Raw genomic sequence first — 116,291 nt, 5'->3', positions numbered from 1 at the left:
TTGCAGCAGATTTACCCAGTGCAATACATCCTTTGATTTCATGACTGCTGCTTCCATGGGCATTGATTGTGGATCAAAGTAAAATGAAATTCTTGACAACTTCAATCTCCTCTCCGTTTATCATGAAGTTGCTAACTGGACCAGTCGTGAGCTTTAACTACCCCACCCCACCCCCATTTATTTTCTCCCTCCGTACCCCCAGACAAGCCAAACATGCACAATGTAAGTAAAATCATCTCTGCAAATGCAGTTTGCAAACACGTTGCCCAGCTCCTCCTGGAACAGAAGGTTTCTGGGGGCGCAGAGGCACTCCCAGCGAGCAGCGACGACCCTACCAATCCCAGCAAGGCTACACCGCTCCCCCGCCCGGCGCGCGGCCCGCGGGGGCGGAGCCGGGGAGGCACGTGCGCATGCGCGGGGCCTGTTCCCGGCGAGGCGGTGGGGGGCGCGCCGGGCGGGGGCTGTGACGTCAGGTGCGCGCGTGGCTCCGGCTGCGCAGGAACAGCTGGCGACTCTGAGGGAGGCCGGCGCGCTGAGCCGCGTGGGGTGCTCGTGGCCGTGGGCCACGCCGCGGTAGCCGCCACCGCCTCCTTGCACCACGGCACCATGTCCGGGCAGCTGGAGCGCTGCGAGCGCGAGTGGCACGAGCTTGAGGGAGAATTTCAGGAATTGCAGGTAGGACCGGGCCACCTGGTCCCGCAACTCTGCTACCTGCGGGGCAGTGCCTTCCTCTTCCTCCTCCAGCCTGGGAGAGTGGGGGCGGTCAGGGCCAGGGGCATTCTGCCCAGGCCCTGGGCGCTGGGTCGGCGTGGCCAGCCCCCTCCTATCTCCCAGCGCTTCAGTTCTTCACCCACAAGGGGCGCCTGCTCGAAGCCCCTTCCCCCGCCCCTGCTCGGGCTTTTTGCCAGGCGCACCTCCGCTATCGAAAGTTGGCCTGTGGCCTCTGGGAAGTTCCAGGCGTATCCATGTGGGGGAGGCGTGAGCGGATAGGTACGTCTGGGGGCTCCCAGGGAACTGCCTCTCCCTCTGCCGGAGTCCCCCCCAATTCCCATGGACCTGATTTGGGAACTTACTCCAGGCTCTGGCGAAGCAGCCTTCTCCTTCTGCAGTTCCATTTTGGGAGGTGTGCCTGGGAGCCATTCACCTTGAACTGTACGCTGTGCTTGAGAACTAGGGACCCCTAGTCCCTGTCTTTGGGGGCCCTGGTGTCCGAGCCTGCCTCTCCGGCGCTGCTGCAGGCGGAGGTTGGCGCTGTGAATGGCATCTGTCGGTTCTGACAGCTGGGTTGTCTCACCCAGCAGTAGAGGGTGCTCCCAGCCCTCACCCTCCTGGTCCAGAGCCTTGCAGGGGGCGGGGCGGGGCCCCTTGAAGGACTGGCATTGCCGCCTAGGGTCCTGGCAGGAGTGGCTGTTGCTGATAGGAGGTCAAGAGGCCTCAGCTACATACTCTGGTAACTAAAGGTGCCTCAGGAAACCTTGGCATTGACTGAGAGAGATCCCCGGCACCATTTTTGGAGATGGGGCTGTGCCTTCTCCAGCACAGCAGTTGTGTGTGCCTGAAATGACACCGTACACCCCCACCCCACTGTGCTGAAATTTTCAGCTGGGGCAGTGACATTTTCCCTGTTCACGGAGCTCTTGCCTACCATTGTCCTGAGGGAGGGAGAGGAAGTCGCCAAGTGATGGGTCTTTCTAGACATAAAGCAGTCAATGGTGCCGGTGAATAGGGAGTAGGGAGAGGCCCGTGGGGAGGGCTGAGCAGGAAGGGGGTGCTGTTTTAGGTAGGAGCAGAGAGTAAGGTCCCCAGATCTGTCATCCCTCTTTTGGCCTGCCTGGAGGTGTGGGTTGGTGCTTTCTCATTCAAGTCTGGTACCTTCCATGTCCCTGTCCCTTCCACCCAGTCCCCAGGGTCACTTCTAGCTTTAGTCCCTTTGTCCTCCTGGGCTCTGAGGTCCTGTCCTGTCTGGAGAAGGAGGCATTCGGGTTGGCCAGGGAAGAAGAAAAGAGGTTAGCTGTGTGGAGCCTTTGTTGTTCATAATTCCTAGTCCCCTGCCCTTCCTCAGAATAGGAGGAGGAGGGTCCTGACATTTCAGAGCTATGCAATTAATGCAATTAACAGCACTTAGCAAGTCTCGGCAGGCACAGGCTGCATAGCAGTTGTTGTATTTGTTGTGTTCCTCCGTGGTGTCTCTGATGTTCAGATGTGTTAGGGACAGAGAGGAATTGGGAATTGATTCTGGGTTTTACCCCCTGACGCACAGCAAGGGTTGTGGAACGTCTGATGAAGGCAGCTGTGATGTCTCCCCTCAGTTCTTTAGAGCTGGGAGATGGACTGGATCCTATTTTGGGGAAAAGGGACCCCACTGGCCTCAGGCTTTGGGATCAGCTGCTAGATCAGAGGTCATTGATGGACAGAAGGCCAACAGGGTCCCTGAGGACCAAAGGAAAGAACTCACCATCTACGCTCTTCAGTTCACAGATGGGGAAACTGAGGCTTGGACTGGGGCCATGCAGCTATTTGGCGGTAAAGTTGGGGCTAGGACTTAGTTCTCTAAATGTTTAGTTCAGATATCTATAATAGTGTGGGAGGCCCCTCTTTGTCTCTCTGCACCTCTCTCCCCATGTTAAATGTGAGAACTCTGAACTCCTGAGATGGAAATCATTTCAGAAATATGCATATGATAAGTAGGATTCATGTGTATGTATTGGATAGAATTTCAAAAATGAGGCATTTGTTGGGAGGCAAGGAGGTAACCTTACTTGGGCAGCTGGTCACACTGGAACTAGAAAGCTGAACACTGGGAAGGGTTTTTTCACCAGAAAACCCTCGCCTATCTTAATTTTCCTATCCCAGCCCACCCTTCCTACATCTGTCTCTAAATCTGGGATTTAGGGGTTACATAGCCATATCTCTGAATCTATATGCTTGGGGTGCTGTATGATGTCTCTTTAACCTTTCCGTCCCTTATAAATGAAGGAAAGAAAAGAGAAACCTAATTCTCAGACCCTGGAGGCTGTCCAGGGGTAGGGGAAGGTGGATTTGAAAGGTCTACGGAATTTCCCCTACTCCCCGCCGCCAAAAAAAAAAATCTCTGGGACTTTCTAGAGGAAAGGATTGGTTTTATTTTGGCTGTGGTTTGCATCTGCCTGGGACTGACTTGCTTCTGGGGCACAGGTTGCATCTCTGTGGGAGCTTTGTTTTCGGCTGGTCAGGGTTCATGCTGGTAAACTGACGTCAGCCTGAGACCTGAGACCCGCCCGTGTCTGGCCCTATGGCCTGTGGTGTGACCACAGAAGGTCACTTACAGACATGGTGGCAGGTGATTTAATGAGCGTTTCCTGCCTTGGATTGCTGGAAATCAGACCCTGTCCCTCCCCACCCAGCAAGGAGGTGTTCTGACATGGCTTTCCCTACACTCACAGGAGTTCTGCTTTTGATAACTTTGTGGTCATCTCATTGCTCTTCCCAGAGAAAGGACCGGTCCCTTAGAGAGTCTAGGGTGCAGGGCAGTTGGGGAGGCTTTGTTGAGGAGTGACAGTTGAGGAACCACTTGAAGGAGGTGATGGAGTGGGCCCTGTGGATATCTGGGGGATGATGATTTGAGGCAGAGGAACCAGCCAGTGCAAAGGCCCTGAGGCAGGAGGCTACCTGCTGTGCCTGGTGGCTAGAGCTGAGTGAACAAGGGGCAGTGGGATAGGAGTGGAGGTCAGCAGGGGCTAGACCATGAAACAACTAGAACTGAAATAACGAGAATGTTGACACAATGTGAAGAATGTTGTTGTTGTTGTTAGGTGCCGTCGAGTCGGTTCTGACTCACAGCGACCCTATGCACAACAGAACGAAACACTGCCTGGTCCTGCGCCATCCTCACAATCATTGTTATGCTTGAGCTCATTGTTGCAGCCACCGTGTCAATCCACCTCGTTGAGGGTCTTCCTCTTTTCCGCTGACCCTGTACTCTGTCAAGCACGATGTCCTTCTCCAGGGACTGATCCCACCTGACAACATGTCCAAAGTATGTAAGACGCAGTCTCGCCATCCTTGCCTCTAAGGAGCACTCTGGTTGTACTTCTTCCCAGACAGATTTGTTCGTTCTTTTGGCAGTCCATGATATATTCAATATTCTTCGCCAACACCACAATTCAAAGGCGTCAACTCTTCTTCGGTCTTCCTTATTCGTTGTCCAGCTTTCACATGCATATGATGCAACTGAAAATACCATGGCTTGGGTCAGGCGTACCTTAGTCTTCAGGGTGACATCTTTGCTCTTCAGCACTTTAAAGAGGTCCTTTGCAGCAGATTTGCCCAATGCAATGCGTTTTTTGACTTCTTGACTGCTGCTTCCATGGCTGTTGATTATGGATCCAAGTAAAATGAAATCCTTGACAACTTCAGTCTTTTCTCCGTTTATCATGATGTTGCTCATTGGTCCAGTTGTGGGATTTTTGTGAAGAATGTAACCAGTGTCATTGATCATTATGTCTGGGAACGGTAGAATGGGAGTGAGTTTTCCTGTGTATATTTTCACCAAAAATAAAGTTAAATTAAAAAAAAAAAATCTCATTAATGATATGCATGCTAAAGTATTTAGGAGAAAGCATACTATCTACAACTTAATTTAAAAAGGTGGGGGGGCTAGGTCATCTAAGGCCTTGTACCCATGCCCCGTGCTGTCGAGTCTATTCCAACTTCTAGTGACCCTATAGGACAGAGTAGAACTGCCCCATAGAGTTTCCAAGGAGCGCCTGGTGGATTCGAATCGCCGACCCTTTGGTTAGCAGCCATAGCACTTAACCACTACGCCACCAAGGTTTCCAAGGCCTTGTAGATCATTGCAAAGATTTTGGCTTTTACTGCCAATGAAATAGGCAACCTTCTGGCTGCTGTGTTTAGGGCAGACGTCAGGGGGCAGGCTGGAAGCAGGAACATGAGTATTATTTCCTTAAACCCCTATGAGATAGATCTTGTTAGTCTCATTTTACAGAGGTTAAGTCAGTTGCTCAGGGACACATGGTTTGTAAGTGCTGGAGCCAGGATTTGAACCAGGGCTGTCAGGCAACACAATCTGTGCTCTTAACACCACCTAGGGAGAACAGGGACAGGGCAGGTCTGTGTCCTGGTGGTCTTTTGTTGGCTTTTGTTTCTCTCCATCTTGGGTTGCTTTGTGGACGTCTTTCTGTAGAAGCAGCATTGGGTCAGGAGTTAGGATTCCTGGGTTCAGGTCCTACCTCTGCCACTGAGCTTCAGTTTTTTAATCTACAAAGTGAGGGCTGACAATAATAATAATAATAGCAAGAACAGTAATAATAGCTAACCGTGTGACACATGGATCATCCCATTCAATCCAAACAACAACCCTGTTCGCAGATGAAAAGACTGAGACTAAGAGGTGGTCAGCAATTTGAAAGTAGTGGGGCCAGAATTTAAACTCCGGCTTGGTGTCTACATCAAATACTTCTTGGGTTCCTAACACAGTGGGCTCCAGAGGTATCCTGAGACCTTTAGCTCTTAAGGATAAGCCTTTAAACTTGCTGGGTTGCTTTACATTTGTATGATGCTTTCCCACAATGCATTGGTCAGGACTCCTAGTACAAGTGACAGAAACTCAGTTTGACTGGCTTTAAGCCAAAAAGAAGATTTATTGGCTTATAGAATTGGGAAGTCCATGACAAGTGGCTTCAGGCAAGGCATCATCCTTGCCGGAGTTTGATTTCCTAGCCCTTTCACAACTGAAGAAACTGAGGCACAGAAAGATTACATAACTTGATGAAACTTCCTTGGTTAATAAGTGACAGACTCTGGATTTGAACTCGGGCTGTCTGACTACAGAGCCTAATCATTTAGCCATTGTGGTATTCTGCCTCCCAAATGCCTGACACACATACTGATACTCCCACCTCCTGCTCCTGCAACAGACATCTCTAATCAATCCTGGCACGTGATTCAGAGAATTTTCCTACTACAGAACTTGTATACTTTAAATGAGGTCAACTTGCCAACCTTGGTAGTAGTTCCATGGCAACGAGTCCTAGCTCAGTATACAGTAATCAAGATCCCAAAATCTATGTGAAGGTGATTCCCTGGAAAAAGAACTACGTAAAAGTGATGTCTTGAAAAGTTATCATCAGAAAAGTACAGCTGTAAGGTGAGTATGTAAAGAAATTGTCACCCTTTGGTGGTGGTTATGGCTCTGTTGGAATCTACCGGACTGCCCACCCATTTCTGGCACCCCTGGGCCAGAGCCCTGCCTGTAAATGTCATGAGATTCCTCTGTCTTGAAGTTCCTGGGACAAATGTTGACTCAGGACTTTGGACTCCCCAGTTCTGGATCTTATGACTCAGCCACGTGGTGTTAAGAAGGTGTCTCCAGATGTTTCACAGCCGTGCTGAGACCTGAAGTCGTTAACCTCATCTTCCCACTGGAGCAGAGCGTGGGGCCTCAGAGGACGGGAGAGGCAGATCCCCGAATCCTCCAGCAGAAACTCACTTGTTTGTGTCTTGTATGCTTGTGGAGGATGGTAATTGACCTTCTGTAGGAAAGAAGCTATGGGACATCCTATCTCACAGAGCTAACGTTAGTGCTTATCTCTGTCTTTCTTTTTTTTGTGGATCTGTTCTACATTTTTATAAGTAATCCATATCTGCACAGGATCCCTGGGTGGTGCAGGTTAAGCACTTGACTACTAGCTGAAAGGTGAGCCGTTTGAACCCACCCACAGTCACCTCGAAAGGTCACAACCTTGAAAACTCCGTGGAGCAGTTTTACTCTGCCCACGTGGGGTCACTGTGAGTTGGAATCAATTCCGTGGCAACTAAAAACCACATTAACCCACACAATTGAAAATTCAAATAGGAGACACGTACAAGAATTTTTGTAACACTCTCTTATAACAGCTAAATGTCCATCAGAATGGAAAATTACACTGAATATCTGTTCAGTGGGGTAGGAATAACTGAAGGAATAAACTGCTGGAGCTACATGTATTAACATGGATAAATTGTAAAAAAAAAAAAATAGCAACCATTGAGCAAAAAGTTGTAGAGGGAAGTTATAGCAGGGTATATATACAGTGTGACAATAATAATAAACTTAAAAACATTTAGAACAATACTATGTATTGCTTATGGATACATCCAAGTGTGGTACATGTATAAAGACTTGCAAGGGAGTGATGAAAACCGAATTCAGTGTCGTGGAGTTTCAGGTAGGACCCTGACAAGAAGCGGATGGTTCCCTCAAAAGGGTTTCACCAAAAGAGTTTAATGAGGGGCTATTTACGGAGATCCCTGGATGGTGTAAATGGTTAATGCCCTTGGCTGCTAACCGAAAGGATGGAGGTTCAAGTGTACTCAGAGGCGTCTCGGAAGAAAGGCCTCGTGATCTACTTCTGAGAAAAAAAAAAAAGACTTAGCCATTGAAAAGCCTGTGGAGCACAGTTCTCCTTTGACACACGTGGCGTCACCATGAGTCAGCGTCGATGGCAACTCATTTTTATTTATAGAGGTGAGGGCAGATGAAAGGAGTCCCCAAGTGGAGCAGACTGTTAAGTGCTCAGCTACCAACTGAAAGGTTGGTAGTTTGAACCCACCCAGAGGTGCCCTGCAAAAAAGGTCTGGCATTAGCCATTGAAAACCCCATGGAGCACAGTTCTCTCTGACATACTTGGGATTGCCATGCGGCAGAGTGAACTTGAGGGCAATGGGTTTGGTTTGGTTTTTGGGCAGGTTAAAGGGTGAGGGACTCTGGAGCTGGCCACAGCAGGGAGCTTTTACCAGTTTTAAACCTAAAGGGGCAGAGGATGGGAGAAGAGTCGCCAGAGCTCAGTACTGTGGAAGGTGAGCTGCCCAACAGGAGCCGTAGTGGTTGATGGGTGCATCTGGGTCAGTCCAGAAGCAAAGCAGGGAGGAAGCAGGAGGAGTACGTACCCCAGCCTCTCTCTCCTGCCTCCCTCCAGTCTTCTGCTGCTGTCTCTCACTGGCCAAACCCAACCAGGAGACAGAGGTCCAGGGAGGCCAGAAGATGCCTCATCAGGGTCAGCCTCCCGGGGCACAGAGAAAGCCCGAATGGATCTGGGGTGGACGTGGAGTCTTCCGGGGCGGAGGATGGGAAGACATCCTGGTAGATATACGGGGAATTTCAACGCTGTGAGCGATATCGTTTCTTAAACTGAGGGTGAGAATATGGTTGTTAATGGTTTTCTATCTTGGCTTGTTTGAATGCCTGAAATATTTCATAATAAAATAAGCAAGAGACCAAAAAACAGTCCATCGGTACCAAAAGGCTTATAATGAAAAACAGCCCTATAGGCACAGTGGCAGTCATTTACATCATCGTGACCGTGTAAATATCGTTTCAGCCAGAATCGGGCAGTGTGCTGTGATTACGTCTTCTCTTTTGGAAAAATAAATGTGTGAGCATTTGATTCTTTACTGTCTTCTGGCCTTGTTTTCCTTGTAAGTATCCCTTTTTCTTACCCCTGAATCTCTATCTGGTTAGATATTCCATTTAGTGTGCTTCTTGTTTTGATTGGTCTTGAACAGGGCAGTTGGGGGGTTGGAGGAAGAGGCAGGGGCTTGCGTTGCTGCAGAATGGAGCCCTTTCTTCCCCAGCTGCTCGGCTGCTGGGTGTCCCCAGCTCTCTGGGTTATTTTTAGAGGCAGTGACTTGATGTAGGAGTCAATCACATTTAATAAGCTGGTGCTCCCTGTGCTGTGAGCAGAGAGCTGACTCCCAGTTTTGGGTGACTGTCTCCCATGTTCCAGTCTACTGCTGAGAAGTTTGGAAGAGAAAATAGTGGTTTGGTAGCTTGGCATTTTCTTAAAAAGTGAAGCATAAGTTTACTACACGACCCAGCAGTTCCATTCGTAGGTATCTACCCAAGAGAAATGAAAGTTATGGCTACGGAAAGACTTGCATATGACTATTCATAGCAGCATTAATCATCACAGCCAATAAGTAGAAACAACCCGAATGTCCAACAACTGATAAATCGATTAAAAAAATGTGGTAGATCTAGACCACATTTTTATTGCTGAATAGCAATTTAAAAAACAACGCACACTACAACATACATGAACCTCAAAAACGTTGTCGTTAGCTGCTGTTGACTCAGCCCCTGACTCGTGGCAACCCATGAACAACGGAACTAAATGCTGCCCAGTCCTGCACCATCCCTGTGATTGGTTGCGGATTAGACTGTTGTGATCCATAGAGTTTTCACTGTCTGATTTTTGGAAGTAGATCACCAGGCCCTTCTTCCTAGACTGTCTTAGTCTGGAAGCTCTGCTGAAACCTGCTCAGCATCACAGCAACATGCAAGGCTCCACTGACAGACAGGTAGTGGCTGTGCACGAGGGACACTTGGCGGGAATTGAACCCAGGTCTCTGGCACGGAGGATGAGAATTCTACCACTGAACCACTCATGCCCATTCAGAATGATTATGCTATGTGAAAGAAGCCAAACACAAAATCCACGCTGTATGATCCTATTTATATGAAATGTCCAGAAAAGGCAAATCTGTAGAGAAAGAAGGTTGATTAGTGGTTGCCTGGGGCTTGGGAGAGTGAAGAGTGACTGCTGCTGGGCACAAGGATCTTACTAGAGTGATTAGGGGATCCTCTGAAACTGGACTGTGGTGACGGTTTGCTAAGAATCATTGAATTATACGGTTAAAACGGCTGGATTTTATGTACATAAATTGTACTTCAGTAAAGTTGTTTAAAAATAGTGGTTTAGGTCTATAGTTTGGGAGAAAAAGTCCCAAAATAGGTGCTCAGAGATCTGCACTTCCTGGTGCCTATTTAATTACTGGAGCCCTGGTGGCACAGTGAGTTAAGCTCTCAGCTGTTAACCAAAAGCTTGGTTGTTTGAACCCACCAGATATTCTGCAGGAGAAAAGACCTGGTGATCTGCTTCCATAAAGATTAAAAAAAAGAAATTAGGGTCATATGAGTCAGAGTCAACTTGAAGTCAACAGAGTGTTTTAGTTACCGACTTGGAGTCATTCATCTGGGCTCCAAGTCCTTGGCTTTGGTGTCTTTATGATGTAAGCACCTGGGTAAGATCATGATAATGAGGAGCCCAAAGCCTGTGGCTTCTCTTCTTACCTGGTGTGCTTAATTTTGCCCCAAAGAAGAGCTTTCTCTGGCATAGTAATCTGGGTTTTGACACTTGTATCTGAAATAAAGACACTCAGGTCAAACTGGCAAAGCAAAGCAAAGCAAACAAAAACAAAACAGACTTTGTAGACTTGTGTACTTGGGAAGCCTAAGGTGTGGTGCCTTCAGGAATGTGGATCCCGAGTGTCATGGATTGAATTATGTCCCCCCAAAAATGTATGTGTCGACTTGGTTCGGCCACAATTCCCAGTATTGTGTGTGGTTCTCCTCCATTTTGTGATTGTAATTTTATGTCGAGAGGGCTAGAGTGGGATTGTAACACCACCCTTACTCAGGACACCTCCCTGATCCAAGGTAAAGGGAGTTTCCCTGGGATGTGGCCTGCACCACCTTTTATCTCTCAAGAGTTAAAAGGAAAGGAATGGAAGCAGAGAGTTGGAGACCTCCTACCACCAAGAAAGCAGCACCAGGAGCAGAGCATGTCCTTTGGACATGGGGTCCCTGCACCTGAGAAGCTCCTCGACCGGGGGAAGATTGAGGACAAGGACCTTCCTCCAGAGCTGACAGAGAAAGCCCTCTCCTGGAGCCGACCCCCTGAATTTGGACTTGTAACCTACCTACTAGACTGTGAGGAAATAAATTTCCCTTTGTTAAAGCCATCTACTTGTGGTATTTCTGTTATGGCAGCCCTAGTTGACCAGGACACAGGGGCTCAGATAAAGTCATTAGTGCTCAGCCATTGTCACCTGTTTCCCTTTCATTTGGGTTCATCTCAGGCAGCGTTCCCCCAGTGTTGGCAAAACAGCTTCTTGAGCCCTGGACTCGTATCCTGCTAGCTTCAAAGCTAGTGGAGAAAGTGTCTCATTTTTAGCAGCGCTGATGAAAGCCCCACAGGTGAGTTTCATTGGCTCCGAATGCCCATTCCTGAACCAATCAGATGGGTCAGGAGGCTGATGTTCTGCCTGGCCAGGCCTGGGTCAGGTGCCCTCCCTTGGAGCCGGAATGGGGTTAGCCCCTGCCCCTACCCAGATCTAATGGACTGAGTGTGGGAGTGATATGAATTTCCAAAGAAAATAGGGTGACATTTACTAGAAGAGGGATAGCCGTCTGGTTGTCAAAAACAACACAAGGTCTCCATGTGGCCCACTGACTCCCTTTGAGGCCACATGGCCAAGGCTGATTGGATGAAAGAGGAATCGGGTTGACTTAGTATGGGTCATCCCTGCACCTGGAAAAGCATCCCAAAACACAGGTCCATCAGAGGCTCTGTTGGGGGACATCTTTGTGTTCAGACGGTAGCCAGGCACCAGCTTCTGAAGAAAGACAGGAATGGTATTTCATCCACCTGCCAGAACTGCCCCATGGACAATGCATGAAGGGACAGCTGACAAGAAAAAGTGAGGATCCAGAAAGTGAATTGATAACCTTTCCTGTTCCTTGTGGGACTGGCGCGAGGGTGGAATGTTCAGAGGCTGGGCATGGGCGAGGAATGGCCCAGGGATGGAGAGCAGACCACAATAAGGTCCTTGTTTCCAACTCCTCCACCCCATGTCATCCTCCTCATGGCTTGCAAATCCTGAGCCTGGAGCAGAGGCCAGAAGTGAACCAGGTGTGTGGTCTCTAGTATCTGATCTCCCCTAGGAAGTAGCTCTGGCCAATGGCAGAGAGAGAACTGTGGGGGAGCAGGAACGACCCCATATGCAGGGAACAAAGGCAAGAGAAGGCCCTGGACTTCCTGTCCTAACAATCTGATGCCTTAGAAAATATTTACAGTGAGGCATTAGAAAAATGCCTAGAAAAACTTAAATGCTGATAACATTGAGTGTTGGTGTGTCTTAGTTATATAGTGCTGCTGTAACAGAAATACTACAAGTGGATGGCTTCAACAAGAGAAGTTTATCCTTTCATAGTCTGGGTTGCTAGAAGTCCAAATTCAGGGTGCCAGCTCCAGGGGAAGGCTTGCTTTCTCTGTTGGCTCTGGAGGAAAGTCCTTGTTATCAGTCTTCCCCTGGTCTTGGAGCTTCTTAGTGTGGGGACCCTGGGTCCAAAGGACATGCTCTGCTCCTCATGTTGCCTTCTTGGTGGTATGAGATCCCCCTGTCTGCTGGCTTCTCTCTTTTATGTCTCAAAAGAGATTGATTTAAGACACAGCCTAAATCTTGTAGATTGAGTCCTGCCTCATTTTCATAACTGCCACTAATCTCACCTCATTAACATCATAGGGGTGGAATTTATAACACATGGGAAAATCACATCAGATGACGGAATGATGAACAGTCACACAATACTGGGAATCATGGCCCAGCCAAGTTGATACACAAATTTTGGGGGGACACAATTCAGTCCGTAACAGTTAGTGAGGTATGGAAACTGTCTCAGGATGTGGGTGGGAGTTTAAATTGGTACAGCCAAGCGACAGTGCTGTTTGCCAAGGTTTAAGTGCTCAGCTGGTAACCAAAATGTCAGAGATTTGAACCCACCAGCCACCCTGAGGAAGAAAGATGTGGCAGTCTGCTTCCATAGAGATTACAGCCTTGAAAATCCTCCGGGGACAGTTCTGCTCTGTCCTGTAGGTTCACTATGAGTCATAATCAACTCGACAGCAACTGTATTAAAACCAAAAACATGCCCATACCTTCTGACCCAGCAATTCTGCTTCCCTTCCCCAGAGAGATACTTGCATGTGAGCACAGGGACGCAGCGGAAGGGTGTCAGTGTCGCGTTGTTGGTTATAGTGAGAGACTGGAAACAACCTAAATATCTAGGAATAGGGGAATGGCTAAGTAAATTGTAGTATATCCATAGTATGAAATACTGCACAGGAGTAAAAAGTATGTCCTTATATGGGTAGATCTTCAAGACCAATTATTGGGTGGGAAAAGTTGTAGACTCATATGTATATTCTAATTCTGCTATTGTATTAAAAAACAAAAGTACGTGTTTTGGCGTATAAGCTGTGCTGCTGTAACAAAGAGACTCCAAATGGCTTAAGTGCGGTGGCTTCTTTCTTTTGTTTTCTTTTTCATGTAATAGTCCAGAGGAAAGTTGTGGTCCAGGGTAGGTGGTGTTCCATTTATTTAACAGCAATAATTGCATTATGCTCATAGATTCCGAGGGTTAGGAGTTCAGGCAAGGCACAGTGGGGATGGCTTGAATGTGCTCTATTATGTCTGGGGCCCTACCTGGGAAGACTTGGATGGCTGGGGGTAGCACCGATGGCTGGGAGCTGAAATCATCTGGAGGTTTCTTTACGTACATGCCTGGCACCTGGGCTGGGAAGACAAGAAAGTTTGTCTTAGTTGGGACTGTTGATTGAAGTGCTTATATGTGTTAGGGATTCTGTGCAGCATGGTGACCTTAGGTTGGTTGGACTTTTTCCTCCAAGAGCGAGTGTTCCTACAAGTAAGGCAGAAGCTACATAGTTCTCATGACTTTGTCTCCAAAGTCTCGTTGTGTTGCTTCTGCCATGTTCTATTGGTCAAAACAGTCATGAGTCTGCCAAGATTCAAGTGGGAAGGAACAGAGACCCCTACCTCTCTATCTGAGGGGTGCCAGAGAATAAGTGGCCATGTTTAAAACCTTCACAGGTGGGAAGCTTTGTCACGTGAGGTGACCCTGGGACCCAGGTTGGTTTGGTTGGGAACGGCAGGGTGGCTTCCGTCACATGGCTTCCATCTCTGGTTTCAAGGTAACCAGACCCATTGTTACCATATCCTAGCCAGGGAGCAGGGTGAAGGGAGAGTGGAGGGCAAGCAAACAAAAAAACCCATTGTTGTCGAGTCATTTCCAACTCATAGCGGCCCTACAGGAAAGAGTAGAACTGCCCGATATGGTTTCCAAAGCTATAATCTTTATGGAAGCAGACTACCACATCTTTTTCCCACGGAGCAACTGGTAGGTTTGAACTGCTGACTTTTTGGTTAGCAGCCAAGTGCTTAAACGTTGCGTCACCAGGGCTCCTTTGGAGAACAAGCAGTTCCTTAGAAAAATGTGGATCAGAACTTGCACACATCACCTCTCCCTGTATGCCACTAACGCTACACTTTAGCCGCGAGGGAGGCTGGAAAACGTAGTCTTCAGCGGGGTGGCCATGTGCCCCACTACTACTCAGTGATGTCCTGTTACTAAAAGGAAAAAAAAAAGAGCTATTAGAGACAGTCTTTGGAAAAATATGTATATATACATATACATATATACATGTACATATATATACATATAAGTACACATATGTATTAAAAAAACAAAACAAAACCCATTGTTGTCAAGTCAATTCCAACTCATACCGACCCTGTAGGACAGGATAGAACTGCCCCATAGGGTTTCCAAGGAGTGCCTGGTGGATTCAAACTGCCGACCTTTTGGTTAGCAGCTGTAGCACTTAACCATTATGCCACCAGGGTTTGTGTGTGTGTGTGTGTGTATATATATATATATATATATAAAAGACTGTATATAATATTTCTGTGTGTGTAGAAATAGGCCTATATAGAATTACAGAACTACATAGAATACAGGTCCGGAGGAATCCATAGAAAAAGATCTGGAAGAATAGACTGGTAATAGTGGTTACTTCTGGGGAAGGGGGAGAAGACAGGTTAGGGGTGTATTCAAAACAGACTTCAGCTGTAGTGGTAATGTTTTAATTTTTAACAAGGAGACTGTCTTCATGCTTTACTTGTGAATTTAAATATTAATTAAAGCTAAAGGGGGCCTGATGGGCATCTGGTTGCTGATCTTGCAGCCTTGGTCTTATCACTCCTGCGGGGGCCCCAGCATGAAAAGGGGCCGAGGGGGTAGCACAGACCTTTATCTCCTAGAAGCCTCAGCTTGCGTGGGCCAAGGACTCCCAGTCCAACGCATTGCCTTCACAAAGGCGGTGTAGTCAGATCGGGGTGTCTTTGCCACTGTCCTCCTCGGATTCCAGAGGGCTTTCTTTATGACCAGCAGATACTTGTTGAACATAGAGGGCTGTTCGGCACTGAAGGGGAGAATTCAAAAGTGATTAAAACAAAACAAATAAAAAAAACCCATTGCCATCAAGTCGATTCTCACTCACAGCGACCCTATAGGACAGAATAGAACTGCCCTATAGGGTTTCCAGGGAGTGTCTGGTGGATTCGAACTGCCAACCTTTTGGTTAACAGCCATAGCTCTTAACCATTATGCCACTACGGTTTCCACCGCTCTCTCCAGAGATTGCTTATTAATTACAAATTGCAAGATGGTAACTGTATGGTGGAGAAACCAGATGAGCACTACCATTAACAAGCAAAGCTTACATCCCTGGTGCTATGTCCCCCTGATTTCATATACTGAGAAGGACACAGCGTCTCTTCAGTGACATTCCTTCCCCAAGCACATGCCCGAAATCTAGTCACAAGGAAACACCAGACAAATTCAGATTGAGGAACAGTTGATACCGTAGCAGGGCTGGACTCTTAAAAAATGTCGGTGTCACGAAAGACAAAAAAGAGGTTGAGGAGCTTGTACACTAGAGGAGTAAAGAGATAAGGTCGTGGTGGTGCTTCAAGGGTAGAATCCTCACCTTCCAGGCAGGAAACTTGGGTTTGATTCCGGCCAACGCACCTCACGCATAGCTGCTGCTTGCCTGTCATTGGAGGTGTGGGTGTTGTTACGATGCTGAAGAGGTTTCAGCAGAGCTTCCTGACTAAGCAAGACTTGGAAGAGAAGCCTGGTGATCTACTTCTGAAGATCTGATCCATTGTACATGGGGTTGCCTTGAGTCAGTAGCCGACTCAATGACAGTGAACGACAACAGAGAGATAAGAGCAATAATACAAGGCATGAGACTGAATTGGTCCCAGGATCTGGGGAAAAATCACCACAAAAGGACATTACTGGGACAGTTGGCAAAATTTGAACTTGGGTGGTATATGAAATTATAATATTGTAGTGTATCTATGTTAATTTTTTTGTATTTGGTAATTATGCTGTGTATGTATGAGAGAATGTCATTCTTCTCAGGAGCTATCCTTTGAAGTATTTAGGAATAAAGGGGCATGATGTCTACAACTAACTCCCAAATGGCTCAGAACAAGAGTGGGCAAATTTTTTTGGTAAAAGGCCGGATAGTGAATGTTTTACGCTTCGCGGACCATACGGTCTCTGCCACAGCTACTCAACTCAGCTGTCATAGCGTGAAAGCAGCCATAGACAATACGTAAATAATTGGGTGTGGCCATGTGCCAATAAAACTTTATTTATGGACTCTGAAATTTGAATTTCATAAAACTTTCACATGTCATGGAATATTCTCCTTTTGATTTTTTTTTTTAACCATTACAAAATATAAAAACCATTCCTAGCTTACTGCCCATTCAGAAACGGGTGGCGGGCTGGATTTGGTCTACGGGCTATAACTTATTGACCCTTGATTTAAAAAAAGAACATACACACACATGCACACGTGTGTACACGTACACACACATAGGGAATAAAGCAAATACAGTGCAATGTTAACAATCAGTGAATCCAGGTGATAGGTATATGGGAATTCTTTGTACTGGTCTTGCAGTTCATATATAAGTTTGAATTATTTCACAATAAACAGTTAACCAAAAAAAAAAAAAGAGAGACATGATTTTCCCCTTTGGGGACCCAGGAGGGAGAGTACTATATCAATACAAGGAGACTGGTCCCATTCATCTTCTGAATGAGTGGACCAAGAGTGGCTTACTGACAGTGTTCTTGGATTTTGCTCCTAATTGTTGTCTGTGCAGTTCTTTGCCTTCACGTCTTCATGATTTTCTGGCTTAACCTTCATGTCTAGGGACCCCACTTGGCAGGCATGAGAGTTTAGGCTCTATCCTCGCTGTTTGACCATTCTGTTTATCCCTCTGCTAAATACATTTCCTTCCAGTGAAGAAAGCAGCCACTTTAAATATATTCATTGGCTTCCTGGTTTTAATATCGTGGTCTTCATCCCCCATATTGGTTTCTCTAAATTGGTGTGTTTGACTTAGATGATCAGGACTCTAGAGTTAAGTGGTTGTTTCCCAGCATATGGCATTATTTATTGGGAGATGTGTCTTGGTGACAAATGTTGAGAAGTTACTGTGATCCATTTTCGCAGCATTGGGGCAAAGTCTCTTGTGTTTCTCCTGGCCATATGGCCCTGAATGGTTGTTTCTAAGAATGAGATATTGGGTTTATTGGAGTGACAACTTCTGGGGTAGGGAGGGTTGGCTGTAAGGGAAGAAGAGATGTATGCTTTTCTAATTGACTTAGTGAGGACTCTCTCCATTGCCAGGATCAGAGACCCATCTCAAACTGCCTTACATGAAAAGGAATTTGTTTATTTTTTTTTTTATAACCCAAAGGGTTGGGTACCTTTTTACTCAGGCTTGTTAAGTTCCAGGGGCTGAAATGATACCATGAGAATTCTGTCACCATCACTCAATTCTGTTTTCCTTTACTTGGCTTCATCCTCAGGTAGGCTTTTCCCACTCTGAATCCCCGGGTTTGTCTTCTACCAGATTAGCAACTCCAGTAGAAAGAAAGCACCTCTAAACCAGTAATGTAATTCCAGCCAAAATCCCCATGCCGACTCTCATTGGCCTAGCTTGAGCCACATGCCCACCTCTGAACCAGTCAGGTGCCAGGGGATTAGAGGATACTGCTTGGCCAGGATTGACCACTCTAGGCCACGGTGCCTGTCAGCTCTACCCAAACCATCTGGACTAAGGATTCTCAAAGGCATATTTGTTTGCCCTTGCCTTCAGGGAGGATGGAAGCTAGACAGGAAGAATAGGAGTTACTTGTTATGCAAGTGCTGAGCCCTCCCCAATTCCAGCCCTGATTTTCTAAGCCAGCAGTATCTCAACCACATCCTTCGCAGTTGTAGTTGTACTATTTTAGCTATAAAACGCAACCGTTGTAGTCACATCCCCTGACCATAGCAGACTGTGAAAAATGACCTGTTCACCTGTTCCCACACCACGTCCCGTCTCCTCCCTCCTTCAGGAAACGCACAAGATCTACAAGCAGAAGCTGGAGGAGCTGACTGCCCTGCAGACTTTGTGTAGCGGCTCCATCAACAAGCAGAAGAAGCGGCTGAAGGACTTGAAGTACACACTCCAGAGGTATGTGGGGCACAGCTGCTCCCTGGTTTTAATGGACAGAAACCCAACTCAAAACTGGCTTAAGTAGAAAATGGAAATGTCAGTGGAATAAAACCAGGAGTAACGTTTGGAATCACCAGACCTGAGGGTCAAAGGGTGTTTTTAGGAATCTTTTTTTTCTCTAAATTCTGCCTTTCTCTGGATTGGCTTCGCTATCAGGTTATGGTGGCCACCGGCAGTGTCAGGTTTATGTCCTCCAGTCTTACTTTCCACTAACTTGGCCACCTTAGCAGAATGAGAACTTTTCTTTACCTATCCTTTAGCAAAAGTTCTGGGTATGATCCTCATTGGCTGGAATTGGTCATATGACTGCCCGTGACCCAGATATGGAGACTTTGGTTGGGCAAGGCTGGGTCACATGCCCACCCTAGAGCTCGGAGTGGGACAATCCTATTGGAACCATACTGGGGGGAAGAATGAGAGGATGTTTCCTGTGAGAAAGTTGTAGTGCTGTTGTAAGAAGCCATGCTGGGTAGGTAAACAGCAGAGATCCTTCTCATGGGTGGGGGGCTTTCCCAGCCAGAGTTCCTTGTTTAGGGGTAGTTGTTGGCATCCCCTGTGGGGACATACTTGAGCTTGTGATTTAAGTCACTTCTTGCTCCTCCTGTCTCATGCTATAAGACATGCTCTCATTCCTTATAGGTGAAGGGGTATAGTACATGCTGTGACCCTCTAGGCAATCAGGGAGACTGAGGCTTAGCGTGGCTTGTCCCAGGTTACTTAGCTGGGTCTCTGTTCCAGAGTTTGTGACTCCTCTGTCTTCCCTAGTGGACAATTTTTGGGAAGGTTACTGATTATACCCCTAACCTTGGCTGACCATTTTGGAAATGGAGGTCTGTTAGCCAGGTGGTAGAGGGCCAAGGTAAGAGTGTGGATGGTTCCATGTAAAGACATTCACTCATTTTTTTTTTCTAGCAAATTAGGTTCCCATTAACAGTTTCTACACAATTTGTTCAGTGACATTGGTTACATTTTTCACAGTATGTCAACTTTCTCATTGTGTCCATTTAAGACATCCACTCTTGGAAAGACGCATCTTACTGATGGCGGGACTCAGGAGTCTGTTTTCAGTCTAGGGTTTTTCAGTCTTGGCACTGTTGACATTTTGGGCCAGATAATTCTTTGCTGTGAGGGGCTGTCCTGTGCACTGTAGCATGTTGAGCAGCATCCCTGACATCTACCTACTAGATGCCAGTAGCACCCCCCTTCCCAGTTGTGACGACCAAAGATGTCTCCAGACATTGCCAAGGATCCCGTGGGGGTGGGGGGCAATGTCGCCCCAGTTGAGAACCACTGGGTTAGAAGGTTAACTTTTGAGTTAGGTTCTTATACACTGAGAACGCCTACCATTCTGAGGGTGTGTCTGACTTGTTTCTCTAGTCTCGAGAGTGAAATTTCACCAAGGAATAACAGGCAGAGCTTGACTAGTTAACTGCTTATACTTCTGGGATCCCTCCCCGTCTGCCCTCTTAGTACCCTGCATGTCATTCTTTTACAAAGCCGAGAGGGAGAATGGTATTGCCACCCAGTCTCCAGTGAGCTTGTACTATGTGTGAAGTGTCATTTCTAAAGGCTTTACATTGTATTTACTCATTTAATCTTTACAGTGGTAGTGTCTATGAGGTAGGCCTGATATTCCTGTTTGGGGATATGGAAAATAAGGTAGAGGGGTTATTTTCCAAGGTTGCAAAGCTAACAAGGAACCAAAATCAAACCCAGAGAGAACAGATGGAGGCACCAGAATCAAACCCAGAGAGAACAGATGGATGTGCCAGAATCAAACCCAGAGAGAACAGATGGAGAACCGAGGCTGCCAGAAGCATAAGGATGGGGAGGTGGTGGGGGGGTGGTGCCCCAGTGTGCCTAGATCCCCAAGTCTGACTAAAGCCACCGCTTCTCCTACGCCCTACCTCTGACCACAGGTACAAATGCCATGCCAGCCAGGAGGAGGTGGAGCTCGTTCAGCAGATGAGCGCCAACATCAGGGAACGGCAGAACATCTTCTTCGACATGGAGGCCTACCTGCCCAAGAAGAATGGGTAGGAGCTGGGGACGTATTCTGCTCCTGCTCAGGCAGACGCCCAGGCCTAGAACACCTAGTCCACCTAACTTCCATTTCCCTGTGGGCACTTGAGGTTGAGGGGAAAAGGGGGGAAGTGAGGAAGGAAAGAGAAGGGGGCTTCTCTGCATGTTCCTCCCTGAACCCGAGGAGGGACTTCAGCCCCGCCAGGTAGATAGTGGCATTCCTGGGAGGGCTCTTGCAAGGAACAAGATGAAGCATTTGATTTTGGCACGTGCAACATTCCTGGCACCACCCGGAGGTCAAGAGGATAGGTTAGTTCTCTCCCAAGAGAATAAATGTTTATTGAGTGCCTACTGTATGCCAGCGTTGTGCTGGGAGCCTCTTGTTGTCAGTGGTTTTATCTTTATACCAGCCTGGCGAGTCCAATCAAGGGGTCTAGGGGGAGGGTCCTTGCCTCTTTCAGCTTCTGGTGGCTCCAGGTGTCCCTTGGCTTGTGGCTGTATTACTGCAATCTCTGCCTCCGTCTTCACATGGCCTTTCCCCTCCGTGTCTCTGTGTCTCGAAACTCCCTCTCCTTTCTCTTATAAGGATGTCTGCCATTGGATTTAGAGCCCACCCTAAATCCAGCGTGATCTCATCTAGAGATCCTTAACCCAATCACATCTGTAAAGACCCTTTTTCCAAGTAAGGCCACGTGCACAGGTTCTGGGGGTTAGGATGTCGTCATATTTTTGGGGGGACACCATTTGGCCCACTAGAAGGTCCTCACAGTGCTTTTCTTCCAGGCTATACTTAAATCTGGTCCTGGGCAATGTGAACGTGACCCTTCTCAGCAACCAGGCCAAGTACGTATACCTAGATCCCACCCAGCTCTGCGGGGCCTGGGCATTTTGCTCTTTCAACTCAGGCAAGATGGGCCCAGGCTAGGACTATTACATAAATGAAAATACATTAACAATTGGGGCTTTATTTGGGCCCTTCTGGCTCTTTCCTCCTCTGTGGGTAGAACACTTGGGGGAGGTTTTCCTTCCTTTCACAGAGTCAGTATGTTGGATGGACAGGACCCCCCACTTGCCATGAGAATGGCCCCTCTCTGTTCCATGCCTCATCACACACATTTGTCATCAGAAGCGGGTGGTCTTGTCCACCCTAAATCGATCAGTTTCCAGGGGAAATTCATCCTGGCATTCCTGTCTCTGCCTTCCTGGCCACCCTCACCATGGGCCTAGAGCCCTAAACCAGGAGTCCAGGGACTTGGGGAACTTTTCTGTAATTGTCTCTTTTTTCCAAATTGGTCATCACCGTTAATTCAAGGCCAGATCTCTTCTTAATGGGCTCAGAAGGCCCTTGTGGGGTGTGGGAGTTGGGGTAAGTCAAGGATCTCAGGGTGGGATAGTAACAGTAACATGACCTTTTGTGGGGGGTCTGTGGTGGCAGGTTCGCCTACAAGGACGAGTATGAGAAGTTCAAGCTCTACCTGACGATAATCCTGCTCCTTGGTGCTGTGGCATGCCGATTTGTCCTTCACTACAGGTGAGGGGGGGGGCGTGTGGGCGTGCGGGGGGTGAGGAGAGGGCCAGCTGGCCTGAAGGCGGGGAGAGAGGGCTCCAGGGTCTCTCCCGCCTCTGTAGCATTTGGTGTGATAAGGCGTGGGGTTGAGAAGGGGCCATTTCTTATGGGAAGTGGCAGTTCTGTCTACCCTAGAGCCATCCGGTAAGCATCTATTAAATGCTTCTGGAGAGTCCTGATGACATAGTGCTTACAGAAGAGCCCAATGTGATGTATCCATACAGTGGAATATTATTCACCCATGAAAAGGAATGAAGTATCGATACATGCTAGGACATAAATGAACATATAAAACATCACACTAAGTGAAAAGACCAATCACAAAAGGGCACATATTATATGAATTGATTTATGTGAAATGTCCAGAATAGACAAATCCGTAGACTCAGAAGGTAGATTTAGTGGTTGCCAGGGAATAGAGGGAGAGGGGAATTGGGAGTGACTTTAATAACAGATATAGCGTTTTATTTTGGGGTGATGAAAATATTTAGAATTAGGTAGTGGTTTTGGTTGTACAGCTCTGTGAGTATACTAAAAACCAATGAATTATATACTTGAAAGCATGCATTTTATGGCATATGAATTATATCCCAATTAAAAAAAAATAAAAAGGGAGCGCCCAGACTGCCTGGGTTTGAATGCAGTCTTCGTGCTTAACTGGCTATTAACCATAGGCAGGTGTACTCTGAGACCCTCAGTCTCTTCATCTGTAAAATGAGGGTGGTAATAGTACCTACATCATAGGATTGTTGAGATGATTAACTGAGCTAGCACTGTATGTGTAAGGGCTTAGAACAGCCCCTGGCACACAGGGGTGTCCACTGAGAGTGTTAGCAGCTATTGTTTAGGTAGAATGAGGCCATGCTGCTGAGAGGGTGAGGTAGTGGGGGGTGTGGCACTGGCCCAGAGTGTTTCATTTCTCCCTCTGGTGCTGTATTTTCTGCCTGGGGGGAGACGTCCAAGTGCAGCTTGGGCATTTGGGCCACGTGTCAAGGGTTCATTTCCTGGCAGGCACTTGGCTGGGAGTCCAGCTGCTGGTGTGGCCACTTGAATGGCCTGGCTCAAACAAAGGCTCTCTTAGGCCTGGGCCTGTGCCTGTCTGCTGCCTCAGGCCTGGCCCGTTCTCCGGGAGGGCAAAGGCTGCCCGAATGGGAATGGCTGCTCATGTGCCCCTCTGGAAGGGGGGTGAACGTTCTCGATGTACAACCAGAGTCTGGTGCTGGGACCTCTAGGGCCCTCTGAGGACAAACTTTTGGGGGTTCCCAAGTTCGGAGGTTTGTCTGAGGGCCTGGATATTTTCATTTCTTCCTGTCTCCCTTCTATATGAGTTCCCTAGGGCTGCCATAACAAAGTCCCACAAACTGGGGGGCTTAAAACAACAGACATGTATTCTCTCACAGCTCTGGAGGCCACACGTCTGAAATCAGGTTGTCATCAGGGCTGTGCTCTCCAAAGGCTCTAGGGAAGGACCCTTCCTTGTCTCTTCTAGTTTCTGGTGGTTGCCGGCAGCCCTTGCTGTTCTTGGCTTGTGGCTGCATCGTTCCAGCCTCTGTTTCCATCGTCACATGGCCATTGCCCCTGTGTATGTCTGTGTCTGTCTCATTGCCATCTATAAGGACACCAGTTACTGGATTTAGGGTCCACACACCCACCCATCTATCCACCCACCCAGAGGTGTCTCAGAAGACAGGACTGGCAGTCTACATCCAAAAGGTCACAGCCTTGAAAACCCGGGGGAGTATTCACAGGGTCGCCATGAGTTGGAATTGACTCGAGGGCAACTAACAACAACAGCAGCTCCTCCGGTGTGACTTCATCTTTAACTCAGCTAATCACATCTGCGGGAAACCCTGGTGGCGTAGTGGTTAGGTGCTGCGGCTGCTAACCAAAGGGCCGGCAGTTTGAATCCGCCAGGCGCTCCTTGGAAACTCTATGGGGCAGTTCTCCTCGGTCCTGTAGGGTCGCTATGAGTCGGAATCGACTCGACGGCACTGGGTCTGGGTAATCACATCTGCAGAGACCCTGTTTCCAAATGAGGTCATATTCTGAGGTTCCGGGTGGACATAAGTTTTTGGGGAAAGCTATTCAACAAGGAGCCCTGGTGGTGCAGTGGTTAAAGCGATTAACTGCTAACTGAAAGGTTAGCGGTTCGAAACCACCAGCGGCTCTGTGGGAGAAAGATGTGGCAGTCTGCTTCTGTAGTGATTTGCAGCCTTGGAAACCCTTTGGAGTCACTATGAGTTGGAATCAACTCAATGGCATTGGGTTTGGGTTGGGTTTTTATTCAACCCAGTTCATCATCTATGGGTTAAGCATGGGTGAAGATAGCGGGCAGCTTGTCTCTGTCCCCATGTCCTCAGAGTTGCTTCCTATGCTGTTCATCCTTGAGCAAGTGATCCCCCTCTCCCTGCCTCAGTTTCTGCACACATGAAAGGAGGATAGCAGTAATTCTTTGGTAGGAGAGCTGTGAGGACTGTTCGTAAAGTGCTCAGAATAGCGCCTGGCCCATAAGTGCTCATTAAGGGCGAGTCGATTGTTGTTGTTGGTACCATCTTTTTCTTTGCTAAGATTAGGCATGCGTGAAAAAGGTCAGCGCTTAATATATGGCGCGTCTAGGGGACAGGATTCCTTTCCCTCACTCATGCCCCCTGGATCTTTTCCTTGCTGGGTATCCCACCCACAGGCCTTTCTGTGGCCCCTCCTCTGAGCCTGGGAAGGGCGTGACTGACATTCTTCAGAGCCGCGGGCTCTAGTTCCAGGCTGTGTGACCTTGGGTAGAGTCCTTGACCTCTCTCTCTCTGCCTATGCCTCATCTCTCCTGAGGACATCCCTGCTGCCGGTCCCTCCTGGTCTTCAGGAAGCTTCAGTGAGGCATCTGGAGAGTTGGAAACCTTCTCTTGCCACCTTCAGGCCAAGAGGCCTTGTGCTCTTTTGGTGTTTGAACCAGATAGAGGTAGTTAAAGTTTAGCCCTGGGGTTGGGTGGGCTTGGGTTTGGATTTCATTCCAGTTGCTTACCAGCTGTGTGGTCTTGGGCGGCTCAGGTCCCCTCTCTGAGTCTCAGTTTCCTTACCTTTAAAATGAGAAGTGGTACTGTTTTGGTTTGGGTCCCTCCAGGAGAGACCCCAAGACAAACATTTGAGTACGAGTAGTTTATTTGGAAGGTTCCTGGGTGGCACAAATGTTTTGTGCTCAACCCTGAAAGTTGGCAGTTTGAACGCACCCAGTGGCACTGCCGAACAAAGGCTTGGTAATTTGCCTCCATAAAGATTATAGCCAAGAAAACCCTATAGAACACCTCTGCTGTGATGCATGGGGTCACCCTAAGTCTGAATTGACTCGATGGCAATGGGTAGTTTATTTGGAGGTGATTCTAGGAAATACTAGTAGAAGGATGGGAAGTAAGACAAGGAAGGTGATTCTATGGGCAACTGGAGCTTAATCCTGCTGGGGAACAAAGGCATGGTATAGAGCACACTTCACAGAGTATCCCGTGTGAGGGACGGGGGAGCTGGGATATTTATCCACCAACTGCTCTCTGTCAGGGGAACTGAGGGCTGCTCCCAGGGGGGTTAATTCTCCTGCCCCTCTGATACTTGCCACACAGAGTGGGCCCTGGTGGCCTGAGAAAGCCGCCAGGCACACCAAGAGTTTAAGGTTCTGGCAATTCCCCATAACTAGTGCTGGCCTAGCGTGGTGGACTAACAGCCCCCCAAAGATGTCCACATCCTAATCCCCAGATTCTGAGTATGCTCTTTACACGGCAAAAAAGACTTTGCAGTGTGAGTAAACTAAGGATCGTGAGATGTGAAGATTATCCTGGATTACTGGGGGCCCTAAATACAATCCCAAGGGCCCTTTGAGGAGGGAGGCAGGAGTGTCAGGGTCAGACAAGGAAATGTGATGATGGAAGCACAGATCAGAATGATGGAGAGCCAAGGAATGTGGCAGCCTCTAGAAGCTGGAAGAGGCAAGGAGATGGTTCTCCTCTAGAAGCTCCAGAAGGAGCACAGCGCTGCTAACCTGCCTCTGACCTCCAAAACCGTTAAGTGGATAAATGTGTGTTGCTTTCAGCTGTTAAATTTGTGGTAATTTGCTACAACTGCCGCAGGAAACTCATACACTTCAACAGAACAGATTGAAGCTAGCATCTCAAGTATGTGTCCCTAAAGCATCAGAGCCATGAAACCTTATTTTTATTCTTCTGTTCGCTGAAAAGATACGGAAAGAGATAAGTGAAAAATATCCTAGTAACCATGGTTCAAGGAGCCCTGGTGGCACAATGTTAAGCAATTGACTCCTAACTGAAAAGTTGGTGGTTTAAACCCACCCAGTGGCTCTGTGGGAGAAACGACCTGGCCATCTGCTCTGTAAACTATAGATGTTAAGTGTCCTGTTCTTAAGTCCTTCTGTCACCATGTCACCAGAAATTTCACATCAGACATTAAGAATTTAAAAAAATATATGTATTTTGTTGTGTTTACAGTAAAGGTTTCCACAACAGCTTAGGTTCCCATTCAGCAATTTCTGTACAAGTTGTTCATTGGTTACATTCTTCACAATGTGGGAACATTCTCAGTGTTTCCATTCCGGTTATTCTGTTGCCATTGATCTGGTTTCCCTGCCCCTTTACCTTCTCATCTTTGTTTTAAAGTAATTGTTGACCATTTGGTCTTATATAGATGATTTTTTAAATGTAGTACTCTTGGGTGATATTCTTTATATTGTGAGCCAATCTGTTCTTTAGCTAAAAGGTGACCTCAGGGGCTAATTTGGTTCAAGGTTTAAAGAGTATCTCAGAGTAATAGTCTTGGGGAGCCCTCCAGTCTCAACTGGTCCAGTAAGTGTGAATTTTTTTTTTAAGAATTTGAGTTTCTGTTCCACATTTTTTGTGTCCTGTCAGGACCCATCTATTGTGGCCCTGATCAGAATGGTTGGTAGTGGGAGCTGGGCACCATTTAGCTCTTCTGGCCTCAGGGTAGATGAGGCCGTGATTCATGTAGACTGTTTGTCCTGTAGACTAGTTTCTTCTTTGAGTCTTTGGTTTCCTCTCTTATTTGCTCCAGATGAGTAGAGGCCAACAGTTGTATCTTAGACGGCCACTTGCAGGCTTTAAGACCCCAGACACTACTCACCAAACTAGGATGTAGAATACAACTTTATGAACTCTGTTATGCCAGTTGACCAATATGTTCCATGAGACTATTGTCCAGAGACTTCAAATCCAGAAAACCAATCCCACGAGCCGTTTGGTCAGATGTTAAAAATTTACCAGGTTGCCAAGGGTGGTGTGGTCAGGGAAGGAGGGGGAGCCTCAGCTAGGGCTTGATGGGCAGGTAGGATTTAAGTAGGAAGATGAGGAGGAGGACAGGCATTCTAGGGGGAGAGGAGACACCCAAGAGGCCAAATTCTCCTGCCTTCCTGGGGTGCAGCTGGGGAATTCCAGCAACAGCACCTGCCTTGGGAGATCCTAGTCCTCATTTACTTGCCCTGTGGGTGTAGGAGTGGGGGTGGGTCAGCTGTCCCTTGTTCTCGTGATCACACCCCCCACCCCACGGGGCTGTTTGTTTACGACAGGGTGACAGACGAAATCTTCAACTTCCTGCTCGTATGGTATTACTGCACCCTGACGATACGGGAGAGCATTCTCATCAGCAATGGCTCAAGGTAATTGGGGGCCCATCTTTGTGGGGAGCATGCAAGGGGCAGTCTGTCCTGGAGGGCAGTCACGTTGAGGGCTGTCACACTCCTTGGGGAGCAAGGGAGTCCATGACTGTTAAGATCTGGGGAGAAGGAAAACCACGTTTGGTGCTGTTGCAGCGTCACTTGCTTGCAAGTGACAGAAAAGCTGACTAAAGCTCATCTAACAAAGAAGAAAATTTATTTTCTTATCTCAAGGAACAAATAGATCCGTTGGGGGCTAGCTTCAGGTAAGGCTTGATCCAGGTGCTAAGGGTCATCAGGGCCCAGTTTCTTACGATTTCTCACATGTGCTTTCGACTATATTGTCTTTCTTCCCAGGCTCCATGCAGGGGCACCCAGCAGCCCCAGGATTGTTTCATTATTTCTAGCATTTCCAGCAAAATAGGGTATGTTATGTTCCTTTCTTCCAAGAGTCTGGGTCCATTTGGTGCTAGCTGAATCATGTGCTCATTCCTGAACCAATCACTGTGGCCTGAGCCTCGTGCTCTGCTGTGATTAGTTGGACCAGAGCCTCATGCCCACACTGATAGCTGTCATTAAAGACAGCTCCCTATAAAAGTGTAGAAGAAGCTGATTGTCAGGAAAAGGAATGGTTCCCCAGGAGAAATTGAGATTCTGTTACTAGGAGAAGGATGAATGGATTCAAGGTGGCAAGCATGGATGGTCTCCTGCAGGGAGATGGGGAGGAGGGTGGGCAGGTGACAGGGATCTTGGGCCCAACCTGCCTTGTCAAAGCATTGGTGCTGGGAAGGGAGGAGGCCAGGCTGAGGGTGAGGTTTCCTGGGTTCTAGTCCCAGTGCTGTCACTGACCAGCTGTGTGGCCCTGGGCAAGTTCTGTCCCCTCCTTGGGCTGTTTCTGAGTCCCCTGTGGGAGTGATTGTACCAGAGTCTTGCTGAGTGAAGCTAGCATCTCCGAAGGGCCCTGAGTGTGAGAAGCCCCTGTTTTCTCTTAGTGTCCTTTCAGCCCTGCTTGTTCTAAGCTGAGTGTCTCGGGACCCAGCTGAAATCCACAACTTGGCACCTGGAAAACCCATTTTCCCAAGGTCTGATTCCTTTCCAGTGGGCATTAGAACTTCAGCTTGTCATTCTTGTCCCTGTACCTTCCTGAAACAAAAATTTACCATCTCCCAGCCCCTCCCACTTCCTGCCTCTTGGGGATTAGTGACGAATGGCCAGGAGCCTCTGCCACCTTCTCACTTTTCTGCCCAGTGGTCCCTTGTGGCAGGTCCCTGCCCTGCGAGCCTTCCTCTGAACATAGAGCCAACATGTAAGGATGAGTGCTCTTCTCCTGCCAATGGGAGCGGCATTTGGAGAATACACAGCCCCATAGCCTGTAGCCTTCTAGAAAAGATCAGTGTTCCTCAAACTGCACACATTCTTGTCCTACCCACACAGTTTTAGCCATATCCACGTGCCACCAGGATAATAATTTCCTCACATTTTAAATTTTAAATCCCCCCCTCCTTTTTTTTTACTTAAATGAATATGAATTTATTTAAAAAGGAAACTTTGTTTTACCACCATAAATGAAATGCAGTATCACTTGCAGGAAAAAAGAAGAGTAAAAATATCCTGTCGTTTTCATTGTACATATCATTGAATTCAATCATTCTTGCTTCTCTAGGGCTCCAAGCCTGCCTTGTGTGTGTGTGTGTGTGTGTGTGTGTGTGTGTGTATAGAAGGGGAGATGAGCAAACCTTGAAAGCTGTTGAAGATGTCCTAACACCTAACCAAGACTCTCCTTAATCAGGAGAATGTAGAATCAGGAGAATGTAGAGAGAATTGGAAAGATGACTTCTCACCTCATGGTTCAGTATCCTCTAGTGTTACAGTCTGGTACCATCTAAAATGTGGCGGTCTGTGCCCCATACTTTGGGAAACACAAGTAGAAATCTTACCAAGTAAATAGCATTCATAGTTTTCCATCATTTTAGAGTGAATAATATCTTTCTGTAAACCCTGGTGTGTAGTGGTTAAGAGCTACGGCTGCTAACCAAAAGGTCGGCGGTTCAAATCCACTAGGTGCTCCTTGGAAACTCTATGGGGTGGTTCTACTCTGTCCTGTGGGGTTGCTATGAGTTGGAATTAACTCGATGGCAATGAGTTTGGTTTTTGGTTGAATATCTTCCTGCTTGTGGGTGCGGTTAGAGAGGAGCCAGTAGAAATGGGACCAGGGCAATTGGCAAGGGTTCCTTGATGCTAATTCTCTTCCTGTACCCATGGGCTTGCTACCATTCTGGGGCTTTAACCCTTCTGCTGGACTCATGTTAAGAGTGCTCAGGGGTATAACATGCTAAGTTACTAACAGTCATTAACACTTTAGTAAGAGTTACCCTAGTCAGCTCTTTTCTTAGTATGACAAGCTGTGGATGAGGTGAGGTGGGGGGTTACTGTGGAGAATGAAGCAGGACTGAGTGGGGGTCTCTGGAAGAGTAGGGTACACCAGGAAGGCAGAGAGGGGTACTCAAGGGGGAGAGACTGGGGTTCTAAAGCCCAGCCTTACCTGCCTAATGGCTTATCAGGGGCCTTTCCAAGGCCTCCTTGGAGTTCAGGCTCTGCAGGTGGAGCAGGAAAGGTTGTCCCTGAGCTTGTAATTCAGAGCTTTGTGTGTGCTGCCCCCTCATCCCATTCATCACCCATTTATTGAGCATCTCCTAAGTGCAGACACTGAGTAGGGACTCTGAGAGAATTCACAATGGTGCCTTCTGTGAGTACCCAGGGTTTCTTTAGATCCAAAGGTCTTTTTACGAAGACCCTTTCACAACAAGTTGGCTCAGGAATCACAAGCTGACACTGAGGCATGTTTCTCCAGGCCTGGCTCAGCACACCAGCGCAGGACTTTGGGTAGCCTGAGGGTGGGAGTTTGGGTGGGGCAGGGTGGGCTTCTGGAATGCTTACAGAAACTGCATGTGGGGGTAGGGTGTGGGAGAGGACATGGTAGGTGGTCCCCATCTGGGTGGCTAAAATTAGTGACTCATCCTCACCATCCACTGGAGACTTAGTCCGACTCTTCCCCCAGCTCCTTCTCAGTGCTGAGTTCTTCTAGGGGCAGGCAAGATGCCTTGGAGGTCTCTCCCCCTTGCTTGGCCACTTACCAGGGACTAGCTAAGGAACTAGTCCAAGAGAGTACAGGAGGAAGAGGAGGAGGAGGGAGAGGCCAGGATTGGGATGAACACCACCTTTCTCATCTCTGAAGCATCCCAAGGCCAGGTCGGGGTTGGTACCCGGTAATTAATTACCCCATAGTCTTTGTTGGGATGAATGGAACCCAAGCTCTAGAATGAGGGAAGGTCCTTGAGGCCGTAATGGAGTTCTAGAAACAGTGGAGCTGAAAAACAGGGGCTTTCTGGATGTTCGCTGCCCCATTTTGGTCTGACTGGGCCTCTTTTCTGTTTCTGGTTTCACCTGAGGCCTGAAGTGGGATGAGGTGTGGTCAGGGAAGCAGGACCAGGCAGTGGGAGGCACTTGCCCAGCGTGGGATGGAGCCAGGCTTGGTTCCTGTCTGATGCCTCCCAAGTGAGAGCTCGTTAGCTCAGTGTAATAAGCGCAACATCGTCTCTTGCAAATTTTGCAAATGATGGAAACCCACTCCGTTGAAGCTAAACAAAAATGGGGGTTTACGAGTACATGTAACTGGGAAGTTCACTTGAACAGCCTCAGCGCCCCTCTCCCGCTAGTTTCCCTACTGTTTTTCCCTGCTTTGACCCCCAGCACCCCCAGGCCAGCATCTTAACCCTATCTGTCCCTGTGGATTAGCAACCCCAGAGCCAAGAGAACTGTGTCCCTCACAAGCCAGCTGGAATCTTGAGCCAGATTTCTCACTGGCTAGGTTAGGCTCAGGTCACATGCTCATCGCTGAGCCAGTCACTGTGGGCAGAGGGATGCAGAGCCCTGACTGGCCAACTCCGGGTCATGTGCTAATGGTAGTACTCAGCTCCACCCACTCATCTGGGTTAGGTTGAGCATGGGGCATTAGTGGTTCCCCAAAAGAAAACAGGCCTTGAAACCAGAAGTGGTGGAGGTGATTGACAGATAGGCAAAACAGTAAATGTCCATGACAGGTAGTAGGCTAGAGTGAATCAGTCAGCCTTTATGTTGACGTTTCTCGTGAGCCTGGCCCTAGCTTTTATAGGGGCTTTCCAATTCCTGCCTTCCACAGGAGACACCCTGCTTTGATTCCAGGCCAGTGCACCGCCTGTTCAGCCACCACCTGTCTGTCAGTGGAGGCTTGTATGTTGCAATGATGCTGAACAGGTTTCAGTGGAGCTTCCAGACTAAGACAGACTAGGAAGAAAGGCCTGGCAATCTACCACCAAAAATCAGCCAGTGAAAACCCTGTAGATTCCATTGGTCTGATCTGCAGCCAATCATGTGGATGGTGTAGGACCTGGCAGCATTTCATCCTGTTATGCATAGGGTCGCCATGAGTCAGGGCCAACTCGATGGCAGCTAACAACAGTTCTTGGGCACAAGGGCGTAGGGGTGGCAGGCACCAAGGACACTCAGTGCATAAGCCATTCTTTCAACTGGGCAGATAACTCGAAGCACAAAGCCAGCAATGGCCTGTGGTTGGTAAACACATGGCTAAAGTGTCACGCAGGGCGGGTGGGATATTTCCCCAGGCACAACCTCCAGATACCTGTCCCTAAATTCTGGTCACTCGTGCAGCTTCTCTTCAACGGCCATCTGCTTTCTGCTCGTAAACAAAGCCCAGAGCCCCCAAAAGCTTTGTTTCTGTGGGAGGACAGACCCAGAGACTGGCTGTTGATGGGCACAGGGTTTCTTTTTGGGATGATGAAAACGTTCTAAATTCGATTGTGGTGATGGTTGCACAACTCTGTAAATAGACTAAGAGCCACTGAATCGCCCACTCTAAATGGGTGATTTGTTTGGTTTCCTGATTATATCACAATAAAGTTATTACATAAACACATAGACACACTGCACCAAACCGGCCCAGCGCCCTGGGGTGTGCAGATGGACGCCAGTGGCTCGGGAAAGCCGAGCTGGGAAGACTGATTTCTAGCCTCACCTGAGGCTACCGAGCTGTTTCCCGGTGGCATCTGTGGGGGCCGGGCTCTGGACATGAGGAGCTGTGAAATGAGAAGCTGCTGCTCAGCCAGGCTCGCTGCCCAGAGTCTGTGTCTGACAGGGGCCGCTTCCACCAAGGGAGAGGGTGCAGCTCAGGGAGCTTTGGGGAGCAGGACAAAGAGACGGGGCTAGCGGGGCTGGGCGGGGGTGTGCCATAGACGTGAGGCTCACGTGGGGCCTTGCAGAGACTTGGTGAGGTTCCAGAGAGCCCTCTTGATTGCTCTTTGAGCTGAGTCTGAGTTGAAGGATCAGGGCCAACTGCCTTTGCTGGCAGGAAACTGGAGCCTTCAGGCATCTTAGATTCTGACAGACAAGAGAGGGTTGGGGGTGGGGCGGAGGCCCAGGGACAAAGAAGTGACGAAGGTTTTATTCTGGCCCTGTGAACTCTCATGGCATCTGTGAGAACTTACTGTCGCCTCTGGGCTGGTGCCATTGGACCAGCTGCTGTTGTCACCGGCTGTATACCTCTTGGATGTCACTTCATTCATTCTAAACATTTATTGAGTGCCTGCTGTTTACTTGGCCTGTTAGTGCCAGCAATACAGAGCATATCAAACCATGTCTCCCACCGTAACTCTTGAGGCGCCCACAGGCTGTCTTTGAACACTTACCTTCTGGAACTCTTGTCTGGGCTGTAAAGAGAAGATGGGATGGTAAGATCTGTCTCTTATTTATTTAGTTATTTTGGCTTTTTTTTTTTTTTTTAAGTGTTGTTGAAAATATACATAGCAAAACGTACACCAATCCAACGATTTCTGCATGTACAGTTCAGTGACATGGATTACATTTTTTCTTGTGCAACCATTCTCACCCTTCTTTTCTCAATTGCCCCTTCCCCATTAACATGAGCTCACTGTCCCCCAGGCTTCCTATCTAACCTTTCCTGTTGCTGATGTCAATTTAATCCCACATCGATAGCTTTTTAAAAGAGTGTAATGCTCAAGGCAGCCCGTCCCTACTCTTAGACGACGTTTCTGGTTCAGGTTAGGTTTTGGACTATTCAAGCCCACTGATCATGAGGGAAATGCAAAGTCAAACCTCGATGACACACCAATTTTCACTTAATAAGACTGGCAGAAAGTTTAAAAGTTGGCATTTGGTGTTGGTTGAGGGTTTGGGGGAACCAGACACTCTCCTACTCTGGGGACCATCAGCTGGCATGGCTGTTTGAGACGGTAATGGATGAGTAAGAATGCACCTAGCCTCTGCCCTGGCCACCCCCTTCTTGGCAGCCATCTGGAGGCACATGTGATGGCATCAGGGAGCCTCCACAAGGATGTCACTGCCGAATGCACGGTGATGGTGACAGCTGAGGAACAGCCAGCTAGAAGTGGCAGAGATGCACCTTGGAATGCCAGTTGTCATTTGAGAGGCCACGGACAGACCCACAGTATGGACGTGGGTGTCAAGACAGAAAAGCAAGTTGGAGAACAATTTTAGTTAAAAACAAAGTCCAAACCAGCATCTTTTGGTGGTTCCTCCTTTTTGTGAGTGGCAGCCACCCTGGACCCTTGCTCCACGATCTGCTCCAAGAGAGGGTTCTGGAGGATTGAGGTGCATCCTGCTGGCCCCCCAGCCACCACTGCCTAGTCATTTGAGAAAGGAGCACGTCAGAGTCTGGGGGTGAGAGGGTGAAGCACATGATGGCCACACCACATTGTTAAGATCTCTGAGCCCCGAGGAAGCCAGGGTGGTCAGGACACGCTGGAGACCGACTTGGGCTTTGAAGGTTAAAGGTTTGAGGCTCCAACTCCTGTCTTCCTGGGCTGCTTCGGTACCGAGAAGAGATGAGAACCAGGCTTGCTGCGAGCTGGGAGTGCACGGAGTTCTGAGAACAGGGTCCTCCTAGCCTCTGGACTGGACTCTTGAGTCCGGAGCGGGGCAAGGGCTCATGGGCGTGTGGCTCCTGGGGAGAAGCTGCACCTGAGGTGGCATGAAATGCTGCGTGGGGAGTGTGTCTGTCATATTTCTGTATCGGGGGGAGTAACATATATGTAGCTGCAGCTGTGTGTATGTGTATGTGTTTATTCAACATGTTTACTGAGCACCTGTTGTGTGCCAGGTGTGACAGGACAAGGCCCTTGTTTGTCTGCAGTGTACACGTGCACGAGGGAGGGGGCGCAGTTAACGAACGAGTAAGATGTATAATAACTTCAGAGGGCGGTGAGCACCCTGAAGAAAAGGAAACGGCACTGTGACCCAGGGGAGGGCGTGTCGGGGCTGTGGCTGTTTCAGATAAGGTGGTTGGGGAAGGCCCCTTTGAAGAGGTGACATTGAACCTGAAACTTGGATTTCGACCAGGAGCCAGGCAGCCAGGCAGAGGCCTTGGTGCAGTGAGAACAGCAAGTATCAAGACCCTGAGGTGGCGGTAGCAGGCTTGGTGGGTTCCAGGATCAGAAGGACCAGGTGCCTGGACCATCTTAGTGAAGGGGAAGGGAAGGGAGGTGAGGACAGGGAGGACGGGGGAGGAGTTGGGGACGTGTTAGGAGGGTAGCAGGAAGCCAGTGGAGGCCTGAGTGTGTCTGTAGGTCTCTGACTGGGCTCATCTGGGCGTGGTGGTTTGTGTGTGGTTGTCTGGTGGGACAGCAAGATCTGTTAACCATCTGTCATTGAGTCAGTTCCAATGTATGGTGGCCCCATGTATGTCAGAGTAGAACTTTGCTCCCTAGGGTTTTTAATGGCTGATTTTTCAGAAGTATATTGCCAGGCCTTTCTTCTGAGGCACCTCTGGGTGGACTCCAACCTTTCGGTTAGCAGCCGAGCGAGTGCCTTAACTGTTTGCACCCCAGAATAGCGAGAAGGGCAAGGTAATTGCTTGGGCCCCTTTCTTGCTCCATGAAGCTGCTTCCTGGTTGGTCAGCTGCAGAGCAGCCCCCACATGCCTTGGCCAGGACCAGGGAGCCTCCTGCTTTTCTCTCCCCACCTGAGCTCCTTTCCTTCTCTCCTTTCTGAGGATCAAAGGCTGGTGGGTGTCTCACCATTATGTTTCCACGTTCCTGTCAGGAGTGATGCTGACTTGGTGAGTGCCTCCTCCCCAGGCCCAGAAGCCTCTCCTCCTTGGGGTGGGGGGGGGAGCAGGAGCTGGGGCCGGGGAGTGGTGGGGGATCCACAGGTGGGGCCTTCTGGGGCTCTGGCCTGAGCTGACTCTTTGGCCTGGAGGGAAGGAAACTGTGAGTTTCCAGCTGGCCAGGGTCTGGCTACAGGGGCCTAGCCAGCTGTGGGGGTCTAGGGGGCTACAACAGAAGGGCAGAAGGGACCAGAAGCTCAGCAGCAGGAACGAGAAGCAGGGCTGGAGGGAGCAAGCATGCGGACTGGGTGGGCTCTGGCCCCGAAGGGGCCTTGCAAGGAGGGGGGTGGGAAGTTAGCTGGGAGCTTGGCTTCAAAACAACAGTGTGGGCTGCCCTGGTTCTAGAAAGAACATAAAGCAATTATTGAAATGATGTGATCCAGCACCGGCACACTTTGGTGATAAAGGAAGCAGAGCTCGTTGAATTGGTATATATTCTGCTGTGTGTATTCTCAACAACAACAAAAGATAAACTACAGTAAATTAAAGGAGAAAAAAAAAGGAAGGCAGAGCTCAGGGACCTCGATTTAACTTTAAAACGTTGTCTTTTCTCTCGGTTGGAGTGGAGATGGAAGGGGGCAGATTTCTACCTTCTGACCCACAGCCAGCCTCACCTGGACTTTTTCTGCCTTCTCTCCAGGCCCAACGGACTTATTTACCAGAAGTTTCGCAATCAGTTCTTAGCGTTTTCCATTTTTCAGAGTGAGTGTCTTTTGCCCATATTTGGGGGAGGGGACACAGTTCCCTGGGACTTTCACTGATGGAGGCCCTTAGGGGTGTCCCCAGGTGACATCAGTGTACTGCTGGGGGAGGGCCCTGGCCAGCCTGGGGCTAGGGAGGGTCCCAGGAAATCCAGAAGAGAGTTATCTTTCCCCCATATCAACTCCGTCTACCCCACCCCCAGAGTCCCAGGTACCACCCATCCCCTCCTAGGTCTGAAGTGGCCCACTTGGCTCTGTAGGAAGTGAGTGGTGTCAGGCCACCAACTTTGTCTTCTAAAAAAAAAAAAAAAAACTTTTTTTTTTTTTTTTCTAGCTGTAAATAAGTCCTTAAAATGGAAATACGTGTTGTTATTCTCATTTAAGAAGAGCTCTCATTGATATACAATAAACTGATTCCAGTGGTTGCCTCCGGGAGGGGGGCGGGGACAGAGAGATTGACTCTACTCTTTTGTTCCTTTTGAATTTGATACCACGGGGGTATTAGCTATTCAAAAATACATTTTCATTTTAAAATAAAGACGTGCTTGCCAGCAGACACAGATGGGTAACACCAAGAAAGGAAATTAAGTGTGATCCGCCTTTAGGGATGATTGCTGCTAATGACCTATGTCCTGTCAGACATTTCTATCATAAATACAAACACACACACACACATATATATATATACACTCTATTACTTATACTTTGAGGTCCCTGGGTGGCGCATATGGTTAAGTGCATGACTACTAGCCGAAAGGCTGGCAGTTTGAATCCACCCAGAGGTGCCGTGGAAGAAGGCCCTGGTAACCTGCTTCTGAAAGTTCTCAGCTTTGAAAACCCCGTGGAGCAGTTCTGCTGTGCACACATGGGGTCATCATGAGTCAGAATTAACTCAAGGGCAACTAACAACAATAAGGTGTATTTTACAAATGTGGGATCCTTCTGTACCCAGAGTTTTGTTTATAACCTGATTTTTTTCTCTTGACCATTTATCGTGGGTAGCTTTCCATGTCAACACATACACTTCTACCTCCTCCTCAAGTATCCCCTCCCATGAAACTCTCTTTCGCGTGTCTTGGCATGGCACACGGCTTCCAGAGTGGTGCCGGGCACTGTGTGGGCACACCATCAATCCCAGCAGGCACCTATTGAGTACCTACTGTATGCTGAAGAAAGTTCCAGAAATTTCTGGTCTAGTTGGGGTCCTTAGATACCTGAGCTGTCTTTGTATTTCAGTTAAGGGATAAATCAGGTTCAGAGTTAAATCATTAGACAGGGAGAGAGAGAGAGTGTGTGTACCTGGGGAGAGACTTGATAAAAGGGTCTGGAGAGAGGAGGTGTTGCCCAGGCCTGTGGATCTCCAGGCCTGAGCGCAGGGACTACGCTCCCCCTGCAGGCTGTGTGCAGTTCCTACAGTATTATTACCAGAGGGGCTGCCTGTACCGGCTGCGTGCCCTGGGAGAGCGGAATCACCTGGACCTCACGGTGGGTGAGTAGCAGGGCCGGGCGACCAGACCCTCCCAGCTCCCTAGGTTTCCCCCCTACTCCCACCCCCACCCCGGGATCTCGGCCTAGCAGGAACATGGTCAGACCTCCCTCTTGGCCAAGTTGGCCGCCATCCTTCATAATAATTCATCATGGATTTCATTTCAGCTGCGGGCCAGGCCCTCAGCGCTGGGTCTGGATCTTGTCCTACTGAAATCTCTACACGTAGTGTTATCCTAGTGCTGTGAATATCTGATTTATGCATAATCCGTGTACATATAATTATGTGCAGACCTGTAGGTGCCTATAACTGGAGTTGCATGCTGCACTTTTGTGACCGATCAAGGTGCCCAAGAGTTTGTACATCTCCTCATCTAAACTTCAGGGGGAAGTTGTTTCTAACAAAAGTGTTAGCTGCTGAGACGGTCATTTCCACCGATTACTCTGCAGATGAAATGATGAGTGCAAAAGTCCATGACAAAGTGCGAAACCCTATGCCACTCACTGCCTGCCCCCAAGTGCTCTGTGAGTGTGAGCAACCCTGCTTAGTTCACGGTGGCCTGATGCCTAAGAGCCGTCGGGCCTAGCGACAGGCACTTTGCACACTCTCTCAGTCACTTCCATTGGGAGCACTCACCCACTTGTGACAGGTGGGGCTTGTCGCCCCCTGGGGTATGTGCGCCTCATCTGGATAACCTTACGGTGGCTGGCCTGGCTGGGCAGCAGGTGCCTGGTGTGGTCCTGGGGCGGCCTAGCCCCTCATGTGGCCCCTTCGCGGCCCCCTCCTCTCCACAGAAGGATTCCAGTCCTGGATGTGGCGGGGTCTCACCTTCCTCCTGCCTTTCCTCTTCTGTGGCCACGTGAGTCCCCCTGGAATTTGTGGGTGTGTCCTGGCCAGGGCCCCTGGTGGGTGACAGAAGGCTTTCAGGCCTCAGCTGTCCCCTGAGCTGGACCCATGGGTCCTGGGGGTTGGACGGCTCTCTGGTCCCAGGGATGCCAAGGACAGGGGCAGCATGGCCAAGTCCCGGCTCTCCTACTTGCCCAGGCCCAGGTACCCCAGGTTCATCATGGGTGCATGTCAGTGTCTGGGGGCAGTTGACTCAGAAGTGGGGAGTGGGGAGTGGGGGTGGGGGCCTGGCCCATCCCCCTGGGCTCTTCCCTTGGGTCTCCAGGAGAGCAGGGTGGGGTGAGCAGCCTGTCTCCCCTTTCTCCAGTTCTGGCAGCTCTACAATGCCGTCACGTTGTTTGAACTCTCAAGCCACAAGGACTGCCAAGAATGGCAGGTATGGGGTCTGTAGAGAGGGAGAATTCTCCACCATCCCTTTCCTGCGCCCCTCCCCCCGCCCATGGGGCCTGACTGCCCAGAGCTCCCTGCTGCTGGGGTCTCGGCAAGGGTGGGGGGGCCAGGGAGCTCTGCAGTGGCCAATGGTTTGCAATCCCACAGAGGTTTGCCCCACTGAGCGCCATGGGGGGCTGACCCTGAGGACCCACCCCTTTCCCCAGTTTGCGCAGATGTCTCCCTGCCGCTGGCGTAGCCTTGCAGATCACAGGAGACCCTGTGATAGGGGGGTTCCAAGGTTTCAGCGTGGGGGCATTCCGGAGGGGGCATGCTGTCAGAGCCTGAGCCACCTGTCTGGTTCACACCCTTCTCCTCTTTCCGTCTTCTCTGGGTGCCCCCGCAGGTGTTTGTCTTGGCACTTACGTTTCTCGTCCTCTTCCTTGGCAACTTCCTGACCACACTCAAAGTCGTGCATGCCAAACTCCAGAAAAACAGAAACAAGACAAAGCAGCCATGAGCCACGGCACTCTTGTGCCCCTTGGACCCCTGGACTTTGGGACTGCTGGGGGACTCTGGTCGGCACTCCTGCTGCCGATGTCCTCCCCAGCAGCGGCGGTGACCACTGGCTGCAGTGATCAGGGGCCAGTGCGTTGTGGGGAGCAGGGCCGAGGCCCCGGTCTCTGGCAGAACACAAGGAATGTGAGCCCAGCCCATCCGTGCAGTATTAGCCCACCCAGCCTCCCTATTTATAAGCATATTTAATACCAGGTCCCCCCAATTCCCCTGGAACCCGAGGCTTTCCCCACGGCCCTGGGCAGTGGCCAAGACTGGGCCAGTCTTCCTGGGAAGGGGCCTACAGCCTCAGGGAGTCCCTCTATCCTCTCCTCCCTCCCGTCATTTGAGCTCCTCAGGTTGGGGTTTGGATGTGCCTCGCTGGGGTCGGATTTATGCTGAACTGCTGCTTACTGAGTCCCAGGCATGGGGTTGAATGAAGCTCTGAGTGTCCTGTGGAGTACCCCGCCCTGGGCTACACCGCTTCTGCTGTAAGCTCCTGCCGTGGCGGGGCGGGGGGTGGGGGTTAAAGTTCTCAGAGAACCACTGTCTTTGCCTCCTGTTGTTTTGCTTTCTGAGTCTTCTCCCTGTTTGGTGGGGAACAGGGGCCTGCCCCCTAAGGCCTGGAGGGCTTGGACCCTTAGAATGACACCAATGGGTTTTCTTATTGAGGGTCACCACCAGAGGGCGCTCCAGCCCCTGGATTGTTTTAACTGAGGGCAGTTCTGACACTGAAAGTTTGGGTCTGCTCTTGGGAGTTTCCTGACCCTCACACCTCAGCCCACTTCCCCAAGTTCTTGCACTGAGTACTCAGGAAGTGGGACCAAGACTCTCAGCCTGCCAGGGGTTTAAGCCATCATGGAGGTCACCTATTTTCCACCTTCCTCCCTTCTTCTCAGGGGTTCTGGAATGTTCCAGGGGTTGTTAGCAGGGCCCACCCCTCAAGAGGCCAGATTCTGAGGCCTAGGAAGGTCTGGTAACCCAGCGTTAGATCCTCTATTAGTGGTAAGGGTGGAGAAGCCAGTGGGTTCAGTTGAATGTTCTACTCAGTCTCACTCATGGGCCTCAGCTGCCCTTAGAGACGTCCCTACAAATCCACTTAGACTAGAATTCACAGCTGATGCCCACAGACATGTTTTGTTTGGCCCTCAATGGGATTTAAAAAAATTGTTTCAGTTACATTTTTAAAATGCGAGATTCTCCCTCATCCCCCTCACCTCAGTCAAGATTCCACATAAGGACCCAATTTCTACTTTCCCTAGAAAAATGGTAAAGATCTGGCAGCATTCCTGTGGGGCGGCACTTGGCCAGGTTTAAGTCAGCCTTCGTAGTTTGCCACAGGCCCTGCCACTCCCTTTTATACCGGTGCTCCTTCCCTGTTCAGGTCTGCCATCTGGCTCTTTAGGTGCTTTGGTTTGCCTTAGACTAGAAGTCAACATTTTTTTGGAAAAGGGCCAGATGGTGAGTATTTTAGGCTTTGCAGGCCATACTGACTCTGTTGCACCCTACAGTTGTAGGGTGAGGGCAATACAGAAATGAATGGGCGCGGCTATGTTCCAATAAAACTTTATTCACAAAAACAGGCAGCGACCAGATTTGACTCACAGGCTGTAGTTTCCTGACCCCTGCCCTAGAGCGTCATGTGTGCACAACTCCTCGGGTTCTGCAAGAATACGAGGTCCTTGGTCTCATTCCTCTGTTGATCCCCAGAGCATTACAAGGGCTTTGGGAACCTAGGTAGGGTGGAGTGCATTTCAGAAGTCTCCTTTCCTGGCAGCCTGGCTTCTGATAGGCTCAGGCTTAGGGGGGCACCCAGCATTGGGCAAGGGGGGCAAAAGCCACTTGGAGCCATGATCCCATCTTGGTAATGCTGTCCTCTGGGCCTCACTCCAGAACCAAGCAGCGGTCAATCTCTGATGGGCGTTAGAATCATCTGGAACACTTGCTTCAAAAGTCCTGGGCCCCTCCCTCCAGAATTTCTGGAAGGTGGCCCGGGGCTCAGGGGTCTACAGGTTAACAGGTGCCCGCCTGGCTGTTGCTGACACAGGTGGTCTGAAGAGGACTAGCTATGAGAAACCCATCACGTGTAGGGAGGGGATGGGTCCTGTCCATTTCCACAGGAGGCCAGGCCAGGATGGCCTCAGCTCCAAAACCCCACATTGTGGTAAAGTGGAAGCTGTTAGGGCCAGAGGGCAGCTCAATGACAAATGGCCCACTCCTGTCCGCTGCAGATGGGGAAACAGAGTCTGAGAGAGAACTGACCTGATCCAGGCCACCAGGGATGGATGGTGCGTTTCACCTTGATTTTCTGACAGTGGGGTTGGGGGTTAGGACTCCTGGAGCAGGGGTGAGATTGGGGCTCGAGGGGTATACTTTTGGCCTTTTGAAAGATGATTTCCTCTCCTCCTTGGGCCTGTGTGCCCAACTCTGAAATGATGGTGGCCAAGCTGAAGGTCAAGGCTAAGTCTGCTGTGTGGGCCAGGAGGAGGGGCAGGGTGGTGGGTGGTGGTGGCCCCACATCCGGGGCTATGGCTTGTGTTCTCCTGATAGGCCCTGGGCCCTGGCCCTGTCATGGCCCCCCAAGTTCCTGGGGAAAGGAAGGAAGAAGCAGAGTGTAAACAGCCGTGCCTATCTCAGGAGGCCAGGGAGCAGGCAGCCTGGAGCCCATGGGAACCCTGCCAAGTCCACATTTGCCCGTGTACCAGACAGTTTTAATTTCAAGCATAAACTGGGTGTGCAGAGAGGGGCACAGCATGGCTGGTGGAAGCCAAGATGAGGACACTCTTGAGTCCTGGGGACAAATGTGTGGCCCAGACCCTGCAGAAAGTGTGGTTTCCAGGACAGAGGATGTGAACCCAACACCCTCATTCACCATGGGGCCACCGCTCAAGTGTGAGCCTGGAGGCGAGTTCGTGGTCAGAAGCCCCAGCTGGGAAACGAGAAAGTCCCAGAATGATCCAAGAGTCCTGCCACAGGCCCCAGACACAGATGCTGGAGATGCCCAACTCCGAGTGCCCTGTGAGAGTTGCGAGTGGGAAGCAAAGGTCCTGGGCCCTGTCAGTTCTGTCTTGAGGGCTGCCTGTCCTGGCAGGGGCCCTGCAGCCCAGTGTCCAGGGCCCAAAGGGTCACAGCAGCAGGCAGGGCCGGCGTTGTTTCTGCCGCTGGGCTTTCTTCAGAGCGCTCAGGGCAACCTTGGCAGCCTCTCGGAAGACGTCCTCCACGTTCTCCCGGAACTTGGCGGAACACTCCAGGTAGAGTGCAGCCTGGATCTGCTCGCAGGCGCTCTGGCCCTAGGCGAGGAGGTGCCAGCATTAGACAGGGCCAGAGTATGGGGTCCCTGGAGGCCTGCTCACACCCTCTGGTCGAGGGCTAGCTTTGGGGGCTCAGTTAAGGGCCCCCTCTGTTCTCCATCCCTAGGCCGGCCTCCCGAGTGTCAGGATGGAAAGGGAGGGCCTGTATGACGTCCCCCAGGGGTTGGGGCTGCTGGGAGAAGTTCATCCCGGCCTCCGCCTGCCCCTCTCCAGCTTCAGGCTGAATTCTGAGAAGTGCGAAGACCTCAAACAGGGCTTCCTAGGTCCTCCCTCTTTTCTGTAAATATGGTTCAGGCACCTGAACTTCCTCTTAGAGTAAAAGGAGGACTTTATTTTATAAATGAACTTATCTTTATTAATGCTTGCTTTTATTGAGATGTCTTTATTAATTTTCTTTTATATACAGATATATTTAAGGGAAATATCCTTGTTTGTTCTCCACGCCTCGCCCAAAAAGCCGCAGGGTTTGGATTTGCCTTGACTGTGACTCGTGGGTAGAGGAGCCTACTTTTGGAGCAGGGCCTGTCCCTCTAGTCCCCCGGTAGACAGGACGGGGTGGTGGTTAGAGTACAGGCTCAGGGTCTGAGAGCCTGGGGCCACATCCTGGCTCCACTGAAGAGCTGCATGACCCTGGACAAGCTATTGACCCTTTCTGGGCCTCCACTTCTCCCTTGCACAATGGGGGCTGCTAACAGTACCTGCCTTAGAGTTATAAGGATTAAATGAAGGAAGCCATGTAAAGTGCTCAGACCAGAAGGCTATCAACATTATTAATAATTTTAAATTATTAGAATCCTGCTTGCCTCAGCTCCCCCCAAGGCCACTAAGGCATCCCAGTGGCAGAGGCAGAAGACTGGGGAGCCTTTTGACCATGGCTGTGCTGCTGCCTTGGCTCCTGCTGGTGGGGTGGTGGTGGGGGGAGGGGTTGCCAGGTCACGGCCCACCTGCATGTAGGTGATGGGCTCCAGCTGGGCGGCCCGAAGTTTCCGCAGCTGCTCCTTGTCCTTCCTCAGGTCCGTCTTGCAGCCAATGAGCACCGTGGGGGTCCCTCGGCAGAAATGCGTGACCTCGGGGAACCACTGTGGGGGAGAAGGTGGGGCATCAGGGCTGGGGGGCTGCTATTAGCATCCAGCCTAGGAGGCAGGCCTCACCTTGATGAGGACGTTGTCGTAGCTGGTGGGGTTCATGACGTCATAGCAGATGAGCACGAGGTGGGTGTTCTGGTAGGACAAGGGCCGCAGCCGGTCATAGTCGTCCTGTCCTGGAACCAGAGCAAAGATGGGGGTCAGGGGAACACCCCCGTCCATGCTCAGATGGGCAGGCGACTTAGTTTCCTCACTATAAAGCAGGGGTGACAGCCTATGGTACTGGGTGGTGACAAAGATTCCTCAAAAGAAACCCACAGAATTGGTGCTCAGCGAGCTGGGCCTGATTACAGGGGAAGAATGTGCTGGGAAAACTGCTAGCCGTCATGACCGTAAGGATGCTCCCTGCCTGGATGCTCAGCTTGAAGGTGCAGACTTGGGGCCAGACTGCCCGGGCTCAGTCCCCCTCCAGATTCGGAGCCACGGGGCTGGGGCGGCCCAGGTCGCTACAGTTAACAGCCGTGCCCAGCATACCTTGGCTCTGGCTTCCCTGGGATAAAGTGAGCTGTCAGCTGAGCTCCCCCGTCCATTTCTGTGAACACCCAGGGCGGGGCACAGATTGCTGGAAAGAGCAAGGAGCCACCTCCCAGCCCAGGTTCCCCTGCACACTGGCTGTCACCCTTGCTGCAGTCGGAGCCACCTGGGGAGGGTTTAAGAATCCTGAGGCCCCTCCCCAGCACCTGCTGGATCAGAACCTGGAGGCTGGGCTGGAACCAAGAACAAGTTTTTAAAAGGTTTGGTTTAAACTTTTTATACTGACAATTTCAAACGTCCAGAAAAACTGCAAACAGAGCACTAAGAACCCTCTGCCTCAGATTCGCTAAGTGTTCACCTTCTGCCCCACTTACCTTATCACTGTATAAACGCTTTGTTTCTCTGAACCACCGCAGACGCCCCTTAATGGTTCAGCACATGTTTCCTAAGAACAAGGGCATTCTCTTCCCCTACCATGTCCTGGGTGGTGCAAACAGTCAGTGTGCTCAGCTGCTAACACCTACCCAGAGGTGCCTCGGAAGAAAGGGCTGGTGATCTACTTCCAAGAAATCAGCCATTGGAAACCCTGTGGAGCACAGTTCTGCTCTGATGCACACGGCTTCGCCATGAGTCGGAGTTGACTCCACCATGAGGGATTCTTACCCTACCATAGTAAAGTATCGCACTCAGCCATCAATGCTGACACCAGACTCTGATTCAGTATTTTGATTTTGCCATTTCCCCAATTAAAAAAAAAAAAAAAAAACTTTTTGCCAGCGAGCTGATTCTGATTTATAGTGACTCTACAAGGCAGAGTAGAACTGTTTAAGCATAGGGTTTCCAAGGGGCAGCTGGTAGATTCGAACTGTGGACCTTTTGGTTAGCAGCGGAACTCTTAACCACTCCACCACCGGGTGGCGCCAGTCTGCCCTCCACTCCCTCCCTGCCGCAGGTCTCAGGAGAAGTGGCCTCTCCACCCAAAGCTTACATATTGTCTACTGTCTGACTCCCCCGTGGATGGTAAACACCATGAGGGCAGGGGCCATGTCCTTAAAACTAAATCCTGGTACCCAGTAGGTATCCTGTAAAGACATGCTGGCTTTTGATTTGAAATTGCTGAACTCTTGTCAAAGGCAGCACGGATAAAGGCTGATATGTGCCCCTGGGTCTGCCATGACAGCCCACAAGGACATTAGTGCAAGAGACATCAGAGGGTTGGTGAAGGCAGGGGTTAGGCTGCTGGGAGTTGAAGGAGGAAGTCGAAACAGTGTGTTCAGAACACCTAGGGTGAGGCCTTTGCCCCTGTAGTTCCCTCTTCTAGAACACTCTCCCCCATGTAGCAGCATAGCTCACTTGCCCCTTCAGGTCTCTACAGAAATGTCACCTCCTCCGAGAGACCTCCTGTTGGAACAACAGCCTCATTCGTATTCCGCCGCCCACCCCCGGTTGTGGTTTTATTTTTCTTCACAGCACGCACGACTCCCTGACGTCATGCTATTTTCCTATTTGTCTGCCCCCCCAGCACATCAGCCCCCTGCAGATGGGGGCCACGTCTGTACTGTTCACTGTGGCATCCCTGGGGTCTAGCGCTGTGCCCGAAACACAGGCGTCTGGAATGAATGAACAAGCCAAAGAGTAGGTGAACACCATGGAACAATCCCATCCGTTTCCTCTGCTGTGAGGACTCCCATAGCCCTTTAGCATTTACAAGGGCACTGCACTCGCATGACCTGTGTTAAATCCAAGCAGCCACTCTGGCAGGTAAGCAGGGAAAGTTCCAGGTCGGTGAGTTCTTTGCCTTGAGAGCCCAAGACAGCAGACGCCGAGGGGCCAAGGCCACAGCTGCAGTGCCAACTCGATCCCCAGTGCCAAGGTCAGCTGCCTGTGCGGCCACTCCACAAGTGACAGTTCTTCCAGGAAACCCAGCCTTGCCAACTAGGAACTAAGCTCTGGGCCCCCGTTTCCTCACCTATGAAACAGGGATGCATGAAGCCGGTGAGCCTGTGAACGCTTGCTCATCGTATGCCAAGGCCTGTCTGAAGCTCTTTACCTGCCTTAGGAAACCCTGGTGGTGTAGTGGTTAAGCGCTGCGGCTGCTAACCAAAGGTTGGTGGTTTCGAATCCACTAGGCGCTTCTTGGAAACCGTATGGGGCAGTTCTACTCTGTCCTATAGGGTCGCTGTGAGTCGGAACCGACTAGATGGCAACGGGTTTGGTTTTGACCTGCCTTAACTCATCACGCCTCACAATGACCCTACAAAGTTGGCTCCACTTTACAGATGCAGAAACTCAGGCAGAGAGAGGTGAAGTGAGCTGCCCAAGGTCACATAGCTAAAGGGAAGCTTTGTAATGACAGAGGACTACTGGCAGGACTCGGAATGCCCTGGTGACATGATGGTTAAGTGCTTGGCTGCTGTAAGGTTGGTAGTTTGAACCCACCCAGCAGGCTCCCTGGGAGAAAAGACCTGGCAATCTGCTAGATTACAGCCTAGGAAATCCTATGGGGCAGTTCTACTCTGTCACATGCGGTCGCTATGAGTTGAAAATTGCCTTAATGGCATCCAACAGCAACAATTCTCCTAGCCTGCCCCCAGAGGGTAGGCAGCTATTCTCACCCTACAAGCCCCAGCCCTAACCAGATGAGGAAAAATGGCTGCCAACCTAACACCTAGAAAGAGAGGGACTCTGGGAGGGTGTGGGCAGCCAGCCCAGATCCCACCTCCTCTGGGATGGTTCCTGGCTTGACTCCTGTCTGGCTCAGCTTTCCCCAAGGTTCAGTGTGGGCCACCACGCAGGAACCAGGCCACGGACCATATACTTCCACCCTCCCCGTCACTCAGGAGAGCCACTCAGATGCACCTTCCCTCGCAGGGCCTCAGTCTCCTTATCTTCAAAAGGGGGTGATAACCCTGCCCCAGATATTAGAAGGGAAAGGACGTGGTAGGCTGGGAGATGCTGGACAAAAGCAGAGGGATTGCTACTGTGGCTACTATTGAAACAAACTTCCTGAGGCGGGTGGGCTTCGGTGGGGGGGCGCTAACCCCGGGATCTTTGGACCCACAAGCTTTAGGAGTCCACTACCCACAAGCACACCATTACAACCCTCCCCCAGTTTAACCATAACAGTGCCAAGGCTTAAGGGGGCCAAGCCACCGGCCTAGTCACACTGGGGCTTCACCCTGTCCTCTCATGTGAGCTCAGGACATCCAAACAGTCTGAGTTGTACACAAAGGAGGCATTGTGGACTGAATTATGCCCCCCTCCCCCGCAAAATATGTTCTATAAATCCTAACCTCTATGCTTGTGGTTATAATGCCATTTGGGAATGGGCTGTCTTTGTTGTGTTAATGAGGCAGAATTTATCTTAAGTTAATTTCTTCTGAGATAGAAAAAAGATTAAACAAGCAAGTAGAGATGGGCGAAAAGAGATGCCAAGCCACACGAAGATCGCCCAGGAGCAGAAGCTGAAAGAGACAAGGACGCTCCTCCAGAGCCAACAGAGAGGGAAAGCATTCCCCTGGAGGCAGTGCCCTGAATTCTGACTTCTAGCCTCCTAAGCAGTGAGAAAATAAATCTGTTTGTTAAAGCCATGCACTTGTGGTGTTTCTGGTATAGGGGCATGAGATAACTAAGACAGGAGGCATTTATTCCTCACGTGGAGAAGTCTCTGGGCCACGGTTCTCTCAAAGCCGCCCATCTTCCTAAGGTTGGCGATACTGCGGGGCGGGGTAGAAGTGTGGTCTCTCCTCACGCAAGGGTATTTCCTTTGCGGAATGGAGCTTTACTGCAATGGCCATCTTTTTGGGGGCCCAGGGTCTCTGAGGGCCAGAGCTGGCTTGAGGACAGAAGGAGTGTCCTCAGGCCACAGTAGTCCCCAAATCTGGGAGGCACACTGAGGCTAGACTGGGCGTTGGTCAAGGGAGGGTTCGGGTAGAGTGAGAAAGGGAAGCTGCCAGAGAAACTCTTACTAGTTCTGCGAAGTCCCACCCATCTGTGTTTCCTCCCCAGAAGGAGGACTAGCTGGGGCTGCAGCAGCCCCAGCCTTGAGCTAAGCCCATATTCTGACTGACCCGCACATGCGGCTCCCCTAAGCCTCCAGGGCTCCTGGCTGCTATGGCTCATGATACCCCTCTTGTCCCCAACTCCTCAGCAACTCTCTGCCCCCCTTCCTCTTGTTTCCCTCAGGTTGGAAGAAGACCAAGCTCTGCACCTCCCTAGGGCAGCCCATCCTGTGACCCCAAGCCTAGACCCAACCCCAAGGCCCAGGTGAATTCCATCTCTAGCTAGTGTCTTCACACCCCTCCCTTCCTCTGCCTCCCCTCTGCCGGGGAAACTTCAGGCTTCACCACAACTTCCTGCCTCTGAGGGTGTCAGGGCTCCATGGGGGAGGGCAAGGCGTGTTCACAGCCCCCGCCCCCCTTACCTTTGAGCACGGAGAGCTCCGTCTGCCCCTCCGCCCCCTCCCACCACTGTAACTGCTTCCTCAGGACGGAGAGAAGTGGCCAGACTGCCTCCCACTCGCCCAGGGCAATCACTGGGTCCTGTGTGTGGACAAATTCGGTCTCCCAGGGGCCACCCCTGTCCCACAGCTCTCATCACTGCTGGGTAAGTTGTCCTTTCTGGGGCCAGCCCAGCAGGTTCTAGAACCTTCTACAAGAAACTCTTCTAACATCATCTCTAGCTCGGCCACTCCCCTCAGCCCCTTAGCCCCTCAGCCCCTCTCTTTCTCTATCTGGTCATCTGCCATGTTCTCCCCATATCCATCCACTCTAAAGGTAGAGATCATTGCTATCACCTGCATCACACAGGGCCCTCCCCAGTGGTGCCTCCCACATTCAGCTTGATGATCCATTCATTCAACAATCACATCAGGAGGCTCCCTTTGGGGCAGGGCTGGGCTGGGCCCTGAAAGAATGGAAGGAATGACCCAGTCTGTTCTACTTGTTGCTCACTGACCAGGGAATTTCCTCACCCAGTCACAGCAGGGCACCTTGAGGGGGCAGCCATATTTCTTCCCCCTCAGGAGCTGGTCTGGGTCTGTCGTGCTGGCTGTGAGGCCCGCCTACTCTGTCCAGAACTCCGTGAGGGGCTCAAACCCCAGCACTGCTCTTCTGCTGCTGGGAAGAGTCTCATTTTAGTGGGGAAACAGGTGTCCCCCAGTAGCAGGGGCTGCGGGCCAGCACAGAGCTCTGCAGGCCACAGACTCGAGAGAACGGGCTCAAATGCATTGGACTACTACCTGAAAGGTTCGTGCTTCTAACCCACCCAGCAGCGCCCTTGAAGGAAGGCCTGGTGATCTGCTTCCATAAAGATCACAGCCAAGAAAACCCTATGGAACAGTTCTACTCTGTAACAGTTGGGCTCACCAGGAGTCAGAACTGACTCGATGGCAACAGGTTTGGTTTTGGTTTTCCTTTCAGCCAGCCCCTTGCTAAGTGCCCCACATCATCTTAATCTGATTTAATCTTCAAGACTGTTTTCGCCTTGATTACAGGTGAGGAAGCTGAGGCCCAGACGTCCCCAGGTACCCAGTCAGCTGCAGTGGCATTGAAGCTCCAGTCTGTCTGGGTCTGCCTGTCTCAATAGCGCGTGGCTAAACCCCAGCAGGATGTTGTGGAAGGGAGCGTCACTGCCCAGGTGGTCACACTCACATGAAAGATCTGGTGACAGGGAGCTCCTTCCCTCCCTCCTGCAGCAGCTCTGACCACCAAGTCTTCCTTATACCGAGTACAAGCTTTCCGGAAACGTCACACGCCAGTCTACACTGATATGTTTTCTGAGCATCACTCTCTGGGTGAGGCCAGAAAGGCCAGGAGTGGTTCCTGCTCTCATTCTGATGGGAAAAGCAACCTTGACCCTTAAACCACCACGATCCAAGGGCAGAGAAATCTCCCCTCTGACCCACCCAGGGCCCCAACTCTGACCCATCAGCACTAACCCACAAAGCGGGGTTAGTGAACTGCTCAGTCCCAGGCAGGAGCCATATGAGATGAAAAGTGTCCCAAGCACTTTTAGTGCACCCAGCCACGCCCTCGGGACTTTCCCTGTACCTCCTGCTTTCCCTGCCCAACCCTGTCTGGGGGCCTGGTTCTGTGCTGCGGGAGGCCCTGCAGGCCTCTCAGCCAACCACAGGTGGTCCTCAGAGATCAAGGTATAGGGAACCATAAAGTAAAGAAGCCAAAGTCCAGGAAGGAGAAAAGGCCTGGGGGCCGAGGCAGCCCTTTTTCCGATCCTCCCAGGATACAGCGAGGGAGGTAATGATCTGCCTGGGAGGCGGCTGCTCTGGATTTTGGCTCAACCCAAGGTAGCCGGAGACCTCACCTCACACGTACAGGGTTTGGCCGGCAGGGGCGGGGACACACCATGATGTGGTTTCCACGCAGGTCACTCACTAAACACTGAGTCACAAAGACTGAATGAGCCCCACCTGGGAAATCTTGACCTTTGCTTCCCGATGTAGATTCAGCCTAGGGGGGAGCCAGGGCCGGCGGGAGGCACCCCAAGGGCTGGCTGTGTTACCCAAGTCCTCCTATTGAACGTGCTGGTCTCCAACACCAACCGTTGCAATCAGCATAAATCTGCATGCGTTACAGGCAGCAGGCTGAATCTTATTTCTGACCTGCATTCCCCAGAATGCCATCCCTCCTCGGTTGTTCATTTTCTAACATTTCCTGGTTTCTTCCCAGGAAAGCACAGAACTGTAGCCACAAATTCTAGGACTACAGGCTCAAAACTGGAGCAAAGAAACCAGAATCACCCACCATAGCCCACCGAATCTCAGAAGCCGGGGTGTTAATGTCCATGGGATCCTGAAGCCTAAGGACAGGCTCTGGTCTGTACTTACCGCACCCTAGAGCCACAGGACCTAGATATGCAATCCACTGAATCTTAGAATCTAGATCCCAAAGAACCTTAAAACACCACACGATGTTACATATGAAATCCCGAAGCCATGTGGAGCAGAAGCGTCCCCCACGAGTTCTCAGAAGCACCGGAGGGAGCTGTGGGCTCTCTACACATCCAAACATCCCCTTTTACAGATGCGGCGAATAAGGCCCCGAGAGCGGCAGGGAGACCTCAGGGCCCCGCAGAGGCTGGGGGGTGGGCATGCCCCGGCGGGAAAAACCCTTCGGTGGGACCCCCCAGGGACCCTCGGCGCACACACGCACTCACCGGCCGTGTCGTAGAGGTTCAGGGTCACCTCCTTGCTGCCCACGGTCACGCTGGCCGTGTACTTCTCGAACACGGATGGGGCGTAGTGCTGTGGGAGAAGGGGTCGGGCTGGTCTTCCAGGGTCCGGGCGCACCCTTACCACCCTCACCCCACTAGGCTCTGGAATTCCCGAGGGGCCGCGCTGGAGAGGGTGGAGGCCATCTTTCCGCGCTCAGGACGCCGGGGACCCTGGCGTTCCGGCTCCGGGAGCGGGCAGGGGCTGAGGGGTGCCCCTCGCCCCCAGTGGGCCTAAGCGGCCCCGAGCCCACCTTCCTCCAGCCCACCGCGGGCCTCACCTCGGGGAAGGAGCCCTGGCTGTACACCATGAGCAGCGAGGTCTTGCCGCAGCCACCGTCACCCACGATCACGATCTTCAGCTCCTTCCTGCCCGGGGCGGCGGTGGAGGCCCGGGTCCCGGGGGCGTCCATAGCCCGGCGCTGACAGCACTGACGGCGCTGGCTCCCAGCGCTGGGGCTGCCCAGGAGCAGCTGGGGGCGGGGCCTGGCTTGGGGCGGGGCTCTGGAAGCCCCGCCCCCGTAACCGGCACCGCCTCCGCCAGGCAGACACCCGGGTCCACCCCCCAGCCTCAGTTTCCTTCCTGCTAGGTTCCTGGCCCGGAGCGTTCAGCTCTCAGCCCCAGGGAAACTGAGGTAAATGAAAAACGAAGTCCCCTTTCGCCGCAAGCGGAGCTCCCACGCCCTCCCCGAAGCGTCACGGCGCGCCCCCCGCAGGCAAGACCCGACTGTTTCCGCGGCTGCACGCCGGGCGCCTCTGATTGGCAGGCTTCTCCTCCGGCAGGGACTCTGATTGGCCGGCTGGGCCGCCCCCCATTGGACAGGGACTCCTTGATTGGTGGGCTGTGCTTCCAGTTGCGGAGTCCACAGCGCCGGGGTCTGGAGCTCAGGGAAAAGCCTCTGCTCCTTACCCCCGGCTTTGCCCCGCCCTACAATGTGGTCTGGTGCCAGCTTGCCTCTGGCCTTAGTTTCCCCCTGATGGCAGTGGTGGTGTCAGGAAGGATGCTGGCACGGGGGTCTTGTCTGCTCACCTGGTCTGGCCCTCGGGGCTCCTGTGCGTGTGCCGGGTTGGCGGGTGGAGAATACGGAATTGGGGTTTCACTTACCTGCCCCCCGCCCACACTCCCTGGGGCTGCAGAGTGGACGACTGGCGCCCTCTGCCGGGAGCTCGCCTTGGCGCGGGGCCGCTCAGGGAGCAGGTGAGCGGTCGCGAACACGCCGTTTCCCGGGTTGGCCCCAAAGCACCCAGGCTGGCGCCTCTTCCCGCAGGGGTCATAAGCATGGTGAACCGAACCGACACCGTCGGGAGCTGGCCGGATGGATCTAGTTGAGGTCAACTGGGCCCCGCCTCCGTGCACTTCGCAGAGACTGATAACCCCCACCCCCACTAGGAAATGTAAAGTGTTCTCCACCGGCAGCCACGTGGCCTTCACCCCAGGTATTCTCCCGTCTCCTGACCAAAACAGTAGCACTGACCACTTAACTACGTGCAGGTACTACCACCGCTTCCCTCCCTGCCACCTGGGATTACTGTCCAACAATCCATGTCAGCGGTCAGGGCTGGTGAGGGGCCCCTGGAGCCGCCCCGTGGCAAACAGGCACTGGGCATAGCTAAAGGTCTGGTCCTCCCAGCTGGGCTAAACGAAAACAAAACCAAACCCGCTGCCGTCCAGTCGCTTCCAACTCATAGCGACCCTATAGGGCAGAGTAGAACTGCCCCATAGTATTTCCAAGGAGTGCCTGGCGGATTCGAACTGCTGACCTTTTGCGCCACGAGGGTTTCCCCAGCTGGGCTAGTAGAGCCCATTTCTAACAAAACCTGCCAATAGCACGGCTGGGATAAATGACTTGTTTCCTCGGAGGGGAAGGGCTAGCTGGCAGGATTCAGAATCTTCTTGCCCCCGCCCACCCCACCCCACCCAGAAGACTCTCAATTTTGAAATTCTTAGCAAAGATCGGGTTAATTTCACTTCGTGAAAGAAACTGCCACCCTGGCAGTGCCACACATGCAGGGTCAAGGTTTTCAGTGGATGCAAGGCAGGGCCTGACCACCAGAGGGCAGCCGCGACCGCCCGTGGAAGCCCCAGAAGACAACAGCCTTAGCTGGGAAGGGGATGAGAACCAGACCCAGGCTGTGAGATGGAAGCCCTCTTCTGTCCTCTGGGCTCACCTGGCCAGAGGAGAACCTGCTGTGTCAAACACCCCTTTGACAAATTCATAGCAACTCATCTGTTCCTTTTTTGCAACACATTTTTATTGAGAGGCAATGGTGTTCCTGCCCATGAGGAGCTCACAGTCTCGGGGGAAGCAATCCAATGCATTTGGGAGACCTGAACATTTAGAGACCAGAACCCACGTGGGGCTCAGGGGAAGCTGAGAGATGGGTAGCACAGAACTAAGCTGGGCAGTGTTGGGGAGGGCAGGCAGGTGAGAGCAGAATGGATACACAGCCTGGGCCAATGCATGGAGTCTGAAAAACCCCATTGGGTAGGTTGCATAGAGCCTGGGGAGTGAGGAGGGAGGCCAAGGTAAGTGGGGTTAGCTCATGGACGGGCTCTCCTACCATGCTCCCTGAAGGGAGGTTGTTGGCCGCTCAGCTGGAGGAGTAGGAGAAGAGCCTGGTAGGGCCAGGCCCTCTTAAGCTCCTCTCCAGTAGCCAAGGAGGAGCTGTCACTGGCCCAGGCCAGGCCAGCGAGGCAGGGATGGGGCTGGGCCATCTTTCCACAGCGGCAGCCTGAGGTTGGCAGGAGAGGAGGGGTCCAAATCCAGGGACATGTCAGAAGTAAGGTCCCTGGGACTTGGCGACTGACCACAAGGCTTTAGGAGACCTTGGAGGCCAAGCCAGGGTGGAGTGAGTCACTCAGGGACAGAACAGATGGAGAGCTTGGGGTGAGCCGACCACCACTTACCTCCCCTCTGGCTACTTCAGGTTTGACCCTCCAAGAGGATGGGCTTCACTGGGGTCCCTGGAACTCGGGGTGGGGGGGAGTGGAAGAGTAAGGGTCACCCCACTCTAAGCAAACTGTCATCTGAAAGCAGACTAACCACACCAGCCCATGAGAGGGCTTCTGATTTCCTCAAAACCATGAGACCCTGGCCTCTACTTTCCCCACCTGTGAAATGGGGCTATGATCCCTACTGAGGACAAAACAAAGACATGAAGAAAACTGAGGGGAGGAAATGAGAAAACAGTCTTCCCAGTGCTGCATGGGCCCAAGCAATACAGCTGACACCGGCCCCTGCCCAGGCAGGAGGCTGGCAGAATACCACCCTCAGTTCCCTGGAGCAAGTTTGATTTGGACACAGCTCTGATGCCGGGTGGTAGTGGCATTGGATCTACAGCTAAAAATACCCAGAAGCCAAGCCAGCTGCTCCCAGCTTCCTCAGAGGAGGTTGGGCCAGCCAGGCCAGCTGGGAGCTGTGCTTCCCGTCTGGGCCCTGCTCCCTTACCTGCAAGCATCCCAAAGATCTGGGGCATTCTCCACCTGTTCACCAAGAATTCCTGGAGAGGTTTAGGAGGGCAAGGAAGATTTTTTAACCCAGTTTTATCACAAGAGCTGTTGGGACACAGAAGTCTAGAGGGCTGCCCAGGTGGTGATTATGGGATGAACTCACTGTGTTCACTCAGAGGCCTACAGGGCTGGGAGCAGCCTGCGCTGTGGCGAGGCCAGCAGGGAGACATGAAAGGGGCCAGTCTATTCCCACCTAGTTAGAGCAAGGTCCAGCCAGGCTAGGATGGGAACAGTAATGACAACACTTTTGCCTTCCACTTCCTGGGTGCCTCAGAAGACCCTAAGAGTTACCATGTCACCTACCCCACGACAGACAGAAGAAACTGAGCCTGAGCACCTGAAGCAACTCTCAGGCCCCATGGACAGGAAGTGGCTACCAGCTGTCTGGCTACCCCACACCTGTGGGCATGGCAGGCCTCGGCCACCCTTCGGTCCAAAACCACTCCCCTCACAAAGCCAGACTCAAATGGCTGTTGTCTACCCTTCTCCTAACTCCTCATTCACAGGAAATCATGCTCAGACGGAGGCAGGGACTGCCCCATGGCCACCAGCCAGTCAGAGACAGCACTGGACCCAGGTGGCCCCAAGATGGCAGTGGACGCCACTCCAGGGTCGGAACAGAGGCTGCTGTCTCCACCCAGAGGGTCCAAAGGGCCACATTCCATGTTGGGACACTTGGTGGCCCTGGTGGCTGGGCCAGAAGGGGCGGGAAGCCTGGAGGCTTAGTAGGAAGGCAGGTCCAGCTGCCTCCCGCCACCTTCTGCTAGTGTGACCCTTTCTGAGGCAGGCCCCATTGGGCCCAGTGCCAGGAGCAGTCCCACCACTCAGGGCCAGGAGGAACAACAGCCAGCAGGACAGAGAGAAGGCCCACCCGGCGCTCCCTAGGAAGAGATCCAAGGGACAAAGAGAGGAGAAAGAGAAATGAGAGAGAGAGGGAAAGTGGGGAGGAGCTAAGATCCTTCCAGCTGATCCTGGCTTCCCAGAACTCACACCTCGACCACAGTTTAGCACCTAATTGCTCCCTAATTGGTTAGAGGACTGGAGTGAAGGAACGGGCCGGAGCTCTCAGGGAAGCAGCTGGGAGGAGAAGATTGAGATCTACCCTTTAACCAACCAAAACCAGTGGGCACTAAGCCAGGGGCCCCAGGACTCCATTAGGAGGGAGGTCGACCACCTCAGGTAGTGCTATGGCACAACAGCAGGCCCAAACGTGACTCCCTCATGACTTTTTAGAGTCCTTCCCCCTCGCCCCTTACTCCAGGTGGAGGGCAGGAAGTCAGGTGCAGGTGAAGCGGGGTTCACCCTCTAGAAAAGGACGGCCTGGGACCCTCAGCTCAAGAGGCGCACAAGGCACCCTGCGGACTGCTCCACCGGACAGCTTAGTGAGACTGCGAGTGGGGATGCCAGGAGACAGCTGGCACGGGAAGAAGCCCAAAATAGCCCAGACAGCTGGGGTGGGGGTGCCAGGGCTCAGGCGCTGGGCTCCAAGTCAAGACACCTGGAACCCCATCCTGGCTCTGCCAGTGGTGGCCTTGCAACCTTTAGTGAGTCACTTCTACTCTGGTCAGTGGGTGGGCAACCCCAAATCATGACCCCATCATGGAGCAGTCTGTGGAGACGGGTGCTGATGACTACACCCGGCCCAACTCAAAACCCACAGGGAAAGCAGCGCTGGCTCTTGGCACCAGGAAAGCCAGTTGTCCCCTTTGCCCTCAGGCCCGGCCACGTGCTGCCTGAGGTCGGGGAGGAGCTGGCGACCGGGCGCAGCCCTGCTCCCTGCAGCCACTCCCAGCAATAATCACGACAGTAATGGAGACCAACTCGTGTGCTGCCTGGATGACAGGCGGCCTCCTTCATTGCACTCAATTCTTCTCCCCGATACCAAGAAAAGCACGCACTGCTATCATTCCACGTAAGAAGACTTGCCAAGGTCACCGGCACAGCTGAGATTCAAGCCCACAGATGGGGGACTTAGAGCCTCCCTTAGACAAGCACCAAGCCCCAGCAGCTCCCCCAAACCTCAGCCTCGCCCTCGCCTTCAGGGGTAGGGCACAGAGGGGGAAGGGACAACGGCATGATCAGGGGCACCTGGACCCAAATAGCTCATCAAAGTAATCACAAACCAGAGATCACAAGGGATGGAATAGGGGAAGAAACGGAACAACTGAGAAGTCAAGGGCCTCAGCGTCTCCAGCTGTGTAGCTTCCTGGAGACAAAGAAAATGGAAAACTAACTGGCCAGCTTGTGTTAGGAAAATAAGAATGAGAGCTCCCTTAACTATGAAGCCAATCGCTTCTCCCAAGCACTGAGCTCAGGACTCCAAATGCACCAGGTTACTTCTGCCTCTCACCCACCCCAGGTGTTAACCCAGAAAAACCCACCCAGTGCCATCGAGTGGATTCCGACTCAGAGCGACCCTATCCCAGAGGTTCCCCAAATATGTCTCCAGACCAGCAGAATCACAGTCACCAGGGAACTTGTTAGAAAGGCAAGCTCTGAGGCCCCACCTACTGAACCAGAAATTCCAGGATGGGGTGTGTAGCAGTTTTAAAGAGACCCCCACGTGATTCTGGAGCTCACTCAGGTTTCAGAATCTCTGCTCCCATTCTTGCAGGTGGAGAAAGTGGGGCTGGGAGACTATGTGGCTTGTACTGAGGTCTCAGCTGACAAATAGCTAACCGGGTCTCAAACCCAGGTTTGTCTGATTCTAGAAATAGGACTATGAACACCTGCTCCATTTGGCGATGGGGAGGGAACTGCAGGAGTTACCAGCAGAGGGGAAAAGGGATCAGTAAAACCTTTCCCAGGGAAAGCTAGTCAGCTCTCAGAGTCTCCTTATGCTGGCACTGTCAGCCCACACAACCCCATGCTGGCTGGAGGGCCAGGCCAGGTCACTGCCTAGCTTCCAGCAGCAGGAACACCACCACAAAACGCACTACTGAAAAACAGTTGTGAGACGCAGCCTTTAGTGTGCTGCTAAATCCGGCAGAGAACTGCACGCCCCACACTGCTGACAACAGAAGCTGACAGACTGGATGGATGGGCTCAGCGGCCCAACTCACACACGGTCACACATATTTTTGTGTGGAGGAGGGGCTGCAAAACCAGCCTGGCAGGTTTGGGGTTCCCGCCCTCCGGAAGCTCCAGGCTAAAGCCCCCCAATCTCCCTCACAGTCTGGTAAAGGGGTCACACCTACCTCGGTGGGAGGACTGTCAGAGCCAACCTAAGCCTGCTCCTGCTGTCCAAATAAGGAGGGACTGTCCGCTCTGGGACACCGGGCACGCTGTCCCTTCTCCAGTCAAGTGCCTGGGGAGAGGGGGGAAGCGGAGGGCTAGTTAGGGCGCCCCCAGCTAGTGGAGCTGAGACCTCACCGGCCTAACCCGAGTCGGACAGGGTCTCCAGGGCCGAAGAGAACCTTACAAATACCGCCCCCACCCCACCCCCCGCCGCCCAGCTGCCAAGGCGGCCCTCAGTCTGAAATGGATGGGGGGGCTGAGTCACCAAGGTTCAGCCCGGGCGACAAGCAGCAGGCGGCGACTTATCTGCATTTCCAAAGGCCCGCCCCGTCCGCATCCCCTCCCCCAGGAAGGGCCGGAGATCTGAGGGTTTACCCCAGAGGCCTCAGCCCCGGGAATCCCGGGGAGGCCAGCTCAGCTTTCCCACCCCTACCCCCACCCTAGGGGGCCGACTTGGAGAGATGTGCCTGGAGTGGCCAAATCGGGGCGTCTTAGGCCCCAAGTGGGGACAAAGGGGCCGACCCACCCCACTGGCTCGGCTATCACAGGGAGACTGGGAGCCCGAGCAGAGGCACCAAGGACGGTGGGCTGCAGGGGGCGACCTGGGGTCAGGCCGGGCCGCGGGAGAAGCTTCCGCAACGTCCGGTAGCGTTGGAAGACTCAGGGGACCGCCGCGAGGCTCCAACCGGCCCCCTGGCCCTTTGCTGCTGGTTCCCGTGAGGGAGGAGAATACGCCCCCGCGGGCCAGCATGGACCGAGGCCTCGTGCCGCGCGGGCCCTGCGCCGGGGCGGGGGTCCGGGGACGCGGCCTGCCACCCCCCAAGCCGGTCCGGGGCGTCCTGGGGGCGGCGCGCCCCGTTCCCTCCCCGGCCGCCGCCGCCTCCCTCCTCCCGCCTGGCGCAGCGGCAGCCACCGCCCGGGCCGCAGGCGGCGCGCGAAATGGCGCCCGTCTGGCCGCCTAGCCTGACGGAGAGAGCGCGGGAGTCTCCACGCGCGACGCCCCCGAGGCCCTAGCGCCCCGAAAACAGGTCCCACGACTTCCCCCGGCCCGGGGCGCCGTGACCGGCGGGCGTTCAGGCCCCAGCCAGGCCGAGGAACCGCCTCCTACGCCGGATTCGCAACGACCAGCGGGGAAAGAGGGCGGGAGGAAGGAAGAGAAAGCCGACCGCCATTAACCGCCGCAGCCCTGCCGACCGGGCCAGCCCGCAGACCCGGCCCAGGCGGCTCCCAACCCCGGCCCCGGCCCTGGCCCCGGCCCGCGGCTCTGTTGGGAACCTAAAAATAAAACTCGTGTTTGGGAGGGAGGAGCGAGCGTGGCCGGGAGCACAAGCAGCGCTCGGCTGCAGGCGGGAGAGATGCTGCGTCATGGTGCCAACATGGACGCCGGCCTTTTGTCCTTTTTTGCTCAAGAAGCGCAGGCGCGCCCCGGAGCCCCCAAAAGCCGGCTCCGGAGTGCGAGGCCCCTACAATCAAAAGAAAAAGGGGTCCTAGTCTGAACCGGGATGTTTCCTCGTCTTTTGGGTTCCCCGGTCTCCAAAGCACGTCAAATTCTCCCCAACAAGGCTCAGATCTGGGAAGAGCGAGCAGGACAGGGACAGGGGGTTCCATGGGTGCCCGAGGGTCGCTGGGGCGACCCTCTTCTTGCCTCCGGGGCAGTAGGGGCAAAGGGGTCTGAAAAACCTCTCCCACCCGACTACCAGACATAAAGCTCCAGAAATCTCCTTCTCCCCTCAGCTCCCAAACATTTGCAGACCGTGGCCTGCTCTGAAAAAGGATTTCCTCGAAGGGGTAAAAGGCACTTTTTTTAAATTTACTTACCCGCTCAGCCCGGTGCCATGGAGTCTGGAAGATCAAGCTGGGCGGTGGTTTTGCAGGTGTTATTATAAAAAATATATAGATATGGAGGACTTTTTTTGATTGTTTAGTTGGGAAAATTGGGGGAAATGGTGTTGCCTTTTTTGTTGTTGTTACCTTTTTGTAAGTTACACTCTCATGGCATTGTCTGCTCCTTCCACTTCTGCAAACTTTCCAGGGTTGGGTTGGCAAAAGGCGGCTTCGTTGAGGACTGTTTACTGCTCTGCATATAGCAATGGTGTGATCGTCATTAAGAGACAAAAGGCGAAAATACAGAATCAAACAAAAGGCAAAAGACGCACCAGCCATCCCAACCGCCATAGAAAATACCCCGGGAGTTAACGTTGGTGTTTGGCTCGGACCAGCTACGACTTGTTTTCCAGTTTTAATCTAGTTTCCTGTGACGGCTTTAGTTATTTCTACACAAAGAGGTCTTCCTTTCCCTCCCTCCCCCCCTTCACTAAGATGAGAAAAACAGAGGTGTTTTTCTTCAAATAGATCGATTTTCAAAGAAAGTGTACATGTTACTGGGAAGAAAGCTGACTGGCATTTAGTGCTGTAAACATTTTCAAAAGATTAAAGCTAAAACCTTAGCTTTAGAAAAGCAAAATCGTCTAAAAGCATTTTTAACTGGCTTATATTAGACAAAAGACAAAGACAGACATGCAGATGAAGGTTCAGAAATTAGGACATCTCAGCAACATTAACATGAAAACTGCACTCGGAAGGACAGAATGGATTGGGTACTTACAATGTAAAAGGTATTTAAAAACTGAAAGAGTAACAACTGCTCACAGTATTTTTTGTTGTTGCTGCCATTTCGCTAGTCCTAAACCTAGACATTTAAAACATTACCTTTTTAAAAAGAGAGCAGAAGGAGTTAATAAGATGGCCAGGTTTAAGTGTTTAATAGAGGAAACTACATATATTTAAAAATTTATTGTTCAGTCAAGAGAATACAGATTAAGACAGCTCCAAGCTCCCCCCACCCACCCAAGAAAAAGAGGAAAAAAAAAATGAAATATGTCATTTACTCAGGTTTTTTGGAATTCAAAATTGTTAACTGCTGACATTAATGGTGTGCTATGACCTAGTTATACAAGACAAAGATGGATTCCAAGTCATAAGGAAAAATCCAGGTCTTTTTAAAAAGTCTTCTTCATTCTTCCAACTGTGAGTCCTTTAGCCTGTTGACAAATGTTAAACAACACACTGAGGCGTCCTGAACGGGATGGTAGAGTCAAAGGAAAAACATTCCCCATTTGCAACAAAGGAAAAACCCACTTGGCCATTTAATTCCATTGCAGAAAAATGGCTCCCCTCATCTGTTGGCCTCTCCTTGGTGTCTGATGAAGGATGTTTTGAGATCAGCGTCTAATAACTCAAACCCTATAGAAGCCGCTCGCTGATTGGCCGCCGCGGCCTGCCGCCCTGATCCAGCCAATTACCTACCCACGGCCAAATTACGAACCCCGAAAAGAGCCCCAATATGAAATCCACCACCACGAAGCCCCGGCGAGGCGGCTCCTTCACCCCGGCCGCCCGAGAGCAGAGGCAGAGGGGGCTGCAAACGCGTCCTCGCGAAGCCCGGGAGCCTCGGAGTTGAACTCACAAAATGGAAGCCGCGCGCTGATTGGCCGCCGCCACTCCCGGACCTTTAATAAAGAAAGGGGAAGGAAAAGATAAATGCAAAGAAGGGGGACTCTCTCCTTCGCCGGTGGCTGGAGGAGGAAGGGGGGATAGCATGTGTTCAGCACAATTACGGGGCGCTCGCCTCCAGAAATAATAAGAGAGAGAAGCTTCTATCACCCGGGTCCAGACGAGGGCTGTATCCTCCTCCCAGGAATGCCAATGCTAATTTGGTTCAAATCCTGGTTTCCCCTCTCCAGCTCGGATCCAGCGGGGAGGGGGTCGCGGGGCAGAAGAGGAAGCTGGAGCGCAGATCCCTCGATTGCAACTCTGCTGGAGTCGACGTCTACTCCCCCCACGGCTGCCAGCGTCCAAACACACAATCACTCCCTCCCCCCCAAAAGAAACCCAGCCCTGTCCCCCGAGTCCACACGCGCCCACCTCCGGCGCTCGCAGTTTGGAAACAGTTTTGGAGGCCCGAGGCGCTCGCCTGGGCGGCCGCGGCTCCGAGAGTAGCCCCGGCCACAGGAGGTAGAGCCCGGGGAGACCCCCTCCCGCGCCAGCCGAGCCCCCCACCTAAGTCCCAGCAGAATAAATAAATTAAAAGGCCTTCCCCCGGGGAGGGGGGAGGCAGTGTGGGAGCGCGAGTGAGGGGTGGGGGGCCGCTGGGGCCCGGGGCTTTGGCGGCGCAGCTGCCGCCGCCGGGAGACTGCCTGGGAAAGCGGCGAAGAAGGCGAGGGGAGGAGGAAGAGGAGGAGGAGGAGGAGGAAGAGGAGGAGGGTGAGCGCTCGGGTCGGGCTCCTTAGCGGTGTATTGTGGGATGTGCGGCGACTGGGAGCCGAGCCTCCGCCGCCAGCCGCCTCCCGGGCAGCAGCAGCAGCAGCAGAGGCAGCGGCAGCGGCGGCGGCAGCAGCTCCGGGCCCGGCAGCCGCGGCGGCGGCGGCGTCCCCCCCTCCCGGCCCCCCGTCCGGCGGCCCCGGCCTCGGCTCCCGCGGGGGACACCATGTACTGGCTGGCGGCGCAAGGAGGCCGGCGCCCGGCGGGGATGTAAGCGCGACCCGGGGAGGGAGAGGCCGCGGCCGGGCGCCCGGCGGCCCGCGCCCCCGGCCCCGGCCCGAGCAGGCGGGCGGGCGGGCAGGCGGGCGGGCGGCGCCAGGCCTCCGCGATCCCCGCGCCCGCGCCGGGCCGAGCGGGCGAGCGAGCGAGCGCCACGCCGGGAAGGCGGCCGGGCGGGCGGGCACCATGGGCCGGAGCCCGCGTCCTCCCGGCACCCTCGGCCCCGCCAGCTCGCACCGGGAGCCCTCGGGACCCCCTGGCTGCCGCTCCGAGACGGTGGCCGAGCGGGCGGGCGCTTAATTCTTCCGGAAGGCTTATTCGAGCTCTTCATTCTTATTTTGGGGGGAGCCAGCGAGACAGCGCCTTTCGGGGCGCGCTGGTAAGGTGGGAGGGGGTGGGGGCTTGATGATTTGATTATTTCTCGTGTGTAGAGGAGCGGCCGCTGCCGCCGGCGCGGCGGAGACGACAACAACTTGCTCGTTTTCAGGTTGGGTTAACGGCATGGAGAACAGTCACCCCCCCCACCACCACCACCAGCAGCCCCCGCCGCAGCCCGGCCCTTCGGGCGAGAGGAGGAACCACCACTGGAGAAGTTACAAGTTGATGATTGACCCGGCTCTGAAAAAGGGGCATCATAAACTGTACCGCTACGATGGGCAGCATTTCAGCCTGGCGGTGAGTAGCCGGCGCGCCTCCCCGGCACCCCCACCCCAGCCATGGCCCGGGAGAGGGGCCCGAGCTGCCCGGGGATCCCCCTCCGACCACGGGGCCAACTGTCAGCCGGATCCCCCGTCCTGGAGTTTGACAAGTGCCTGGAGAAGGGAGTCGGACCCCCGACCCCGGGGACTGAGACCAGCCCTCCCATTCCGGGTTCCCCCATCCCTCCCCACAGATGTCCAGCAACCGCCCGGTGGAAATTGTCGAGGATCCCCGGGTGGTCGGGATCTGGACCAAAAACAAGGAGCTGGAGCTGTCTGTGCCCAAATTCAAGGTAGGACTCCTCCCCCCTGTTCCGCGGCCCCTCTCCACCCCCCCCGCCCCCGCCCTCCTGGAGTTCGAAAATAACGCCAGTCCCGACCGAGCCCGGCCGGATTCCGAGTTCCCGCCGTCCGGCAGGAAAGTTTGGGCGCGGAGGGGGCAGTGCTGCCCAGAGGGGTGTCCCCTCTCGGCTACTGTAAACAGACTAACACTCGAGGAAAGTGTAATCAAGTCGCGGATACAGTGTCCCGCCCGCCCAGCTGGGGGGGGTCCGGGTCCCCTCCTGGTTGCTGCTTGCCCAGGGGCCCGCCCCCCTTCCCTGTCCCGGGACTTCAGGGGGACAACTTCCTACCATAGGGGTGACCCCTGACGGGCCAGCGGTGAGAAGAGGCCAGCATGGGGGGCGGGGGGAGAGAAACTGTTTCTTTTTCCCCTTTCCTTCCGAACCCAGAGGACTTCCACGTTCCAAACGATTTAATCCTCGGCTTCCCGGGCCCGCCCGCGTGCATTTTTTTTCCCCCCCCGAAAAAAAAAAACAAAAAACAAAAATATTTTTTTACCCCTCATTGTTTTCAACGCGCGGGCGGGGAAGGTCGCGTTTTCCCTTGGTTTTCAACGTCCTCCAAACTCCCTTCCCCCCTCGTCCCTGCCAGATCGATGAGTTCTACGTGGGCCCGGTGCCTCCGAAGCAGGTGACATTTGCCAAGCTGAATGATAACATCCGCGAAAACTTCCTGAGGGACATGTGCAAGAAGTATGGGGAGGTGGAGGAGGTGGAGATTTTGTACAACCCCAAGACCAAGAAGCACTTGGGCATCGCCAAGGTGGTCTTTGCCACGGTCAGGGGCGCCAGGGAGGCAGTTCAGCACTTGCATAGCACTTCTGTCATGGGTAATATCATCCACGTGGAGCTGGACACCAAGGGTGAGTGAAGCCGCCCCGCCTGCCCACGGGGAGGAGCCCAGGAAACCTGTCAGGGTGCCCCCTTTCCCCCCCAGTGCCCCCTCTGGCAGTGTTGCCTCTCCCCCCCACCACAACTTTTATCTTTTGCCCCCTCCTGAGGGTAGAGTCACGTGGAGCTAAATGTGTTGTTTGTTGCTAGGAGACAGGCTGTAATTTACCAAATGGGCCGGTCCTTGGCCACTGCACCCCTGGGGACCATCCAGAGGCTTCCCCACACCTCTGACACCTCTGCGGGCCCCTCTCTGAGCCCTGGTGGCCTCGGTTTAGACAGTCTCGTGCTGCTGCTGCTGTTCAGGGAGGAAGCAAGGTTTATTTGTGGGGGGCTGCGGGAGAGCCACTGAGATGCCTTTAAACATAGAAAGAGAAGGTCCCTCAACTAAAAAGTGACTCTTCTGAGTTCCCAGGGTGTTCCCCTCCTCACCCTGCTGCCCCTTACCCCAGGAAGCAGGAACCAGCCTGGGCCAGGAGTGTTGTTTCATTGATAATGTTTCCTAAGAGGAGTGGGGCGGGCTACTCTGGGTGTTGGAGGGTTGACACCGAGTCTTCCCTCCTCTCTCTTAAAGAGACAGCAGCACCTCTCCCGCGGAATCCCAGCTGGCTGGGTGGCTGCTGGGAAAGGGGTGCTAGGCAGGCCACACATCCCCCTGCAGGGGCCCTGAGACGACTCCTAGATGCTGGCTGGGGGGCTTCAGGACTCTAGGGCTTCCCCCAGAGATTGCCCTTGGCCCCTCTAGGGAAGTTCCCCCCAGAGGTGGAGATTTGAGAGCTGGAATAGAACAGAGGTGCCTGCTGCTCTGAGGGCCAGCCCTGAGGCAGGCACTGTGGGCTGCAGAGCCCCCTGGGGTTCCTGCACAGCCCCTCCTGGGAGGGCCCAGATGGGTAGCTTTCAGGAGTTTGTGAGCACCAGGGTCCAGGGGACACTGGGCACATCAGACCCAAGACAGGAACACTCAAACCTTCCTTGTTTACTTTAATAATTAACATGTGTTGACTGAGTCTCAGACCAGGCTGGGTGTTATAAAGGGACCCGCTGGTCCCCACAGGCTCACTTACCCCACAAGTGTTTGCTGTGCAGGTGCCTGGTTCTGTGTCTCCTCAGAGGACAAGCGCACAGTCAGCTCCTGTCATGCCCACTCCCCCTCCCCTCACCATCCCTGGTCTCCATCTCTGGGAAGAGGGGTACAGACACTTTGAACCCTGTGTACCCCCTTGAGTGGCTGCAGTGATTTCTCCTTGCGAATCAACTGTGGAGACTCCTCCCCCATCACGCTCCCACAGCTTAAGGAGCAGCCAGCTCTTACCAAAATTTCATTTCTGCAAAAAAAGGCCCTCAGAGACTGCCAACAAAGTTTGTATTTCACGAAAGAAAGAAATCAGTACAGTGTAGCTCAAGGAATGCGGCTCCTTTGCATATGTAAGCAGCTGCTGGGGAGGCTCTATAAATATCGGTAACAGGCCCCCTTGGTCTAGAAAGGCCTCTCACCGGCCGCCCTGCGGGGGGTTATAGTAGGGCTCCTTGGGACAGCGCCCCAGGCAGTAGGCAGAGTTGGGGCCCCCCTGGGTCCCCAGCCTGGCCAGAAGCATGTGAGGCTCATAGTGACATGGTTCTAGAGTGTATTTTGTGAACTCTGCTGGGTGTCTGGCCCCAGATAGGTTAGCAAACTGTCACCGGGCTTCCCCTTCCCTTGCTCCCAGCCCCTGACTGTTAAGCAGGAGGGTGAAAGGAAGAGGGAGACCTGCCTGTTTCCTTGGGTGCCATTGCCCTGGTACTGACAAGGGGCTTTGTGTTGGGGGGTGGCATTTCTGGATGTGGGGGCATCCCAGGCCTCACAACACATTAAATTCTTGGAATCAAAAAATTCTTTGACAGCTGAACAGCTTCATTGAACAGAGGAAGACTGAGGCACCAGAGGGGGTGGGAATGGAGTCAAGGCCACACAGCTTCTTCCCCAGGCCTCGGGTCTTAGGCCTAGAGGACCCCCAAGGATGCCAGGCAGGTGGGAATCACTGGGGGGCCCCATCCTGGAACCTCACTGATCCCCACCCTGCATTCCCCCAGGGGAAACCCGCATGCGGTTCTATGAACTGCTGGTCACAGGCCGCTACACACCCCAGACCCTCCCGGTGGGTGAGCTGGGCGCCGTCTCTCCACTGGTGAACGAGACGCTGCAGGTGGGTTTTCCCTGATGCTACCCCACCCCGTCTTCCACCCCACCCCCCTTTCACCACCATTGCTTTGAAGACCTAGGCTTAGAAAGGGAGCCAAGCCTGGCCACGCCTACCACAGGTTCACAGCGGGGTGCAGTGTTGAAAAGCCCTGTTTTCCCAATATCCTTTTCAATGTGGCTCCCCTGGGACGTTCCCTGTGGCTTTCAGCCACACTTCGCACTTCGTCCCTCCCTGCAGCCCTTCCTTGGCACAGGCTGGAATTCCCACAGACCCAGACCCCACCCAGGGCCTGCATTTTCCACAGAGTAAGACTGACACCTTCCCCAACCACTACCTCCCAGGGCACGCAACCAGATGGCCTTCACATGGGGGAGATTCTTCTCCTAGCACCTCGACGCTCCCACTCTCAGGAGTAGTTTTTCCAGAATGAAGAGTCCTTGCTTACTTGCTGCTCAACTGGGTTGTTCGTTAGGCACTTTTAGTATGTCACCCTATTTAAATCCTAAAACCCCAGGGTGGGGGAGTAGGGTCCTTGGCCACCCCCCTCACTCCTAAGACCATAGTTCTTTCTGCTACCCTTCCTTGGGAGGTCCTTGATTCCTGACAGTCCTAGACTACTAGACTAGGAGGAAATCCTAGCTTAAGCCAAGACATCAGGCTCTCAACTCTTTTTTCTGTCTCTAGGATCAAAAAGCCCTCAAGATTCCCTGAAAATAATTGACTACCCCAAGATTAGAGTAAGGTTAGGACCATCCTGGTAGCCCTCCACAGTCTCCCCTTCTTCCTCTCCCCGTGCTGTAGTTTGAAAGCAATTACTTTGGCCCTGAGCTCCCCAGCAACCACAGTGAGAAGGGAAAGCAGCCCTGTTCCATTGAGTCTCCCCTTCCCTGCCATGGTCTCATATCTCTCTCTGTTTCTAGCTGTCTGATGCCCTGAAACGTCTCAAGGATGGCAGCCTGTCTGCGGGCTGTGGCTCCGGATCATCCTCTGTCACCCCTAATAGTGGAGGGACACCCTTCTCCCAGGACACGGCTTATTCTAGCTGCCGCCTGGACACGCCCAACTCCTATGGACAGGGCACACCGCTAACACCCCGCCTGGGCACCCCCTTCTCGCAGGACTCCAGCTACTCCAGCCGCCAACCCACACCCTCCTACCTCTTTAGCCAGGACCCTGCAGCAACATTCAAGGCTCGACGCCATGAGAGCAAGTTCACGGATGCCTACAACCGCCGCCACGAGCATCACTATGTCCACAATTCTTCCGCAGTCACTGCGGTGGCAGGGGCCACGGCCGCCTTCCGGGGCTCCTCGGACCTCCCGTTTGGGGCAGTTGGCAGCAGTGGGAGCAGCAGCGGCCCACCCTACAAGGCCCAGCCACAGGACTCAGCCACGTTTGCCCACACTCCACCGCCTGCCCAAGCAGCCCCTGCTCCCACTCCCGGAGTCACCTTCAAGTCGGCTTTCTCTCCATATCAGACCCCAGCACACCCCTTTCTGCCACCCCCCGAGGAGCCCACTGCCGCGGCCACCTTTGGGGCACGCGACGGTGGGGAGTTCCGGAGGGCACCTGCACCCCCACCCCTGCCACCTGCCGAGCCTGTGGCCAAGGAGAAGCCCGGTACCCCGCCTGGCCCCCCACCACCAGACACCAACAGTATGGAGCTGGGTGGCCGTCCAACCTTTGGCTGGAGCCCCGAACCGTGCATTAGCCCAGGCACACCCACGTTGGAGTCATCACCCGCGGGGCCCGAAAAGCCCCACGACAGTCTGGACTCGCGCATTGAGATGTTGCTAAAGGAGCAGCGCACCAAATTGCCCTTCTTGCGGGAGCAGGACTCGGACACCGAGCTGCAGATGGAGGGCAGCCCCATCTCCTCCTCCTCCTCCCAGCTCTCCCCCCTGGCTTCCTTCGGCACGAACTCCCAGCCTGGCTTTCGAGGCCCCACACCACCCTCCTCACGCCCCTCCAGCACTGGCTTGGAGGACATCAGCCCTACGCCACTGCCCGACTCGGATGAGGATGATGAGCTGGGCATGGGCCTGGGCCTGGGGCTTCGACCCCCACCTGAGCCTGGCCCCCCAGACCCTACCAGTCTTCTGGGCCAGACGGGCGACATGGCCTTGGAGCTGGCTGGAGACAGGACCCCAACCTCAGAGAAGATGGACGAGGTACCTCCATGTCTGTATCTCTCTGGGATTAGCTTGTCTGTCTTGTGTCTCCTCCTTCACCCTTGAAACGTTTGGGATAACTAGCTAGGGCACAGAAGCAACAGGGCTAGCGAAGCCAAAACAGCACACTGGATGTAGAGAATAAAAGAGGATGCAAAAAGCACCAGGGGCTATGATTGAATATCTGACTTGGCTCTGAGCTCCCTGGCAGCAATGGCGAGAAGGGGAACATGGCCTAGTTCTCTTAGTCTCCTTGTTAGGTAAGAGGAGTCAGGACTTCCCAGGGATAAATTCTGACTTGAGCTTCTGTGATAGAATTTTGCCGAGACCTCAGGGGTTTTGGGCTGTGGTGATGGTTCTGGGTCTTCTCTGTTGGTGGCTTGGGGATAGACGGGCCTGGTCCTGAACTGCAGGCAGATTAGGTGAAGGGAGCTAGCCAGAGTTCTCTGCTGGGCTAGACCAGGCAGGAGCTCTGGAGCACTGTCTCCTAAAGCCTGGTGCCCTCTGGGGAGATGGAAAACCATGGCGGGGGGTGGGGGGGACAGAGGGAAGTGCCCTTTCTGTCTCATCTTGGCTCTTGAGCGAAGGAGAAAAGGGCCAGCTCAGATAGAGGGCTGCAGCCAGAGGCAGGCAAGCTTGGCAGCCCCCAGCTAGGCCCTCCTCTGGGGTCTCACTGCCAAACCTCCAGCTTCAGGAAGTTCTGCTGAGGGGTTGGGGGGCCGTGCAGTATGCCACACTCTCTTGGGGAGGGGTTAGATCATCCTGGGCTCCAGCTCCTCTCCTCCTGGCCCAGGCCCCTGTCGTTGTTCTCCTGGGTAGCCCTGGATTGGAGCCTATGTGGGCCTGGCGGGCATGAACAGCCAGAGGGCCTGGACAGAGCTCCATGCCCCTGTGGGCGTCAGGGAGGAGGGTCCCTCCTTCCCGGTCTTTTTGATTAGACCAGCTTGGCTGCCTCAGGGGGGAACAGAGAGGAACATAGCCTGCCTGGGAGGGGACCACAGGTGGCTGGGGCTCCAAGGGGACCTTTCTGTGGTTCTGGGGAAGTGGTTTCTGATGTCTAGGCAAGGGATGACAGGTGTGCAGAACAGGGTTGCTGCGGGCCCTGCCAGCTCCCCAGTCCTTCTGAGCTGCTTAGAGTCCGGGAACATTTTACCATGCCAACCAGCTGGTTCAGGGCTGGGAAGCCCAGAGTAGCCAGGAAGAGTTGGCTCCCCCACCATGTGACTGTAGGGAAGGGGAGAGACTGAGGCCCAGAGAGCTGGGGTCTCGGATACCCCAGGATTTAAGCCCTTGGAGCTGAGATACTGACAGCCTCCAGGCCGGCCCTCGGGAGCCCCCTGCTGGCGGCGAGGAGAGCAGCACCTGGGCTCCCCGGGTGACTGGAGTATCCACAGCCCTAGACTGAGGAGCTGGCAGGGAGCAAGGCAGGGGGGACCTGTGGTGGAGCGGGGTGAGGAGTTTCCTATTCCTCAAAGAGGTGAGGTGGTTAGAAACTCAAGCTCCAGCCAGTGAGCCATGAAGCCCTGCTCTGTCACTTACTAGTTATGACCGTGGGGAAGCCACTTTCCCTCTCTGGGTCTCAGTTTCGTCATCTGTCAAATGGGATGGTGAGAGTACTAGCCTCACACTGTGGTCCCAGCTTAAGCGAAGTGCCTCACAGGCAGGGCTGGCTGAGGTGGGCAGTCAGCACTCGGGTAGTCTGGGTTCCCACCCCCAACCGGGCGGGCGGGAGGAGGGGCCAAGAGAGAGGCAGGACCTGAGGGCCCAGGTCTTGTGATTGGCTGGCTGCAGAGGGCTGGGTTAACCCTCTGTGTTCTGTGTTTCCCTGGTCGGTGCCGTCCAGGACGGATCTCCTTGGTCGTTCTGGGGAGTGTCAGACTGAGCCTTTCATCCCTCCCTCCCAGTCTGTGCATGGGGATCCTGAGCGGGGAGAGAGTGTGTGTGCGTACGTGTGTGCATAGGCGTGTGTGTGTGTGTGTGCGTGCATAAGCATACGGTTATATGTGTATGTACGTGTATGAGAGTGTGTGTGTGCGCGCGAGCACATTCTTGTGTATGTGTGTGGGGGTGTGTGTGTTTGTAAGTAAGCGGCTTGTGTGTGTGTGTGTGTGTGTGTGTGTGTGTGTGTGTGTGTGTGTGTGTGTGTGTGTCGGGGGCTGGCAAGGGCCAGAGCTTTCTGTTCCCAGTTTCCGCGCCCTCACCTGCAGGTCTGACTCCTGCCCTTGGACCCGCCCCTCACCCCGGAAACTCGCTCCCACGCACTCCCTGTTTCTTGCAGCGCGCGAAGCCTCCTGCCCCCTCAGCTGAACACTCTGCCCTGCCGTTTCTGGCTTATGGCGCAGGGCCTGAGGCATCTCTCTAGCCTCTGATCTTGACGCCTGAGCTCTAGGGGTGGGCCCTCCTCTCCCCGCCCCGCCTTCCTGCTCCTCCTCTGGCTTCTAGCCCCACCGCCAGCCTCAGACTGCAGCCAGCTCCACAAAACCACAGCGTCAAGGGACCCTCGCCCACTTTTGCCGGGCGTCCATCGTCCCGACTCCTCCCTTGCCCTCTCTCCAGACACTCCAGGATGCCACCAGCGCCCGCCTCCCCCCACGCTGGGCAGCCTCATTCCTGACTGGCCAGGCCACTCTGGGCCAGGGCCTAAGCTCCTGTGTGTGTCTCTTCATCGGTCCAAAGCGATTACAGTGGAGGCCCACCTTACAGGGGCACAATTAAGATGAATTAAGATTTAAAAATAAGACGGCACTGGTCTTCAGCACCATCCTGGGCACATACTGAGCGCACAGTCACAGTAATAGGTGGCAATAGCAGTGATGTAGAATGAAGACATAGGTCCTTTTTCTGAACTCTCAGCACCACTAAGCCCACCTGCTTGAATGTCATCCTTTCTGAAAGGCCCTCTCTGCTAGGACAGTAGGCTGGCTCAGAGCACAGACAGGAGCCAACTTCCTGCCTCAAATCCTGGTCCCTTCTCTTATTGGCTGTGTGGCTTATAGGGGAAGTTACTTCAGTTCTCTGTGTCCCCATTTCTTCATACGTAAAAATGGAGATAGATAATACATCTACTCCATAGCTTGTTCTGAGATTGTACGGACAACACTAAAGGCCAGGAGTGTTAACTATTAGTATTATGGTCTCTAAAGACAGATGGAAACAGAATCTCTCGGAATGAAACAGAGTGTACTTCCCTCTGCACACCACATTCCCCTTCCACATCCCCCTCCCGGGATTGGTGCCTCTGCTCTGCATACTGTATACTTCACATTGCATTGGTTTCCCCTCTGCCTCTGCCTTCTAGAAGGTCCGCTCCATGAGGGCAAGATTTCTGCCCACCTTGTCCACAGTGGCTGGCATGCAAGAGGTGCTGAGTGGGGGTTGAATGAATGAGTTGAATCTTCATGATAACCCCCACTTTGCAAGCAGGGAAACTGAGGCTTAAAGAGGTTAAGTGACTTGCCCAAGGCCACGTAGCTGGGAAGATGGGCCCAGGACCCGAAATGCAGAGTCCGTGTTGTTGATGCGGTTCTTGCAGACGGCTGCTTTTCCCACCGCCTGATGTTCTGAAAGGAGTTCAGGAACTGGTTTGGCCTCCTGACCTCACCCTCACCCTTCTCTGCTCTCCCCACAGGGCCAGCAATCCTCAGGCGAGGACATGGAGATCTCGGACGATGAGATGCCCTTGGCCCCCATCACCAGTGCTGACTGCCCCAAGCCCATGGTGGTGACTCCGGGGGCGGCGGCTGTGGCGGCCCCCTCCGTGCTGGCCCCAACCCTGCCGCTGCCCCCGCCACCTGGCTTCCCACCGCTGCCCCCACCCCCACCACCACCCCCACCGCAGCCCGGCTTCCCCATGCCACCACCTCTTCCACCACCACCACCCCCACCACCCCCAGCCCACCCGGCTGTGACAGTGCCCCCGCCACCCCTGCCGGCACCGCCACCACCTGGCGTGCCACCCCCGCCCATCCTGCCACCGCTGCCCCCCTTCCCGCCAGGGCTGTTCCCCGTGATGCAGGTGGACATGAGCCATGTGCTGGGTGGCCAGTGGGGCGGCATGCCCATGTCCTTCCAGATGCAGACTCAGATGCTCAGCCGTCTGATGACAGGCCAGGGTGCCTGCCCCTACCCGCCCTTTATGGCCGCTGCGGCTGCCGCCGCCTCGGCTGGACTGCAGTTCGTCAACCTGCCCCCCTACCGGGGCCCCTTCTCCCTGAGCAATGCTGGTCCAGGCCGCGGGCAGCCCTGGCCCCCCCTGCCCAAGTTTGATCCATCAGTGCCTCCACCGGGCTACGTGCCCCGGCAGGAGGACCCGCACAAGGCCACGGTGGACGGCGTCCTGCTGGTGGTGCTCAAAGAGCTCAAGGCCACCATGAAGCGTGACCTCAACCGCAAGATGGTGGAGGTGGTGGCTTTCCGGGCCTTTGACGAGTGGTGGGACAAGAAGGAGCGTATGGCCAAGGTGGGTGGGTGCCGGGCACCCAGGGCTTCAGGTGGGTACGGGTGGGAACACAGCCAGGCCCTTCTTCCTCTTCCAAGGCATGTTCCTGGAAACACTGCTGCCTGCACCCCCAGCGTGGGAGGCACTGTGTGAACCAACACTTTAAAAGCCCTGATAACTGCACTGTCTAATTCAGTATCCACTAGCCGCACGTGGTGACTTTTTATATTAAGAACACTTACCAAGATGAATGAAATTAAAAATCCAGTTCCCCAGTAGTGCTAGCTGCATATCAAGTGCACCATAGCCACGTGTGGCCCGTGTCTACCAAATTGAACAGTGCTGATACAAAACATTTCTGTGGTCGCAGAGAATTCTATTAGTTCCACAGCTAAGAGACCTCTTGAATTTGGTTCAGCTCAGCATTTCTCGTGTCTTCTTTCATGTGGCATTCTGTCTTTGCAGGGCCACTTTTAGGAAAAGTATACTTGTTATCTGGTTGTTATTAATCTCACAAATAACTTGTAATGGTTTTCTCTATGCTGCCGTTGTTGTCATTGGATGCCATCAATTCGATTCCAACTCATAGCGACTCCATTGGACAGAGAAGAACTATCCCCACAGGGATTCCTAGGCTATAATCCTTATGGGAGCAGATTGCCAGGTCTTTTTTCCCATGGAATGGCTGGTTGGTTCCAACCACCAACTTTTCAGTTAGCAGCTCAGTCTTTAACCATTGCCAGCAGGGCTCGCTTTCTCTCTGTATAAGAGAAAATCTTCTCTGTAGTATTTGAAAAGCCCCTCAGTCACCACTCTCAATTCCAATCCCCTCTGCCCTCCTTCTCCCTCAAAGTGACTACAGTCGTCAGTTTGTATACCTTAAGAGCATGCTTGTAGGTCACGAGAGCTGCTCTCTGCATCAGGGTAAGTGGGACCCTGTCACTGCCTCAGTTTCTCATCTGTGCCACGGATAGTAATATCAGAAGGTACTGTATGAAAGTGCTGATATTCAACTGTGATTCCACGAAATTGTACTGACCCATAGTAACAGCCGATCCAACAGCTAGCCTGTTAGTAATGTGCAGGAAAAGAACCTCCTCTCCGTGAGAGCTGAGCCCTGTGCAGAGCGCCTAGTGTGGCTTATTTTGGTTAATTCTCACGGCATCCCTGAAGGCTGTGTGTTTCAGAACTGCCAGGGGCCAGCCCGGAGTATACAGTGAAGTAAACTTAGTAGGTGCTTTTTTTTTTCCCCAATGCATTTAAATGGAAGAAAATGGAATAGAAAATATAACAACCCAGCTGCCATCAAGTCAGTTCCAACTCATTAGAGTAGAAATGTGCCCTATAGGTATCAGAGTAGAGATATGCTGTATAGGGTTCTCAATGGCTGATTTTTCAGAAGTAGGTTGCCAGGCCTGTCCCCGAAGTGCCTCTGGGTAGACTTGAACTGCCAATGTTTCAGTCAGCAGCAAGCATGTTAACTGTTTGCGCCACCCAGGGACCTCAGCAGATGAAATAGTAAAGTGTAAACAGTATTTTGTGAAACTCTTGTCTCAATGATTTAGATGTGTGTTTACAATGTATTTTGACTTCCAGTCTGCAAATTACGACAGGTAGCTATAGTAGCCCCATTTTGCTGGTGGGGAAATGGAGGGCAGGGAGGCAGCATGGCGTCCTGGGAGTGTACTGAGTAACGGGCGGAAAGTAAGTGCGCAGGTAATGCTGGTGGCTGTTTGTGTTGAGAGGCAGGTCGGTGGCTCCAGGAGTAACCATGGTGACCATCTCCTTCCCTCCCGCACCCCAGGCCTCGCTGACCCCTGTGAAGTCGGGCGAGCACAAGGACGAGGACCGGCCAAAGCCCAAGGACCGTATTGCCTCATGCCTGCTGGAGTCGTGGGGCAAGGGTGAGGGCCTGGGCTATGAGGGCCTGGGCCTGGGCATCGGGCTGCGCGGGGCCATTCGCCTGCCCTCCTTCAAGGTCAAGAGGAAGGAGCCGCCGGACACAGCCTCGTCTGGTGACCAGAAGCGGCTGCGGCCCTCGACCTCTGTGGATGAGGAGGACGAAGGTTTGTCCCCTGACTCATCACTGGGTGCTGGTCCTGCCTTCCATCCCTAGCTCAGCTTTGATGCCCCTTCTGCCCCCTAGAGTTGGAGCGGGACCGGGACATGGCAGACGCCCCCTGCGAGCTTGCCAAGCGGGACCCCAAGGGCGTGGGTGTGCGGCGGCGACCAGCGCGGCCCCTGGAGCTGGACAGTGGCGGGGAAGAAGACGAGAAGGAGTCACTGTCTGCGTCCTCGTCATCCTCTGCATCCTCGTCCTCGGGATCCTCCACGACCTCACCCTCTTCCTCGGCCTCAGACAAAGAGGAGGAGGAGCAGGAGAGCACAGAGGAGGAGGAAGAGGAGGAGGAAGGTGCAGAGGAGGAGGAGGAGGAGGACCGCAGAAGCCAGATCTCCTCCTCGACCTCGTCCACGTCAGATAAGGTAGGCGTGGGTCAGGGAGGCCTTGGGCACCAGAGGGGCAGCCGAGGGCTCACCTGTCCCTGCCCATCCCTCTCCCCCAGGATGACGACGATGAAGATGAAGACAGTGATGACCGGGAAGAGTCTGAGAACGATGACGACATGGCCCGGTCGCAGCCGAGTGAGAAGGAAGAGCCAGACTCAGATGGAGGTGAGCGGGGCGGTGGGCAGCCTGGCTTGGCCGTTGAGTTATTCGTGTGCACACACACATGCACATAAGCACGCGCACACCCTGAGACTTCGGGTGAAGTGTCTGGCCTAGGTTCGGGGAACAGTGCATAATGAAGTGACCCCTCTTCTGTCCTCGGCCAGAGGAGACAGCGAGCATCGCTACCTCCAAGGTGGACCAAGAGTCATCCAGTGAAAGTTCTGAGTCGTCTGGATTTGAGTCGAGCTCCGAGTCCTCGTCCGAGTCCTCAGAGGATGAAGAGGAGGTGGCAGTGGGGGAGGAGGAGGAAGAAGAGGAGGAGGAGGAGGTGGCAGAGGACAGCATGGCTCCTCCTGCCCATGAGGACTTGGAGGAGGACATGGAAGAAGCGTCGATGGCCATGGGGACGCCTGCAGTGGAGTCCCTGGGCCCAGAAGAGGAGGTGGACATTGAGGTGGGGGACGAAGCCCCTGAGGAGCAGGCCTCCACCTTGGAGGAGCCCCCACTGCCTGCGAGCGTCGAGGAGCTGGCAGGCTGTAAGGAGCCCCTCGAGGAGCTGGGCCTGAACCACGAAGGGGCCATGTTGCTGACTCCAGAGCCAGTCACCGTGGACATGGAGGTCCAGCCCTTGCCATCCCCTGAGCACACCCCAGGTAACCCCTGCAGCCCCCATTCACCATCAGAATGAGCTCCAGCTCACTTGGGTAAATCACTTAAACGTCCCGAGCCTAGGTTTCCTCATCTGTAAAATGGGGCTGTTTGAGGCCAGGGGATAGAGTGAGATGATGTGTAATGTGCCACGTGCCAGGGACGTCTTAGATAAACACTGAAAGAGAACCGTGGCCTTACGATTCCTCAATGCCACTGTTTAATCCTTGGGCCTTTGGTCCCATGAGATGCTATCAAGAAAAGGAGGTGGGTGTTACGGACATTTTAGTGACAGAGACGCTGCACCACCGTCTTGGTGGAGTGTCACAAAGCATGTTAAAGGCTCCAAGAGCGCCATCGAATAGAACTTCCTGCAGTGATGGAAACGTTCTGTGTCTGCAGCATCCAGTGTGGCACCCACCAGCCACACTTGAAACGTGGCTTGTGCAGTTCAGGATCTGGATTTGTAATGTTATTTCATTTTGATTGATTTAAACTTAAACAGCCATACGTGGCTACTATGTATCTCCAGTAAGCCCTTCAGAAAGAAACCTGCTGTACTTGGTTGAATTCTGTTTTATTTGGCCAGGGAACCGCAGGTCTTTGAATGTTGACTCAGGTATTTATCATGTGCCTCTTGTGTCCCCAGGACTGATTTAAGCATTGACAATACAGCCATGGACCAAACAGGCGAAAATACCTGCACCCCGGGGAGCTAACATTATAGGGCAGGGGAATAAACAATAGTAGATAAATGTTAGAAGAAAAGCCTTAAAGGCTCTGACAAGTCCTGCAAAAAAAAGAGACTTGCTGGATTTTATTTGCCCTCAGAACCCATTTTTCTTAGACTACCTGTTCCCAGTCCACAGGAATGCTGTTCTGAGGAGCACAGTTTTAGAGGCTAGCAAGCATGCCTTCTTTGTCTTTGAGATATTCTAGTCGTATATAAAAAGCCCCTACCGCGTGCCCAACTCTGGGCTGGGCGCTGAATAGGCTTTGAATGGTTTAGCTTGGGGAGGGTGGTTCCTGCACTCACAGAACCTGGGAAACCCAGAGGGATATGAATGGATCGGGTGTCAGTGCACAGTAGGGCAGCAATGGTAGGGCCCCAAGAGATGTTTGAATCAATTCAGTGATGGTTCGGCTTTCTCCTCCCCTGCAGAGGATGACCTGGAGGCGAAGCCTGAGCCCCCGACAATGCTGTCCCTGCCCCCACAGCCACCATTGCCACCCCCTCGGCTGCCCCGACCACCCAGCCCGCCACCAGAGCCCAGGGCCCCAGAACCTCAACACCCACCTGTCCCTCTGGAGCCTCCCCCCGAGGAGCAGCCCCCGCGCACACCAAGCCTATGTGGCAGCCTGGCCAAGTCGCAGAGCACAGAGACGGTGCCGGCCACGCCCGGCAGGGAGCCCCCGCTCTCGGGGGGCAGCAGCAGCCTGTCTCTGAGCTCCCCTCAGGTGCCTGGTAGCCCCTTCTCCTACCCAACCCCATCCCCTGGCCTGAGCAGTGGGAGCCTCCCGCGGACGCCTGGCCGGGACTTCAGCTTCACGCCCACCTTCCCCGAGCCTGGTGGACCCCTGCTTCTGCCCGTCTGTCCCCTCCCAGCTGGCCGGCGTGATGAGCGGCCTGGGCCCCTGGCCTCCCCGGTGCTCCTGGAGGCGGGCCTGCCGCTCCCCCTGCCCCTGCCCTTGCCCCTGCCCTTGGCATTGCCCGTACCTGTCCTGCGGGCCCAGACGCGGGCCCCTGCCCAGCTGCCACCCTTGTTGCCTGCTCCACTGGCCCCCTGCCCGCCCCCTATCAAGAGGAAGCCGGGCCGGCCCCGGCGGTCCCCGCCAGCAGTGCTTTCCTTGGATGGGCCCTTGGTCCGGCCGCCAGGGGCTCCCCTGGGAAGGGACCTTCTGCTCCTGCCAGGCCAGCCACAGGCTCCAGTCTTCCCCAGCACCCATGACCCCCGGGCCGTGACCCTGGACTTCCGGAACGCGGGGATCCCAGCACCCCCACCGCCCCTGCCCCCCCAGCCCCCACCGCCCCCACCTCCACCACCCATTGAGCCCACCAAGCTGCCCTTTAAGGAGCTCGAGAACCAGTGGCCCTCTGAGGCCATCCCACCAGGCTCCCGTGGACGTGACGAGGCCACTGAGGAGGACATGGAGCTGGCCAAGGTGCGGGGGCCATGGCGCAGGCCGCCCAAGAAGCGCCACGAGGACCTAGTGGTGGGTGCGGCCTCGCCCGAGCTCTCGCCACCGCAGCCCCTCTTCCGGCCCCGCTCGGAGTTCGAGGAGATGACCATCCTGTATGACATATGGAACGGCGGCATTGACGAGGAGGACGTCCGTTTCCTGTGTGTCACCTACGAGCGACTGCTGCAGCAGGACAATGGCATGGACTGGCTCAACGACACGCTCTGGGTTTACCATCCCTATATCCTGCCTAACGGATGGAGGGGTGTCCTCGCCCTGCCTTGCTGGGCCCCTTCTCCTTGTCCACAGTGGCTCCATGGCGATGGCCAAGACAACGGCTAGAGTTGCTCTCTATTGATCACTTTCACGGGGGCTGGGCCCATCTCACCCCAAGATCTAGAGGTACCTGTGGCCTCACTGCCTGACCCCACTCGCCCTCAATTTAATCCTCCCAGCAGCCCAGTGTGGTAGCAACTGTTCTCTACCTTCATTTTACATATGAGGCCACAGAGGCTCAGAGAGGTTAAGTGACCTGTCTGAAGTCACAGAGCTATTAGGTGGCGGAGATGGAATTTGAACCCAGGCAAATCTGCCACCAGAGAGTGGGCTCTTAACCACAGTGCTGTGCTGAGGCTTGACTAATTGTTGCCACAACCCTCTGTGGTTAGCGTTGTTGTCATCCTGTTGTGGCAGACTAACTTAGCAAGCGCTGACTGTGGGCCAGGAACTCTGCTGAGCACCCTAAGCACGTTTAATCATTCAGATGAAGTCATTAGTACCCCTAGTCTACCAATGGGGAAGCTGAGACAGAAAGTGGATAAGAAACATGCCTATGGCCATACGGCTAAGAACCCGATGGGGTTCTGACCATCAGTGGACTTGGCCAGGGGGCAGCTGCTAGGGATGCGGGCAGCACAGCCAGGCCTCCTTCACCACAAAGTTGGGCCTGGTAGTGGGGAGCCAGGCCTGGTGGGGTGGGTCTCATGAGGGACCGGGAGGGACTCTCTGAGTGTCTGTGTGGCCCTTGACTCACGCCCACCCACCAGCCTCTCTTCAGCCAAGAGGAAGAAGCGGGACGATGGGCTGCGGGAGCACGTGACGGGCTGTGCCCGCAGCGAAGGCTTCTACACCATCGACAAGAAAGACAAGCTCAGATACCTCAATAGTAGCCGGGCCAGCACTGACGAGCCCCCCGCTGACACCCAGGTACTGCCATTAGGCGTGTCTCCTGGGACCGGCGGTGGGAAGGGTGTGGGACCAAAGGGGCAAGGAAGTGAGGGGGTCGCCTCCCTGGGTGCTCTGGGCCCTAGTGATGGGTAAGTGAGATAGGGGCAGGGTCTTAGGAGCCAAAAGAAGAGCTGACCTTTACCTTGTGGGCAGCAGAGGGCCACAGAGGAGCTATAGGCAGGGACACAAGGTGAGCTGCTTTTCCAAAAGGCTCGTTTGTTACTTTTTTTTAAATAATATTTTATTGTGTTTTCAGTGAAAGTTAACATAGCAAATTAGGTTCCCATTTGACAATTTCTATACAAGTTGTTCAGTGACTAGTTACATTTTTTCACAATGTGTCAACAGTCTCATTAACTGCATCTGGCTGTTGCCTTTTGCTGGCCACCTTCATTCATTACTTTCTTTTTTATAATTTGTTTTATTTATTTATTTTTGTTGAAAACATACACCAATTCATCATTTTCTACGTGTACAATTTAGTGCTGTTGATTACATCCCTGGAGTTGTGCGACCATTCTCACCCTCCTTTTCTGAGTTGTTCCTCCACCATTAACATGAACTCACTGCCCCTTAAGGTTCTTACCAGATCTTTCAAGTTGTTGTTGTCAATTTGAGCTCATGTAGATAGTTCTTAAAAAAGCATAATGCTCAAGGCATGTATTCTTCACTCGTTAGGCTAAACTGTTTTTTGGTTTTCAGAAGACTTCAGGGGAGATTTTTGGTTTAAGGTTTAAAGGTTATCTCAGGGCAGGAGTTTCAGAGGCTTATCCAGCCTCCACGACTCCAGAAAGTCTGGATTCCATGAATTTTTGAAATTCTGTGAGTTCATCACTTTGTAAATTCAGCAAACATCTATTGAACGCCTACTGTGTACCAGGCACAGTTCTAGGCACTGTTTGCAGCAGTGAACAAAACACAATTCTTGTCCTTATGGCGCTTACATTTTACCTGGGGACAGGAAATAATCAAGTGAGCAAATAAACACATAATTCCAGGTGAAGAAAATACTACGGAGAAGAAAAAAAAAAAAAAGCAGAGGAGGGGGTTAGGGCTTGGGGAGTTGGAGGGTTAGGGTGTGATTTGCAATCGGATGGTCAGGAAAGGTCCTGTTGGAGCCAGACCTGGATGAAGTGAGGGAGGATAACCAGGAGAGACCATAGAGAGGTAGAAAGGGACATCGATAAAAACCTAAGCAGAAAAGAGGGGGGCTCAAGCAGTGCAGTAGGTGGTACACAGAAAGAGTAGCAAGTGCCAAGGCTCTGAGGCAGGAGGAGCTCAGCAGTGTGGGAGATAACACCCAAGGAAAGGCCAGTGTGGCCAGAGAGTAGCCAGAGCAAGAGCTGGACAGAGGACAGGCCATCAGTGTCCAGGAGGCCGTTGGTGACAATGTTAGGTCCGTGGTTTTCAAAAGCTCACTCTGGCTGCTGTGTGGAGTCAACAGCAGGGGTCCCGAAGCAAGATGGTGAAACAATTGCTGCAGTTGCCCAGGGCAGGCTGAGGGTGGATTGGACCAGGGGGGCCATGAGGGGGAAAAGTGGCTGCATTTGAAAGAATATGAGGAAGTAGGATGGGCAGGACTCGAGGCTGGATTGGCTATCAGGGGACAAAGGAGTTGAGTGGGACACCAAGGGTCTGCTTGGGGGCTGGTGGCTAGTTGCCAGCCATGAGGGGGAAAGGGAGATGACATATTGTTTGGGACACCTTGAGTTTTGGGGTTTGTGAACAGGCAGAATGGTCTGGCGGACAGTTAGATACACAGGGACAGAGCTTGGAGAAGGGTTTCATCAGGATGGAGACGGTAATTGAAGGCTGGGAGAGCGTGGGGGAGGAGAAGGGCTGACCTGGACGCCCCACGGTTTAAGGGACGGGGCAGAGGACGAGGGAGGCCAGTAGGAAGCACAGGATGTGAGGGGATTGAGGAAGGACTGATAATGTTGACACCGTGGGCAGGTCAGAGGGATGGGGAGAATGGGGGGGTAGACCCCACCATTCTTCTGGCTGAGAAGTGGAGATGCTACCAGAACTTTGAGCTGAGAAGAGGAAAGACAGAAAAAGTCACAAGAAAGCTGTGTTGATTTAAGATGGGAGGAACGTGACCTGTGCAGGTACTGATGGAAGGTGGAGGCAGACGGCACAGGACAGAGCTGGTGTAGACAAGCTCAGAGCCAGGGAACTGGGGACCTAAGGCTTGAGGTGGGGCTGCCAGGATGTGATGGGGTCACAGATAGACACTGTGGACCCAGGATGGTTTGGGGGCTGCCCCCAGAGGCCCACGTGCTAGCTCTTCCCCGAGCAGCTCCGTCTGTCCATCCTTACATCTGTCCCTCTGCCATGGCAGGGCATGAGCATCCCGGCGCAGCCTCACGCCTCCACGCGGGCGGGCTCAGAGCGGCGTTCGGAGCAGCGCCGCCTCCTGTCCTCCTTCACTGGCAGCTGTGACAGCGACCTACTCAAGTTCAACCAGCTGAAGGTGAGGTTGGGGCTCCTCACCCTCCAGGAGGCCAGGGTGGCAGTGGGACCTGAGACCAGGGCTCACCCCTCACCTCCTTCCAGTTCCGAAAGAAGAAGCTCAAATTCTGCAAGAGCCACATCCATGACTGGGGCCTCTTCGCCATGGAGCCCATCGCAGCCGACGAGATGGTCATTGAGTACGTGGGCCAGAACATCCGCCAGGTGGGTGCTGGCCTGCGGGACCCAGCCAGGGTGGGGCCAGGGCCGCCCAGCTGTTACTGACGCCTGTTCCCCGGCCAGGTGATTGCGGACATGCGGGAGAAGCGCTACGAGGACGAGGGCATTGGCAGCAGCTACATGTTTCGGGTGGACCATGACACCATCATTGATGCCACCAAGTGTGGCAACTTCGCCCGCTTCATTAACCACAGCTGCAATGTGAGTGCCTGGCCCGGGGCCATCCTGCCCCCGCCTCGGTGCCAGCAGGACCCAAGCTAGGGGTGGACTGAGGATAATAGGGAGGTCAGGGAGTGAGGCCTCATGCAGAGAGTCCCTGTCCCTCAGAGCATCAGTTTTCTCATCTGTAAAATGGCCATAATGAGACTTTTGTGGCCAAGTTAAGGGCTTAAGGTGTTCAAGAAAGAAGTGGTTTGTTCAATTCATCAGTAACTATGGAGGTCCGTCCCTGCACCAGGCTTTTCCTGTGTCTCCGTTGGTCAGGCCCAGCTCTCAGGGCCTTGGAGGCCAGGATAGTGTTGTCCAGTGGGACTTTCTGCAGCAATGGAAATGCCCTACGTCTGCACCATCTGGTGACGTAGCCACCAGCCACATGTGACCTTGAGCACTTGAAATGTGGCCAGTGCTGCTGAGGAACTGGGTTTTTAGTTTTAGTTCATTCTACTTAATGGAAACTTTAAGTGGCCACATGCAGCTAGTGGTGACAGCATTGAGCAGCACGGGTCTGGAGGGGAGGTAGGCATTGAGAACTGGGACCATTAGTGCCCTGAAGAAGCACAGCAAGCCGAGAGCAGGAGCCAGGCCAGTGCAGGGGTCAGGTTTTGTTGTCGCCATCTAGTCAGTGACCTCAGGCTGGTTGCTTAACAATAGCAGCAGCTCTGTAGGTCGTTGTGAGCAGCAAATGGGTTACTGTATGCAGGCCCTTTGCGTGTGCTGACAGATGACAGGCTCTCAGTATGGCTTAGCTCCTGTGACTGTGACTCGATCATCATTACCAGGCCCAAAGGGGTCTGTAAAGACTTCCTTGTGAATATGACGGTGGTGAGATCTGAGGGATGAGAGGGACTTTTCTGCCCAGGGGAAGCAGTGAGTGAGGCACACCTTCTGGCCAGTGGGGACAGCATGTTCAAAGACCCTGGGGCAACGAAGAGAAAGTATGTTGGAGGGACAACGAGGAGGGCAATGTGGCTGGGGTAGAGAGCTTGCAGGCAGGGGTGAGAGGACAAGGCTGTTCAGCGAGGCAGCCAGGTCACTCGACCTTGTAGGCTGAGGTCAGGCACGGACACATTTCCCTTAAAAGCCAAGGCAAGCCACTGAGCAGTGAGCCACGGGGTAACAGGATCTGCTGTCCTCTCGCAGATTTCCCTGGCTGCTGGGTCAGGGGTGGATTTTCTCGGGCGAGGGTGGTGGTTGGCGTTGCTGCCCCCCAGGTGAGCAGCGGTAGGGTCTGATCTTGGCTGGTGGCAGCAGAGGTAGGGACAAGCGGGCAGAACTGAGGGATTCTTCCGAGGCTCACTGGGCTTGGTTGTGGGTGGCACATGCCAGCTCACACCTGGGGCTTGGGGTCTGTGTGGATGCTGCTGCCATCCCAGAAGGGGAGAAGTTCTGGGGTCTAGGTGTGATCTTAGTGAGTCAGAGATGGCTGCGAAGCTGCCAAGGGAGATAGCGGGCAGGTGGTGGAATTTATGAGTCTCGAGCGGGGGGGTACAGTAAACTTTTTCAGTAATCAGCCAGAGAGTAAATATTTCTGGCTTTGTGGACCAGATGGTCTCTGTGGCAACTACTCCACTCAGCAGTTGTAACAAAAGCAGCTTCAGACCATATGCAAATGAGAAGGCATGGCAGCGTTCCAATAAAACTTTATTTACAACGGTAGGCAGCTGGGGGCCGGAGTTGGCTCACCCCTGGTCCAGAGCTAGGAAGTGAGGCGCAAGCGGGAAATAATGAACACGGGAGTCCTGGGCAGTCTAAACAGAAGTGGAAGCCCTAGAAGGAACTCGGCACTATTGTCAGTATTATTAACGTCCTTGTCAGTCAGATGAGGAAACTGAAGCCAAGCACAGTGACATGAGCATGGGTCACACAGCAAGGCCCCCGTTGGGCTAGAGGGGTCACAGTGGTGGAGGGCCTGGGTGGGATCGGTGGCTCATGCACCCCCTCCCTGCCTGCAGCCCAACTGCTACGCCAAGGTGATCACGGTGGAGTCACAGAAGAAGATCGTTATCTATTCCAAGCAGCACATCAATGTCAACGAGGAGATCACCTATGACTACAAGTTCCCCATTGAGGACGTCAAGATCCCCTGCCTCTGCGGCTCCGAGAACTGCCGGGGGACCCTCAACTAGGCTCCGGCCGGTGCCAAAAGTGAAGGATGTCAGCTGCCCCAGGACCCCTTGCGGGACTCCCGGGCCTGGCCCACCACCCACCCCATTTCAGGTGCTGTCCCTCCCCCAGCGGCCGTGCCAGGGCCCGCACCCCCAACACTACCCCAGGACCCCTGCAGCTCCTGCCCCCGCAGCGGGAAAGGGCTTCTCTGTCTTTCCCTCCATCTGTGTCGCTTTCGTTTTTAGAAACCTCGCAGGGTTTGTGTTTGATTCCCACGTAGTAATCTTGTCCGTCTGTGTGTCTCTCTTCTCCACCTTTCTCTCTGTCTCTTCTCTTCCCTGTCTTTACCCTCAGCCTCTTCCCGTGAATGCTGCTATGTTGTCTTGTCTTCTCTTTATTTTCTTCCTCATTGTAAGAAAAGACTTTAACCATTGAAATGTGAAGGCAGAATCAGAGAGGGGGACCCCCGGCGGGCAGCAGGGCCAGGTGCTGACAGGGGAGAGTAGGGGTCGAGGAGTCGGGAGGCAGCTTCGACCTCAGAACACTACGTGCCTGAAAGGCCCCACTCGGCCCCAGAATCAGTGAGGAGAAGACCCCACACCTTCCCCTGACCCCCTCCACGGTCTGTTCCTTCCCCAGCAGCCGGGGGGCGCCACTTCCCTGAGCAGACCCTGAGTGGCCAAGCTGGTTCCAGACAGGAATTGCCTTTCAGGGCTGTCCTTGCCACCCCCCCCCACACCACCACCCCCCAAACCTTGGGTTCAATGTTTACTTTCTCATTCGAATGCCAGCAATGACAGAGCCCCCCAGAGGCCCTGGCAGGGGTCGGGAGGCACTAGGTCTCTGCTCCCTCCTGCCCTTACCTTCACCTGGGTCTGAGGAGGGCTCCCAGGGCAGGTGGGTCCCCCAGCCCCGCCATTACGGGTTGTCTGACTGCCCATATGTGGTATTTTTTTTTTTCCATTTTATAAGCTTCATCCACTTGCCCCCCCCCGACCCAGCTTCACCCCACCAGCAGTCCCTCAACCCCAAGAAGGCCAGCGGATATTTATTTTCAGAGTACGCAGGTTTTTTCTCCTAGAAAAAGAAAAATCTGGAAGAGACTTTAAAACTCAAATCTCTTGGTTTTCTTTTCTTTTTGTAAATCCTTTTTAATGTCCCACCCCCTCCCCATCCTCTTCAGAATTTTTTTTTTTTTCGTGCGTGTACAAAATCAAAACGAAGGGAAAAAAAATAGGTTTTTGAAGTTCAGAACCAACTTCTGTATACAGGCTGCCACAAAGGACTCTTTCTCGGGAACATTGTTTCTTGTGGAAACATGTGGGAAAACTTTTTTGCTCCTTTCTTTGTATGTACTTCCAAGACACACACACACGCACACACACACACACACACACACACACACACAGGCAAGTTCCCCACACCCCAGAAAGCAGAGCAGGCGTGTAAATAATTTATGGAAAGGGACTGTTGTGACCAGGAGTCGTCCTCACCCAGATGAGAGAGCTCCATGCGCGGGAGCCGCGGCAGCGGATGTAGGCGGCAGGAGCCTCGGTATCTCGGCTTGTGTCAAGCTTGTTATCATGTAAATTCTGTACAAAGAATTGTTATTTTTCTCTTTTTTGTCGTTGGTGTGTTTTTGTTTTTGTTTTTTAATTTCTTCACCCCACGGGCCTCTGTGTTGGAGACTGTGTCCGCCGGTTTCGGGAAAGACGAAATCCGTGGCATTAAGACAGAGCGGGCACCTGGGTGCAGCGGCGACCTTCTCTTCCGTGTGCAGTTTTCTGCCTTATTGTGCAACAGAGGAAATATTTATTTTTCACATGAGGAAATGTGTAGTTTGCGGAGACGGCGGATTTAAGTTATTTGTGCGGCCCCCAAGGGGCTGTCTCATTCTATCACCTCCACCACTACCACCCCTCAGAAAAGAAAGAAGGGGAGGGAAGGATGTGAGGAAACCAGGGGCCTCACCTTGCCCAACTTAGGATCTTGGTTAACCTTTGCCGGACTTTCCTAAGGGCCAGCAAGAGTCTGGGCCCGCCTTCTCCCCTCAAGTCCCCCTCCACCCCCTGAAATTGTTTGCAATAATTCAGAATTGTGTTGCCTCATTTTTCTTTCAATCCCTTTGTTTTCATTGAACAAATCTTTTGAAGAGTTGGGGTTTCTGCTTTTTTTTTTTTTTCTCCCCTTGTGCCTCCCCACCCCCCCCCCAGCAAAGAAGAGAAATGATAAGTTTTAGGGATGTTTGTGCATATAGACTCTGTCATCCATATGTAACTTGTTTTGAAGAGAAGTGTTTCCGTTGTGGGTGTGTCTTGCTGTAAATATTTGTTCATATTTTTGTGAATTCAATACTATGTACCATTGTATTATAGTAACTTTTATAAAGCAAACCATAAATATACTGACTTTTCTTACAGACACGCCGTCTCTCTTGCTCTCCTCTTTCTCCCTCTTCCTCTCTGCTGGGAGCACACCATTTTGCCGGAAGGGACGGGTGGCAAGGCTCAGAGAGGGTGAAGGTGTATGGTGTATCCACTCAGACCAGCAGCTCTTCAATTCTGCACCTGCAGGCTCCTTCTGAACTGGACCAAGTTATGGCCAGACTAGGCCTTCCACAGCCTATGAATTCTCCTTTTAGAATTTTTCTTAAAACCATAGTTGTCTAATGCTGCTCGTGGTCTGCAACTGAGGAAACAAGATCAAGTGCCCTATTGCCATATGCAGAACTTGGAAAGGTGATTTCTCACAAATGTGTAACATCTATGGAGACATCCTCTGGTCTGTTTGGGGTGAGAGGGGCTGCTGAAATAGTTGCAAGCTGAGAAGAATTCAGTGTATCCAGTGTTTGTGACATCTAGAGGTGGTGGACCCTGGCAGGTCTCAACTCTGCCTGACGAGGCTGAGGGGTGACTGAGGGGTCCAGAGTGTCCACTCTATCCCCAAGAAGGACAGACTTAAAAAACCTTAGCAAGAAGCCAGACAATGGAAAAGATGCTATATCTCATTTCTTAGTGAAGTAGCGCAAGTTATACCACGATGCCGTTTCCCCAGTCAAGTTGGCTAAGTGTAGTTGGCCCCCAATTCTCCTGCCCTCCCCAGCCTCCCCACCCACTGAGTCTGATGGTTCTCCTTCCTCAGATCCATCCACCTCTCCCTCTGCTCCTTCCTCAGTCCCACAGGAAATGCCGTTTCTTCATTAGTTCTGCTGTGGGGGCCAAGAGGGAGCCATAAGTCAAGGCCTGCATACACAGAATAGACTGGATTGGGGTGGGGCTGCTGGGCCCCGAACAGACTAGGGCAAGAGCCCCTACCCAAACCCCTCCAAAAAGAATAGGAGGAAACAGGTACGTGGACTCTGTGCCAGCCATTATTTTAAAGGTCTTTGATACTAACTTACAGCAGCTCTGGGAGGTGGGTATTACCCCCATTTTACAGATGAGGAAGCTGAGGCACTGAGGTCAAATGGATTGCCTGAGGTCACACAGCTAGCAAGCGGCTGACCTGGGTTGTGAACCCAGGCAGTATGGCTCCATAGTCTGTGCTCAGCTAATGTGGATTGTTCTGACTGTGGCCACCTAAACAGATACCCGGTCCTCAGCACCAGCTGATGCTGTACAGAAAGGACAGGTCCAGAGTTACCAGGTTTTTCCCAGAAAAACTGGAATCATAGTTTATATGTGAAATAAGCCTGCCCTTGCTCCTCTGAGCGCTCCTTGTTGTTCTTTTCATATCTGAAATTGCATGGTCCCAGAAGCCCTGACTCCTATAACCTGAAAAAATTCCCTATTCTCCCATGATACCAACTCAGATTTTTGTTCTTACACTGATGTCCACTTGTTCCTAGTTCTGAGTTGACCCATCCTCAAGGAGGGGATATCAAGCATGAGAAACAGGAAAAATAGACCCAATTTGCCCCCGCTTCTCTTCCCTGGTTTTTAAGGACAAATTTTCTTCCAATGGTTTTAGGACCAGTGACTCCTCTCCCACTGGCTCATTCTTTTGCAAGAGTCATGCACACTTGAGTATGAATTAGTGCTTCAGGCATGCTCACTGGAAGCAAGGTTGGTGGGACCAGAGCTACATCCGGGGAGGGCGTTAATGACTGACTCGCCAAGGGTAGAGGGCAGACACTGAGGGGCTCAGATCCCTCCTACCCGCTTTGTCTCTCAGACTAGGAACCCTGCCCCCCAAGCCCCTTGGCTAACACTCTTGCCTCTCATTTGTCCAGAGGTTTGTGTTCTGGGTAGCAAGCTGGAGACAGCTCATCTTTAGAGATCGTATAGCCATTAGTCAGGATGCTGCCAAGCTCCTTCACACCTCAGAGCCTTTTCACTTGCTGTTCCTCTTCCTTCATTGCTATCTCCCCAAATTTCCCCAAGGCTGGCTCCCAAATGTCACCTCCTCAGAGGAGCGTTCCCTCAGTTGAAAGTGACCCCATTGCCACTCTGGTCATGTCATGGATTGAATTGTGTTCACCAAAAATATTTGTCAGCTTGGCTAGGTCGTGATTCCCAGTATTGTATGATTGTCTACCATTTCGTCATCTGATGTGATTTCCCTATGTGTCATAAATCCTATCACTATGAAGTTAATGAGATGGATTAGCGGCACTTATATTGATGCGATCTACAAGATTAGATAGTGTCCTAAGCCAACCTCTTTTGAGATATGAAAGAGAAAAGCGAGTTGAGAGATGTGGGGACCTCGAACCACCAAGAAAGCAGCACCAGGAGTGCAGCGTGTCTTTTGGACCCAAGGTTCCTATGGAGAGAGGTCCTAGACCAAGGGAAGACTGATGACAGGAACCTTCCTCCAGAGCCGATGGAGTGAGAAGCCCTTCCCCTGGAGCTGATGCCCTGAATTGGACTTGTACCATAATAGACTGTGAAGAGAATTAATTTCTGTTTGTCAAAGACATCCACTTGTGGCATTTCTGTTATAGCAGCACTAGATGACCAAGACAGGCTGCATAATCATCACATCACCCTACTTTATTTTATTAATAGAAATTTCCTCTATATGAAACTACATCATCTGTGTTTCCCTCTACTGTGTATGCCCCCGCTTTGGGATCCCCCGCCCCCGCCGTGCGCAGACCCACTTAGCAAAGCTCTGTCATCCCTCAGCGTTTCTGCAGCGCTCCCCCTGGCGGCGAAGGGGCGTCACTGCTCCGTTCAGGGCACGAAGGCCAGAACACGCTTTGTTTGGCGAGGGCGGTGCTGTCCGCACGAGGGGGCGTGGTCACGATGTGTGCGGAGCCTGCAGGTCCTGAGTCTGGTGTGGGCAGGGTCTAAAGTTCAGGGCTTATGGGGTGGTTGTGTTCCAGGAGCGGGGTCGTGGCCGGGCGCCAGAAGGGGCTGACCCAGGCCTGTCAGTTAGTACTGTGGAGCCTTAATACCGGGCGCGACCCGGTTGCTCTCCAGGTCGGTGAGGTTTCCCCGAAGGTTCTGCTCCTCCTCGAAGGCCTTGAACAGTGAGTTGAAGTTGCCGGCCCCAAAACCCTGGAGTCGGGAGAGTGGATGGGCTTAAAGAGCTGAACGTGCCCATTGCATGCCCCCTCAGGTCTCCTTGGGGACAGACTGTACCTGGTGGTTGTTGCGCTGGATGACCTCCAGGAAGAGCGTGGGCCGGTCCTGCACGGGCTTGGTGAAGATCTGCAGAAGGTAGCCCTTCTCGTCGTAGTCCACCAGGATTTTCAGCTCCTAGGCAGGAGACAAGGTGGGGTACTAAGGGGAGGGTGGCCTGCCCTCTAGCTTGGCATGATGGGGTTCTTGGAAAGTCCAGAGGAGATTCTGCACCCCCTAAAACCAGTCGCCGTTGAGTCTTCTCTGAGTCATGGTGACCCATGTGCGTGGGAGTAGAACTGTGCCCCATAGCGTTTTCAGTGGCTGAATTTTTGGAAGTAGATCACCAGGTCTTTCTCCCAAAATGCCTCTGGGTGGACTCAAACCTTCTAGATTTGATTAGCAGCCAAGCATGTTAATTGTTTGTACTGCCCAGGGATTCCCTCTGGCACCCTCCCCCCTCAAAGCCAAGAAAAGAGTCCTTTTTCTGACAGCTCCAGACACTTCCAGATATATTCTCAAATTGTCCTGTTACCACCCCATTTCTATCGTCCCTCTCTAAGCTAACATCATCCCTGGTACCTCCTCACAGGGTTCCCTGCTTCTGCCTTTGCCTCCCTGCAATCCATCCTAACCACGGAAGTCAGAGGATTTTTTTTTTTTTTTTGTGCTTTAAGTGAAAGTTTGCAAATCAAGTTAGTCTCTCATATAAAAATTTATATACACTTTGCTATATACTCCTAGTTGCTCTCCCCATAATGAGACAGCACACTCCTCGCCACTCTATTTTCTTGTCCATTCGGCCAGCTTCTGACCCCCTCTGCCCTCTCATCTCCCCTCCAGACAGGAGCTGCCCACATAGTCTCATGTGTCTACCTGATCCAAGAAGCTCACTCCTCACTAGTATAATTTTCATAGTCCAGTCCAATTCCTGTCTGAAGGGTTGGCTTTGGGAATGGTTCCAGTCTTGGGCTAACAGAAGATCTGGGGACCATGACCTCCGGGGTCCTTCTAGTCTCAGTCAGACCATTAAGTCTGGTCTTCCTACGAGAATTTGAGGTCTGCATCCCACTGCTCTCCTGCTCCCTCAGGGGTTCTCTGTTGTGTTCCCTGTCAGGGCAGTCATCTGTTGTAGCCGGGCACCGTCTAGTTCTTCTGGTCTCAGGCTGATGTAGTCTCAGATTTATGTGGCCCTTTCTGTCTCTTGGGCTCATAATAACCTTGTGTCTTTGGTGTTATTCATTCTCCTTTGCTCCAGGTGGGTTGAGACCAATTGATGCATCTTAGATGGCCACTTGCTAGCTTTTAACACCCCAGACAGCACTCACCAAAGTGGGATGCAGAAAGTTTTCTTAATAGATTTTATTATGCCAATTGACCTAGATGTCCCCTGAAACTACAGTCCCCAAACGCTCGCCCCTACTACGGTGGCCTTCGAAGCATTCGGTTTATTGAGGAAACTTCTTTGCTTTTGGTTTAGTCTGGTTATGCTGACCTCCCCTGTATTGTGTGTTGTCTTTCCCTTCACCTAAAATATTTCTTCTCTACTATCTAATTAGTGAATACCCCTCTTCCCCCGCCCCGTAACTATGAAAGAATATTTTCTTCTCTGCTTAAACTATTTCTCGAGTTCAGATAATAGTGGTCTCATACAGTATTTGTCCTTTTGCAACTGACTAATTTCACTCAGCATAATGCTTTCCACATTCCAGAGGGATTTTTAAATATTGATCATGTCCCATTTAAAGCCTTCCAATGGAAATCAGAGCTCCCATGTGTTGCTGATAGGAACGTAAAAAGGTGCAGCAGCTTTGGAAACAGTATGGTGGTTCCTCAAGGGGTTAAACATAGAGTTACCATATTACCCAGTAATTCCACTCCTAGATATATACCCAAGAGAAATGAAAACATATGTCCACACAAAAATTTGTACACAAATGTCCACAGTAACATTCTTCATAATAGACAAAGTGGAAACAACCCAAATGCCCATCAATTGGAGGCAGACCCAACATGGTGCTATAGACAGAAGCACCACACCGTCTCTCCACAGCAAAGACCCAAAAAACTAAGTAAAACGGAGACAAACACCAATCCTGGAACCCTAAGCATCAAATGAAGAGATTAAGAACTCAACCAAGCACCGAATGGAATAAGAAACTGACAGAGAACAAACAGCGAGGAACGATATGGAGTGGAGGTCCCCTATCAGCTGACGCAGCACAGATTCACCATCTTGGACTCCTCAGCCACAGAGATCGGCGGACAGGGCGTATGGAAAGGCAGCTTCACAGAGCTCCCAGCAAGAGACAGAGTACCCGATAACCAGCGATACATGCTTTCCCACCCCCCCACCCTTCTTCCCCCTGCTCGACCCTCACCACTTCCTGGCGGGCCACAGTCACTTGGCCTGGAAGACACCGGCTCCTTGCTGCTTGGATTCGCCCCCCCCACACCAGCCGGCTTCTTCAGTGCCATTTTCTTGTTGCTGTAGTTGCTTTTTTCGGCTTCAGTTGGTTTCTTCTCTCTCTCTCCCCTCCTTCCCTTCCTTTCACTCGAACACCTGGCTCCGTGTGCCATCTCTGCTTCTTCCTGACAAGCTGTGAAGCACTGCTTGGCTGGGGAACCGCTTTCCCGGTCTACACTGCCATGCTGGTGGGATCCCTGGGGGCATTTTTTTTCTACTTTTTCTTTTTTCCTTTCTGTTTTTCTTCACTTCTCAGTTTCTCATCTCTCTCTACTTTCCTTCTTTTTCTGTCTCCCGCGTACCTGGCACTGTGTGCCATCTCTGCACTTCTTGATGGGCTGTGCAGTGCCATTTGGCTGGGGACGCACTTCCAGTGGGCTCTGTTGGGGCATTTTTTTTCCCCTCAGTTTCTAGTCTCTCTCTACCCGCCTTCCTTACCCTTCTCCTGAACACGTGGCACCATATACCATCTTTGTTCCTTCTGGATGGGCTGTGCAGTGCTGCCCAGCTGGGGACCCACTTCTGGTGGGCTCTCTTGGGGTATTTTTTTTCTTTCTTCTTTCTACTTTTTCCCCTTAGTTTCTTGTCTCTCTCTACATTCCCTCCATTCCTTTCTCCTGATCACCTAGCTGCTTTGCTTCTCTCTCTCTCTTTTTTTAAATCTAGTTTCTTATTCTCTCTCTCCCTTCCTTTTCTTTCTCCCACCCATCTAGCTGTGTGTACTCTGTCTGTCCCTTCCTGATGGGCTGTGTCTCACGGCCTGGATAGAAAGCCCCTGGCATATGACTTCCCTGAGTCTGTGCCACTACAATGGCAGGCTCCCTCAGCACTTTTTTTTTGGCTCTTGTTTCTCTCTGCTCTTTCTCTTCTTTCCCACACACACTTAGCTCCACACATTGCAACCTCCCGTCTCCCTCCTGCCCGTCTGCACCATGTGTTGAACATTGCACCCCTAACCAGCACAGGCACAGTCTATCAGAACCTGCCCTGCACTGACCCCCGGCCTCACCCTGTCAGCCCCAGTACATGCTACAAACAACCCATCCCATCCCCTCCCCTGCAGCTGGACCTGCCTTGCTACACCATACCTGAGTGACTGGCCCTGCCCATTGGACAAAGTGGTAAGAAGTATCACGTCCAAAGATGAGCAAACTTTAAAGAATGCCCAGGCCACCTCCTCAGACATCACCAAATAAAAAAAAGCAGGATGAAACGAAGAAATCTACAATCAATAAATGAAGAAAACTACTGAATGTCCCAAAGACAGCAGATAATATCAAAACATTAAAAAAAAAAAAAAAAAAAAGGACAGATGGTTCCAGTAGGCATCCACAATAAAACACCAGATGATATTTCCAGTAGAATAAAAGGTACTGGAACCACCTGATAGAGAATTCAAATCTCTGATATTCAGAGCTATCCAAGAGTTGAAGGAGAAAGCAGACAAAAATGAGGAAAAAATAGATGATATCATGGAAAAGGCAGACAAAATCATGGTAAAGAGAGACAAAACAATGGAAGAATTCAGGAAAATAATACAGGAAGAAAATGTCAAAATAGATTCACAACTAGAAATCATACAAAAACAGCAATTAGAAATCCAAAAGGTAAACAACAAGATTTCAGAAATGGACAGTGTCATAGAAGGTCTGAGGAGCAAGTTTGAAACGATGGAAGAAAGGATCAGCAAAATTGAAGACAAATACTTGGATGTGACTTTGCTTGAGGAAAAATCAGAGAAAAGAGTGAAGAAAAATGAAGAAACCCTGAGAAGGATGTGGATACAATCGAAAGCAAAAATTTGCGAGTGACTGGAATTTCAGATCAGAGGGAGAAAACAGAAAACACAGGATCATTGAAGAATTGCTGACAGAAAACTTCCTAATGTCATGAAAGATGAAAAGCTGACCATCCAAGAAGCTCAGTGAACCCCATATAGGATAGACCCCAAAAGAAAATCACCAAGCGTATCATAATCACACTCACTAAAACCAAAGAGAAAGCAAGAATCCTGAGAGCAGCTCGAGAAAAATGAAAGTCACATACAGAAGGGAAATAGTAAAACTAAGCTCTGATTACTTGGCAGAAGCCGTACAGGCAATAAGGCAGTGGGAAGACATACATAAAACTTTGAAAGAAAAAAATTGCCAACCAAGAATAATATATCCTGCAAAATTCTTGCTCAAATATGATGGTGAAATTAGGACATTTCTAGGTAAACAGAAATTAAAAGAATATGTAAAAACGAAACCAAATTTACAAGAATTATTAATTAAAGGGAGTCCTTTGGTTTGAGAACCAACAACATCAGATGACGACCTGAATCTAGGATGCAAGACCGCATCCGCCAGATATCAACCTACGTAATGGACTCTCACGGATTATTCAAAACCAAATGCCCATCAGTTAATAAATGGGTAAACAAAAGGTGGTACAACCATACAATGGAGCATTATTCAGCCTTAAGAAAAAACAAAGTCCTGACATATGTTACAGCATAAGTGAACTTTGAAAACATTATGCTGAGTGAAAGAAGCCAGACACAAAAGACAAGAAAATTGAATGACTCCATTGTTATAGAATGCCCAGAAAAGGTAAATCTATAGAGACAGAAGACAGATTAGTAGTTGCCAGGGCTGGGAGGGTACCATGGTAAATTTGCAGATACTGGCTTAGGGGTTTGGCATTTCTTTTTGGGGTGATTAAAATGTTCTAAAATGGATTGTGTTGATGGATACACAACTTTACGTACTCAGACCGTTGAAGTATACACTTTGAAAAAGTCAGTTATCTGGTACGTGAATTATACCTCAAGAAAAATGTTAAAAACAAAACCAAAAAGCCCCTCCAATGGCTTCTGGCCAGAGGAGAACAAAATCCAGATTTCTCAATAGCCTCCACGAAGCAATGGCCCCTGCCTACCCCTCTGACCTAGGTGACTCCTTAAACACTACCCTTTATTCATTCTTGACTTCTTTCTGCTCCCTGCACACCAGGGGCTTCTTTCTGCCTCAGGACCTTTGCACTGGCTATCCCCTCTGCCAGGAACACCCTTCCCCAGCCCTTCACACAGCTGGCTTCTTCTCATCTAGAGTTCACCTAAATGTCACCTACTCAAGGAAGCCTCCCTACTCCAGGGCACTCTTTATTGTAGCCCTATTTTAACTTTCTGCGTGGCACCAACTTTCTCACTCATATCTTAACGAGCACATCAGTCTTTTTTTTTTTAATGATTTGTATTTTTTTATGTATGTATGTATATATGGAGGCCTGGTTGCACAGTGGTTAAGAGCTATTGGCTGCTAACCAAAAGGTCAACAGTTCGAATCCATCAGCTGCTCTTTGGAAACCCCATGGGGCAGTTCTACTCTGTCCTATAGGGTCCCTGTGAGTCAGAACGGACTTGATGGCAACGGGTTTTGTTTTTGGTTTATGTACTAAAATATATCTGTAAGTTTATATGTAATGTTTACAACCCCCAAAGACAAATAAAGATCAGATTTATAAAGATACTGATAATAAAAGGCAAATAATAATGAAAACTGAAAAAAAAAACAAAAAAAAGAGGTATTTGGCTTATGGGGTAGTCTGTTCCCCCCCACCTGTAATACAAATCCCATGTCTGCAGGGACCTTGTCTGGTTTTCCCCCATGTCCCTGGGCCTGATGAATGGTTGGGGCTTACTCAGTATTTGTGAGGCCGGATGGCACTCAGGGCTCACTCTCGGTGGGGCTGGCTCCCCGGGGCTGCTGCCCTGGGCTCACCTCCAGGACGTCAATGCTTTCCTTCACCTGGACCTTGGCTGATTTGAGCTTCTCTCGCAGTTGCTTGTAATACGTAGATGGGACAGCCAAGAACTCCATGCCTCTCTCTTTCAAGTGGCGAATCTGTCTCCGAACAGGGTGGACATCAGCCTCTTCCTGCCTGCTTGCTCTACACCCCTGGCCCTGGGGCTGGGCCAGGAGGAGGCAGGGAGCTAGACCCTACCTGAGCCTCTGCAACCACCAGTGTGCATGGTGCGACCCTGGCCTCATCCCTTCCTTGCCTGGGCCTCATGGGTCCTGTTCAGAGAGCGGTAATTGCTTTTATGGAACACTTACTATGTGTTTCAGGCACTTTCTGTGTATTGCCTCATTATGCCCATGTGGTAATCTTTTGAGGCTTCTGGACTATTATTATCCCCATTTTATGGCTGGGAAAACTGAGGCATTGAGAGATCAAGTGTCAACTCTCAACCCAACAACAGCCAGAATGATCTCATTAAAATGTACGTCAAGTCATGCCAGAACTCTGTGTACCCCACAGGGGTGCCATGTCTCATAATAAAATTCAAAGTCCTTGCCAAGGCCTTTACCGTCTGCCCCCTCCTTCTGGCCTCCTCTCCTACCCTTGTCTCCCTTCCTCATTCTGTTCTAGCCACACTGATCTTGCTGTCCTAAACCTGCTGGGCACACTCCCAACTCAGGGCTTTGGCCCTGGCTCTCCCTGGGTAGTATTTCCCCAGATTTCCACACACTTCTGTCCTTCCCCTTCTTCAGCCTTTGCATTTGCAAATGTCTCCTTCTCACTGAGGCCTTCCCTGACCACCCTCTTTAAATTCCCAATGCCCTGTTGTTGTTGTTGTTCGGTGCCATGGAGTTGATTCTGACTCATTGTCACTCGGTGTGACAGACTAGAGCTGCCCCGTAGGGTTTCCTAGGCTCTAATCTTTACAGGAATAGATTGCCAGGTCTTTTCTTCCTCAGACCCACTGGGTGGGTTTGAACCTCCAACCTTTCGATTAGCAGCTGAGCGCTTAACCATTGTGTCACCAGGGTGCCTTTTCAATGCCTTACCCATTTGCCTATCCCACTTCCCTGCTTTGTTTTTCACCACTCACCGCCTTCTACTAATATATATATTTACTTATTTTGTTTATTATTTCCATAAGGGCAGAAATTATCGTCTGATTTGCTGATGCATCCCAAGTGTTTGAAACAGTGCCTGAAACATAGTAGGTGCTCCACCAACATCTACTGAACGAATGGATGAGTGATTGCCATTGCCAAAACCAGGCAGTGAATTCGTGGTGGGGCCAGGATTTGGAGGGGATAGGGTGAGTCCAGCATCCAGGCTCTCGTGCACTCTGCTATACTGCCACATGGGAATGAGCCCTGGTGGCACAGCGGTTAAGAGCTCATGTTGCTAACCAAAAGGGTGGCAGTTCAAATCCACTAGCTGCTCCTTGGAAACCCAATGGGGCAGTTCTACTGTGTTCTAAAGGGTCGCTATGAGTTGAAATCGACACTCGATGGCATCGGCTTTGGTTTTTGGTTTGGCCTCCTGAAGGGCTAGATCCACAGCCTCAGGACACTTAATTTGGCTGGAAGGACCTAAAATTTGGCTATAGTCTAATAAGCCTCATTTTCAAGGTGAGGCAACTGAAGCTCAGAGAGTGAGTTGAATCCCCCAAAGATAAACAGCAAGTCATAGGCAGAACTAGGACTAGAATCCAGGCCTCCTCATTCTCTGGGACCTGCTACCTCTAAATCTGAGAGTGTGCTGCAGAGGGACTGGACCTTCTGGGGTTAGTGGGGGTGGGTGGGTGGGGGAGACTGTGCCTGTGCAGGAGCTGCAGGGACCCATAAGGGAGTCTCTCTCCCTCCCTCCATTTGGAGGAGCTGCCACTGGAGCTGGAGGAGACGTGGATTAGGACCAGGAGCGGGGTTCTAACCGCTGTGATGATGTCTTGGGTCCTGAGAGCGATGTGCTGGACTCCGGCGCCCCCGTTATAGTCCACGTATTCCTGGGGATGGGAAATAAAGACACCACTGTCATTTGCCCCATTATCCACACCTCTGTCGCTATAGGAAGCCCCAGCCTCTTCTCTGCTCTCCTCCTCCAGGGCAGGCCCACCTGGATGTGGCCGCCCACTCCTCTGGTCCTGCAGGAAGCCCCAGCCTCTCCCCTGTTCTACCCCAGGGCAGGCCCACCTGGATCTGGGACTTCTTCTTGCCTGGTGCTGGCTCGTTGATGGGCATCTTGATGGACTCCTCGTAGTTGGTCACCACGATGGAGCGCAGAGAGCTGTACTCTGTGTGCACCTGCGTGTCGTCCACGGACCAGAAACGGTGGAACTGGAGGTTCTTCAGGTACCTGTGGGGGCCGGGAGGGGACACCTGCTCTGAGCACAAGTCTAGGGCTGCCTCCCTGCCCGCTTCCACCTTCCAGAATTCGTCCCCAGGCTGCAAACAGGAAATGCCATTCCTGTCATGGAAACCACGGATTTGACCCTTAATTACGACAACTTTCCGTCACCTGGGAGTCAAGTGTTTCATCTTAACAAATGCCTGGTAGTTCTCCAGCAGAGAGGACAGCGCCTTGACAAAGGGCTGCTTGTTTCAGGTTTGCACAGGGGCGCTGTTGGGTGGTGACTGTCTCTCTCCAAGCCCCAACGGACTGTGACACCCCTGCTCTGCTTTCCCAGGCTCCTTCGAGGAAGACGTATGTATCACACTGGGCCTTACAACCTCTGGTCTCCATGGGGACAGTTTGGGAGTGAATGGATTCACCAGTGGCCTCAGCCTAGGCCCACATCTCCTTGTCTTCTATTTTCTACTTTATTGTCCCAAGACAAGAACTGGGAAGTGGGCCAGTCCTCTATGGGGACCTGTTACTTTTGGGGAGAGAGTGCTCGGCCAGGGGCTCACCATTCAGAGGCAGACGCCATCTCCTGGTCAGGCTGGTTTCCCACAATGTGGTCGATAATCTCAAGATTGCAGCTGGGCCTGGGGGAAGGGAAGGGCTTGGACTGGGAGACCTCCCCTTTTCCAATGATGTCCCAATAATGATACAAGCTCACACTTACACAGCACTTACTACAGGCCAGGCCCTTTATATGTGTGAACTCAGTGAATTCTCACTATGACCACATAAGTTGTGTACTATGTTATTCCCATTTCACAGATGAAGACGCTGAGGGATGGAGACATAAAAAAAAAAAAAAAGTGACTTGCCCAACGTTAAATGGCCATGAAGAGACAGGGCTGGGATTTGAACCCAGGCAGTCTCGTTCCAGAGTCTATGCTATTAGCCTTGATGGCTCCTCTCCAGGCCACCCTTGGGGCTCTCAGGGTTCCCCAGCAGGCTCCCAGATGCTGTGCCCCATCATTGCCTCAGGGACAAGGGACATTGCTTTCCACCCCAACAAGGGACATTGCTTTCCACCCCACCTCAGGTTTTTCAGGGCCAGCACTCCCACTACCACCCCGAGGGGCACTCACAGCTTGGAAAGTAGGGGGTCCATGAATGTTGGGGCCTCAAATCCAGGCAGGAAGCAGCCAGTGTAGTTTATCTTCTCCACCAGGGTGTGTGTGGTGTCCCCATACTGTGGTGGGAGACAGAGTCCAGCTCTGTCCTGAGCTCCCATCCCCACTGAGACCAGACCCCATCTCAAAGGAGCCAACTTAGCCCTGGGTTCCAACTGGGCCTGACCCTACCTCTGTGTGTGGCCTTGGGCAAGTCACTTCCTCTTTCTGAAATGATTTGTGATTTTTCATTGGTTTGGGGGTTTCTTTGACAGTCTCTCCCTCACCACCAGACCAGAAGCTGGTGAGGGCAGGGATACTGTTTTGCTCATTGTGGCATCCCCAGTGCCTGGCACAGTGCCTGGCACATAGTAGGTGCTCAATAAAAATGTGTTGCCTCAATGGAGAGTAAATGAGAGCATTGAATCAAATTATGCTGCAGTGCTCTTTCAGGGATTTTAATAGATTTTCAAGTTGATTTAATCTTCAGGAGGTAGGTCGTATAATTGTCTCTTTAGTACAATAATACAGGTGCTAAAAAGGATTGAGAATATTTGCCAAATTGCTTAGGATATGCTAGGTGCCATACATGGATTATCTCATGTAATCCTTACAACAGCCCCATGAGGGGTTAGCGATGAAGAAACCGAGGCACTGAAAGGCCAAGCGGGTGGTTCCACTTGAGTCCTTGCTCATTTAAATGGAGTCACAGAGAGGTGAAGTGGTTTGCGCAGAGTCACACAGCTGATGAGGTGTGTGGCTTCCCTAAACCCCATCTGTTTAGGTGTCCTTCCTTTAAAGCCCCTGCCCGAAGCTTGTACCCACACACCATCCCATGACTCCCAAGTGGGAGGAAGGAGAGGTGGGAGGGGCCTGGTGGCTCCCATCAGCCTCGGTGCACAGCCAAGCATTGTAGGGGTGAGACTCTAAAAAACGTCTGAGCTTTGGGGCGCCAGGCTGAGGTGATGGAGTGGAGTTAAATGGGGGTAGTGGGAGGACCGCGATATGTCAGAGGGTGCTGACAGCAGGAGGGGCGGGCACCGAGGTCACTCACCGTCTGGAGCACAGCAAACTTCACCCTCCCGCACTTATCCTGCTCTACCCAGGGCTCCCGCACAATCTTGGCGCCCCGTTCCCGGGCTTTCTGCGGAGGAGATGGGTGGGGGGAGGCAGTGAGGGCTGGGCCTCTTGAGCCCTTGTGTGCTGCTCCTGCCTGATATCCTTCTGTGTGGGCCTGCTGCGGGCCTCCTGCATTCTCCCAGCCCAGGCAGGTACCCTGCCAGCTGTTACCTTCCATAACCGTGCCCCATGCCCATTTGGGAGGTAGGGAAACTGAGGCCCAGACTCAGAGTTGGGACTCTGGGAGACAAACCACATGGGCGTGGGTAGTTCCAGAGGTCTGGGTGTCTGTCCTGTGCCTACTAACTCACTTGGTGGTCCTTCCTCCCTCCAGTCCTCAGTTTCCCTATCTGCAAACAGGGTGGTTGGATACGAATAACACTAGCTGGCGTTTAACGAGCATCCACTATGCGTCAGACCCTTTGCCAAGTGCTTTGCATGTATGTACTTAGCAAAACCATACTTATTACATGTCAGTGCTGATATCTGTCAGGCACTGTTCTAGGTATTGACCTCTTTCATTCTCCCAGCAACATTATGTGGAAGGTACTATTGTCATCTCCGTTTTATAGATGAGGAGATAGAAGCTCAGAGAAGTTAAGTCACCTGCCCAAAGGCACACAGCTAATAAAATTCAGACCCTGGCAGCCTGGCTCTGGAATCCTGCTCTGAACCTCTCTTGCACCTCCTGAATCCAGTGTCATGTTCAGTAAATGGTCAGTAAGGTCTCAATTCCTCTTTGTTACGGCTCGGTGAGGTTGGTGCTGTGGCTATCCCATTTTAGAGATGCACACACTGAGGCTCAGAGGACCCATGGTTAGTAAGAGGCAGAGCATTGCTGGAACGCAGCCACGTGTTACACCAACGTTTGGGCTCTTCACTGTTCACTGGACATGGAGGGCCTTCAACTTGCCACCAATAGGGGTCCCTGTGGCCGACAGAGGGCAGATGGAGCCTTGCTGTGTGCTCTTCCAGGGCTGCACAGGTAGGAGGGGGAGGTGCCAGGGCCTCACCTGCACGATGTAGTTGCAGTCTTCCACCTCGAATGCGATGTCCTTCACTCCGTCACCGTGTTTCACCAGGTGATCGCCCATCTCTGTGGCCAGCAAGGTTGGGGGGCACTGGAGTCCATGCCACCTCACCTGTACTCTCATTCTTTGGGTTCCGTCTCCCTCCCGGCTCAGCCCCCTCAGCCTCCATCCTTGGCCGCCCCCCAGAGACTCCTCCCTGACACCCCAGCCTCGTCCCCTGGTCTCTGACCCCATCTACAACACCATGTCTCCATCCCCTGGGCCCCCTCACCTTTGTTCCAGGGATTGAGGGCTGAGGAGAGGACAAATACAATCTGAGACATGGAGGAGAAGGTGGGTGTAGTTGGCCGCTCAGCTGAGCCACACGCTACCTGCCCACCCCTGACATATCCCTAAAATACCCATTGCTGTTGAGTTGATTTGGACTCATAGCTACCCTGTAGGACAGAGTAGAACTGCCCCATAGAGTTTCCTAGGCTGTAATGTTTACGGAAGCAGACTGCCACATCTTTCTACCAGAGAGCGGCTGATGGGTTTGAACCATCAACCTTTCAGTTAGCAGCTGAGCATTTTATCCACTGTGCCACCATGGCTCCTTGAGACACCTCTGCTGGGGGCAAAAGGACAAGAGTTCCCCTCCTCAGCCATGGAGGACCCCTTGACCATGGGTTCTAGCCCATCCTCTGCCACAGACTCCCCCAGTGGTCCTGGGACGAGGGGTTTCTCCCATGCCAGATACACCCCTCGTCCCGATAGGAGGTTCTGGGTCAGGCTTCCCCGGGGGGGAGAACACCAGGGTTCCGTGGGCCAGAGCATTGCTCCAACTTCCAGTTCTGACATCTTAGGCCTCTGCCAAGTTTCCCTGAGCGTGCATGGGGCCAGTGTTGGGCCAGGCCCTGAGAGGGAGGTCAGAACTAACAAGGTCCCCTGGCCAAGCTGTGCCTCCTGGAACAGGGCTGTAGAAAGGGCACCCTAGCTGATTCACACAAAGGCACTGCACGGGCTAGAGCCCCAGTGTGCCCACAGACCCTCAGGAGAAAGGGCCAGCCTCCTTGATGAGTAGTGGGGTCCTGGGTGGGGCTCACCTTCCCATGCTTGATCACGTGGCTGACCACCTCCCGGGAGCCTGTCTCCAGGCCCCTGTAGGCCAGCGGTTTGAAGCCCATCTTGCTGCAGTAGAACGACGCAGCCTGAATCACAGTTGCAGCTGGGTTAATGAGGGCCAGAGGAGGCGGGGGGCATAGGGGACCCTGGCTGAGAGCCCCCAGCCCGTTCAGCCCTTCTGCTTTGTTGTCCCAGGCACAGAGACCCTCCTGGGAGGAAAGGCTGCCCCTGGCTCATTCTGGCCTCATTTAAGTTTCCTGCTTGGGTCCATGGTCCTGATTGTGTAATTAGGGCCCAGAGTGTGTCCTTCCCTCCTGGGACAGTCCCAGGGCTGGCCATGACCCTCCCCTTCCAGGGGCCAATCACAGCCCTGGCCAGAGTCCTGACTTGTCCAGGAGGCCCTCCTGCCTGCCCTCTCCCCACCCGAGCCGCCCAGCCCTTCTACCTGTTTGGCATTGCCAACCCAGAAGGTCACCGAGTGGAAGTGCAGGAACCGGCCTCTCTCGGGCTGTGGAGGGAGAAAGGGGCAGGCTTGAATACCTGGAAGTAATCTAGGAAAGTGCAAGTGTGGGCAGAGGGCCCCCAGCCACCTCCCTTGTCTCAGCCCAAACCCCAGAATTTAGGAGAAGCCAGCCCTGCCTAGCCTCAAAAGAAGCTTCTCCTGTGGAAACTGAGCTCCTGAAGGTTTGGGAGGCCTGTTCAGGTTCCACAGGAGGAAACAGCTTTATGCTGGGGCAAAAGAGATTTAAGTTAGACCTTAGAAAGAACTTCCAGACAGGATTCAGAGATTGGCAGGGGTAAGAAGAAGTAAACATTTTTTAGGAGGCCAAAGTGCAGTCCAGCTCCGTTCTGGGGAGCTGGGAGATAAACTTGAGTGAGCATGCGTGGACTTCACACACCCACTGTTGTGATTCTTTGCTTCTTGCTGCCACTCTGGTCTCCCTGGACCCTGACCCTGTCCAGCCCCAGCCCCCACATCCTCCCTTATGCTTACCTTCACACCTTTGTCACTGTATGTCGTCTGAGGAGAAAGGAAAGCAGAGTGAGATGTGGAGGCTTGGGACACAGGTGCCTCTGGGAGTCTCCCCCAGACGCACCACCCAGGGGCAGGCAGGCACTTACCATTGTGGTCCTTGTTCAAGCTTCCTGCCGGAAGATCTGGACAAGATGCCTGGTGAGTGTTGAACAGAAGTATTTAAGAGAAGCAGGTCCCGCCCCCTACCCCTGGGCCTTCCTGGTAGAGGGGAGCTGGTCCCACCCCTGAAAGGTTCCCAGCCTGGAGCCTGTGATCCAGCCACTGTCTCATTTGACAGGGGGCACGCTGCCAGGCCCAGAGAGGGGGCGTGACTTGCGCAGACCACTGGCGAGTAGGGAGCCGAGCCAGGGCTAGAAGCCAAGGGCAGATTCTCTCTGGGATCCCAGGTGGGGACTCTGATCTCTGCCCTCCAGAGGCCGTGCTTGGAAGATAAGGCCAGCTTGAGTGCAGTGGTGGTCCCAGAATTCTTACTTAGGGAGAGTTCGAGGGGGAATTGGGGATAGGCCTTGAAGCCCTGTTTGCATTGTAAGGCATGTGGCTTATCTTTAGGGTGAAGGGTAATATACCATAGTGGTTAAAGGCACAAGTATGGGAGTTGGAATCCTGGATCTGCTACATACTATGACTGAGAAAAGTCTTAGAGCCCCTCCAAGCCTCAGTTTTCTCGTCTGTACAATGGGAGCAATAATAGCTGGTATGGAGGATGAAATGTTATAAAGCAGAAATCGTGGGAATCAGGCTGGACACATAGGAAGGTCTCTGCTAATGTTGATTATGGTTAATTATGCGTCTTTGGGGTTTTGGGGGCCCTATTCTCTTACGTTTTGTGCATTTTGCCTCTCAAACGCCCCATATCAGCCCCCCCCTTTTTATTTTTTTTGAGAGAGAAAAACAGATCATTTTGGCTAGAAGCAACCTCAAGGATCACTCATTCACCCCCCCCCCCATTTTTGGATGAGCAAAACTGGCAAACAGCAAGAAGATACTGAAGGCTTATTTCCTTCCTCCAGGGAGCAGAGAAGGGGTTGTACCAGGGAGGAGATCCTGCCTCTGCCTTCTTCCCCAAACCCTGCCAGGACTCCTATGTCCCTCTCAAGTTTCCCCCTCCTCTAGGAAGCCCCCCCAAAACTCCCCAGACCCCAGATCCAGGGTTCGGGTAAGCCCTGTTATGGTCAGCTTTGCCCAGCTAGCCTGGGCGGGAGTGGGGTGTGATGGGGGGAGTGCTGAGGACGATTAAAGAACTTTCCCAGGCCACCCTGTCAGCAAGTGGGAGCAGAACTAGGACGTGAACCAGCTTATTCTAACTGTAGATCCCTCACTCTTAACTGCTGCCCTGCCCTCTGTATGCATGGCAGAGATTGACATCCCCACCAGACAGATGGGGAAACTGAGGCCCAGAGAGATGAACAAATGTCCCCAATGTCATGGAGCCAGTAAGACCAGAGATCCAAGCTGCAGCGTCTTTGATTCTGAAGGTGGACCTCATCCTGCCAGTCCAGATATCTTTTCCTTTCTTATGGCTGTTTTCTGGGCAAATCTGGAGACAGACCAGGGCTCTCCCTCCTTGTTCTCCTCCTGAGTCCGCTCTCCAGCCTGTCCTTGTGTCCACCTCAGCCGCCTGGGTCTAAGTTTCCAACTGAGAAAACCGGAGCAGAGGTACCCCATAGGGAGCTCATGGGCTGAGAAGGTTCCATGAGGAGAGGATGGCTCAGCAGAGCTTCCGTCCCCCCAGGCCAGCAGGAACATCTTGTCCCCTTGGTTGTAGTGGCTCCCTCACCCCACCACCCGGACCTGATCCTGGCTCTGTGTCCAGTGCACAGAGTCAATGTTTACTGGGATGAGGGAGAGTAGCATAGACAGGCTCTGGGTGCCAAAGGCTGTGCAGGCAGGGGTCTGGCTCAGCTGGGCAGGGGTGGTGGCTCTGTCCTCCTACCTTCTGGACTTTGCTTCCAGAAAACACTGTGGGTCTTAGTCACTTGTGAATATGCCTCTCGGTGCCACTCCCATCTGTGGACAGAGATTGGGGACGGGAGCCTGCAGGGCCCAGGCTCTGGATTCCCCTGCCCCCTCCCAGAAGCTCCCTGCTCAGGCTGGGCTCAGTTAGATAAGAGATTAGGGCAGGCTGGGTGTGGTTGTCTGTGCATCTGCCACTCTTCATTCCTGGCTTGTCATTGGATGCCTTTTTTGGAAACAGATGGCCAGGCCTTCCTTCCAAGATGCCTCTGGGTGGACTCAAATCTCCAACTTTTCGGTTAACTGTTATGGATTAAATTGTGTCCCCCAAAAATGTGTATCAACTTGTATAGGCAAGGATTCCCAGTATTGTGTGGTTGTCCACCATTTTGTGATCTGATGTGAATTCCCTGTGTTTTGTCAACCCAAATCTCTGCCTGTGGTTAATGAGGCAAGGTTAAGTCATGTTAAAGAGGATTAGGGTGGGATGCAACACCCTTACTCAGGCCACAGCCCTGATCCAATGTAAGGAGCGTTTCCCCGGGGAGCGGCCTGCATCGCCTTTCATTTTATGAGAGATTTTGTTGTTGTTGTCCTTAGGTACCATGGAGTTGGTTCTGACTCACAGGGACCATATGTACAACAGAAGGAAATACTGCCCAGTCCTCCACCATCTTCATGATCATTGTTATGCTTGAGACCATTGTTGCAGCCACTGTGTTAATCCATCTTGTTGAGGGTCTTCCTCTTTTTCACTGACCCTCTACTTTACCAAGCATGATGTCCTTCTGCAGGGACTGGTTGCTCCTGATAACATGTCCAAATTACGTGTGACAAAGTTTTGCCATCCTTGCTTCTAAGGAGCATTCTGGCTGTACTTCTTCCGGGACAGATTTGTTCGTTCTTCTGACAGACCGTGGTATGTTCAATATTCCTCATCAACACCATAATTCAAAAGCATCAATTCTTCTTCAGTCTTCCTTATTTGTCGTCCAGCTTTCACATGCATGTGAGGCGATTAAAAACACCATGGCTTGGGTCAGGCGGATCTTAGTTCTCAAAGTGGTATCTTTGCTTTTCAACACTTTAAAGAGGTCTTTTGCAGCAGATTTGCCCAATGCAATGTGTCGTTTGATTATTTGATTGCTGCTTCCATGGCTGTTGATTGCGGATCTAAGTAAAATGAAATCCTTGACAACTTTAATCTTTTCTCTGTTTGTCATGATGTTGCTTATTGGGCCAGTTGTGAGAATATATTTTCTTTATGCTGAGGTGTAATCTATACTGTAGGCTGTAGTCTTCATCAGTGTTTCAAGTCCTCTTCACTTTCAGGAAGCAAGATTATGTCATCTGCATATGATAGGTTGTTAATGACTCTAGCCCCAATCCTTCATATAGTCCAGCTTCTCAGATTATCTGCTCGGCATACAGATTAAATAGGTATGGTGAAAGAATACAAGCTTGACGCACACCTTTCCTGACTTTAAACCACACAGCATCCCCTTGTTCTGTTTGAACAATTGCCTCTTGTTCTATGTACAGGTTCTGCATGAGCACAATTAAGTGTTCTGGAATTCCCACTTTTCGCAATGTTATATGTAAGTTGTTATGATCCACACAGTCGAATGCCTTTGCATAGTCAGCAAAACACAGGTAAACATCTTTCTGGTGTTCTCTGCTTTCATCCAGGATCCATCTGACATCAGCAATGATATCCCTTATTTCATGTCCAGTTCTGAATCCAGCTTGAATTTCTACAGTTCCCTGCCCATATCCTGCTGCAACAGCTTTTGAATGATCTTCAGCAAAATTTTACTTGCATGTAACATTAAAGATACTGTTTCATAATTTCCCCATTTGGCTGGATCACTTTTCTTTGGAATAGGCATAAATATGGATCTCTTCCAGTTAGTTGGCCAGGTAGCTGTCTTCTAAATTTCTTGGCGTAGACGAGTGAGCACTTCAGCGCTGCATCGTTTGTTGAAACACCTCAGCTGGTATTCCGTCGATTCCTGGAGCCCGGTTTTTCGCCAGTCCCTTCAGTGCAGCTCGGACTTCTTCCTTCGATACCATTGGTTCTTGATCATATACCACCCTATGAAATGGTTGAACATCAGCCAATTCTTTTTGGTATAGTGACTCTGTGTATTCCTTCTATCTTCTTTTGATGCTTTCTGCATCATTCAGTATTTTGCTCATAGAATCCTTCTATTGCAACTCCAGGCTTGAATTTTGGCTTCAATTCTTTCAACATGAGAAATGCTGAGCGTGTTCTTCCCTTTTGGTTTTCTAACTCCAGGTCTTTGCACATGTCATTGTAATATTTTAATTTGTCTTCTCGAGCTGCTCTTCAAAATCTTCTGTTCAGCTCTTTTACTTCATCATTTCTTCCTTTTGCTTTAGCTCCTTGACGTTCAAGAGCAAGTTTCACAGTCTCTTCTGACATCCATTTTGATCTTTTATTTCCTTCCTGTCTTTTTAATGAGCTTTTGCTTTCTTCATGTATGATGTCCTGGATGTCATTCCACAACTCGTTTGGTGTTCGGTCGTTTGTATTCAATGCATCGAATCTATTCTTGAGAGGGTCTCTAAATTCAGATGGGATATACTCAAGGTTGTGCTTTGGCTATCATGGACTCGTTCTAATTTTCTTCAGTTTCAGCTTGAACTTGCATATGAGCAATTGATGGTCTGGTCCACAGTTGGCCCCTGGCCTTGTTCTGATTGATGATATTGAGCTTTTACATTCTCTTTCCACAGACATAGTTGATTTGACTCCTGTGTATTCCACTTAGCTAGGTCCACGTGTATAGTCACTGTTTATGTTATTGAAAAACGGTACTTGCAATGAAGAAGTTGGTCTTGCAAAATTCTGTCATGGGATCTCGGGCATCATTTCTGTCACCAAGGCCATATTTTTCAACTACTGATCCTTCTTTGTTTCCAACTTTTGCGTTTCAATCACCAATAATTATCAATGCATCCTGGTTGCATGTTTGATAAATTTCAGACTGCAGAAGTTGGTAAAAATCTTTAATTTGTTCATTTTTGGCCTTTTATCTTACAAGAGATAAAAGAAGAGAGAAATAAGCAGAGAGATGGGAACTCATGCCACCAAGAAAGAAGTGGAATGTGTCCTTTGGACCCGGGGTCCCTGCACTGAGAAGCGTCTAGACTAGGGGAACATTGATGACAAGGATCTTCCCCCAGAGCCGACAGAGAGAGAGAGAGCCTTCCCCTGAAGCTGGTGCCCTGAATTCAGACTTCTAGCCTCCTAGACTGTGAAAGAATAAATTTCTGTTTGTTAAATCCATCCACTTGTGGTATTTCTGTTATAGCAGCACTAGATAACTAAGACAGCAGCCAACCATGTTAACTGTTTGCAATACCTAGGGACTCCTAAGAAGCACAAATGTTGTTATTGTTAGCTGCCATCAAGTATCCTGCACACTAATGGCAACCCCATGTGTGCAGAGTAGAACTGCTCCATAGGATTAAAAAAAATTATTTTTTTTGTTGTTGAGACTATGCACAGCAAAAACACACCAATTCAAGCTTTTATATGTACAATTCAGTGACATTGATTACATTCTTCGAGTTATGCAACCATTCTCATCCTCCTTTTCTGAGTTGTTCCTCCCTCACTGCCCACTAAGCTTCCTATCTAATCTTTCAAGTTGCCGTTGTCAATCTGATCTCGTATAGGTGGATCCTAAAAGAGCATAATGCTAAAGCAGACATTCATTACTAGTTAAGCTAAACTATTGTCCATAGAATTTTCAAGGCTGTTACCTTTCGGAGCCTTGGTGATGCAGTTGTTAAAGCAATCAACGTCTAACCGAAAGGTTAAGGGTCCAAAACCACCAGTGGCTTTGTGGGAGAGAGATGTGGCAGTCTGCTTCTGTAGGGATTTACAGCCTTGGGAACCCTGTGGGGTCGCTATGAGTCAGTGGGTTTTTTTAACCTTTTGGAAGCAAATCACCAGGCCTGTCACCAGAGAAAGCACTTGATGAGTTCAGACTGCCAACCTTTCGGCTCATAGTTGAGCACTTAGCTGTTTGGGCTACCCAGGAATCTGTCTTTAAAAACTATTTTTTGCAGCATTGCAATTTAAATATCCTTTGCAATCATTTGTATTTTACTTTATGCATTTAAAAACATTATTCTGAGAAGGGGTTCAAGGGCTTCACCAGAATGCTAAAGCAGTCCATCATCCAAAAAAATAAAAAAAGCTAAAAACTTGAGCAATAGATAAATCCCCACCTGAATTCTTATTCTCATTTATAAGGATGTTCATTGCTGAGTGGTTTATGATAGAAAATATTGTATGCAACCTAGATGTCCATCCACAGGAAGTTGGTTAAATGCAAGGAAATGGAAGTAACTGTTAAAAAGAATGAAGATACTATCTAGTGATGGGGAAAGATCTCCCAGATACATTGTTAATTAAAAAAAAAAAACACAGACATAGAATGTGGGTATGACAAGTGACTGTTGTGTCCAAACGTAAAACCTGCTTTTAAGCCGTTTCATATCCATTTGGGGAACATGTGTGAAGACTGAGATCTGAACTTTCTTCATCGCTTTCTTACATCCAAACATGGGTTAGCCGTGTCTGTAAACTGCCAGATAGTAAATATTCGCCAGCCCTATAGTCTCTGCTGTAACTACTCAACTCTGTGGTTGCAGCGTGAAAGCAACCACAGACAATGTGTAAATGAATCAGTGCATCTGTCTTCCAATAAAACTTTATTTATAAAAGTAAGTCGTAAACCATTGCCATCAAGTCAATTCCAACTCGTATCGACCCTATAGGACAGAGTAGAACTGCCCGATAGGGCTTCCTAGGAGCAGCTGGTGGGTTTGAACTGCCGACCTCTTGGTTAGCAGCCTGAGCTCTTAACCACTGCGCCACCAGGTCTCCTTATAAAAATAGGTGGTGAAGAAAAACAAAACAAACCAGAATGTGGTCGGAATTTGCTCAAGATAGTTCGCCTATTCATGTCCTGAACAATCAGCAAAACAAATCAAGCCTTGGTTGGTAGTACTTGCTGATTTCAGCAGTGTAGTTGCTTCCCCCGTGACCAGTTTCCTGTTACCAGTTTGAGATCGCTGAACTTGGAGTTGGGAAGAGCATAGGCAGTAACAACTTCTAGAGATAACAGTAGCCTCAAGAGCATAACCAGTGCCAGTTGCCTGTATGTGTCAGAGTAGAACTGTACTCCGTGGGCTTTTCAATGGCTGCTATTTCAGAAGTAGATTGCCAGGGCTTTCTTCCAAGTCTCCTCTGGGTGGACTCAAACCTACAACCTTTTGGTTAGCAGCCCAGTGTGTCAGCCATCTGTACCACCCGGGTGCTCCTCTGCAGAGCATAGATAGTACTAAAACGTAGCAAAACAATCAGGATGTAATGTGATTTGGGCTTCTATTGCCTTTGTTTTTAACATCATCTACTTAACTACAAGTTGATATTATTGAATGTTTAAGTATAATTTAATTGTAAGTAATGGCTGGGTTTAAAAACCTCTGGCAAACTTTCAGTTTGCGTGGTGAGCCAGTAGAAGTTGCTCCATTGCTTTGGAAGCCTGAAGTTTGGGGTGGGAGGCACCCAGGACTGGAGAACAGGCAGAGGAGAGCCGTGGACTGGGAGGCTGAGCAGCAGATATGAGATAGACACCCAGGACACATCAAAGGATTTTTCTCTGTCCTCTCGGGCCAAAATACCATGACGTCAGTGGCCCCATCACTTGCATAAGCAGAGGACGGAGTTACTCAAGACCAGTTCTTGATCTCTCCCAGGCCGAACCCCTGGCCTTGCCTTCCAAAGTCTGCACGCTTGTGAGTATCTCCCGTCCTTCAGTTCAGAGGCTGACTTTCATTCTTGGCAAGGGCCAGAGGGGAGTTAACGTTGGTTTCCAATATGTTGAGTCGCCTTCAATACATTGCTTAACCTTTCTGAACCTCTTTTCCCATCTCTGAATATTAGGGAGAGCTGTTATGAGTCTCTGTCACCTAAAGGTTCAATGCTTTGCAAACATTATCTCTTTTAATATAACACCCCCGGGACATAGGTATTATTATTATTATACCTTTTACAGGCAAGGATACTGAGGATCAGAGAAACTAAGTGGCTGGCCCGAGGTCTCATACAAGTAACCGTATTACACATACACATAAGGCGGGGGAGGGTGTTGACTTTGTTTAAAAGTAGGGTCATACGCGGTGATCGGTGATCGTTAACGTTGTGTGTCAGCTTGGCTGGGCCATGATTCTCAGTGGTTTGGCAGTTATGATGTAGTTTGGAAGTTATGTAATGATGTCATCATCTCCGTGATGAGACCTGCTATGAGCAGCCAATCAGTTGAAAGGGAGTTTCCTTGGGGGCGTGACCTGCATCCAATGTATAAGGACTTTCTGGCCAAGCTCACAGGCTTTTGCTCCTTCGGGATTCTGCAATCATTATCTGATTTCTAGCTCTTGGGTCTTGAGCCAGCAGTCTGCTGTCTGATCTGCCAGTCTTGGGTTTGTCAGCCCCTGCAGCTACGTGAGTCAAGAGAAGCCTCCGGCCTGATGCCTGACCCAGGGAATTGGGACTTCCCAGCCTCTGCAACTGCATGAGCCATTTCCTTGATGTAAATCTCTCTCTCGTTCTACATACACACATACACACACACACACACACACACACACGCTCAACTGGCTTTGCCTCTCTAGAGAACCCAGCCTAATACATGCACTCTGTGGTTTTCTACATCCTGCTTTTCCAAATGTGTAGACATCTGTATATTAGTTTCCTAAGCTGCCGTAACAAAGAACCACAAACTAGATGGCTTTTAACAACAGAAATTTACTCTCACAGTTCCTGGAGACCAGAAATTTGAAATCAAGGTGTTGGCCAGGTTCTCTCCAAAGCTCTAGAGGAAAATCCTTCCTTGACTCTTCTAGCTCTGGTGGCCCCTGCAGTCTTTGGGTTGTGGCAGCATCACTGTAATCTCTCCCTTTGTCTTCATATGGCTGTCTTCCCTCTGTAAATTTTTTTTTTTTTTTTAATGAGGATACCAGTCATTGGATTAGGGCCCACCTTACTCCAGTATGATCTCATGTTAACCTAACTGATAACATCTTCAAAGACCCTAACAAGATCACTGTCTTAGTTAGCTAGTAGCTGCCATTACACAAATACCACAAGTGAGTGGCTTTAAAAAACAAAAATTTATTTCCTCACGTTGTGGAGGCTGGAAATCAGGGTCTTGATTGTGTCATTTCTTTCTGTGGGCCTCCATCCTAGTTCTGGTGTTTACCAGTGACTCTTGGAGTTCCTTTGCTTATAAATGATTCTCAAATATCATCTGTCTTCCCTGTGTGTGTGTGTCTCTGTATTTAATCTGCTCTTTTTTTTGTGTGTAAACATTTTATTGTGCTTTAGGTGAAAACTTACATAGCAAATGATTTTCCAATCAATGATTTTTATACAAATGGTTCTGTGACATTACTTACAATCCCCACAATGTGTCAGCACTCTCCCCATTTCCTCCCTGGGTTCCCCATTTCCATTAGTCTGGTTTCCCTGTCCCTCCTTGCCTTCTCATCTTTGGTTTTGGGCAAATGTTGCCCGTTTGGTCTCGTACAGTTGACTAGTCTAAGGAGCACATTCTTCGAAGATGTTATGGTTTATTTTATAGCCTCATCTATTACTTGGCTGAAAGGTGGCCTCTGGGAGTGTCTTCAGTTTCAAATTAGAGGATTGTTTTAGGGGGATAGTCTCAGGGGTCCCTCCAGTCCCTTTCAGACCAGTAAGCCTGGTCTTTTTTTTTTTTTTTTTAGTGTTTTTAATTTGAATTTTGTTCTACATTTTTTCCCATTGTAACCGGGACCTTCTGTTGTAATCCCGGTCAGGCTAGTTGGTTGTGGTAGCTGGGCACCGTCTAGTTCTTTTGGCCTCAGGTTAGAGGAGTGTCTTAGTCATCTAGTGCTGCTATAACAGGATTAACACAAGTAGATGGCTTTAACATTTATTCTCTCACAGACCAGTAGGCTAGAAGTCTGGATTCAGGGTGCCAGCTCCAGGGGAAGACTCTCTGTCTTAGCTCTGGGGGAAGGTCCTGGTCATCAATCTTCCCTGGTCCTGGGAGTTCTTCAGGGAAGGAACCCCGGGTTGAAAGGACGTTCTGTTCTCCTGGCTCTTGTTTCTTGGTGGTCTGAGGTCCATCTGTCTCTCTGATTTCTTCTCTCTTTTATATTTCAAAAGAGATTGACTCAAAACACAATCTAATCTTGTAGATTGAGTCCTGCTTCGTTAACATAACTGCCGCTAATCCCACCTCATTAATATCATAGAGGTAGGATTTACAACACACAGGAAAATCACATCAGATGACAAAGTGGTAGACAATCACACAATACTGGGAATCATGGACTAGCCAAGCTGACATGCATTTTTGGGGGGACACAATTCAATCCATAACAGAGGAGTGGGCCATTTAGTCCTTTGGACTAATTGCTTCCTTGAGTCTATGGTTTTTTTCATTCTCCTTTTCTTTTTTTTGCTCCTGGCAAGAAGAGACCAATAGCTGCTCCTTAGATGGCCACTTGGAAGCTTTTAAGACCCCAGACACTACTCACCGGGCTAGGATAGTCCCCTGAGACTGTGGTCCTTAGCCTTCAAGTCCAATAGTTCAGTCCTGATGTCTAAGTAGTTTCTATAGCCGTGCCTCCTACGTGCTCTATTATACATACATGAGTATACATGTAGCATTTATAAATACATATGTAGAAATATCCGCAACCATACCTATATATGTTCGCAGGTGTTAATTTGCTCTTTTTATAACTCAGAAGTGGTTAGATTTAGAACCCACCTTATTTGGCTTGGATCTAATTAAAATAACAAAGGAAGCCCTATTTCCAAACAGGGTTACATCCACAGGTATAGGAGTTAAGATTCCAACACATGTTTCAGGGGGAACACAGTTTAATCCATAACAGTCACGTTCACAGATATGGGTGTTAAGACTTTAATAAAGCCTCCCTGGAGGGACACAATTCAATCCATAACCATTGGCAACTGCGCTGCATGTTCTGTTTGCCTCTCCTA

At 51.8% G+C, this 116,291-nt stretch overlaps 5 protein-coding genes across 26 annotated transcripts; 2 read left to right on the top strand and 3 right to left on the bottom strand.

Moving 5' to 3' along the window:
* Positions 1–476: 476 nt before the first annotated feature.
* TMEM120B (transmembrane protein 120B) lies at positions 477–41,942 on the top strand. 2 transcript variants are annotated; one of them, XM_049865827.1, is made up of 12 exons: positions 477–675; positions 18,104–18,222; positions 20,184–20,300; positions 21,070–21,129; positions 21,722–21,817; positions 27,429–27,518; positions 35,599–35,664; positions 36,353–36,414; positions 37,810–37,898; positions 38,694–38,758; positions 39,113–39,181; positions 39,581–41,942. In XM_049865827.1, exons 1-12 carry the CDS (start codon positions 607–609, stop codon positions 39,630–39,632), a joined length of 954 nt encoding a protein of 317 aa, XP_049721784.1. In that variant the 5' UTR covers positions 477–606; the 3' UTR covers positions 39,633–41,942. The 2 variants fall into 2 exon arrangements, with proteins under 2 accessions (XP_049721784.1, XP_049721783.1); XM_049865826.1 differs by having other exon boundaries at positions 37,810–37,902.
* Positions 41,943–42,045: 103 nt separating this feature from the next.
* Positions 42,046–53,761, bottom strand: RHOF (ras homolog family member F, filopodia associated). The gene is made up of 5 exons (XM_049865829.1): positions 52,168–53,761; positions 51,833–51,920; positions 44,192–44,301; positions 43,985–44,119; positions 42,046–43,019 (listed from the first exon to the last, which is right to left on the bottom strand). The coding sequence occupies exons 1-5, from the start codon at positions 52,297–52,299 to the stop codon at positions 42,855–42,857; spliced, it is 630 nt and encodes a 209-aa protein (XP_049721786.1). The 5' UTR covers positions 52,300–53,761; the 3' UTR covers positions 42,046–42,854.
* A 356-nt stretch (positions 53,762–54,117) lies between these two features.
* LOC126065661 (uncharacterized) lies at positions 54,118–62,515 on the bottom strand. Of its 16 annotated transcripts, none has more exons than XR_007514900.1 (4): positions 62,101–62,515; positions 55,336–60,711; positions 54,795–54,851; positions 54,118–54,619 (listed from the first exon to the last, which is right to left on the bottom strand). XR_007514900.1 is itself a non-coding variant. In XM_049865935.1 (2 exons), exons 1-2 carry the CDS (start codon positions 62,232–62,234, stop codon positions 59,910–59,912), a joined length of 936 nt encoding a protein of 311 aa, XP_049721892.1. In that variant the 5' UTR covers positions 62,235–62,515; the 3' UTR covers positions 54,118–59,909. The 16 variants fall into 16 exon arrangements, 1 of the variants encoding a protein (XP_049721892.1); XR_007514899.1 differs by having other exon boundaries at positions 54,118–54,925; positions 55,336–55,387; positions 58,595–60,711; XR_007514902.1 differs by having other exon boundaries at positions 54,118–54,851; positions 55,336–55,387; positions 58,595–60,711.
* A 66-nt stretch (positions 62,516–62,581) lies between these two features.
* SETD1B (SET domain containing 1B, histone lysine methyltransferase) lies at positions 62,582–88,033 on the top strand. 2 transcript variants are annotated; one of them, XM_049865934.1, is made up of 17 exons: positions 62,582–62,648; positions 63,661–63,848; positions 64,066–64,164; positions 64,805–65,075; positions 67,174–67,286; positions 68,204–69,454; positions 73,083–73,913; positions 75,697–75,958; positions 76,039–76,376; positions 76,457–76,565; positions 76,727–77,215; positions 78,373–79,632; positions 80,431–80,597; positions 82,960–83,091; positions 83,175–83,294; positions 83,373–83,510; positions 85,481–88,033. In XM_049865934.1, exons 2-17 carry the CDS (start codon positions 63,675–63,677, stop codon positions 85,652–85,654), a joined length of 5,928 nt encoding a protein of 1,975 aa, XP_049721891.1. In that variant the 5' UTR covers positions 62,582–62,648; positions 63,661–63,674; the 3' UTR covers positions 85,655–88,033. The 2 variants fall into 2 exon arrangements, with proteins under 2 accessions (XP_049721891.1, XP_049721890.1); XM_049865933.1 differs by lacking the exon at positions 62,582–62,648 and adding an exon at positions 62,900–63,164.
* Positions 88,034–88,770: 737 nt separating this feature from the next.
* HPD (4-hydroxyphenylpyruvate dioxygenase) lies at positions 88,771–107,239 on the bottom strand. Of its 5 annotated transcripts, XM_049865874.1 has the most exons (15): positions 107,178–107,239; positions 105,331–105,379; positions 105,203–105,229; positions 104,654–104,716; positions 104,190–104,294; positions 103,376–103,418; positions 103,087–103,169; positions 102,009–102,098; positions 100,931–101,034; positions 100,358–100,435; positions 99,641–99,803; positions 99,382–99,453; positions 97,433–97,555; positions 91,223–91,339; positions 90,627–91,138 (listed from the first exon to the last, which is right to left on the bottom strand). In XM_049865874.1, the coding sequence occupies exons 2-15, from the start codon at positions 105,331–105,333 to the stop codon at positions 91,013–91,015; spliced, it is 1,197 nt and encodes a 398-aa protein (XP_049721831.1). In that variant the 5' UTR covers positions 105,334–105,379; positions 107,178–107,239; the 3' UTR covers positions 90,627–91,012. The 5 variants fall into 5 exon arrangements, with proteins under 5 accessions (XP_049721834.1, XP_049721831.1, XP_049721830.1 ...); XM_049865873.1 differs by lacking the exon at positions 107,178–107,239 and having other exon boundaries at positions 105,331–105,488; XM_049865877.1 differs by lacking the exons at positions 90,627–91,138; positions 91,223–91,339; positions 107,178–107,239 and adding an exon at positions 88,771–88,842 and having other exon boundaries at positions 105,331–105,488.
* Between the last annotated feature and the right edge of the window lie 9,052 nt (positions 107,240–116,291).

The sequence above is a fragment of the Elephas maximus genome, chromosome 22, assembly GCF_024166365.1.
Source record: "Elephas maximus indicus isolate mEleMax1 chromosome 22, mEleMax1 primary haplotype, whole genome shotgun sequence".
NCBI lineage: Eukaryota > Metazoa > Chordata > Mammalia > Proboscidea > Elephantidae > Elephas > Elephas maximus.
This window is presented reverse-complemented; position numbering and strand designations above follow the sequence as displayed.

Bases quoted from the DNA above. Each gene is read 5' to 3' on its own strand.
- LOC126065661 (XM_049865935.1), bottom strand. From the start codon at position 62,234: ATGCTATCCCCCCTTCCTCCTCCAGCCACCGGCGAAGGAGAGAGTCCC. The intron at 60,712-62,100 runs GTGAGTTCAACT...TGCTATATGCAG, and splicing joins CAGCGCGCGGCTTCCATTTT to AGCAGTAAACAGTCCTCAAC.
- TMEM120B (XM_049865826.1), top strand. From the start codon at position 607: ATGTCCGGGCAGCTGGAGCGCTGCGAGCGCGAGTGGCACGAGCTTGAG. The intron at 21,818-27,428 runs GTGAGGGGGGGG...TGTTTACGACAG, and splicing joins CGATTTGTCCTTCACTACAG to GGTGACAGACGAAATCTTCA. The intron at 36,415-37,809 runs GTGAGTGTCTTT...CTCCCCCTGCAG, and splicing joins AGCGTTTTCCATTTTTCAGA to GCTGTGTGCAGTTCCTACAG.
- HPD (XM_049865874.1), bottom strand. The intron at 99,804-100,357 runs GTGAGCCCCTGG...CGGCCCCCACAG, and splicing joins ATGGCGTCTGCCTCTGAATG to GTACCTGAAGAACCTCCAGT. The intron at 91,340-97,432 runs GTGAGCCCAGGG...TCTCCTGCCTAG, and splicing joins AAAGCATTGACGTCCTGGAG to GAGCTGAAAATCCTGGTGGA.
- SETD1B (XM_049865934.1), top strand. From the start codon at position 63,675: ATGGAGAACAGTCACCCCCCCCACCACCACCACCAGCAGCCCCCGCCG. The intron at 79,633-80,430 runs ATATCCTGCCTA...ACTCACGCCCAC, and splicing joins GCTCTGGGTTTACCATCCCT to CCACCAGCCTCTCTTCAGCC. The intron at 83,092-83,174 runs GTGAGGTTGGGG...ACCTCCTTCCAG, and splicing joins TCAAGTTCAACCAGCTGAAG to TTCCGAAAGAAGAAGCTCAA.
- RHOF (XM_049865829.1), bottom strand. From the start codon at position 52,299: ATGGACGCCCCCGGGACCCGGGCCTCCACCGCCGCCCCGGGCAGGAAG. The intron at 51,921-52,167 runs GTGAGGCCCGCG...CTTCTCCCACAG, and splicing joins GCCAGGGCTCCTTCCCCGAG to CACTACGCCCCATCCGTGTT. The intron at 44,120-44,191 runs GTGAGGCCTGCC...TCTCCCCCACAG, and splicing joins ACGACAACGTCCTCATCAAG to TGGTTCCCCGAGGTCACGCA.